This window comes from Antennarius striatus, chromosome 23, assembly GCF_040054535.1.
Source record: "Antennarius striatus isolate MH-2024 chromosome 23, ASM4005453v1, whole genome shotgun sequence".
In the NCBI taxonomy this organism is placed as follows: domain Eukaryota; kingdom Metazoa; phylum Chordata; class Actinopteri; order Lophiiformes; family Antennariidae; genus Antennarius; species Antennarius striatus.
This window is the reverse complement of record NC_090798.1, coordinates 3,032,621-3,135,000: the sequence shown is the minus strand read 5'-3', so window position 1 is coordinate 3,135,000 and position 102,380 is coordinate 3,032,621. Positions and strand designations below refer to the sequence as shown.

Here is a 102,380-nt window from a genome sequence, read left to right as displayed (position 1 = left end):
TCCTGCAATCAGAGCATAAAAGTATGTCAAAAGTAGTCCCTATTTCTTGTTTCTTGTTTTCCATTTGAGGTTCTTTTCCTTTGTTTTACAAAAAGACAAACCAGAGCCCGCATCTCATTAAAGTGATTGGATTATTTTTAATGGGAATGTAAAGCCTCTAACCCTTGTCTCCTTTTTAATCAAGCCACTAAGGAGATAAGGGCTTTGGTTAAAATCAATTGTTGGAATGCCAAAGACAGCAGCATCATGGTTTATACTTCCTGACAATCTTTCTGAAGATAATGCTATGGAAATACGAAGCAGCAGTCAAACCAAACATGCAAATACAGCAGAGAGATTATTTCCCAAATGTCATCTAAAAAAGCAAAAATGGCAAATGTTCCCAGCTGTCCCTCTGCTCCTTCTTGTCCCTATTTTCTCTGTACTTCTGAGGCAAAAAAAAGAACCACACTCATTTCTTTTTAATCATTTTTAAGTCAGAATTCACTTTTCTCCCCTTTGTAGCAGAAAAAACAATTACGACTCCCTGTGGGTACCTAATTATGGGCTTAAAAAACAGCTCTACTCCCGTTCTCAACGTTTCCAGTTTGGTCTTGATCTATAACGAAGCAACGCGGAGCTGACCTGCGAGCTTGTCTCTGCCCCTTTCCTCTACCAGGAGGGAAATCCTCCAGCACAAATTGACTAGACTGCCAATAACCTGTCAATAATCAGTCATTTCCCATCAATAGCTTTACAGCATAACACAATAAAGCTACTCATTAAGGTTTCTCAGCTAATTCTGGAATTGGTTTAACCATAAGTGACTGGGAAGAAAGGAGAAGAAGAAGAAGGTGGTTTTATAAAGGAAGTGTGAGAATAGACCAGAGGTAATAGAGGGCAAGAGACAGAGTCAGACAGAGAGACAGATAGAGCGAGTGTGTGGGTGTGTGTGTGTGTGTTTGTGTGTGTGTGTGAGTCTGCAGGGAACAACATGTTTCTGCTCATTAGAGGCACAATGATAATAAACACACAGCCGCATGCACGCTCGCTGTAATTTGACTTGGCACTGATCTGACACGAAAGCAGTCCAATGACGGAGCGTGGGTAGTGGACACACACACACGCACGCGCGGGCACACACACACACACACACACACACACACGCACACACACAGAGTCAGGACAGCTCATGTAGGACAACAGGGTGTTTGTGTTCGTTTGTGTCACACTGATATTTCCGGCTCCCATTAACCTGCCCATCAATCTGAGTGTGTGTGAGCATGTGTGTGTGTGTGTGTGTGTGTTTTACATGGGGGTGTTTGTGTGTGTCTTAATTTCATGACCTAAATCATCAATGAAGCAGCAGTCCTTTAAAGCGTGTGTGTGTGTGCACGCTTGCGTGTGTGTGTGTGTGTGTGTGTGTGTTGTCATTGCCTATCAGACAGGTTTTTCCAGTTCTATTTATAACCTCGGGGAAGTGGGCTTGTTCTAACATGAACACACAGACAGATCCTTCCTCTCAGGTGTGTGTGTGTGTGTGTGTGTCATCTCGGGGGGGAAGAGCTTATTTGCATGTTCCACCCTATCACCTTATCTGTGTGTGTGTGTGCGTGTGTGTGTGCGTGTGTGTATGTGAGGGAAAGAAACACACACACACACACATGCGCGCACGCACACACACGAGGTATGCCCTACTGCACACCTGGAGAGGTGTGGCTAGCAAGCAAGGAAAGTTTAACTTGGAGGAACTAGGATTGTACTGTTTGAGAAGCGGAGCTGCCACTAAGGTGGAGTGTGTGAGGTTAGCGTTACACTGAGAAATAATTTAGAAATAGATTCAACAAAAGGTGGGAGATTTATATTTTTGAAGGAGAAAAAAAATGGGTAAAGCCTAATTCCAATAGCTGAAGTTCTGTTGGAGACTTTGTGCTTTGCTGCACTCGGCTAGAGCCCACGGTGAGGTCGGTCATGCCGGCGTTGTGTTATCCCAGCCGGTGTTGCATCGCACCGCTGCTGTTCCACTCTGAGGTCGAGGGGCATGGGGAGGACGACCAGTTCAGCCATGACGACCAACTGCAGTCCAGTCACATGGAGAAAATCCACGGGGCTCACCTGGCGGGAGAGGTCAGTGTGTGTCAGGTGGGGATGAGGGTGATGATGTCATAAAGGTGGGGGGATGCTTAAAAGGCTTTAAAGGTTCTGATTCTGGTTTTACTCTTTTGGCAAACAGAAGAACCCCCTGCTGAAAGAGTGTTGTAGTCTTAGGTTGAGTCCCAACGGTAACTAATTCTGTATTCACACACCCGTTGTGATGTCACCATTTATAATGCATCTGGAGGAGCATAAAGTTTTGTGGGAAGAAAAATCAATTTTCCAATAAATAATAAAGGTCGTGCTTGAAGAGACCACAGTTTTGGTGGTTCTATTATTACGACTAAAATATGAATAAATATAACAATCTTTAAAAAACATTCTTTTTTTTCTTTTTTTTTTGTTCTGTGGAAGAAAAAATTGTCCAAACAAATATGGCATTTTGACCTATTTTGATGTTTTTACTGGATCAGCATTTGCATTCGAGTCATCCATCACTTTGCATGTGTCTTTGCTTAGCGTGAACGCGGAATAACAATTAGTCAAGTAGGGTGGAGGTACAGGCTGTAGCTCATGAGCGCTACAAAAAAATAAAAGATTCATCAAATAAAATAATAAATCGTCGTTTGATCTGAAATTTTTTTTTTTTTTTTTTTAAATCAGTTTGATTGCAAAGAGCAAGATTTGAGAATTTTTTTTTCTATTTCCATTCAGATTAAGAAAAGTGAAATTCAATAGAAAACAGCTTTTCATTTTCTGAAAACAAACTGGGGATTTCAAAAGGAGTGCAGGTGATATTTCATCAGCAGCTGATACACCTTGGATATTAACAGCATAGAATAAGTTAACCCTACAGTACCTGTCACAGGATGATACATTTATTGTATGTTTTTTTTTTGCATTGTAAAAAAAAATATCCTGTGTTTGGAAGGAAGGCGTTAAAGAAAAAACAGGCTGACTTGGTTCGTGTCCACATGTTGGTCTCCAGGTCCCTCAGATCAGCTTTATAGAGGGTTTACAGTGTGATCGCTGAAGGACATCACCATGTAGGTGTGCATCGGTGGGATACGGGCTTCAATGTTTGTGTATACACTCGGTTGGGTTGTGAAATGTGGCCAAGTGGATTAAGAGAAAGACTTGAATCAGATATGTGTGTGGGCGCACATCAGAGCTCTGCTTCGATTGTGTGTGTTTTTTTTCTGTGTGCATTTTGCAGATGAGTAAGTAATGTGTGTGTATCCACTTGTGTGTGTGTGTGTGTGTGTGCGCGCGTTAGTGTGGTTTACTGATTGTTTTGATGCAATTAGTCTTGCTCTAATGAATTCACTGATCTGTCTGACAACATCTCAGCTGGAGATGAGAGAAGAGGAAAACACCACCGAGGGTGTGGAATCAGTTTGACTGTGAGCTCATGCAGAACCTCACCGCCATCCATATACACTCTACGCAATGTTTATGCAGACATATGTACTGCACACGTGAGCCTGTCACTCTGCAGAGTGCAATGAGCAAAGTAGAGGGAAGCCAGCTATTATATATTAAGTCTTCTTTATTGAGGCAAACTTGAGTTAGAACACATTATTCTGTTTGCCTACAGGCGATGTTGCAGGAAGGTCACAGTGATGTAAATAGTTTTACATGTGCATGATATTGCGAGTATTGTGGTTTACTCTGAATCGCCAGCAATACTGGGCTGTAGTTGAACTTTGTGCTCAGATTGTGAAAGTTTTATGATCTGTAAAATAAGCTGATGACAGTTATGAGTAAAAATGTCAGAGAGACGATGTACTTGTTAACACTCCCACTGCAAAAAGTCACCATATCTATGGATGTGCAGATATTTAAGCGCTTTGTGTAACACACACAAACTGAATTTCCACTGTTCTTGCCAGTATGCCTTTTAGCGGTTCTGCATAGTCTGCATAAGACCACATTACACATGAAATTTATGCGAGGTGATATCATATAAATCGTACACCAGGATACTAGATGTCAGTTAACCCTTTCAAAACTAACATCACAGAATAAATAATTAGTGGTGCAGGCTGCTGTTTGCAAGTAATCCTGTTGTTGTGTTAAAGACCCTGCAGAAGCTTTCGACAAATGACAGGGAAGAAGTCAGGATCTGAATGATAAGACGAATTTTTGATTATTTTTTTTTTCCTCACGTTTTTACATTCCAGGATGTAGCTTTAAACTACCTCATTAAATTTAATTAAAATGTGACGGATGGTTGGGGCACTTCTATAAACATTGATTATTGAAGTGGCTCCAAATCTTTTTCTTTTATTTTAAGAAGGCCCTGAGGGTAACCATTCTCATGGAGTACATGCTTTGTTGGAAGTTATATAATTGTTTAATATCATTATTATTCATTGATACTCTATTGAGTGCCCTTCAGTTTAACAATTTTAAGATTAGAGACACAAAACTAAAACTGGCAGTGTGTATCACAACAGGTCTACCATTAGTGACACTTTTTAAAAAAAGTTATAATGAAGTCTTCACTAAAATAACTTTCTAAACATGCTGTGGAGTTGAATTGTATTGAATTATTGCATGAGACTAGCAAAGGAGGTCAACGTACTTTGAAAATATAATAGTGAAAAAGAAGTCCTCTTTCCATTCCTTATGAAAGTATTTGTTTTCTTCAATCGCATGACTCTTACTTTGTCATGCGATTAACCTGTCAGTCTGAATTTGTCCTTCATTAGATGTAATTTACGACCACACTTATTAAAGCATAATTAAAATTTCAAATAGAATATTTCTTTGGGTCCATCTATTTGACTTAAAGTGCAGTAAACAAGCGTTTCCCACTGGAGATCAGTGGAAGACATCTTAAAACGCATTCACCGATTCCACACTGAGATTACAACACCCTGCGTTGGGCCCTACCTGCAGTGCGTCCTTCAGCTATATCAGTCGTTGCTATGTGATTAGCCACTTGTGTCAAACAAAAAAGCTCTGATTAGCTTCTTGACTGACGGCTCGTGTTGGCGTTGCTGTGACAACCAGGGGATAAGCCCAACTGGTAAGGCCTTGCCATTATCTCAGACGTTTTTTGGTGATTCATTCAACGAAGACCTTTACACTTCCTTGTTTGTGTGTTTTTCTTTTTTTTGTTTCACCTCAAGCGATGCCTGTTCCTTCTTTATATCATCTGCTTCTTGTTAGATCCGCTCTCTGTTTGCAGTAATTCCTGCATTATTCCTTTTGTTGTGCTGTTCTTTCTGCATCTCTGCTGCTGTCACAGCTCTATTTCTTTTTCCCCATCTCCTCACGCTTACCAACAGGCTATCTATCATTGTTTCCACCAACAATCCTTCCCTTCCTCCTCTTCTTCCTCCTCCTCCTCCTCACTTTCTTTTCTCCCTCCTTCCTCAGAAGAATGTGAGCATGAGATTTGCTTTCCCTCAGGATATAAAAGCACATTTATTCTAAGAAGAAAAACATGATAAATAAAAATAAGACACTGGGCGTGTCATTAAAAGGCAAGATGTCTTGGAAACAGGAATCAGAAAGTGATGGAGCGTTTAAATTGATTTATCTCTTCTTTGGAGGGTTTGCAGTAGTGATTAGTTCAATGACAGATGAACAAGGAAACACAAACACTATAAAAATGAAGCAGAAAGGAAAAGCAGAACAACAGATGACTTGTAAAATAAGTTGTGACAGTGAAATGCAATATTCTTACATTTAAGATGTCAATTTCCTTCACTTCCCCCTAATGGATATATAAATATTCTAGAAGCTAGAAGATTGGATGAAAAACTAATAGGCGAGAAATTATTTTATCTAATAACTGGCAGCAGGGTTGTATGTTGTAATTTTATCCTGTGCTGCAACTGATTACAAAAATATGGAACATGCTTTTGCATCACTGTAATATTATGTGATTTATTTTTGTTTGTTTGTCTGTAGTTACATACAGTAGATATCCATAGCACATGTTTTAAGTAAATACACAATTTACTGTCTATCCTATTTTTCGCTAGCTTGAGAAAAAGAAGAGGAAAATGTCCATTGTGGTTGTTTTATTTAATCTTGTGGGAGTAATATTAATAATATTAAAACCAAATCCATGACTCAAGCGACAGTCAATGCTACTAGTCAGCTTGTCACTTCATGCGTCTTCCATCCAACTACTGTAGATTCTCTTGCCACGTTACATTTTTCACATGCCGTCACCTGTTTTGCTGCCAGCTTGTGGTTTGTAAGAACTGATTGAACTTCCAGGTTATGAACTTATCTTAACATGCTGCCAAGTTATTACGGCTCTGTGCCATACCTATGATGGATTAGGCTAAAACAGTCCTTTTGTAAAGGCTTGTCTTGTGTTTTTGTTCATGTGCAGTTCAGCATTTTGTTATTTGTTTGGGAAGAATTCAATTTAGTTAATATTACGCCAAAAAGTTCTACTCATTTTTCTACATAGACTGAACAGTCTTTATTCAATAATTCTAAGACATTTGTAGAGATGAAGAAAACGTTTTTTTCTCTTAAAATCTTTAAAAAGGTCAAGACACACGTTATTCTGACAAGAGAAACATAAGGAGTTATTTCTTCATTCAGTGACAAATCTGATAGTCATCCATTCATCCATAAATTTGGAGTTGTGAGGCAATTCAAAGTGAGATTATATAAGGTAATCCCTTCAGCAATTTTACCCATGTCGGAGAGCCATTTTTATAGTTCAATATCTACAGACATAAGAGCCATGAACTTCAGTGTGAGTGTTAACACGGTGTATGCACAGAAATATGAAGCAATGAAATGTCTTAAGGCAGTGGAAAAGTCCCAGGCATGCCAATGGAATCAGACCTAATAAAACCAGGAATGTTTCCACAGCGGGTGATAAATGCACACGTATGGAGACAGACATCAAATATGAGATTTGACTTTTAAGATTGTATCACGTGTGTGTGTGTGTGTGTGTTAGTGTCTATGTTCCCACTCCAGCATTCATCACTTGGTCCGAGTATCCTCTTGTTCAAGAAATGAGGATCTCCATGACGACCTCCAAAGCCCTATCTCAGATTGATTACCCATGGCGTGTTCTGTCCTCTCAGGGCATGTACTCATAAATAGAGATAGAAAGAACAGTTGCACGATAACAGGAGTACAGAAGAGAGATAGTCTAATAGCTTTCGCCACAATAGTGTCAGCTGGGAGTTTCTCCTCTGCAAACCCGTGGTATCAAATCCAATCATCACCTTCAAACCACGTTCATAGTTTCTGTGCAGACATGGGTCACTAAACCACCTACCTGCTGCATGACCTTGACCCTGTTGCTGCTATAATCGCACACCAGGATATTCCTTTGAGTGTTTTTTGCTGTCTGAACTTGAGATTAGCTCAACCAACAAACACAGTTTTCTCATTTTCTTATTTTAACATTTAACAGCGTGTGCTATTTCGGCGGGACATTAGGGAAAAATTAATCCGGAAGTCTCTTGACTCTAACCAAAGTTCATCTTGAATTAGTTACACGCATTTCAGCAAATCAGTTCAAGGAAATGCACGAAAATAGTATTATGATCCTTTAAACTTAGTCCTGTGGTTGTGGATCTTGACAGAATCCGTCCACAACTCTCTGCTTGCCTGAGTGGCTTTCTCTGATGCGTGTCTCTCCAAAAAAAACCTGCTGCAACTGAAGGTCCTCTATTTATGTGTGAACTCCTAGAGGAGTAGCTGTCAGTTTAGCCTTTCAGACAATCTAGATGCACTAACATTTGTTTTGTTTTTTTGCTTCCCGTTTCATCTTTTTTTCTCTCTTTGTTTCTCCGCAGAAAAGTGTCAAGGAAGGAATCCTCTTGAAGCAGACCAGTTCCTTTCAGAGATGGAAGAGAAGATACTTCAAACTCAGAGGGAGGACCCTTTATTACGCCAAAGACTGCAAGGTATATGAATGTAAACTGCTTTGAATTAAAGATAAACCTGACCTAGCGCAAGTTTCCTATGAAAGTTGTTCACCCATTCAATGCAGCTTTGAGCAATGTATTTGGGGTAATTATGCGTGAACATGAACAGGAAGCTGACATATAGGAAATCAACTCTAATAGGAGAGTTTTGCAACACAACATTCCAACTCGTGACTGGCACCAGGCTGGCGTTATTGGAACATGCCTCCAACATGCCCAATGGCTAGAGAATATCAGTGACCACCAACATACTGTGACAATGATGGGCGTTAACAGCGTTAACGACACTGCCCCAAAACAAAAAAGTCTTAGTTATTCCAGCTGGATTCTTTCCAGCAGATATCAGTGACACCAGAGAGTCCTGACACGCTTCTCAAATAGATGTAATCAAAGACATTGTTTGTCAAAGATGAACAATGCAGGGAGGAAAGCAGCCAATTATCATATTATCTCAAAAATGACAGGAACGGAGAAGCTGCTGATCATTAGTAACAGTAGTAAGTCATCACTTTCACTAAGTTTGAACAACATTCAAGTCTTGTCATTGCAGGTTTAGAACAAAAAGGTTTCCAGCCTACAAGGTCACAGATGCCAATTTTTAAAAATGTGATTATACAAGGAAAGTGTGTTTATATATTTATTATTGTCTGTTTTGCCATCAGTCTCTGATCTTTGATGAAGTGGATCTCTCAGACGCCAGCGTGGCTGAGACCAGTACAAAGAACATCAACAACAGCTTCACGGTAACGTATGAGAGACTGGCCTCAGGCTGTCCCAAAAGTAGAACGTTTCAAAAAATGTCAAGGCAAGAACTCTTATGGCCTCTTTGCCTGTATATATTATTTTACATCTCTCTCTATCACTTTATCTACACCTATGTCTCTCTGCATCATCTCTTACTCTCTTCCTATTTTTGTATTTCCTTATCTAGCTGGATGTTATCACTCTGTCTCTGTCTTTAACTATCGCTGTCGATCTCACTATCTTTCTATCTCCATCTCTCAATCTGTATCCTTGGCTCTTCCTGTCTCTCTCACTCCTTCTGTTTGTATTTCTATCTTTCTCCCAATCTTTATCTGTCTCCGACTATTCACCATCTGGATATTAACCTTGTCATGTTATGTTAGGATGCTACCGTTAGCCTTTAGCTCAGTGCTGCAGAATTTTCAGAATGACTATCGTTGTATAAATTGATAAAATCTGAAATTATTGAATGACTTCTAATATAATTCTTTCATTTTCTCAATCTTTCTCAGGTGATCACTCCGTTTCGTAAACTAATGTTATGTGCTGAGAGCAGGAAGGAAATGGAGGACTGGATCAGTGCCCTCAAATCTGTACAGAAATGGGAAACTTACGAGGTTAGCCCCTACATTTTACAGTAATGTTTTGTTTGTTTTCTCACATTATAATTTTACAGTCTCAGATTGTTATATATATTTATCAGATCGATAACGCTTTGATAATAATGAGGTTATCAATTATCCTTCACAACACACTGCTTAATTCTTCCACTTATTAATTTCTTACTTTTTTTTTTTTTTTTTACTTTCTTCGAGCAAAATATTCCTCACTCCTCCCGCCGCTCCTCATCCTCTTATCTGCTTTTCGTTGGAACTCTTTGCCAGCAGATTGATGTCGTTCATAAAATCAGGCTCACTGCTATAATTGGCTATAAAGAGAGCCGAAGACTGTGAGCTGCATTCCATGCTGAGCTGAAGTTTTTTTGGCTTTATAATTTATGTCATTCCCTCCCCTTGTTATTCCCATTTCATGTGTTGCTCCTCATTATTTCTTCTTCTGCAAGTTTTTAACGGCGCAGATAAAACTGAGGAGCATCCTTATTTCAGTGCCAGCATTGTGTTATCTCTCGAATTCTGAACACTTTGGGGGGAAAAAAGGAAGGAATGATTTTTGTACAGGAAGTTTGGCACGATTGCTCTCTAGTTTTTCCAGCTTTTCAAGCTCAGGTTAAACTTATATTAGCCAGGCCAGACAGCCATAGTGTGAAAGTTGTCTCTATCTTTATGTGGCTCAATTCTTTACCAAAAGAACTCAGTATGTGCTACTGACGTCATTTTTGTTACTCGTGTTTCCCCTTGGCTGTGAAGCTTAGCATGAAATTTAAATCATCGCTCCACTCGGCATCTTAACCCCCGGGCTGCATATATCTGTGTTTCCACCTTAAATCGGACACTTTCTCATTGAACTTCGATGTCTCTAGCGATTCCTTACATATTTCTCCTTTCCATAGGCCAGCCAGTTCAACATGGAGCATTTCTCCGGGATGCACAACTGGTACGCCTGTTCGCACGCCAGACCGACGTTCTGCAACGTCTGCAGAGAGGCTCTGCCAGGCGTTACCTCCCATGGCCTGTCTTGTGAAGGTATGGATTAGATTAGATTAGATTAGATACACTTTAATGATCCCAAACTGGCAAATTCACATATATTGAAAAAACGCCAAAATACACACAGTAGAACACACATTTCTGTGGAGTTCAAACCCAGTAACCTCTAAATGGGACTTTTTGTCTTTACTTGACTCATAGCATTAAAAAAATATTTAGATCATGAGTCTATGAATAGTAATAACATTATAACTCCCTTTTGCACGGTTTGATCTGCAAATGTCAGTTGTATAAAATATATTCACCTCTGCTGTCGTATCAGTAATAATAATTATCTCAACATGGGGAATTTTTAGGATTTCTAGAGGTTTCGAATCTTCATCATCTGATACTTCCTGTAAAAAAGGAAAAGATAGAGATATCATGTTTTGTAAATTGTATAAATATTTTTCTACATTTATCTCAGATTTGTAGTAACACATTTCTACAGGCATTATTTATTGATTTGTCCTCTTCAGTTTGTAAGTTCAAGGCTCATAAACGCTGCGCCGTTCGCTCCACCAACAACTGCAAATGGACCACTCTGGCTTCCATAGGAAACGATATCATTGAGGATGAGGAAGGGGTGAGTTATCACACTCATCCATTTGAGTTTAAACAAAATCAATGTAGAGATCACAAGGGGAGCGTCATGATACGTAACCCCTGTTGAAAAAGGATGCATCCCTGCATGCATTGCTTCGATTTGTTGCGAGTTCATGCTGCTGGTGTCTCATGTCGGCTGTAATTTCCTTATTTCTCCCAGGTGTTCATGCCCCACCAGTGGCTTGAAGGCAACCTGCCAGTCAGCGCCAAGTGTGTGGTGTGTGACAAGAACTGTGGCAGCGTGCGACGGCTGCAGGACTGGCGCTGTCTCTGGTGCAAGGCCATCGTAAGTGGGATCGATTGTAGCATCCCTGCTTTCAAAACACTGTCCCGTCAAATAAGTGTTTTTATTTATGTAGGGAATAGCCGCCAACTGTAATTTCATTTTCAATTAAGAAATTATTTTTTTTGTGTAGGAGGGAAAGTCACGCCTGGCGTGAGCCAGATTTAAAATTAAACTTTCCAAATCTTTGGCTCCCGGCTTTCATTCTAAAAAGGTTTTGAGGATAATGCAGAAAAGGATTCTGTCCTGAAAATAAAAGAGTAAAATCTGTCATTCAGATTTCCATTCTTTTACTTAATGAACACTTCAAAATTATATTCTGTTTTTTTCCACCAATTTGTCAAAGCTGGGGGCATAAAAAGATAAGTTCTCCCTAACTTTTTATTGTTCCTGACTCCCTGCTGGAACCAAGATGTGAAAAGTACATTTCAGTCATCGGACGGCACTTAACCCGACAGCAAAGGTCCCCGAGCAGATGGGAAGGAGGGCAGGTTGAAATGAAAAATTAAATAGGACTGATTAATTTCTGCCAGCTGCGGGGTTGCCGACCCGATGATCTGACCACCTCGAGCAATATAATAATAAAAGAGAATCATTTCCTGTCCAAGGATGGTAACAATGCTGAGTGCAACCTGTAGAGCTCTGGGTGGAAGTAATCCTGTAGTCGATTTTCATACTTATAGAGAGTTAGTTTGCTTCATGTGCTGCAAAAAATGTGTCACGGTTCAGAATCACCAGAATTATCACAGTGTGCTTCAGACTATCTCAGCTCTGCTGATTATTTTGGTGTCTTTAAGCACTGTTTTGGTTGTCTCTTCACATTGTTAAAGGAAGTAAACGAATGTCGCAGTCCTTATCGGAGTCTCATGCTGTGTTGTTTTTTTTCCTTGAGGCTGAACATGCCCAACCTTTTCTGATAACAACAGTTCAAAGAGCTCCGGTGTTCAGCGAGATCACCGAAAGCCTGACTCTGCTGTGTTTTCTAAATCCACACCTGAGCTTCTTTGGGACTTCATGTTAGCGGTGTTACAAAGAGCAGAATTCATTTGTGAAGCCTGCAGTCTGTGCAGTAATCTTGTTGTGTAAGTAAAAGAAACAACCTTATCTACACAGCTGTAAAAAAATATCAGAGGCAATAAAAGATTCCACGCAGCAAAGTCCAGAGGACACGTCCTGGAAGAGACTGTCTGTAAAACACTTACAAGGATTTAAGTCGAGCTTCCATTTAGCAAAAGGATGAGTATCTTTTTAAATTGATCCTCAGTCCACGAACAAAGAAACACAAATGAATCATAGTGGTATTTGTAAAGGTTAAGGAACTGACATTTGGTGGGTTTCAGAGGGATGAAACGACCTTTCTCCCTCTGCAGAAATATAGAATTACCATGGAGACCGCTAACTGTGTGTGAATGTGTGGACACCTACAGGTCCACAACAGCTGTAAAGAACAAATGGGGAAGGTGTGCCCCCTGGGTCAGTGCAGGGTGTCAATCATTCCTCCCACTGCACTTAACAGCATCGACTCAGATGGTGAGACACCGCACACACACACACGCACACACACAATTCCAAATCCGTCATGATTCACAACGTTTATTCTCCTACATTTCGTTCAGGCTTCTGGAAGGCCACCTCCGCGTCATGCACCAGTCCTCTCCTGGTTCTGGTCAACTCCAAAAGCGGAGACAACCAGGGGGTGAAGTTCCTCCGCAAGTTTAAGCAGCTTCTCAACCCGGCTCAAGTCTTTGACCTGATGAACGGAGGACCAGAGCTCGGGTACTGACATTTGTTTTCTCTATTTTAAATATCGTATTTTCCGAATCAAGCACATTATTAAATTTGAACACTATAACACTATTTCCTATGGCTTCATATTTCTTCGCTCATCTCCATCCCTCAGCTTGCGCCTTTTCCAGAAGTTTGTGACGTTTCGTATCTTGGTGTGCGGGGGAGATGGCAGCGTGGGCTGGGTGCTCTCTGAGCTGGACAAACTCAACATCCATAAACAGGTGAGGAGGAGGAGGAGGATGAAGAGACAATGGTTTGGTGATGAAGAAAAATTACCTGTTTTCTAGTCATCCTTTTTTTATCAAGTTTTAATTTTCCAATTCACATCAGATTCCATTAATTTCATGGAGTGAATTGAATTTTTTGTTCCTATTGTTTTAAAGTTATTAATTTGTAGAATTTTTTAAAAAAGTTTTAGATGTTGTTCGTGATTTATTCTTTCGTTATTTTATTTTTTGATATTTTATTAGAATATGGGAGAATTTATGAGCCATTTAATTTACAAAATTTTGTCTCAATAAAGATTCATTCAGTGTCTCCTTGTTATACAATAATTCTCCTAGCTCTTGTCTACAACTTTTCTAAATCATTATTTACCACCAGAAAGTTGTGAATAATCAGGAAGCTGCTGATTTTTTATTTTTTTTCAAAATTTAAGTCAAAAAAGAAGTAAATCAGTAGATGTTAGCAGAGAGGAAATGATAATAGTGTAAAGAGAAAGTAATTACATGATGAAAATCAGCAGTCATAGGTCTCAACTAATTAATTAATGTCATGGAATTGATCTGCTAATTTGATTTTATAGTTTCTGATTTAAATTAATTTTTGTAGATAAGTGCATATCAAATCAGTTTTAAAGAATTTCAGGTCATGTCAGACTGAACAGATGAGCTAAAGGGTGCCAATCACTTTTAAATTACTCTAATCACTGTAGATCCGCATATTATTATATCACATCACGTTCATTGATCACCATATATTAATAAAATTATCTTTTGGGTTTTTGTTTTTTTTATTGCAGTAATTAAAAATTTACAACATGTTTGCCATAGAGGATGAGGTTTGTCATGAACTACGTTCATGAATTTTGTAATTGAATAATGACTATAATATTGATAACTGATCAAAACAAGGCTTCCTTTACTTTTGTCATACTTTTTCATAATTTTGCCGATAAACAGCATTAAAAGGATCCTGGAGAACAAGCACAGTTAAAAACGGGATAAACTTCTTAGCAGACGATGTGCCGATTTACCTTCCGGTTGTTTTGTCTTTGCAGTGCCAGCTCGGTGTGCTTCCTCTGGGTACGGGTAATGATCTGGCTCGTGTTCTGGGCTGGGGAGGCCTCTGCGATGATGATGCCCAGCTGCTGCAGATCCTGGAGAAGCTGGAGAGAGCCACCACCAAAATGTTGGATCGGTAAGACCCGAGGGAGAGAGGATGGCAGAGACAGACCTGGCAAAATTTTATGCTTTTAATCTGCAGCAAGGTTGTGATTTGTTTTCCTTGTAGTTTAGTTGAATTTCAGTTTTGAATAATTTGGTTTTGTGTATTTTTTCCATATGACGGAGATGAAAAGGTCCAGAAAAATTTTCTAAAATAAAATGCTTGAAGAAATACAAATATCTGACCTTGTCTATACCCAAAATCCACTTTGGGAATATATACTTCTGAAGAGCAGCAGACAAGTAAAGCAATAAAGATAATTAGATAGAAGCACTATGAGCCTTTTCTATTTATACTGTTGGGAAATATTCTTAAACGTCAATATTGGTGAATTGTAATCCTGCAGAGAATAACATAGAGCAGCATCAGGGCTGATTGTTTCCAGTCTACATCTGTTGCTGTTTTTTTAAAAAAAAATTTTAATATTCTGCCCTGTTCTGATTTGATCAGCTGATAATTAGTAGATAATTACTCTAATTTCCTGGTGCGACTTTGTAGGTGGAGCGTGATGACGTACGAGGTGCCCACCTCCATTAAACGCATACCGATCATGAAAGAAGACGACACCCTTGATTCTCCTCCGCAGGTAAATTAAATTATAAGGCCTTCTATTTGATGGACGGTGTACTAGAATTAGATCAACATTATTTGATCATTATTATTTTATAAATAATTATGATCAAATTTATTCCGGTACCTTCAAGTTTGAGTAAAAGATATCAAAATATCACTGAGTATAGATTAAAATTTGTAACATTTCTTAGTTCCCGATTTTAAAAGTGTAAATTGCAACATCATAACCACACCTGGAGAAGCATTTGTAGATTTTAAAAGTCAGTTAAACAAAAGATTTGTCATTCCTCTTTTATTAAATAGAAGAGTTTGAAGATGGTTGATAGAACAGGAAAGACTGGATTTTCTTATGACTTCAAATGTGAGGAGACGGAATGATCTCCTGATTATGAAACACGTGGCAGGCAGGAAAGGCGTCAGCATAAAGACGCCAGAAGCTGAATCGACATGCATTTCATTTTCAGTTTCAGGTGACGTAATTGTCAAAATCTGCCACCTCTATCAGGACAATGTTAGATTGTCTAAATATGAGTCTTCTGTCCCCCCCACGCCCCCCCTCAGGTTCACATCACTCAGTATGCAGACTCCGTGGCCTCCCACCTCGCCAAGATCCTGGACTCGGACAAACACAGTGATGTCATTTCCTCTGCCAAGTACGTGTGAAAACAAACAAAGAACAAAAAAGACAAAAAAGAAGGGAGGGAGAGGAAAAGTAGATAGAAACAGGGGAGGGGGGGGGCATGGGACGGCAGATGAGAATGAAGATGGCGGATGAAGATGATGAGAGAAAGCATGTGTGGTCGATGAATATCGATGTTGTTTGCTTTGTCTCCTCCCTCTGGGGACACACACACACACACACACACACACACACACAGAAAGGACACTAAGTGCTCTTGGCAGCTGTAAGTGAAAGAAACTGATGAATCAGTATTTCGGGGGTCATCTTCCGTGCAGTCGTACATTAGCAGTCGTCCTCTGGGGGGAGTTAAGCAGCCTTTAAAGAACACTTTTAAATTGCGGCTTCTGTGGGCGACCGGAGACCTGCGGAATATTCAAAAACGCCTCAGGAATCTTATGAAATGCTTATGTGAGAATATAACATGAGAGATGATAATTCAAGTAGTTGTTGGGAGTCAAGTCCCACCAGCAGCAAAGAAAGTAAAACTGCTGTCAGGCACAAAATATAGTTTTTAAATATAGTTGACACAGATTTGAGGATTGTGGCGGTCAAAATTTTGGAGCATGTTTGTTGGGAGGTGAATTTTAAAAGCATAATATTTCACTTTTCTCTTCACTTAAGTTTCAGCAGCTGCTGAAGAAAATCTTTTATCACCCCAACAAGCCTAAAGAAAAATAATGGAGGCGAACAGAACAGACAGATGATAGAATCACATGCAAGGAGGCCTGTAAGGACATCTGGGAGGAGTTTGAAATAAAATGGATCAAGTAATGCCAGAAGTGAAATGTAAAGGGCTTGTTGTTCAGACCGGCTGTTACCCATTCCGCATTTACAATCCAGGGCATTCAGACTGTTTTCTTCCCAGCCTCTCGCTGTTTTATTGACGTGAGGAAAATGTGAGAAATAAAAAGACAAAGATATAAAGATGGACTCCTGACGCTGCTAGATGAAGTCCCAGCTGGGATGCAGCCACTGGACCCATCTGAAGCAACTCTGCTTAAAGTATGTCCTTAAGAGCCAAACAGAAGGTCAGGATCGCTGGGGAAATTTCAAAATAAAACGCAGATCCTAAAATAGAAGTGATTTAACTACATAGCTCACTGATAAAGCGCAAGATTCGAGGAAAAGGAAGCAAATCTATAAAATCTGTGCAAGAAGTTAAATTATAAGGGTAAAGCTGCTCTGTGGATAGAAGTAACAAAAGCGTTAAGGTCTGTCAACAGAGCTTTAAGAATGAACAAACCCATTAACTCAGATGAATTAAACACTCACGAAATTAGAAGAGGAGTTTGTTCTATGGGTTTGACCTTCTAAATCTGCAGAAAGAAGGAACGTCCTCATCTCGTTTAACGTCGAAAACAATTATTAATTCTTCATGTGTGCAGAAGCAACACTGTGAGTGTACAGCCTAAACAACAAGGTTTTCCATCTCGCAGTCAAACTTTTCCAAGAATGCCTTACCGCCTGCAGCAACGGCACAATATTGATTCATCTTCTGTTCCCCTCCCACCCCCCCCACGTTAACACCAACCACTAACACAAATTAGTTTTAACACCGTGCTGTCAAACCATCTGTCATTTCCTGGTGTCTGCTTTAGTGATAAATGTCAGCGGAGGACGGGACTCCGGAGTGAGGAATGAGATTTTTTGTGTTTATTCTAGAGGATGGAGGGGGGGTGGGGTTTGCTAAAATGCAGGAGGTGTGAGATCAGACAGAAACCCCTCCCTTGTTGAGTCACGCAACGGCAAGGCAACACCTGTGTGAGTAAACAGTGAGTGTGTGGAGGCGGCGTAAACCGACAGGCATTGTGGGAACGGCGGTGACTCACCTGATCGTTTAGATTTTTTCAACCCCCCCACCCCCCTTTTCCCTCCCCACCCCCCACCCCCGTTAGGTTTCTGTGTGGGACGGTGAATGATTTCGTGGCGGAGGTGGGGAAGGCGTACAAGAGAGCCACGGAGAACAAGGAAGAAGCAGATGCCATGGCAAAGAAGGTAAAACGGTTTTGTGTGTGTGTGTGTGTGTGTGTGTGTGTGTGTGTGTGTGTGAGAGACCAGGTTTACATAACAACTTGTGCAACACTGAGCAGTGGGCAGCATCCTGTAGGAGTGTGTGTGAATGAATCAGAAATAGTTTCCTTATAGTTTAAGATTTTTTTCCAAAAGAGAAAATTACCTCCAATCCTCCAAACCTTTCTCATCCACTTTCAAAATAATGTGACGCTTTATTGTTGCCCAGAAGGGAAATACAGCTGCTGTACATAATAAAAGCTCCTCAGTGAGAGGTTTTCACTCTGGTTCTAGGTTTTAATAATCAGCCGCACCAATGAGAATCAATCGTCGGTGAAACTCCTGTCATATTACTTTGAATAAACTTGTACAGAATATAAAAATCTATTTCCGTCTGTCCGTCTGTTCTCCCAGTGCGCCATGCTGAACGAAAAGCTCGATTCCCTCGTCAAGGCTCTGAGCGAAGAGGCTGAGGCTCAGGTAATAACCCTGTCAGTTATAATCAATATGAATTTTGCAATTGAAATCAGTGAGTTCATGCTTCAAATGACAAAACTGAAAACAAAACAAAACAAAACAAAAAAGTTCCAGTCGACTTTTTTTGGCAGCAAAACCAGACTTGAAGAATCTGGAAAAGTATGAGAAAAAAGTTCACATTTTATGGATATAAGACATTTGTTATTTTAAACTCATTCTAAGTATTTTATTCATCATACTAATCCATATTAAATGAAATTGTCCCAACAAGAAAAGATTTTTTCCTGAATTTAAACTTTAACCCTTTGCCTGAAATTTTATCCTAATGCAACACTTTGATTAACAGGTTCATGAGTCAATTTATTACCGTATAATGGGTAACCGTCAACATCTTCGGGGAAAATCTCTAATACTTCCTTTAACCCAATACCGCACATTCTTTGCAAATTCAACTTTCTCTTTCACTTTTAAAAAGACAAAAATCCAACTTACTTTCGTTTATTCCTGGCTTAAAAACACAAATAAAAACACATCTTCCTTGTAAAGAATTTCCTTTGTCTTCCCCAACTTAAATTTTGGATAAAAAATTATATTTTTAGTGACACTGAATGAGTGAAATGTCTTCATCGGAGATGGAACCGAACCGACGTGAAGTTGTTGTTTTTTTTGCTTCTCAGTCTTTTAATCTTACAGAATATCAACGTGGAACACGTGGAGGCGGATTTTTAACTTCACGTCACACAATCGTTCTTCTAAATAAACCATAGAAGTCCTTTTTCTCAGCTCTGCACTTCATTTCTTATTAACTGCTTGGAGGGTTGGAGAAGAGAGATATTGTCCTACGTTGATGCTCCATAAAAAGAGGAAGTGTAAAATGTTATTTTATGAATGAGTACTTTTATGCTTCAGTTCGAATGTGCTAATATCTCTGGGGTTCCCAAAGCTCTTTAAATGAAATAATCTAATATGATATTCATTTGGAATGATCCATGGTGACAGGTAATATTTTCCCAGAGTAACGTTCCTTGTCTTTTTCAGGTGGTGCCGGCCGGTTCGATGCCCAGCCAGGAGAGCGAGTCCTCGACCCCAGGCGAAAACGGCGGCGAGCCGGGCTCGGAGGGCAAAACCTATCGGTCGAAAGAGCAGCTGATGCTGCGGGCAAACAGCCTGAAGAAAGCCCTGAGGCAGATCATCGAACAGGCCGAGAAAGGTCGGTGGAAGCCCGGAGTGGATTTACTCTGTGTTCCTAGATATTCTTTCTTTTTTCTTTTTTTCTACTTATGGCACAATTTCGATGTCATCGCATCCCGCTTTGTAAAAGGATTCAGCTCTCTGATGTCATTGTTTCAGTGGTGGATGAGCAGAACCGCCACACGCAGGTCCAGAGGGTGTCTTCAATGTCCTCCATCAAAAGAGAAAACAGCGAGGAGCTGAAGGATGCTGAGCCACGTAAGCGTCCCTTCCAGTTTGAATTGCAAAGAAAATGTGAATGAGCATTTTAAAATTCTGACGACAGCATTGTGCTATAAAGGTTTGAATTTGGCTCATTCCCTCATAAAATACCCGCAATTTCCTACATTAGTTTGTCAATTCCAGAAAGGGAAACTATTCTCATGAGATCTGCTGGTTTTTTTTTAATCCAGGTCAAGGAGGATTGAGTCCCACCTCCCCCATCGTCCTTGAGAAACAAGAGAGTATACACACCGTCACCTTCAGCGAGGACTCTGTGTAAGTTACGCGTGTCCTTCACATACCCGTCGTTGCTAAGCAACGCGCAATCGCATCAAACAATCGGCGCGTTTTCTGTATTTTGCAGGCAATGTTCGGAGAAGTGCGTGATGAACAACTACTTTGGCATCGGTCTGGACGCCAAGATCTCCCTGGAGTTTAACAACAAGAGAGACGAACACCCAAAGAAATGCAGGTATGAAGACACTCCATCATACGCTTAATTCTGAAAAATCAAAAGTTTTATTCTGATGAAATAAAAATGACTGCTAAATTATTTCCTTCCCCCACGTCCTCCTGCAGCAGCCGCACCAAGAACATGATGTGGTACGGGGTGCTGGGCACCAAGGAGCTGGTCCAGAAGACGTACAAGAACCTGGAGCAGCGAGTTCAGCTGGAGGTGAGGCGTGTGTGTGAAGATGAAACTAAACGCTCTCGGCTGTTTGTCTCCTGATTTTTAACTTCCTCTCTTCTCCTCTCATTCTCTTTTTCTCAGTGTGACGGCGTTCCCATGTCGTTGCCCAGTCTGCAGGGCTTGGCTGTACTCAACATTCCCAGCTATGCAGGCGGCATCAACTTCTGGGGAGGCACCAAGGAGGATAATGTGAGTGTTGAGGAAGAAACAGAGAAGCTGCCATTGCTTTAAATGTACGATGGAGAGATATTTGCTGCATTATTTTGTGCTTCATCTCCTCTGTGCAGAACTTCGGTGCGCCATCGTTCGACGATAAGAAGCTGGAGGTGGTGGCGGTGTTTGGGAGCATGCAGATGGCCATGTCAAGGGTCATCAACCTGCAGCATCACCGCATCGCACAGGTTATTCATTTTGATAGAATCATTCAATAGGCCCTACTGACAAGCTAACATGTTAGCCATGGATATTCAGCTGATCAAGTAATAAATAATCTAGGTTAACAGTAGTAGCAGTTTAGTACCAGGAATATTTTCACATGCACTTGTGCAAAGCTGAAAAAATAGAACGCGTCTTTAAAAGGTGCAGGTTTTAGGATCAGATGAAATGACTGACAGCACAGGACGGAGGAGCTCCCAGCAGGGAATAGACTTAAAAATCTAAAAAAAACTCTCACCGCATAGAAGAAACAAAGAGCTGACAGCTGTTGTTTTCCGCTCCGTTGCGCCTCAGTGCCGGCAGGTGAAGATCACCATCCTGGGGGAGGAAGGCGTCCCGGTGCAGGTGGACGGAGAGGCTTGGATCCAGCCGCCGGGCATTGTCCAGATCGTCCACAAGAACAGGGCGCAGATGCTCACCAGAGACAGAGTAATGTCCGACGCGTTACGCGATTGAAATTCACCTCGAGATTTTTGATCTTAAATGGATTGTAAATGTTCTTCCTTTCATAAGTATTGATCCCCTCCCAGCTCCTTCTTGTTGACTCTTCTCATATCAAATTCCCGGCTACCATATTCTCTCTGGCTGCTGCTCAAGCTTTTAAAAATTAGATTTATTTTTTTTATTTATTTTTTTTAGAGATGCTGGTTTGGTGGTTTTCTCCACTTTAATGTGATTTTTACTCATCAAATAATGACAGTAAAGCTTGGAGTGAGAGTCGTACCTGCTGCTTGTCTGCCTGACGTGTTGACAGGTTATTAAATGTTGACATCTGAGTATAATAAAACCACATTTTGTTTCAAAATTGTTTTATTTTGATTCTCGGGTGAAACTGATGCGTGTTCTTGAGCTTCTTATTTTTATGTTCACTCTGTTTGCCACTCGCGTCTAAATAAAAAGCACCAAAGGAGAAAAAAAAAAAGTCAAATAACGTGTTTGAAATGCAGCAGGTGATTCAGGCCTCACCTTTTTTGCCGTCTTTGTTCGACCAGGCGTTCGAGAGCACGCTAAAGTCGTGGGAGGACAAGAGGAAGTTCGACAGCTACCGCGCCAGCAGGCCCCGCCTTAACTCCCAGCAGTCCATGGAGTACCTGACCGAGGAGGAGTGCGCTCAGGTGCAGCAGCTGGGAATCGTGGCCGACACCCTCATCAACAAGTGAGCAGAACCGTCCAGGTCTGGAGTCTCTGACCTGTGAACTATTCACTGATCGGAGTCTCAAAAAGAGTCAAAAATAACTTTGACTCGTCTGAAGTCAGAGCATCGATGTATCGACGTCCTGCTCAGGTTGTGATGTCAAACGTATTAGTAAATTCTAATATCACAATATAATGTTTTAAACAGGAAAAGGGTGCATAAGAATTTAAAACATTGCAGGAATATATTTGCAGACACATAATGAACTTTTATCATGATCATTTGTGTGTTTTTGTTTTCAGCAGAAAAAAAAAAACGGGTCAAGGATTGTGCTTTACATTTTGGGATTTCTTCATCCCGCTGCAATTACCTTATTTGCTTTTTCTCTGTTGCACCGATGAGACATTTTCTCTCTTGTTTTCACACTTAAAACATCATTAAGTTATACCTTCGAGGACTTCACTACCTGTTTTTTGTTTAGTTTATATCCTTAATGTTTGCAAAACTAAATTCTCCTCTTGAAGGATGATAATTACTTTTTATTACTCATCAAAAGTTTCTACTGATGTCGCAGAAAATACATTGGAGAAATTTGAGAGCGTAATAAAAAAAATTTTTAATGAGTAATTTGAGGGTGAAAATGTTTTTAAGGGAAGGAGGGGGAAAAAAAAGCTGACAAGTGAAAATCAGAACCAAGAAGTGAATCCGAACAAGCTGACCTCGGAGGTGGGGATAAACAAGGCTTTTGTCCCTTAAACAAGACGATGCAACTTGTTGAAGCAATCACCATAATTGTACCCCTTCAAGCTGTTTGAAATAATAATTACAGCTCTTTGAAGTCGATTTTCTTCCCTTTTTCCTCTCCAGGATCCGCGAGGCTGCCAAAACCCACAAGCTGGTGGAGCAAGAGCTGGCTCACGCCGTCAACGCCACCGCCCTGGTGCTCTCAGAGGCCAAACTGTCCAGCCCCGAGGTAAGAACCCAAGCAGCGAGGGAGGAACGCAGACAGATGGACGCACATATGGCTGCTTTGACTGATGCAAAGAAAGTATTTCACTGATTTTCAGCAAGATGTTGCAGATTTACAGGCTGGTAATTTGGAAGAAAAAGCATCAATAAAACACCGATGGAAAAGAAGTCTGAGGAAAAAGTTTCAGACATTTGGAAAACAAAAACCAGGGTTTTTCAGATAAAATGAAGTTTATGAATTGTTCATTTCCTAATATTCTCCCTGAAGCTACTCTTGATCACTTTGTTGTTCTTTTAAACATCCTTTAATGATTATCACGATGATGTGATTTAGTCATCTGTTACTGTTCACACTCTGAATTTACTGCTGGTTTTTATGTCCATAAACTATAAAAAAAAGACAAACGGATGAAGTTTACAGGCTATAATTTCATGATTGATTTTTTGCAAACTGATGCTTGATTTAAAGGAAACTCAAACTGTGCAAAAATAGTAAAGAAACACAAAAATAGGAGGAAATTTTTAAAAAAAAATTTTTGTTTCACTGCATCGCACACTGGAAAATAAAATAATTGAATTGAATGTTCTGGGTTTTATGTAATAGCCTCACCTCTATACATGTTTGGCCTTGACAATATAAAACCAACTTATGAATTGGTGTTTTTAGTGTCTGAGTCGAAGCACGGCGGTGGAAATCGTCAACAGCAGTAAAGTTCTCCAGGCGGAGACGAGGATGCTGCTGGATGGAAAACTACTGGTACGATTTCCTGCTCATCCCCTTTGTTTGCCTCCATCGATCTCTCCTCATCGCTGTCTGTCTCCAAACGCTCGCGTCTCACATTTCAGCTTCTGCCGCTGTTGTCTTTGTTCGGTCTTTTATTTGCCTAAGCATTTCGTCCCTTCTACACCTTTTATTTAGGACGGCCTTGTGCGGAAAGAGCAAATAAACTGACAAGGCCTGTGCAAAGCGTGACATGCATGCAACAACCTGAAGCTTATCTAAACACATCTCCCGCTCTGATCCGCTCTGGTCTGCCTTTTTCCATCTTGTTGGTTTTTTTGAAATCTTTATCGGCCATTCTAGACTGAACTAACTAGACGAAAGTCTCGCTGATCTTATCTAAATATAACGCGTTGAAACGATGGACCCCGGGCAGTGATTTCTTCTTCCTTAAACTTATTTCCGACGAGACGGATGAGATTGAATCAAACCGTGATGAGACACACATAGATAAGAGAGTAAACAGGATGTATTTGCATAATGTTCTAAAGCACTTTCTTACTTTAAAATAACAAATCACAGGGTGGATGTTCCTTGTATACCAACCTGTGAATCTATGAAATTTTTTTTATGCATCTATCCCACATGTGTCAAAGTCAAGGCCCGGGGGACAAATGTGTCCCGCCACATCATTTTATGTGGCCCTTAAGAGCATAAAACGTCAGTGTCTAAAAATAAATAGGTCAAAAATGTGCTTTGACAAAAAACTACATTTCCCACAATGCATTAGTTCAGCCAATTTGACAAAAACTTTTTGAACGAAATTAATGTCCTAACCTGTGTTTGATGCTATTTTTTTTTTAATTTACTATTTTTTATGCAACTGTAATGTTTGCAACTTGAATAAGTAATAAATTATTATTTAATATTAGGGAAAAGTTTCATTTATTTTACATTGTATTGAGTTACATTTAGTTACATTGATAAGTTACCCCTGGCCCTTTGAGGACAGACATGCTGATGTGAAAATGGGTTTGACATCCCTGATCCATCTAATCTTTCATCACTACAAATAATTGTTTAAACTAAAGATGTAAACTCTTCATCCTCTGCAGTCGGACTCCCCGGAGGAAGAAGAGCTTCGCTTGACCCTGAACAGCCTCAGCACGGAGCTCCACAAGCTGGACGACATCCACTGGATCTGCCCACTGATGCAGTGTTCAGAGGAGGTGAGGAGGAGGTGGACGAATCCCAAGTAGTCGCAAACACGTCTGAACGTTTGTGGTCAACTTCCTGTTGGTTCTGTTCCACGTAGGACCCGGTGAGGGTCAGCATGAAGGGCGGCAGCAACATGAAGCTGAAAATCATACCCAAGGTGAAGAAGGAGAGAGAGAAGCTCCACAAGCAGAAATCCAACAGCTCCCTGTCAGGTGATCTTTTTGGATCGGAGAAGTGTTCCCGATCTATTCCTGCTTTGCCGTGTTCAGTCATTTGTGTTGTACCGTCACAACCCCCCCCCCCCCCCAAAAAAAAACCAAAAACTGAGTCCCCCCCAGAGCTTTTTGAGAAAAATAAATTGCATTTCTGTTAAACTTTCAAAGCCAGTCGGTGGTATCAGGATTGGGCCCAAACGCGACATTTAATAACTGATCGGTAACAGCTCCTGATTTGCCGCGAGGCGAGAATTCCACGGCCGAAGCTGAGAATCGGTGATTGATAACAGTTTGTTAAGGAGCGTGATCCATCGCCGATTCCAGGTTTTCTACAAAGCGTGACAGCAATCACAACACTCCTTGTGGTGTTTTTTTTTGGATCATGCTTCACAACCTCAGCGTGACATCTATTAAGAGATCCCGTCGTCGAGGAACGTTTCAGGCTCGTCGTCTCCTCGGCTGACAGATCTAGTCTTGTGATTTCGAACCGCTTCCGATTCTTTTTGTTCGCTCTGCATCTGAAATGTATTCATCTTGACACCGACGTGGAGCCGTGCCAAAACCACAAACCACTTCCGAGCAGAGTCAGCCGTGAAGGTTATACCAAGTACATGGCAGCTAAGAGTCTCTATTAATCAGAGCCCAGGATTGTGGAAGATCCTGTTGTTCATCGGTTTATTGATTCGGGTGTTAATCGGTTTTCTTTGGTAGAATTTTGTCCACAAAGGAAAATGTTTCAACTTTTCTCTCCTGCAGGAACTTGGGATCTCAAAGGCGGGCCTGGTGAGACCGATTCCTCAGGCAACTGAAGTCCTTACTGGGGTTCTTTATTACTGCAACCCCCCCCCCCCATTATAACAAGGGGTGAGGAGCACCCCTCCCGTCCTCCTCCCCTCTAAAATCGTGATACCCAGTGGCCTGAAAGGGGTGAGAGGAAAAAAGAAGGAAAACCTGAATCGTATGCTCTCTCCTCTTTGTTTGACCGCCTCATCCTCTTCCTCCACGTCGCTCGGAGGTTTATTTCTTGATGTTTTATTTATCATTTTGAACGTACGGGAGGGGGGGGGGTCGCTCCCCCCCACCCCCCCTGAAGCAGCTCCAAAAAAGGAAAGGTTTGGAAACCGAATGCGTCCCCTCGCAAACATCCTTCTTATTTCTTTTGGATGACGAGTCGTGTTTACGTGGCGCTCTCTTTCGCATGACGAGCGCAACCGTCTTATTTTACATCAGTCGTTTCGTTGTTTACGATATTTTCTCGAAACTTTTACAATTTTTTTTTTTTTTGCTCTTGAGTTTTTGAATAGCCTTTAATTTTTCTTTTTTTTCTGGAAGACTCTTGAAGAGTATTTTATTTCTTGTTGCTACTGCCATGGGAAACTCTTAACGGCAACAAAAATGAACAAACATCTCAACCTTATCGTCTACTGAACTGAACTGAACTTGTTGGTCTTTATCTTTAACGTTGCAAAAAAAAACAAAAAAAAGTACTGAGGAATGTACTTGTGTGGACTTGAATTAATCTGTGAATAATGATAACGTTAAATGGTTCTACTGTTGTGGTTCTTTAATAGTCTGTTGTCTGACTGGTGCAACCCGAGGCTATGCAGCCACACTGCAAAAATAACGTCCTTTAAGATGAGCCATTTCATCTAGAATTCAACCTTGTGAAAAGACTCTGGAGTACAGTACACTCATCTATTATAAAGGTCTAACACATTATTTTATTTTTCTTGACCCATTTTACTGTTTGGTTGTGGTTCAAATGAAATGATTGTGTTCTTTCTTTTTTTTTTTTTGGGGTGGGGGATGTTGAAGGTGTTTACAGAAGGAGGAATCACCAAGGATGCGTTTAACGAAACATTACAACCACTCAGTGCATTTTGTCGTTCTTTTGCCATATAATCTCGTAAATGTAATATAAGAATCGGAGGATATTTGATGTTGCTTGTTTGATGTTATTATCAACTTTTTGCTGCTTCCACCTTCCATAAAAACTCAACTTCAGCTCCTTTTTTCGTGCGTCCCTGCATGCAAACTTAGCCTTTCTTTCTTCGCCTCACACTGAGGGCTCCAGTTGCCTCGAAATGGTCCATTCTAGCTTGTTTGTTGGGATCGCTGCTGTTTGCTCTTTTTTTTTTTGGTTTCTTTTTGGGGGATGGGGGTGGTGGGGTTATTTTCAACTTGCTTGCTGCATTAAAAAGTTTTTTAAACACATTTTAACGAAACGGAAAAAAAACAACAACTATCTGTTAAATATATTGACTGCATCCAAACTTCAGGAGAGAGTAGTGACTTAAACCCTGTCTATTCAAACAGATCCCAAGATTTCATGTCTCTTATTTATTTTAGTACTACGTTATTATCATTATGATCTGCGATCGTAAGCTAAAACGGTTCCGGAGGAAATGCTATTGAGGGTCAGACATTTGTGGGGAAAAAAGTGGCTTATTTGCTGTGTTAAAGCAAAATCTGTTCATGTCTGTGCTCTCAGGGAAGACGTAGAAAGGGAAAGCTCTTGGATGAGCTTAGTTTAATTTATCATAGCAAAAAAAAAAAGAAAAGAAAAGAAAATGGAAGTATCGTGAAGCTTTCTATTTTATTTTTCTATTTTGTATTAAAATATATGCATCTGTATTAAGAAGTCGTAAATGTGGAAAACATTTGCTTGTTTTACAAACAAATTAAATACACACTGATTATGGATTAAGAAAACTTGGCATTTGTTGGCGTTTTAAAGCGACTAAACTATTTCCTCTGCTTGCTGTGCTTAAGCTGGGCTACACACGTCATGAAACTAAGTTATTTTCCGCTAACACTCTATAAGGCAGTAACAATGTGAAATTTTTTAAATTTAATTTTAAAATTTAATTTAAAATCTCAAAAGTGATTAAAAAAAAAAGTACAAAATGACTCAAACCTTAGCTCCATACGTCGTGACGCACAAATGGCTTGTCGCGCTGCTACTCCACAACTTTCAAAAACTACGTTAACTACTTGCCTTGCACTTTACGAAGACACAAACTCAAAGGGGAAAACGACATTTGTGTGTGTATGAGTATTTTTTTTATTTTGTGACAAAAAAAAAAAAATTATTTATGAAAAATGTATACGGACAAATGTGTGTCGACGAAATGTAATATATCTAATCAAATGTAAAAGAATGAAAAGTCTATAATAACGTTAACGCAAATGTTTATTACGTCAGTGGTTGTGATTCTGAGACGCTAACAGAGATCCGGTTAAGTCACGTTTGAATGGATTCTCCAGTGTTATAAGAAAAGAGTCATAGTCAGCCTATGTTTAGTTTTCTTTGTATGATTTTTAAAAAAATATCAAGACCACCTTGTGCTTAAAAGAGCATTTTAAGTGCTGAATATGAACACAACTCCTGTTTGTGGAAGCCATGCTGAGATTAGAAACATATTAATTGCCCTTAATTTAATTATTTCGGTTGTCTTTGTTATATTGTTGGGTTTTTGTTGTGTTTTTTTGACTGAAACTTCCAAGTAGATAAACAGAGCTGAAAAGAAAAATGCAAAAACTGCAGTGGTTCCAGTCGCTCTGCCATGTTTGTGCAGCAGTATTCTATAAATGACGTATGTGAACACGACCTCCGATCAGACCGTGCGCGTAACTCTGGAAGCCAGACTCGATGTTGCACGACCTTGTACGTTGCGAGGTGTTTTATTGTGTAATTGTGTGCAGTGTGTAACAAAGAAAGTCAGTGCAACCCTTTGGAGATTAAAAGAATTATTGAAGTGTGAAGCTGGTGTCCTTTGGTTTAATCTGTTCATGAAGTTTGTGCATGCATTTAACTCTCAGAGGTACAGTCAACCAGAAACAGTCACTCCAAATGCAGGCTGGAGGAAAGAAATCATGCATCCACATTGCAGAATTTACTCCTTTTGAACAACTTTTCCACCCACTTTTATGGTGATGGCGAAACAGTTTGGGCATAATTGAATAAGGTGGGGAGAAAAAAGCACTATAGCAATGTTCAAAAATGCCCAAAATTAAACCTTTTGACCAAAGTTTATGAAAATCCGTTGGGTATTTTTCAAATGCTGCTGACAACGAGAATTTGATGAAAGTGCAACATGAGTTTACGTATTAAAATTGCTATGGAATTGTAAAGATAAAGAAAAATTTCCTTGCATTTTACACATTTTAAAACACATAAAAAACTTTTCTAACAAATAGAAAATGTGTTTTCTTCTATTTCATATGATCCTATCTTGGCTCGTAGTCAAGCAGGTCAGAGGGTAAATATGTTTCCACATCTTAGTTCATTCAAAGGTTGTAATTAAAAAAATAAATGTCACCGGCTAATAACTGCAGGAGAATCCGTCTCATTTCTGAATACGGAGGTCAAACCTGTTGGTTTCAGGAGTTACTCCAGATCCGGCATGTCTTCGTATCCCCCCTCTTCCTCTTCTTGCCTCCTCTGCTCCTCTATTTTCTTCCTCTCCTCCTCCGCCCTCTTCCTTTCCTCCATCGCTTTCTTCATCTCCTCCTCCACCTCTTTCCTCTGTGAATTTTGCTCCTGTTCCTCCCGCTTTCGTTCCTCCTCTCTTTTGACCTGCTGGGTTTTGTTCTGCGGCGTGTCGTAGGCCCAATCGTCGTCCGAGTCGCTGATGTCGTCGTCGTCGATGTCCCAGTCGGGCTTGTACGACTCGCTGGGTTCAGCGGGGTTCTCCTCGGGTTCGGGTGCAGGTTTGTAGTTGGGGTCCTCCAGTTTACCCCAGGCCACCTGATCGGCCTTAAAGAGGGTGATCTCCACCTTCGATGGGACCATGTTGACTGAGCTCTTTTTGACATTCACCACCTGATGAAGAATCCGGAAAAAAAAAAAGACAATTTTTACGAACATATAATCACATTATGTCTACTGGGGAGATGAGTTAAACATGGATTCCTCAGGTACTGACCCCCCAAAGATGAAAGTCTCTCTTGAAAATCTTATTGTCTTCAAACTGTATTTGACAGGAGAGCTGAGAGGAAGAAAAAAATAATGTAGATTAAAAACAGAACACAAGGAAAAAGACTTTCTAAAGTTGTATAGCTGTAACTATTGCTAATTTGACCCCTGATGTTTGTTTACTGCGTGATTGACAGTTATAAATTATAAAGTAAAGGGTAAATTGTCGCTCCCTCTTATTAATGACCCCTAATGTTTCTCTGAAGCTGATTTAATTACCCAACAATACGCCAATTAGTCTCACAAAGGATGATTTATTAGACAGCATTTTCTCAACAAATGACTCGTCACGTTCACTAGTGACGAGTCAATGCAGTGTGTGTGTTTGTGTGTGTGTGTATGAACAACACTCACCACTGTCCGGTTGGCCTCGATGCAGGTCAGCTCTGGGTTGGCGTTCTTGGCGTAAATCGTCACGACGACATTACTTCCTGTTTGGTGCCAGTCGTGTCGACACGCCACCTTCTTCTTGTCCTGGAACCGCAGGTAAATACCGGGTCACGAGGAAAAACGTTTGGATCTCTGAAGACTTTTTTTTTTTTTTAAACATAAAACCCCTCAGGATATTCCGACCTGATATTCTGGTATATTCTGGCTCCTCTTATTCAAAAGTAAATATTTGATTTTTAACAGTATGATAATCAGTCACTTTTCATGTGTAGAAATTACGGAAAATTCTTCCTAAAATTAAAATAGAAGCTGTGTGCATCAAACCTCATATGAAACATCAGTTAAACGACTTGACAAAAGATTTTTGTCAGCCCTCGAGTTTATTTCTGGTGACACATCCTGCAAATTGTGCTCTTTGTACGACGTAATTTCATATCTCTATAAAACAGACTGAACTCTCTCTGAATATTTGATGAATCCCAGTGGAAAACTTGTTTGGTGAGAACATAATCTGACTCTTCCTCATGTACTCCTGGTACCTGCTTGGGGACCCAGCGGTGTTTGGCTGTGCTGCAGCCCTTCTGGTCCAGGAAAGCGTTGAAATCTACCGTCTTTATGCAGCAACAGCTCCAGTACTTATACCTAAACAAAGATCAGACACGGTTTGATTTACTTTTTCAAGGTCTGTCGTGTTGCAGATGTGTTTTTATTTCTCGAATTAATAGTCTGATTAATAGCTTCATCTTTCATGTTTCTCGCTTCGCAAACATGGCCTTCATTTATCCTTTTGTTTGCTTATCTCCTTTGTAGACGCGAACTCATTTAAGTCTAATAATAGAATTATGCAAACATAGATTGTGATTATGAGTTTATTGCGGTAAATTTTTTCTCAATTTCATTAATATCCACAGTGAAGAGCTGGAAATATCTCACCCCTCATGGAAGACGGGCCCTCCGGGGTGGTGGGTGCAGGCCTCCGTGTCCGTCTCTGGGCCTTGATAAACCTGAAACACAGAGATGATCAATAACGCGTCACAGATTATAATCTCTCTTCAGGTCTCAGCAGGTCAGGGGTTTGTTTGAATCTCTAAAGCTCAGGTTCAGGAGCCCGGGTGGGGTCGTTGGTTTTGCAGACAGGGTCAGGATAGATTTACCAGCAGCCAGGAGGTTAAAGCTTTTGGAACAGTTCATGATTTTTGCTTTAAAGAATAACCTTATCCTATTTTCTTTAGTAATTCCATCTTTTCCATCATCGTTATCTTTTTAGAATCATGTGTAGCATTACAGACTAGACTCAATCTGCCTCCAAATAAATTGATTTTCAATATGAATATAAACCCATTAGCCTACACTTAATTGATTGGGTCATGCAAAAAAAAAAAAAAATCTACGGTAATTTGCTTAAGTCACGTGACTCCAGTTGATTGACGGGTGAACGGTCGGTATTGGCAAAAATTAATGTTAAAGGTTGTGTGATGCTGAGTTTTAAATGAATATCATGGATCAAATTTAAAGACCAAAGAAGCCATCAGGCGCCCAGGTTAGAAAAAGAAGAGAAACGGGAAACAGAAATAAGTTATTTATAGGCTATTAACCTTTTGCTAATATATTTGCTAAGCTACAGAAGACGACTGCATTTGGTGTTTAGTTTGGGGATGGTTCGCCTGGAGTGCAAATGTAGCCAGGACCGCCTCTGAGGAAGATGGTTCAACGTAAAAATCTAAGGCAGGGGTCTCCAAACTTGTCCTGTAAGGGCCACACAACTTTTTTCACTCCTCTCATCAATTTTCAGGCTGTTTCCTGAATGACAAAGTCAAATACGTGCAGAAAAAAGGTCCGAGTGTGAAGGAATTGGTATTTTACTGCTATCATGAACGTGAAGTAAAGTTAAGGATGCTGGAATCCACCAACGTAAAGAAACAACTTCTATCACTTTTCCAGAATCTTAACAGAAAAAAGTCATGAAATAAATAGTAACTATTAATGAAATAAATATTACTATTTATAAAATAGATAATAACCAAACAACCCTCTCTGGGATTTTCACAGAATTTAGAAAGCCTTGGAAAGTTTGACTGGTTCATAGATGTTGTGCTGGTTTCGGCCACTAGATGGAGCTGTTAATAAACATTAAAACTGAAGGAACGAACGATTGGGCGTCTGTCAAAAGTGAGGATGATGGATTAGATAGGTAACCAACTATTTTGAGTAACGACAGAAGAGAATCACTCTAAACACTCACCGTTTTACATCCCGCGTTCTTGCATCGGGTCCCCGGCATGACTGTCTGACTCTCTGTGGAAAGAGAAGATACAGAGAGAGAAAGAGAAGAAGAGAAAGAGAGAGGATACATGAGGAAATCCCAACAGCATCACCCACTGGAAAAAATATCCTCTTTATCATCACACTTTTGTATGAGACAAAACAGGAATTTATACAGGTGTAGTGAATTTATGCCAAATGATTTCCAGGACTGTTTTTTTGTGTGTGTAATATTAAAAAATAACAAACTTTATCCGTACAACGTCAAGAAATGCAGCTTAAAGTGTTTTAAGTTAAGACATTAAATTAAACACAATGACTGACAAAAAAACCCCAAAAGACAACAACATGAACATAAAAATACAAATATAAAATAAGTGTAAGTGTGATATGGAAATGAATAAAAACGGATGAATTCTGGGATAAGCTAATTCAAAACGCTTATTTATACACATTTATTCACACTCACATTTAGACACAACATAGAGGGAACACTGCAAAAAAAAAACAACTATACATTTTCACACATTTCAACCAGTTTCAGGCACAAATTAACTTCTTCCAAGCGCATATATGGCAAAGATTTTAGACAAATCTAGTGCAGCAAATCTAGTTTTAAGAGTTTCAGGATCCTTACTTGCATCCATTGATTATTTTTTTTACTTGTTGCATCACTTGTAATGGAATCAGTCTATCTGTATCTACATAAGATACTTGATTTTGTTTGAAAAAGTATCAACTTTAATGTATTTTGAGTTCAACTTGAGTGTATTTTCAACTTTAACTAAAGTTTCTTGTAAATCAGAGCATGGAGCTTGAATAAATTTAATTGAATTTGAAAACAAATATTCCGCTCGGTACTTTCAAATATACTGTAAAATAAAAAGTTTACTTGATTTTACAACCCTGTTTTGAGACGCTGATTCTGGGTTTAAGAAAATTTTTACAATAAATGATATCTTTATGATTTGACTACTGTACAGTAAAAAGTCTCCCCTTCTACAAATAATGTTTTGTTTGTTTATTTCCTTGTTGAAACCAGAGTTGTGTTCAGGAACAGCAAAAAAAATAAGGAAAAAACACGCACTGACCGCGCTTCTCCTTCTCTGCCTTCTTGCCGCTATCCTGTTTTTCCAGCACTTGAAACAGAGACGCCGACACCTTGGGGGTGAGTTTGGTCTTGGCCTCGTCTGAACTGCGCGCGCACACACACACACACACACATATTCATGTTAGCACAAATCTGTGAAGTCACGAGCTCAGATACATGGAGAAGAGACATCTTGTTATACATTAAAGGATTTATTCCAGGAATGCTGCAGGCAGCAGGGTCATGACCTCTAAGAATGAATTCTTACAGAGATGCTGCAAGCATGTGGTTAGCTTATGTAAATCACAGCAAGAGGTGTGAGTTACAAGCGCACCTGGGTCTCTCTTTCTGCAGCTTCTCTGCAGATTTGGGTCCCTGGTAGATTATTTCTGGCCCATTGGTGGGTTTAATCCCTCCCTTGTCTGATGACACCTCCGGTCGCAAAGGCTCCTGGGGCTTCTCGTTGCTGTGGCGCCCGCGGGTGCAGCCCTACGGTTGGAGCAGAGCGCTCACGTTTATGAACGTAAATATTATCTCTCTTCCCAAGTGGAGCTTTGATTTTGTTCAAGCTGTCGTTACCTGGATGGAGAGAAATTCTGAGAAGTCTGTTGTCCTTTTCTTGCAGCAGGACCATCCCTGGAGGAAAGACACACACAAAAAAAAAAACCACAGCTTGAAATCCAGCTAAATAAAAGTGGAGCTTCTTGAATTTGTTCTGTTCTTATTGGTGATACCTTCAGAGCGTCGTGGAAAATGGGAACACCAGGATGGAAGAGGCAGGAATCTTTCGGAGGAGAGACAGAGATTACATTTAGATTTTTAACATTGTTTATTCCTAAAAGTCAAATTACAAAATAATCACGTTGACACAAAATCCAAAACTGATTCACGTAAAAAGGATTTTCAATAATACCGCGCGTTTTCTGAACAAAAAAAACATCTAACCTTTAAACATCAAACTAAATAAAAGACAAAATTAAGGAAAATAATCAATTATCCGTTCTCCACAGTCATCTCCTCTACAATCATGTCTTTTACTTTTTTTCTTAGAGAGTCAGCATGCATGCAGCTGTCACCAGAGTGGTCGCCCAAAAATGGAAGCTGGTTTCTGGGAGACATGGCCTATGCTATATGCTAAGCTAACTCACGCCGACCCAATCAGAGACCAAGTCCAGATCATAAAATCTGGTTTATTTAAGCAGTTAATTCAAACTAAGTGAGGTGCTCTCATACCAACAACATTCAAGTCAACTTGAAGGTATTTTTTTGGCTACTTTAGCTACCATGTGTACAGACTTCACTTCATATGGACTTCCTCTGAGGCTTCATCTACTTAATATTAAACCAACCAACCAGCCCAGCCTGGGTTAGATATTAAATAGAGAGAGCAGGTAGAGGAGGAAGACAGGATCTTACCATCCTTGTTCTTGTCAGAGTCAAAAGTAACTCCACAACCTCTGTTGTAGCACAGAAGAGCCATGTCGGCCTGTCGGTCGGTGTGATTTGATCTTAGGTCAGTGTCTTGTTCGGGTATCTTCCTGGTTTTATTGCTGTGGTTGGACGTCCAGAAGTTTCTCCAGTCAACCAGAAAGGAGCAGCGACCAGACGGGGTGAGAGATCAGGGACAGAAGAGGAGGATCTCTTCTCTGTTTCTCTCTCTCTTTTTGGCCCCTGGGTGAATCAAACGATAAAAATAGCAGCTTCACCTCCCTCTTCTTCTCCCTCTCAATTTACAGCTGTCAAATCTTATCTGGAGGTGGGGGTTTGACATTCCTGCCGCTGAGTGTCGGCTGTCAGAGGCGGGTCTGCTGCTGCCACGATAGAACCGACAACATCCTGAATTCCTGTCTTTCTCCTGCTTTAAGTTGATCCTAAAATTATCCTTCCTTGTAGGGTGTTATAGCTGTTAAATATTAAGCATCTGATGTAATCAGTTACATATTTTAACAGTAACACATGCAGCATGTTGGATGTAGTGACATCTCGAAGGAAGCAAAGCCATACCAACACTGACGTCAGTGCAACATGAAGGCCTCCATCATTTCTTCCACAGGCCAGGATGAGGCAGGAAGAGGTCAACCGGGGTATTCCAAATGTTCCCTTCTCCAACAACACTCTTCAGACCATCCGGGGGTAACCCTCAGGCACCCCAGGAAAGTGTTGGAATGAAGTTCGACTGGAAAATCGAAGAGCATCACCTTGGCTTTGTCTTAACCTCGACCGTCTGATACGAGGTCAGGGTGACTGATGGTGCCCCAAGACCCAAAGATAAACTCCTTAGCTTGATGCATCAACTCACCCCCAAATAGAAGGATGGACTTTTCATAACTTATACAGTAATGATTACATAATTAAGAATATCCTATTTCTACTAGTGCATCCTTTAATACTATTGGGCGACACTTAGCCCAGAGTTTAGACAAGTGGAACCAACACTCCTGCTGGCCAAAAGCCGTGAAATTCTGCTCTGAGGTTACATTTCTCCTGAAATGGAAAAGTTAGGATCTTCTCATCCCCATGAGGATGAAATGTTTGCTAAATGTTCTTGAAGCTTCACAAAAACAACCAAACAATGGGACATAATTTGAGGAAACATCGAAACGATAAAATGACAAGTGTGTATTTATCCAAACACAAAGCAGAACCCTGAAATTTCCCGTGTTCCTTATACAACCAAACATTACAGCTCATTTCCAGTTGTTCTGTTTTGTGTACAGACTGTCCCTGTTGATATAAAACCCGTCTTTTGTACGTTTCTCCCCTGACGTAGGATTATAAAGGACTGTCTCTGAGTTCTGATAATAAAAGTATTTCTGTACACAAGGAGGCTCTCATGTGGGTTTGGTGGTGGGTGGGGAGGGGGGAGGGGGTGCATTTAGTCGTCTTACAGGGTTCTTGACTAAATGAGCCTTGGTAAAAAAAATCCATCACTCAAAATGACTGACAGACAGCAGCGTTTTGTCTAAAGTGAATAATTTATTGTTTGAACACCTGCAGTGGCTGCATAGTAATTTGCCTCCCCATGAAACTGCTGTAGCCTCCATGTCGTCTTCCTGCAACATGTTCCCATCATTATATTATTTCAGTTCCAAATTTCAAGCATGACTTTAAAAAAAAATTCAGTGTGGACGCGACGGGTCAGAGAAAACACCCACTGAGCTAACCGCACCTCATGGATGCACTATTGACCCTTGAACAACAGCGCCCACCTCCTGTTCTTGATACAAATCGGCAGATCAGAAATAAAGTGAAATTCCTCCTGATGCAGTTTTTTTTTTTTTTTTTGCTCATGAAAATAAAATACTACTGCAGTACTTTGCTGTTAAAACTTCTATTTGCACGCAGCAAGTTTAGCCATCTGTACCAGTAGCTAAGAGCTCTGTTTAGGACTGTTTCACGCATGTGTTTTAGATGTAAAAGCGGTCAAATATATACCAGATGTGTTGAACGATGGGTTGAAATCCCACTGGAAATGAAGCCGAACAAGCAAAACATCCTCTAACACATCCAACACTGCAAAAAAACAAAAAAACAAAATACCATTGGATATTTCAAGGCCTTGAATTTCCTATCTGAAAATTAAAATACATTTTAATGGTTTACAAACGTTCGGCTCTTCAGTTTGAGTAAAAACAAATTCAAAAACCAAACATTTAGGAATGGAAAATGACTTTATTTCTTCCAAAAAACAGAAAACAGATCCCTAGAATAAACAAATATACTGCTGTAAAATACAAGCCTGTGAATTTTTGTCAACTGTAACATGTTTGCCTTTCCATGCTTGATACAATCCATATATTTCTGCTTTAAATAAATAGAAAAAAAATAGATAAAGAGATGAGGGGAGGAGACAGAAGAGAGAGTAAAAGGTGTATTCTGCTCAAAAAATATTTGGCATCATTGACATTTCATGGTTTGATCCTGATGTTTCGGGGAGTTCTGCAGCCCTCGTTCATCTGCATCTGTCCGTTTTGCCCGTCCCCGCTGTGAAGCATTCATACCTATCTACTGCTGTAATAACACTAATATCTTTCATGTTCAGAAAACAGAGTAAATGCAAAAATAATGCGGTAGCAAATTATGAGTATGTTTAAGGTCTGCATTAAAAGTGTGTGTTTCTCTATATACAGAATTGTGAGGCAGCAATCAGAGGGTTCTTCCCCAAAAACAAAAAAAGATGTAGAAAAAAAAACAGTAACAGAATGTGCATAAGAGATCTTCGATTTAACACACGGACTCTGAGAAAATAATGAGTGCATCCGTTAAAATCCTCTCCGTTTTGTTCATTTCATGTCATTTTGTGGATTCTGAATTTCTCTCGTCACCTGGCCACTGCCACAAAGCGACCCACCGATAGTGGAGAACCCGAAGGACAACGCTAAGAACGACTGTGACATCTTTAAGAGAGGCGACACAAAAAAGAAAAGGCGCCGTTTTGCTACAGTGGCTCATTCAAATGACAGCACACACGTCTGTCCCGTTCAGTCCCACAAACGATCACAAATTGCTGTCGTGAACAGCAAACGATTGATCAGGGAAAAATGTGATCCCGTGCCGCCCTTCGTCGTGCACGCGGCACCTGACAGACGATACGTTATTTAACAGGGACAACAAGAGGAGAGAATTGATCTACGTCTTCACGATTTAACTCTCATATCATGCTTTTTTTTGGAATAAAGGACAACAAACATCAACAATACACCCATGCATTCACCGACCCCCAAAAGAGAGCTGCGGCTCGCAAGAGAGGAGTCCGCTCCGAAAACGGTTGATACGCTTGGCCTTAGCAGAGAACAGACGTTGCAGTATGACATCAAGGTTTATCTGTGTATTATCCTCCACCTGGATTCATGCTACAACAATGAAGAGAGGAGCGGTAGCAGCTTGTAAAGTTGAGAGACTTGAACACAAGGTTGACTGGTTGGACACCAGATGTGCCAGGTCAGGGGCCGATTTAAGATGAAAGAAAAAAAAACAGTTGTCCCAGGATATTCCCAGCTTTAAAGGTGAATTTGAAGACGGGAGAACAAAAAGCCTACATGCTCGGGTAAACCCCTCCCTGGATCAATACCCTGACAAAATATCAGAAATGATAAAGCTTCAAAAATTACTGGCAGTTCCATCAACACTGAGGCGATGAGGATATGAACCAGTGACATTTATGAAACTCATAAATTGAGCTTTATATACTGTCTGTAAATCTTGAAATTTTTAAACACAAAGAAAATGTCAAAAGGCAAGACTGGATTCCATGCTGACAAATTTACATTATTTTTTTTTTTCAAAAACAGACTGAGAAAAACAAAGCAAGGGAAAGCAAAAAAGAAATAGTCGATCTAAATAAAAACAAAAAAACAAGTCCACTGAAACAGGAAGTCAGGCCGTCAACAGCTTTCATACCGTTTGGAGTCAGATAAGTTGGCAAGATGGGACAAAACACCCCAACACCGATTTCAATGACCTTCACACCAAAGCCTAACCATTAGGTATTCTGAAGAGGTAACGAACATCAGGAATGATTAGATCTGCAGTTCGACCTGGCGTGATTCATTATTTTTAAGATCCAGGATGATGATCTGATTCTGGACCAGCGCCACAGTAATGGCTTCTTTCTCTCAAGTGCCAATTCATCAAACAAGAGACAGTACAATAGCTATCTGAGGGGGGAAAAGCACATAATTGTAACCCATTTTGGTGCCAAAGCAGAGACATCCATTAAGAAAATAGTTTAATTAGTGTCCAGGTAAGCTACCTTTAGTTTAGACCCGAGAGAAGCTCCAGTGTCCCTGTTTAGGACGGCATCATGCTCATAGGCACATGGAGACAAAGAGTGCTGTTGGACGACACCGGTGAAGTCCATGGATCGGACACAAAACAAAAGATAGCCGACATTTCCTCATCAGTGCTTGAAACTAGACATTTGATTTGTGTGCTCACTTCTTTCCATACCGGATCGTACCTCCGGACGACAACTGGCTGGCTGTCAAAGAGGTTCACTGAGCATTTAGCTAAATCAAATTCCTTAAACAGAAAACATGATTGAACAACATTTTCAGATCAAAAAGATCTGTGTGGGGGAGTGATGGGTTTCTCTGAGTGGACCTGCCCACTATCGAGCTTCCCAAACAGAACACCTTCGAGGGCGGTCTGAGTTTGAAGAATTACAGTTGTTTTGTTGCATGGAAACAATAAAGGTGAACCACGAAGCTTGAGCCGGACAGTCTCCGAAAGGTTTCGTCTACAGCTAAAAGACAGCGACATCAAGAGAGATAATAGAGCTATAGTCACTAGACACTTGGAAGAAGTGGGGTTAAAGGTGGGGGTACCTAATGCAGGAGGATACAATGAAGAGAGGCTAAGCTAACACAAGACTGCGACAAGAAGCATTTTAGAGCAATATTGACCCCAACAGTGACAATGATGGGTGGGAGCAGACGATCTAGACAGAAACTGGTTATTACTACTGTTGTTGGTTTTTTTTACATATCTACACACACCAATGACAAAGCAGGCTAAAAAAAACATTCTAGAGATAGACCAACTAGACAGAGCTGAGACTGAAGCGATATCTAGAATTAACTTTCACCGATGACGAGGATGACATCAAACTGGAAACTCGGGGGGGGGGTGGGGGGGTGGATGGGACTACAAAAAAGTTTCAAGTTCCCTATTAAAATGGAAGAAAAATAATTGTATTTACCTGCCACACTGGCTGGTAGATTAGAGAAACTTTTTATTGTAAAACCCCAAAACAAATTTGTACAAACTTCAAATCTCTTTCTCATCGTTTCTCCATACCTGAAAAGACAGGCGACTGCTCTACTGCGGCAGGATAGTCACTTCAGTGCAAGATTTCTTTTTTTGTATGTGCATTTTGCAACACAACTTGATTTTTAAAAAGAAAAAGAAAAAGAAAGAACAAAAACACATTTCGCGTCAAACTCCTCGGCTCAAATCTGCCTGAGAAATAGCCCTCAATGGAAATCAAACATGAATGTGTGAGCTCAAGCGGCAGCAATCAAACCCTGACGGATGCTTTGGCTGAAGAATGCCCACGACCTCCAACGTGCATTAAATGTAACCCCCCCCAATATCATTTCTGCAGCACTGAGCGAGGGTGATGGTGAAGGCATTATTGGGCCTCCTGGTGCAAATTGATGCCGCTCGCTTTGATTCAGTGCAACTTAAAATGAATCCAACACGATTCGGTAACGTTTAATCAGCGCTGATGTCATCAATAATTGGCACATAATGTGGATCGCTTGTTGGGAGTACCTAATGGAAAAGCTCTCAATTTAGTAACGTTTTGACGTCTTGTCTGGATGAGGAGGACGAGAGGAACAGATACACACAGGTCAACAAGGTGCTAACAGGCAGCTAACGGGCTAAAAACGCTAATTAACACTGCAGTCTCTTCAGCGTCACAAAAAAACAAACAAACATTTTTGTCCCCTCAACTGAGAGTAATGGCAATCATAACTGTAAAGGCTAACATGAAGCTAGCCTCTAAATGATGTGTGGATAAATGCCTGCAGTCATGCCAGCATTTATAAGCTAGTATTCATCAAAGAATCAAACTCATTCCAATGTAACAGCCAAGATCAGCGGAAGTCGGTCAACGCAACAGACAAATTGCCGCCGTTGAAATCTCGACTTAGCCGAAGCTTCAGGGAACGGATGGAGCGATCACAGCTCTAGCTGTGACGCACCGCCCAGTTTGACCACCTCAAAAATAACAATCTGCTCCACGTGAGAGAAAAGATTTGGATACCAAAATACATCCTTTGGATAATCTGAGAATTGACTGTCCTGTTAGTAACAGTTAGAATGTTTGCTGGCTTAGAGCTAATATTATTACTAGCTAGCTTAGAGCTTTTATTACCTCTCTTTAATAAATATTTTTTTTTCATACATGATATACAAAACGATGGGGGGGGAAGGTAAAAGTCTGCAAGTAGTTACTACACCAATAATCTTAGACGTAAACTTGAATGTCGTCGACATTTTGGCGCGACCAGGACTTCAATATGCAAGACTTTGGCTCACGGACAATTTTGTACATTGCGGGCTTCCATACCGTGACTGCCACGCCCTGTTTCTCTGAGTGTATCTGTAGCTTTAGAACACAATGCAACACGAATAAAAGTCTTAAGCTCAAAACCCATAACAAACGCTCAACTACTATTAACACATGGTTCAAAAAGTTGCTGTACAAGCCCCGACAACATTCAGCCGAGGCTGCAGAAGAAAACAGGTTGAGAAATACAAAGATACTTGAGAGAATCTGCCTCTTAACATCTCTCGCTGATTGGACAGTCGTGGACGCGGACGGCAAACGGAGGGGATGGAGAGGAGGTCGGTTGTTAAAGGTCTGAAACAACTGCTGCGAGTACACAAATAAACATTTTATTTTTTTTAAGACGAGTACATCCGCACACGCTAAACAAACACTTGTCCCCTCCAAACGGCTTCCCCCAAGTCGCCATGGCAGACGGACGGTAAGCCAGAGAGGACAAAATAGCACCAGTATGAAGTAAAGCTAATTCTGCAGCGGAGACTCTCCCAGGCAGTCAGACGAATCTGACTGGAACCAGAGGTAGGATTTCCTCAATCCCCTCTTTTCTCTTCTCTCTTCCATCTTTTCCTCCCATCCTTCCGTCTCATCCTTATTCCCTCTCCTGAAACGTCACTCCATCGATTTATACCACAAGTTAGACAGAATGACAGAAAGACAATACAAAAACACACGCAAACACACACACACACACACACACATACACACACGCGCAAGCCAGAAGTTGTTTCAGACAACCAATATGACATCCTCCCCATCACATCCCTCCATCCTACGTATGCTCATCCTCTCCTCCTCTTTCCAACTTAAGATTTTTGGTGACGGTTTGTTATCCTGTCGTCTGTCTCCGAGTCGTTTTAGCTTGATTAAATCATTCCTCCGTCCAGCTCAACGTTCCTCTCGTGTGTTTTCTTCTGCTGTTTGTTTGTCGCTTTTGGCACTCTGCTTGCACCCCCCCCCTCCCCTCCTCTCTCGACTGGATTACATAAACTGCATCTGAAAACACAGAAACAGATTGAAAGAAGAGGAAAACAACATACTGATCAGTTTAACAGTGCATTGAAACACTTTTATATTTGGGTAACAAAAAAAAGGATTAACAGTCATGAAACAGGTTGCAGGGCAGGAAACTACATTAAAAAAAAGCAGTTCAAAGCATCCAGTGATCTTTGCTTCGTGCAAAGATCACTGGATGAATAATTTTAGCTCATATTTGTTGCTTGTGAGATAGCCTTACAGAATCTTCTCTGCAGTAACTGAACTGTTAATATTGCACAGTCAGGCATGGATGTGTGTATTGATCCTGCTAGAACCTGCTGGGCCGGAAAATAAAAAATCTCAATGCGACTCCTGTTTCCTGAAACTGAACTCAGCACATAACAAGACCGATGAGCATGTGCCAACAAAAAGACATAAAACTGGTGATAATTGGTCACAAGTAGAGGCCGGTTTGTGTTAAGGGATCTAAAGCCAAAAGAAGTTTGAAACCCCCGTGTCAGAAATGATTCAGGCCTCCTGATATCAATTTACATACTTTAGTGACTACTTAAGTCACATCTGCCCAAAAACACATTGTAATTGTAATTTGTAGAGCATCCCAATAAAGGAGATGATGACACTTCCCTTGTTATATTAAAAACATACATCACACAGTTTGACGCAAAATATTTAATTACAACACAAACAGTCCGTCAAAATCAAATTTAACTTGTAAGAAATTGGTTTTGTATCATCAAGCATTAAATTGATGCCTGAAATGCATCAATTTGTCAAACGATCCTTGAAGGGGAACATCTTCGGATGAGTTTTAGCTTGTTACTTCATTACAAAGAAAAAGTCACATTAACTTCACACGATGTGTTCACTGACCTGGGCTCCTGGCATGGGTGTGAAGGGGTTGGTGGGTCTGAGAACAGGCTGGTTGTACATCATTGGCTGAGGAGCCATCACCGGTACCCCACCCATCTGACCCATTTGGGGAGGGACCTGGATAAACAGAAAGACCCCTTTTCACACTGGATAAATCAAATCATTTGCAGTTCCCCGACCAAATGACTCTTAGAGTTAGGAAGTAGGGATGGAGACGTGACACTGATTTTCTCACTGATACCATTCCAACCCTGCTAGCAATAATCAAAATGACTCCGTTGCACTCACCATTCCATACACAGGCACTTGCGGTGTGGTCATGGGAAAAGCCATGGGAGCTGGAGCCTAAGAGTGAAGCAAAAACCAGGAAATCAACTTAAAGCAGGTAAAAAAAGAAAAGAAAAGCAGAAACAGTCATTGATATGACAGAAAACACACCTCCAGCAAACTTTATTACCATCTGTGTATGTCGACATAACTGAAGAATACCACAAGCTTTAAATAACTAACTCGCCTGTGAATCCAAACTCAATAAATAAAAGGCATATCGACGAGGAGAAGATGTTTGATGCTGATGAAGTGTGTTCGCGAGAGGAGTGCGACAACACAGCGTGAGGCGGAGGAATCCCACCGGGAGCAATCATTACCTCGGCTTTAAAAGTGATGGGGAGCATTTAGCCCCGGCCTCCTTACTTCACAAATCAAATCCACTGCAGCTGAATGGGTCTCGGATTCAGCGTGACGGGCAATTTGTAGCTTTTGGACAACCTCACCAAAGCAGCTGATTGGCTGTTTGGTGTTTTATGCTAGCAAGGGGGATATAACGGAATGCTATTATATAATTAAATCTGAAGTGGTGAATGGTGTCGGGTGTACAACATGATGTCATCAAAAGACAGACAGGATTAATTAATACACGATATTACATTAGGCCTACCTTAACTTCAGATTGCAGAGGCAAGCTTACTGTTTGAGGAAGAAAACCATCAATATTTCTCCCTCTTTCCATCACATATTATTGGATACTACATGTAAAAACAGTCAGAGGCTGTGATCGTTCGTTCTGCTACAGGTCAGCATGTTTGCTCTAAAGTCAACGGACTCACGCCGCTTTCAAAAATCCATTAACAGCTTGCAGAAACACGCTGCTGCCTTCACAGGCCTTAATCCATCACTGTAAATCAGACAACTGAGGCATTCTTCTTAGCATGACTTTAAAACGCCTCGATCATCTCAGGGTTGCGTCAAAGCACATTAGCACCGTAAGACTTTGAGCGTGTGAAGATGCACTTTAATTTTAAAAAAAAAAAAAAAAGGTTGAATATTTCCATTAAACACTGAAATCAGCTGTGTGGAAACAAACTTCCTTTGCAGTCAGACGTCAGATGATGGATTATATTAATCACGGCAATACAAACGGGGGTTTAGCTGTTATGGGGAAAGGCAAAAGAACTAACATTATCCTTTAATCGGAACTTACTGTATGCAACGATGCATTAATCAATGCTTTGAGAACCTAAAACAAACTTTTTTACGCTGGGTGATGCATGAAGGGGGTCTGGGCGCTGTGCTTTGTTTTTTGGCCCAGTTTTCAATGTGTAAAATTCCCACCTTAAAAAACAAAACACTGTCCTTCCAGCACAGTGTAAAACTAAACACATCCAGTCACTATTCTCATATTTTATGCATCTTTGCTTTGTCTGCTTACCATCTTTATGAATTGATCAAAGTTCTGAAGTTTAAAAGAACACATTGCATTCATTACTGCTTAAAACAGACATTTATTTTTTGCTGTTTGTTGTTATAACCTTCATTAAAAAAACAAATGCAGGCGTATAATGAGCATCCTGTTTTCACATATGCAGTTTTGTGACGCACCAATGGACTTCAAAGCATGAGGTATTTGCTCTTTGATGCAGACTTTCTGCTGTAATGTGAGTTTTTAAGGACAAACAAAGGGCATGACTTCTTTAAGAGGTGTTGATCTAGTAGGATGTCTCTGGAAAAATTTTTTTTTTTTTAGTTCTAACTATGATTGATCAGGAAACCTGTTAATTCCTGCCTCCAGAGCCCAACACTACTGTTTGTCTCCATTAACCACAAGCATGCGTTCACTTTCCCATCCTTTATTAAACTACTTTCCCTCTGCCTCAACGTTTCTTTTCTTGGCCAATTTATTGAGCTGTTACTGAAACATTTTTAGCTAGCATCGCTCTGCTGAAGCTGCTGCTAAAAGTGGCTAATTGATGTTCAGATGCTCTCCCAGCTACATCTAACATCTGGAACTAAGTGCAATTCCATGACAGATCGAAGAATCTGATTCTCAAAGCTGGTGATGTTCTTTGCATGCCTGGAGTTTTGCACGTGCACACTCGTGACAAAGCACTTTTAGCACCTGAATCTATGATTAAAGACTGAAGTAACTTGTGCGTTTGAACCAAGTAGCATCTGTCTGGTCTGTGTTCCTGTCTGCTTGTGTAAAATGACAGGGGACGTTCACTTAGTCTTTTCTAAACTTGACAAAAGGATGTCTGACAGAAAAACAAAGCGGGTGAGGAACAGTTTATGCACCACTACATCTTGTCTGTCAGTATCTTTGTCCATCTGTCTTTCAACCCAGCTGTCGGCCTTCAAAACATTACACTAAACATTAATCAGTGTTCTGTACGCTTTAGTGACGCTCCCCCCCTGCTGTTTCTTTGTGTCTAACCTCACTCTCTCCACCCCTACCTGCTCGCAGATGAATGTTTGTCTCTTCTCTACGTATTTAATCCAATTCCTTCAACTCACAGCCGAGCTTTCGTCTTTTCCATCTCCTTCTGAAAAGAAACTCTTCTTTCCACAGTCTCTCTGTAAAGACGGACTTCTGATCATAAAACGAACCGAGTGGGTGAATAAGTTGAAGGTTTTGCAGGAATTCTGGCCGACATTTTATGCACTGAGCAAACGCACACTGTTGCAACCTGTCCCTTTTGATAAAAATCTCACTTATCATGCATGATGCATGACAGCCTACTTATTCACCGCTCTACTACCTGTGATGTTTTATACAGTACTACGATATATATACAGCTATGACTTATTTATCACATTATTGACTTTTGGATGTTATGTTTGCTGTCAGAGACAATCTCTTGCAGTTCTTAGTGAATAATGACCAGTTCGATTAATATTACTCCTCTCTAAACGGTATTTGTTCTTCCTTGAAGCTGATGCACTTCCTCCTGTCGTCTTGTTTTACTAAATGTACAATGAAGGCAGGAATCTGCTCATGACTGACCACGCAATGAAAAAGAATTTTGTTAACTTTATTGAAAAGATTGACTTTCATTTTATGAATTGTGCCACTGAATTTATCCCATTGCCAATTTCTGCTTTTTCTTTCTGCCTTTGTTAAAGAGCGCGCAGCTAGACAAGGTCTGACAGAGTATTTTCAACTATTTACGTCAGAAGCAGTGTATGCATGGCTGACTGACAATAGACTACAATGTGTGTGTGCTGGGTTATGATGAGAAACATGGAATACAATGAAAAAGCAAGGACTGCTGATGGTTTTGTCACTTTTGGATAAATAAAAAGATCGGTTTATATTAGGATTCAGAGCCACAGGCGGCAATTTCGTTTTTAGGTTTATACATTTGTTGAAGAGAGGCAACAGATGAAGGGAGAAGAAGTATGTTCTCTCCATCTGGCATCAGGCAGTTTACTAGAACATACAGATTATGTGACTGTGGTGCAGAGGGGAGGAGATTTGAAAAAAAGATGATCCTTAAAACTTTTTGAAATACATGTCAAAAGAACACAAGAAAGAAAGAAAGGTGACTGAGAAGAGATGAAGAGGAAGACAGAGAGAAGGGATGGAGAAAACACATTTTAAAAGTCAATGAGCAGTGAGGAAACACTAGTTTTTCCTAAACATTGAAAAGTACTTACATAACTAGTATAGAACATTCCATTCTGCATCGGGACGCAACAAGGAGAAGAGACAAAATACAGAGGAGGATTGACACAAAGACGGAGAAGAGAGATAATGAGAGGGACAGGAGGTAGATGAAGAGAAAACGATGAAAAGATGGAGAAAAAAGGCAGAGACCGAGAGTAGATGAGAGCGTTAGAAAAGAAGTTCAAGAAGACAAGAGTAGGGGAAGAAAAAGGCAAAGATGGAGAACCAACAAGTAAAGCAACAAGTAAAGGAAATGAAGAAGAAAGAACGAGGGGCCAAACAAACAGGACGAGCAGATGACAACGCAAAACAAAGATATGGGATAAAACAGAACGTAAGCAAGAAGAAGGGGAAGGAAGACGAGTAGATGACAGTGCAAAATCAGATGGAAGAAACGCAGGGATAGGACGAACAAGGCAGGAAAGGAGAGATGAGAGATAATGACAACGGGGTGAAAGGGATGGAGAGGAAACGAAAGAAGGAATGGACCGGCGTGAGAGTGAGCGAGAAGGACAGATATAGGAGGGGAAAAGAGAGGAAACGGAGGGTTAGTGACAGTTTGTCCTCGTCAGCCAGAAATTGCTGTTCGGAGTTCAGGAGAACAATCATGAGCTGCCAAGATCAGCGCACACACACACACACACACACACACACACACAGCATGCATGCATGGGCAGGATATACAGCAAGTCGATGCACACACACAGCAACACATCTATATGTGGTACAAGATGTTAACATGCACCCACACAAGTTCAGCATCCAGCGTGTGGATGGTATTTGATTTATAGCTGCAGGTTTCATTCAGTGTTTTAAGATCCACATAAAATACAAGAAAATTCAGCATTCTGAGCAGCAACAGTGAATTTAAATGCTAGATGAGGATGTAGGAAATATGCTTATTCCTTTTCAGGTCTGATGTCTGGTAGGTAGAAGACTGTCAAATTTGAGAGAGCCAAGCTAACAGAGTTCCACAGAATCAAGTTGGGTTTTTTTTGCTAAACAGGCTACTGGCTGTTAACAGAGTATATAAAAACAGTTTTCTATTTATAAAATCATGAGGTGTAACAGTTAATGTGTGAGCTCCAGCTGTTTCTGTATGTGGATTTAGTTATTTTTGTAAGCAGCCAGGCTAGCTGTTCCTTTTCTCCAATTTTTTTTTGTTAGGCTAAGCAGCAGCTACACTTTAAGGACAGACATCTAACCAGGTAAAGAAAAAAAAAAAGCATATTTCCAAAAACTATTCCTTTAAGAAAATGAGTACATATTTATCGAAAAGTGAAATGAATCTTAAAATTATCCTTTGGAGAGTAGGAATGGAGTCCATCAAGTGCCTTCAGAGAGTTGCGGGACTAACAGACACCTGGTGGAATCGCATCAAGGATAATTCTGTTGTTTTATAACAACGTGTCCCATTGATCACATGAGCAATCAAATTCAGACAATCAAACAGTTCACAAATAACCCAACTTCTCCACATTGTCTTGACTATTTCTTTGGGAAGGAATACAAAAATAATATGTTAAAATGTTTGTAATAATACTTAAAAGTCGAACCAGGAAGGTATGTTAATGAAATGGAAGTTTTCTTATAATCTTCATGTTTTCTTTTCAAGAAGTCAGTTTGTCTGATTCTCTGATTGCTCCAGTTTCCTGACATCTTTCTTGTTCAGCTGTAGTTACACCAGCTTTCATCAATCAACATGGAGGAATAAATGTCTATCAGTGATTCGAGGGATGAACTTTAACTTGAGAGCGTAAGGTTGCAGCTGGCCATGCGTATGTGTTTCTGTCTCCTCACCACATGTTGTACAGGCATGGGCTGTGGGGCCATGGGTGCAGGGCTCCACTGAGTGGTCGACATGGTCTTGTTCTGCCAGTTCTGGCCTCCTGTCAGCTTCTTCTCTCCAGGCTGGCTCCAATGCATCTCTGGCCTTCACACCACATGGAACAATCAGAGCGTGAGGACTGACATCTATACTTCAACCTCAGAACAATTTCTCAGGCAACACTCAAACCGCGAACGTGGAAGGTTTGATCTTCTCATTTATATATAGTAATAGTTTTATTCTCCTTGTGAGAAGCATCGTGACTATTATCTAACAGAGCAGAAACGAGAACACTTTAATTAAAAGGCACTTAATCAGAAACTCGACCGCGTGAAACAATCTCAATCCTTATTACTGAATAAACATGATGAAGTTACACTTTCTTTCTTATGATGCCAGTCAACCATCACAAAACACAGGGGGTGTATTTGCTCTGCCACTGGATAAATCCCATAGCCGTGACTAACAGCACCACGGAATGGTATCATCACGGCCCGAGAGACTTACTTCTTGGCTGGGGTCCCACCAAATTGCAGATCTGAAGAGACACAACCACGGAAAACCACGTGAGTTAAAGGCGTAAAAGCCAGATGTCTCTATATCTCTATAGCAGCGTACATTATTATATGTGTACAGTATGGAAGGATCAAAGCCATGAATGTAAGCATTCATGCATCCAAGGTCATTCATTTCTCTTTCAATGAAATTACATAAATGTTCATTGAATTACTGTTACTTTTCTGGCGTTAAGACATTCATCTGTGAGAGCGCATGCATCCGAACACTCACTGCCGACAAGGTTGGCCAGAGACGAGTCAAGATCATTGGCTAGCAGCTTTCCACCGGGATGAATGGCCATTTGAGGAGGAGGAGGAGGTGGCGCAGTGTGTGTGGGGATGGTAGGCTTCAACAGGTCGCCTAGAGCATCGAAACCTGCAGAAGAAATGAGAAAAGCGTTTCTGGAAACTAGAAAAGATCTTCGTTTTTCACAGGAAAAGGCTGGAGGCATGAAGCTACAGTCGTTAGCAGACAACAACGCACTGACGAGCAGACAAAAGAAAAATGAAGCACAAATGGACAGATTATTTATTCACTGGGGGTTAAAATCAAGATCTGTATCTCTTCACCAGACATAGAAGGTAATCTGGATGAAGTTTGCAATTATACTTACTCTACTAGCATGTGCTCGAATCATTAGCCAGTTACATAGCTAACTAGCTACAGTTTGTCATTTCAGCAGGAAAAAAAAAATCTATCGTCACCAACTGTAAATGAGAAATCAATGACCCATTGTTTCATAACTAATGAAAAAAAAAGGCTGAAAGAAAAACTTTTGTCACCTTTGGCACAAGTTAAGAACAAAAGCAACTAATTTTCAGGCAAAAACGCAGACTCAAGTCTTCAACCTTATTTTACAAAATTCTAAAAACCACAAAATTCAATCGCTCTAATGAAGCAGAACTACAACGGGTTTGATCTGAGAATCTTGCTGACTTGTACATCCTTCACGTGAACCTTAATCTAAATGCCTTTCTGTTAATTGAATTCCTCCTGGTACATCTTTAACTGTACCTACACGGACAAAGATATTCACCACCCAGACTCAAGTTGTTTTTTTTAAAACTGTCATGTCGCAGCAACCCCATAATCCCTGACTCAGTAGTTGTTCCATATGATTGATCTATCTGTTCGTAGCTGTCATATGTACACTCTGCCTCCAAACACTGATTAGTTTTTAACACAGTTGTGCTCCTCGTGGAGAAACTGAAGTAACTGAGTAATTTCCTGTGTTGGTGTGTGTCTGTGTCAAGTTCTCATGTCAGCACTCATTCAGCAAACAGCTCAGTAGAGACCCGGAGGTCTGGCGATGCATGCATGTTTTCTTAGGTGTGTCTATTAGGCGGAGTTAGACATGGCGAGGGAAAAAAATGAATACTCACGATGAGGTTGTAAATAAACAAATATACACACTTTTAATTCCTTAAAGGATTTTGGGGTTTAAAAATGAAATAAAGGAATGAAGATCGGAGAAAAGAGATGATAAAACTGGACAGAAACAAAACAACAGCCAGCTTGATGAAAACTATAAATGCACAACGTTCCTGCAAACTGCAGGAGGAGAAAAGAAAAAAGGAAAAGCAGCAGCTGCCGGTGGGGAAAAAAAAGGGAGGAATAATATTTAGTTAGGAAGCTGCGTGTAGGTCTGACAGTGGTGCTGACATAAGAGATTCAGAAAACATTTTTCCTGCTAACTTAGCAGATGAGAGGAAAAGACGGAGGACAGAAGAAGCACACGGAGACACAAAAGAGACAATAGGAAGTAGAAAAGAGGGGGAGACGAAATGAAGAAAGTGGGGGGGGAAAAACAAAGCAGATCTCCCCTCATCTTTTCAAATCTCTTGTCTTATTTATCCACCATCACCAGCATTTCGATTATTGTTGTCACAGTGATAAAATGCTACGGGAAAGCAGGCAATTGTTTCTTGTCACTATAAAACCCATAGAATTAAAGTGAGCCACAGAGTAATAAAAGAGATGCAGAGATAGAGGTGGAGAAAGAGAGAGAGACAGGGGAAAGAAGAAACGAGCCACATCACCAGGGAGAGGGCGGAGGGAAGAACAACACAGGAAAGGAAGCAATTGGGGGGGTGGAGGAGGGGAAGGAGGTGGCGAAGACCGCTGTATTGAACAGAGAGGATAAAGCTATTGGTGTTAGCCTGTGTGTTTTCGCAGAGGATTTGACTGTCAATGGAGTTTAGGATCAAAGAGAAGAAAGCAAGAAAATTCATGTCAAGGGTCTGATTGATTTTTTTGTGATGCTTTCGACCCACTTGTTGTGAAATAACTGTGCCTTATACATAAATTCAATTGATTCGTGCTAACACAGTGAAGCATCCCAACCAGATGATCCATGCAGAACATGAGAATTCAAACACAGTACTATGATAGAAACATTATTAGAGCTAGTTAGTGCGGCTATTATGACAAATGGAAGATCAGCTGTTGTGTAAGTACAACACAAACCATTTAACATTTCAGTCATGCCTAAGAGATGATAATTAAGTGACACATTTATCAGACCACTTTTAACTGGAGCGATATTATCTCTCCGCCTGTCTGTGTATTTATGCTGATGTTGTCCCAGCCTTATGTAAATGTGATGGTGCTTGATTCTTGTGTTTAGAAATGTTCCTGGGTTTGATGAAGGATGCAAGGAACTGATGCTGAGTATGTTATGAAATAGGAGGGATATAGCTTTAGGCTCAATTATACATCGCAAAATAAAGAAAATGTTCCTAAATATGAAGAAAATGAAGGCAGAGTACAGACAGGAGTCCATTTATGTTTAAAGTCGAATAGTGATTGGTTTGCTGATATTGTCTATAATCCTTTTAGTTTTATATGATGACAGGAAAATATGTTCAACAGAAAAACACCGGAATTATCAGCTCAAACTCCAAAACAGACAAACTGAATGTAAAGCAAGAAAAGGTGACGTGAGACTTTTTGAATTAAATATGTCAGTCAGAGCAAAGACAATCTGAATTTCATTGTTTCTTTAAATATATTTACAATCGACGACAACTCACTGCATCAAAACACAGACAGAAATCAGTTCAAAATTCTGATTAAAAAACACTTTATAGAGGAGACAAAGGAATGAAAACGACTGAATTTTATGACGGGGGGAAAAATACGGGGAGAGCAGATGGAAAGGAGTTGCCTGGGTGATTCTTGCCTTGTGAAGTCTGATTGGGAGACGATGAGGCAAAGACAGAGAGAGATGAAATGAACAGAGGGAGGGCGGAGTAGGTGGAGGGTGGGAACGGTGTGAACGACAGACCAAAAAGAAACAGAAGAAGACAGATGTGAAGGTGCAAAATGACAGATGATGTGTGACTGGATGCAGATGTGGACACAAACAACAAAATATTAGGACAGACACTGACAATGAATGGGCGAACACAGGAGGGAACAGACATATGGTACAGTAGCTGCACAAACACAGGGCATTCTGGGAGATGCCGCCAGTTGCCCAGATGGTGTATTGGTATTTGCCGGGGCAGTTTCAACACAGGCACTATTAATGGACAAAGGTTAGTCTGTTTAAAGCCACAAGAAATTTGACTTGAACTGCAGACCTTCAATTCTCACTTCTGAGCCAAGGACTAGAAATCAATGTGGTTTAAACAAGAAAGAAATCCACAACATACTTTGTATTCTGTACTCTTCTAAAGCTTCATCAGGCAAATGTTTGAGGAAGCATGGTTATAAAGCTGGACAAATGCAACTAAATAATGCAGCAATATTTTACAAAGAGCTTCCAGCCACAAAGATGTGCGTGGAGTTTTTAGCAATATAGGATTAGTGAACTAAACCCTGTGTAACGCTGTTGTGATCATTTCAAACAAATGATTTTGAACAGCAATGCAAAGTAGTAATGAAAGACAGTCGGCTGTAGCAAAACTGATGGTAGTGGTCGCTGTGAAATTACATTGGGCACAATAACGACAAAAAATGCGAGGTCAGCTACCAGGTAAAGGAAAGGGCTGTAAAGCTAGACGCTACAGAAGACTTCTTCAGGAAGGGACAGGACATCCAGGACAGTGATTTGAATAGAATCCAGGGATAAAGGAGGTCTAAGAGTAAGAGAAGCTCTTTCAGGCTTCAGCTACAAAAAAAAAACAACACTTGAAGAATAATTGAATTGGGATTTATCATAAATAAATAAGAAACCTATTAGAACCTGATTTATACTTCAAATTGAGTACAAAATAAAGTCCCACATTGCAACTTTCTCCAGGCTCTTACAGTTTAAAACTGCACCTTTCTCTGAACTCCTTTCGCCTTATATGAAGAAAATAGTTTTTCAATGACCTCTGCAGGGAGCAATCCTTATCTGCTAAGCATTATTTGGCGTGGTCGATAACTTGCTGTGCCCTGAAATTATATGCTTTGCAGGGGCGTCTTGGGACCGGAGAAGGTTGAGAAACGACGAGATTGATTGTGTCAGTTGCTGGGAGGTTAAACGAAAGTAAGCTAATAAGAGGGCTCTGAGCCAAAGTCTCAGACCTGGAACACTTAAGAGGCATCAGTCTAAAGGTTACTACAGAAGGAGGAAAACCACAATGAGCGAAGCTAAAGTATCTGGAAGGCGGGTTCCTGCTCATCATCTACTCCATTCATGACTTCTAGCTGACTTTTTGGACTGGATTACAAGTTTTGTTTCATGCCAAAGAGTCTCAGTTAACAATTCTTTTTCCAGTAATTTAATCATGTATTAAATGTGAGCAGAACAACATTAAGACTTATATTCTGGAGGATGCTCATAGAATTTGGAGAGCTGTGAAGGAACCCTGAAGGAAGTTATTAAAATTAGGACAGGGATCAGCTAACTGGTTACCCAACAAAACACACACACACAAAAAAGACACCAATTTCTTGTCTTTTTGTAATGGACTCATTTATCGGCTGATTCACATGGGATAGAAGAGATTTAAATTTATCTATACACTGATCTGATTTCTTGCATTATTTGAAAATCCCATCCCAGCTGAATTAAAGTTAACTGATCCCCGATTTATGGCTGATCAACATGAGTGTATAAAAGAGTATATATAAGAAGTCATGAAGCAAGTTCAGACAAAGAAGGAACACGTCCCCAGTGGCTGGAGCAGCCCCATATTGTTGGTACTAGACAGAGGGGTTAGTCGAAGACAACGCTTGTGCTGCCAGCAAAGCCAAGAGGTTTTAGTTTTCTGCCTGGACAGTCAGATAGACAGTCAGGGGCTTTACCGGCTGCAGATTGTGGACCGTTGTTACTGGGCGTGGCCTTATTCCCAAACACAGCATCAAAATCTACGGTCATGGCTGCGGCGTTCTGCTGCAGAGGCTGGCTCTCCATTCCTGAGGGATGCAGTTGAATATGACCGGTTAAAACCCATGTTTGGAGGATTAAACAGCAAGAGACAAGTGTTGGATAAACTCTACCTCATACAGCTTTAAAAAAAAATCTCCGTAGATGCATACGTACGTCTTTATTGTCATTCAGCCTGGATAGTAATCACAGCCTTGTTTGAGGGGAGATTCCACCATCCCCCCGCTAAACTAATCCCATTAGATTTGGAGCACGGACGTTACAGTCTCCGGCGTACTGTCACTGTTGTTGCTTAGTAACTTTGGTCCCCGTGCAGGCTGAATGTCTTACATAGCAGAGTTAATCCTGGACACGAGGAAACCCACTGATGCTCCATTTGTTTTTTGTTTTGTTTTTTTTCTTTTGCTTTTATCCACATCCCTGTCAGGGATTAGGGATTGAAGTCTCAGAGAAGCATGAAACAAGGATACAAGGGAGAGAGCACATCCCAATCGGTATATATTAATCTGATAGGATTTATTACTAGCTTTTCAAGAAACATAAGCATTCATAAAGATGATCCAGGGTTGATCAAGATTAAATATGGCAGGGGGAAAACAAGAAATTAACGTCACGTAAATGATTCATAAATTGATTGGAGGGAATTTCACAAGAGCACGAGATGAAATCAATTCCGCTTTCATGCTGTATGTTTGTTTAACACATAGCCACAGCTGGTAACACACTGTTAGCTCAGCACTAACACTGGAAACGGGGAGACAGCGAGCCTCTGTTGTATCAATCTAAAAAGAATCTGTCTCAAAATTCACCTCCTCCCTCATCCTTCAAACCTTTGTAAAGGCTAAGCTAGGCTAACTGCTGTAGCTTCATATTTAACAGAAGCAACATCCATCCTGTCATGAATGTCTAATCCAGAAGCTAATAAGCACTAGTCCTTTCATTCTAGTAAGTACTCTTATCTTTATGTCAGAGATCGATGTCTCGACTCTTGTGCTACAGCCACATTAAAATCTGAGCTAAGGAGGAGTGCGGCCAAACCCGGCTTAATCCGTTGCCATAAATCCTGTAATACTCCATGCGAGCAGTGCTTCCAGCTGCATCTTTGTGCAGATGCAGATAGCTGATTTTAAGTTAGAAATGTCAACTTTTTTTAGAAATAGAGGGGCGTTACACTCAAAGCTAATAAAAGCAGTATTGTCGGCAAGAGTTTCTCATGCGGCAACATTTCCATACCAAACACGCCGATGGATTCTCCGTTTTGCTGCCATATTACGAGATGCTGAGTGTGAACACATGGCTGCAGGAGTTTATCTGACAAAATAATGTGAATATTTACAAAACACCTGCTCCCGATAGTCAATGAACTGCGTTTGTGCGCCAGAAACCAGCTGGGTCTTATAGCTTTGGTTTTTGAGATGAAGAAGGGAGTGATAGTAGATGGATGGTTGGTTTTCATAAAAAGACAAATGAATGGCTCAACAGATGGAATGACTGGCCAGAGGGAAGACATTATGCCCAGACAAATCTGTCGCCGTGCATCTTTCTCTCACATCCCTGCTGTCGCCTTCGTGTGTGTGTGTATGTGTGTGTGTGTGTGTGTCAATGCAGGTGTGTAGGTATCATACCTCCCCAGGCACTGTTGGTGGTGGAGATTGAAGGAGTGCTCTGCACAGCGGGGATGAAGGCTGGCTGAAGATCAAACAGGTCACTGTTCAGATTGGGCACGCTGAGGAGCAAACGAGTGTGGAGCATAGAGGAGGGCGGGGGTGGGGGGGTGGTAAGGAAAGTTGTGGGTGAGCGAAAAAGAAAAAGTACGAAAAAAGAGATCATGACGGAGAGGAGATGTCAGCGAGAGATGAAGAGAAACAACATATAGGGATGAGAAGAGACAGATGGAGAGAGCGCATTAATATTTAAACAAACGCACATAAATAGCTAAAGTCACCACAGAAAGTTGCTCATTTGTCACAGATAGAGATTAATCCTCGCTCTCTGAAGGGCTGTAAAAACTTCCACAGAGCAATAAAACAGTTAGAAGCAGCAAATAGCATGGAACAGTTTTGGTGACTCTTATCTGGATTCAGCCAGGAATGTCATTTAACCACATGCTTATCTTAAACTGTTTAAGCGCATCTATCAGCTTTCCACACAGTCAACATAGTAGGTGATATGACGGATAATTACAGCCACTGAAAAACCTCTTGTGTTCATTTATTTGCATGTTTAACCCTCATCATCAACACCTTTCGAGATTTTCATTTGTTTTGCATTTTGAGAAGTCCAATTGCTAATTTATTCAGAAGTGTTCTTTACCAATTAATTTCATGTTACGTAAAGAGGATATTTTTTGCCAATACCCCAGCAAGTAAAGGTCTACAGCTTGTTTTAATTACAAGTCATTCAAGGATGTCAAATTTATGGATGTTCTGTGGTTTTAATTTGGTGAAATTCCAACACGTGAGTGTTTTCTGCGTGCACCTGTTGGCAGACAGCGTGGAGGTGAACAACTCTGGGGTTTGTGTGATGTGGTTGTTGTTGGTGCTGCCTATCGACTGGCTGCTGGGGGAGGCAGAGGGTGGGGTCTGCATGCTGATCTCCTTCAGGCGCTGGTCCTGGAAGACACATATATTAACATATTAAACAAAACTCAAAAACACCACAATGTGATGCTATGGGGACAAATGAGGTTTTTTTTATCTAGCAAACTCAAACTGGATTATATGCACATAAAATCTCCTTCATGTGCTTACAAACTTAGATGTTCTTACAAAGAGCAATGCAAATCAACTATTAATGTCTTGTGTTTGAATCCCTTCTATCAAGCATATTAAAAGTTAACCGGCTCAACGGGTCATGATGAGTAAAATCGTGATTTACCGGTAATGATCCTTCGCTTCATGTGCAAGACTATAAAAAAAAAGACAAAACTAGGATTGTATCTTACTTCATTTCTAAAGTTGTCTTGGTGCATCTTCTGCCTGCCAGGTTTGTTGGGCGGTGTGGTGGGATCCAGCATGCGCAATATAATGACAATTCGTTTAAAGCACCTTCCAGCTAATTGTATTGGTTTCGGGCTCTCTGGGTTTGCTGTGAAGCTAATTTGCCCACGTCCTGCCAAGTCCCACATGCAGCTGAAATGTAGACTACTGTTTTCTCTGGTGTTAGCTTTTCAGGCATCAGGTGGACTGAAATAACATTAAGAGTAAATGGTTTGGATTAATTATAATTGAGGCAAGGCATCATAAACCTGACGTGATATCAAAAAATTTTGATTTGGGGGTTCTTGCTCAAATTTGGATATTCTTCTTGATGACAGTTTGAGTAGAAATCTCACCCACGGCCAGGGGTGTTGGTTGAATCCAGTTTTGTAGTAAAATGTCATTTTAATATAATGTTGATTAATGGAGAGAAAAATGCATTTAATCTTCTGTAAATTGTACGTATTATTCCTCAGTATAGCTAACATTCACCCCTCCTGCATTGTTTTCATATAATCCTGTAAGTGACTACATTCAATTTACTGCGTTATTGACTGATTTTATCATTCTTCCCATTTTATTGCTTTTTTCCTTGCTTAAAATTCCATCAGCCTATATTTCCACCTGGATCGTATTACTTTTGCTGCTGCCACGACGTAATATCTCCACGGGGATCAGTACAATTGCGTTTTATCATGTGGGAACATGTAAGAGGAAATAACAGCAATTTTTTTTATTTTTTTTTATCAGGAGATACAGTTTGGTAGACAAGGAAAGCAATTTCCAGCATAGGAAAGGTACAGATTTTAACATGGATGGTCACAGTGAGAATAGAAACATCGCTTTTTCACTGGACCTTTGTCTGTTGTATTTGCACATGGCCATTTACTTACACACAGTCCTCCACCTTTAAAGGAATTTGGACTTTGAGCAGATTAATAAACAGGATCCCCTGCTGTACCAGCCTCGGCCAGGCAGACATCTCTTCATTTATATTCTGACAGTGTAGCGAGACACAAATGAGAACCACTGTTATTGTTTGGGCGAAAGCCCCAGCTGGACGGTAGCTGAGTGCGTAAGTGTTTTTGTATGATGTGTTGAGGCCATATGGACACTGGAGCGAGCAGACAGCTGGACTGGAGTATTTGGACGACCTCTGCTCACCCCGGTCCTCTCACTCTGATTCTTGCTCGCTAATGCTCTCACTCACTTTATCTCCCCTCTACCTTCTAACTAAACCCAAAGGTAATCAGTGGACCTTGGCAGTGAGAGGGCAACCAAGGGCACAAAGTAAACAGCGCACTAAAAATCCAATCAGCCACACACAAAAACGCAGAAAAAAACACGCCTATGTTCACACAGATCAACAAAGCTCACGGAGGTGCTGGCGATGCTACCAGATACACTGTATCTCCTTTGCTAGGGTTTAAGCACGCTTAACGTGAACACACACACACAGCCTCTGTGTGTGCATGTGTGTTTGGCTTCACTGCTCCTGCTCTATTACAGTTTTGCTGTAAGGCAGACTCCCGGGGCTGGAGCAGGAACTGTCAACGCATTGTATACTTGACTTTTCTATTACTCAGCACGCCACTGAGACTTCTGCCCTTTATCGGCTGGAATTCAGAAATCACCAAACAGCAAAGTTGCCGGGTAATTTATCAGCAGTCTTCAGCAACAACGGAATCTGATTGGCACAACATATCAAAACTGGAGCGTTGGGAATTACATATATATATATATATTACTGCATATTTTTTGTGTTTGCAGTTTGTGTCAGGAATCAAGTGTTTTGTAGCTGCTGCAGCTTTGGTGTTTACTGTAACCCTGCTGGCTGATTCCCGGCATTCTCAGATCCAAAGGCCATGACTCCACTTACTCTTGTCATTTCTATGTTGTGACTTTTAAGCTGAAATGTGTTCAAATAAAATCCCCATATTTTATACAGGATAAGTGTAGACAGTGTGTGCTGGTTAATCCTTTGTCTCCTTTGATATCCCACAAAAAGAGCTACAAGGACATCTGTCAGGACATATACTTCCAAATTTTTCACAATATAAATCACGTGTTTGTAGAGTTACAACACAATGAAGGCTTTAAAAGACTAAACCGATTCCACAGCTCACAAAACAGAAAGCGAAAAGCCAGATCTCTTTAATAGGTTGTGTAATTGTGTGACTGGTCAACACAAAACGCTACATCTGGATAAAGATCACATTTAATTAACCACTGTGAATGGAAAATTAAAAATGCATCACTCATAAATCCTGTTAGGGGAAAGGTTTGCAGTAACTGCTAGGCTGATTCAGAGGTGATTTGATTTCAAATTACTAAATCATTTACCTTAAGAGCTTGCAGTCTGGCCTGTTCCTCCTCCAAGGCCTGCTGTTTCTCCTTCTCGTCCATGCGAGTGAAGGACATGCCGGTGGAGGAAAGAGACGAGACGGCGCTGGACAAGGTGGACGCTCTGCGCCGCACAAGACAAACATAACCATTTGTTTTCCTCACAAGTTTTAAGCGGCGTCACATGTTTCAAAAAAGCCTAATTTAACCGCCTGCCAATTAAGGTATCAACCTGGCATCTGCATTCAGTTCCTTGGTCTTCTTGCCCTCCAGGGAGGCCAGGTGCTGCTCTAAAGCCTCCAGGAGGCTGCTGGGAGCCTGACACAAAATGAAGCATGGGGAAGAGTGAAAGGAAAGAAATCAACTTTTTTTTTTTCCTTTTTAAAAGTCCTTTCTCTCATTCTTTTGGTCTCATATGCACGAAGCAGACCCACCCACACATTAACAAAGTACCCAGAGTTAGTTGGTCTCAGAGGAAGGTAACAGAGTGCATCAATTTCCAAGAATAGCCATGGCAACATGCAGCAAACTCTCACACTGTTAGCAAGAGACTCAAGAGGAGAGAGAACAAAGGCTGAGGAAGAGAAGGGGGAGAGGTAATGCCACTTCTGTTCAATGGCTTCACGTCAGCAGGTGGTGGTCACATTTGAATGATTTATTTTATTTTATTTCTTCTTTTTTATAATCTGTATTATGCTTTTACCTTGGGTGATCCTGAAAGCCAAGATAAACTGTACCGCAACTTGTTCGCACGTCTCCAGTTCATTTCTGCACACATTCAAACCGTTTCTTTCGGTTGAACTAATTTTTTTTACCTTATCTTAATTACTCGTGAAAATAAAACAAAACAAGGGTGGCGAACAAAACCGATCAAATGTTCTTTGTTTTATGATGACATAAGGCAGCTGCTTTAAATTACAGCTCAACCGTTCTGGAGGAGAAGTAAGTGAGCTGGTTACTTGGGAATTGTTGCTACGCTACTAGAGAAAACACATTTCAGCTCAAATTCAAGTTCGGCTCCAGTTGTTTGAATTGCTCGACGCGGCGCCTCAGTGCTCTCTGGGAGCTTCATTACTGCTAAACAAAGCAGGAAACAAGAGGGCAAAAGTGAGTGAGACGGCTGCATTATTAAGAGGAATATTGAGCTGCTGTCTTGCACATGTCTGCAACTTAACACACAGGATTAGTTCAGCTTCACTTTTGGACACGGTGAGAGAGAAAGGAAATTCTCAGCAAATATGACAACGTCACGTCTGCCTCTCCATCCACAAGAATGCAAAGTGAGCCGTCGGTACACACGCGCGCACGCACACACACGGGAGTGTTTTGGCTTCTGAGCCCTTTTTGCGGCGGGCTAAAGTAGTGGGTCCTTCCCACCAAACTGTTGCCTGGTTGTTAAAGAAACAGCGAGCTGCACAGGACAGAGACACTGCTTTTAACTGTGGCTCTGAACAGAAGTCCTTGTGAGTTTCCGGCTAATATTAGCTCTAACAAACACAAACAGACACACTCGGGTGTCTTCTTGTCTCCTCACTTACTACTGAGAGTTTACCCTCGTTCCTCTGAAGGTATTTAACAGACCTTTGGGAGGCAGCGAGACGTGGAAATAAGTCATGGTGGACATAGATGAGAAGAGAGAATCCTGCCTTTCTCCTCTCTCATTTTTCCTTTTTTTTCTGGGATTACAAGGTAATGATTATGCAGTATTAATGCACCTCCACCATGCATGTTGAAGCAACAATATTGCGCTTGACAAGTATGAAATAAACACCATCTAAGGAGGAGGGTGGAATTTGAATGAGCGAGTCAAAACCCAATGCAGGGATTCTTTCATGCAGATGAAGACGGAGCGGCGGAGGGGTGACGCCTTATTTTCTATTCATGAGGTTTCATGGCCTTTTGCTTGTTGTGCCATTGTGTGTGTGTGTGTGTGTGTGTGTGTGTGTGAGCTACAAACAATCCACCTGAGGCAAACACACACATTGTACCCCAGTCAATAGCATATTGTTGCACGACAAGAGGAAAAAAACAATAGCATGCCTGAGTGTATGGTTGCAAACAGGGACACATACATGAGCATATCTGTTCATGCGGGGTGTAAGCAGGTTGGAGGGGGTAAGCAGTACAGTAACCCACCACCTACAATGTATGATCCTTTTGTCTTCTGCGTAAGACGAGGGAGAAGAAAAACATCTATTTAACAACCACAGCTACATGCGTGGCTTTATTCTAACACATGCTGTTAACCTCTGGCTTTACATTCAGCAAAGACTTTTCAGTGAGTTGGGTCTTTGTTTACCGAGGCGTAACGGCACCATACTGGCAGCTTTTCAATGCCAATGAATTTATTGGGTCAGATCTTATTAGAGATTGTTGATCATATCTGGACATAAACAAATAGGCACCTGTATCTGGAACATAAAGACTGTATCTTGTGACGCTGCTGAAGAAAAGTGGATCACAGAGCTAACACGTACTTACAGGGTCTGTGACTTCAGTTTTTGCATAAATATCAAGTATAACCATTTTGAAACTGCTTCTTGACACTTTAAAATAATCCCGTCAACTTGTTTGCTGTCAAATTAACAAATAACATCTCTTTTTAAACAAGTCTGAGCATCTTCAGACCAGAAAAGTTTTAATGAGCTGCCAACAGTAACTATGAACTATTGAAGATTTGGCCATTCATGTTTTGAGATAACTTTTAAAAAAGTTGCCAACTAAATTTGGGCCAGAGAGGAGTTGATTTAATTTTGAGGCTTTCATCATTTTCTTCTACAATGTGAGAGACTGCCTTTTTTTTTTTTTAAATGTTCAATATCATGGACGTAACAGTGCGATGAAAAAAGCATCTAGATGTAAACAACTCAAGATGTTCCACCATTATTTGCATCCTGATGCAGATCAGAGTAAAGCAATCAAAATGCTCTCTGGCTTTCCTGTGGTGATACACATATGGATTTATAGTTTAAATACCTATATACTGTATTAAAATGTATCATTTTAGCAAAGTTTTTTCTTTAATCACTGGTAATAATTCTCTAATAAATTGTCTGGTTGCTTCCATTATGATAACGGCGCTGATGGTGCAGACGGCCAACTTAAAACACCTCAGCCTGCTGTTGGATCTTTAATGGGCATTTAGAAGTGAAAGAGAAAGCAGGAGATCAATCAAACCACAGAGGAGTTGCCTGGACTCAGATCAGGTTAGATGAGACGGCTGATTGAATTAAAATGAGTGGGTACAGAGTGAAGGAGAGAGTAAGAGGAAGAGACTGGTCAAGTGAGGGGGGGGGGTATCACAGGTATATGTAGGGGTGAGTCAATGTGAAAGGAAAGCACAGAGGGACCAATGAAAGCACATGAAGTGAAGAAAAAAAAGGAGTGGAAGGTGAGATGTACACTGACCTGTGAGAGATCTGTGATTTCACCCTGATCTATTCCAACTTGCTGTCGTCCAAAAAGAAATCAACAAAACAGGAAGGGAGGAAGGAGAGTGGGATAAAATGGAGGATAAAAAAAACAAAAGGGCAGAATAATATGAAAAAACAAAACAAACATAGGAATAATTACTCCATGCAGTGGCAGCATCAACATAAACAACAACATAAATAAACGTCTGACATCCTGGATTGTCCGATCAGCCAATCCTCACAGTGAATAATGATGATGATGACAGTGATAAGTACGTCGAACCAATGAGGGAGAGTGGGTGTGGCGACCGGTGCGTGATGATGCAACAGCGATGAACACATTTATAAGGACGGTAGGATTCATCTCCAAAGCAGTTTAACATCCTGAACAACTGACATTTGAAGGTGTTAGACGCTTCACAGATAAAGACATTCTACACAATTTTATCATCAACCGGACCTTAGATTAAACCTCAGATTCATCACCAGGAATCGCAGAACAGTCGACAAAGTAAACTAAAGCATTAATTTGGAACACTTACCACTAAACAAGAAGAAAAAGCACAAGCACCAAAATTTTCTTTAGTGGCTATAGATATTTAGTAACTTTTCACCATGTCACTGTTGGACTGTATAAATCACCAGAGGGTGAAAGGTGTCATTTCAAAAATAAATAAATGGAGTCCCGGGAGAAAAAAAAAGTTAAAACTTACTCTGTTTTCTGGGGCGTTTAATATGAATCATAACAAATAGATTAATCTTCATTTGACCATTTCTGGTGAATTTATTTATTTAGCATGTTTAGCTGTACTCTTGTATTGAGTCATACGACATCTAACGGGAAAGTCATTACGTCAAATGAATTTTAAAAAAGCAAACATGTTTGAGAAAGCAGTGTAAAAAAAACTGAAAAAAAATCATTACTAGTTTGTTAAATGTGTTTTCTGATGAAGTGATTGTATCTGTAATTATAATTAAATTATACAGGAAGCTCCTTAAAACCTAATTATAAGAGACAAAAGCAGAATATATGCGACTGTACATTAAAGTAGGTTTTCTGCTGATGTTACCGATTCTCATTATTTCAAACCTGCTGAGACAAAAAGGGGGGTGGCACAAGAAGAGAGGCAAAAAAGAGGGATGATCTGTGGGTACAGGGCGAAGGAGAGCCACACGGGCATCAGTCTTTGTCAGCATGGGGGGGAAGAGAGGACTGTAGGGAGGGAGCGAAGGGAGAGAAACCTCATGGAACGCCAAACTGCATCCTCCATCTTCCGGCTATTTTGGGTATAGGGTTGTGTGTGTGTGTGTGTATGTGTGTGTAGGTGCAGCATGTCTGAAAGTAAATACGAGGTGGTGAGGGTAGGTCTGGTACTGCCTACAAACAGAAACGGTGTCACTTCACCTGCTCAGCGGTGTTCGTAAGCTAACTGTCTTTTCAACAGGAGTTGCCCTTCCAAACAGACAAAAAAAAGACGCGTACGACCGTACCTCAGCCACTTTTAGAAACTCTGACAGCTTCGTCATCCTGTACAGAAACTTCTTGTAAATATCCAGAGCATCTTTGCACTGATTCTTCTTCATGTCGAAATATTTCTCTGCAGGGACGAAGATGAAAACAGGAACATTTAAAAGCCATCACTTGTTTGCTTGTTTTCTTTATTCATCAGTTCATCAGTGTCTATTTGTGTTTAAATCTGACAGGAGTATGTGTGTGTGTTTACAGCTATACTTGAACTGCATTATTTTGTTAACACCAGTTGGCCCAATTTACACCACTCATCCTTTGAAAGAGAGTGTGTATTTGTGTGTATGTATGTTACCCAAAAGGTTGATGACCCCCTCGTTGTAAGCAGCAAACAGCCTTATGGAGTCTTTAAAGAGCAGCATGAAGGCTGAGTTGATCACTCCGTTGGTTAGCTCATTAGGATTGGCCTGCAAAGACAGCACAAACACAAAACCTAGACTTAGCTGCCATAATAACCGGATTATACTCCATCAATACCAGAGGCTTCAAACTGTTGTTTCAATTTCCATTTTGATTGGAAACTGGTTCCACATTTATGCAAAACGAACAAACAGTCTGAGTACCTGAAAATCCAGCAGAGCATCCAGTTGGTTCTGAATGATGGGGAGCGTCTTAATCAGCTTCTCTGTGTTCATGGTGCGCATTACGCCATCAATCCTGGCAAAACAGGAAATAAACAAACACACAGACCCGAATAATTGTCGCTGGCACTTCATTTCGGGGGAAATTCTTATGCAAATGTTGATGCAGATTTGGAAAAAAAAACATAAATAAGGAATTAAGAAAACAATGGGCTAAACAATGGGAAGCGCAGAAAAATAGCTACTGTTTCACATTTGAAGCTTTTCCTCAGTCATGATGAAACTGAAAGCCACTTGAGGTGAAAAGCTCTCAACAAATGGTGACTGGAAAAGATTTTTCAAATGTATAATTAGTCTCATCTGCAGGATTGGCATAAAGGATTCAGCAGCGTTCCTAAAACAACTTCCAGGAATGATGCTTCCACCATCTCAGCTTTATTTACCCTCATACATTCAGCTATTAACTGAATGATGGAACACTTACTGGGTTTCTTTCTGTGGAATCAAACAATCTCTCTTCATTTTTAAAACTGAACACAAATGAAAACAGCTATCAGGGTTCTGCAGAAAGAAACATCTAGTAGTAAGCCTACCGGCATGTCTAAAGCTCTCTAATTACCAAATTATATCTCCCAGAAATGTCAAAATTCCCCTGCTTTGAAATGAACCCGGTGGTGAACCACAAGTATGGGGATCCCAGTTCCGCAAACTAATGGAGCAGAGTATGGTCCTCAGAAGTGAGGTGTGTCACTTCCTTTTCTGAAGCAAAAACATTAAAGCTGTGAGCCGGCGACTGTTTCTACAGCTAATGTTAAGCAATTTCCCCCTCGGGTATCAATAAATTATTCTGATTCTGATGAATTCCTCTCATTTTTGTTCAGAATGAGACGCTAACCCTGACTTCAATGACAACCACGCAAAAAAAAATAAATGGAGTGTTCATGTATCACTGGGAAAATATTTTATATCCAGGCATGTAATGAGTTATTTGTAATTCAAACCGACATGTTATCAATTCAAGGTGTTCAACCTAAAGCAAACATTAGATTAAAAAGGAAGCTTTGTCTACATGCTTCATTTTTGCAGGATGAGAATCTACACAGATAACCTTTGATTCTTAGCATATAAAATTTGAGATAAAATGTATTTTTCCATTTCTGTCTACATTATCCGTGGCTGTTTTGAAGGCAAAATGTTTTTACATACAAAGTTCGCATAAAACAAAGATGGTCACCTTTACAAGAGGAGCTGATGTGGTTTTGTAGTGATAAAATAAAAAATGTGAACACAGATGTCACCATTTGTATGTTCTGGGCTTCATTTAAGGTCAGACAGGTGGAAGAAATAATGTGGAAAGGAAGATGCTAATGTGTTTCGAACCAACATTTTGCACATCCTGCACACCCTTTATGATAGAAAACATGCAAAAAAAGTCATATGATGCAGTTTTTAAGTTGAAGATGATTTTAAGTAAAAGGTTTTGAGCATGTGTCCTCCCCCTACCCCCTCTTCATCTTGGTGAAGTCCACAGCCACCAGTCTGTAGGACATCGCTTTCTCGTTCAGGTAACGGCTGTAGCGCCTGATGAAGGTTGACATGTCGTAACCTGGGAATGAAAACAAGAGCAGAGGGAAAGCAAACAAATTCAGTTATGACACAGTTTCAAACAATCTTATCCTGTTTATTAAGCATTTAAATCCGTTAGAAGCGAGACTTATATTTCAATTTTGAAGGATTTCCCTTGCGTAAACCATTCTACTACTCCAAATGTTCTCTCAGGTCAATTCTAAGATCTGGTTCTTGAACAGCAAATGAAAAAAAAAAAAAAAGTTGTTTCTTTGACTTTTGAGAAACTGCTTTACCTTGCAGAGCCCCCTTATCAAGGAAATTGTTGAGGTTGAACAGAGTGTTTCTGGAGGCAAGGTACTGGATGAAACGCTGAAATATAGAGGGGGAAAAAAAGTTCATGTTAAATCGATTTACACATCAAGCGGGGCTGGAGAACGATTAAAAACGAAACAAAACAAATGAGACATCACAGAAAAATGCCATTTTATCTGATTTATCAGCTTCAACTGCTAGAAAAGTTTGCAGATAAAGAAGTCACTGTGGTGCAATTCTCAGCGGGCTTTAAATATGATGGGACAATCTAGCTTTATAAATTTACAAGTAGGTTACTGACCATGAGGGACCAGTTTTGCATCCAGAATAGGCATTAATATTTGTCATCTTGTGAATGATGAACATTTGAATGTGACATTTCACCCATTAGGCTGGTGTTATTGCCAACTAGAAGCATCAAACTACAAGATAGTGGGTAAAAGAGTGCAACTGAGAGAGCAATGAAACCCCATACTGAGTGGAATAACCTGAAGTTCAAGGCTGAGCGTGCTCGCAAGATAAAGATTCTCCAAGTATGTTAATGGATCAGAATCCTTATCAGTGGACTGTGGAACTAAGGCTAACATTAAGCAGATATGTCGGCAATGCTTAAAATTCTAATTCGGCAGACTTGCTTATTAAATGATTTTGAAGTAAACACAAAGATTTGGTCATAAACAAAAGTACGGTAATTTAGAATTTCTATCTGATTAAGGTACTGAACACAAATTTAAAGGATTTCAAGCATAAAAATATTAAAATAAAAATCAGACAACTAGGAATGCGTTTGAATGAAATGACTGGTATCGGCATTCCTAAAATTAACCCAGTGGTCAGATTGAGAATTCTTGAAGCCTTCAGACAAAAGACTGTATAAAGAGAAACCATTTAAACGAATCCACACTGTGTGACAAATGGTATAAACATGCACTCATTAGCCAGCAGCTAATCACAAAGAATGACACAATTCATCACTGACACGAAGTGAAGCCTCTATTGAGATGCAGCGCTGCGCTACGATGCAATCACTTAATCTGTCAGAATGTTTAAACGCTTCACGATGATCAGACGGTAATTTTATTTTAGGGCAGCTCCAGATAAGGATCCACTTTCTGGCTCAGGTTCGATGACAGGCATCACTGAAACCTGTTCCTCCTGACTGCTTCGGGTGTTTAACCTAAACCGCGTGCTTCATCTCAGGATTGGTCGATCGTGTTAAAACTAACTTTCCCCTGATGCTTATTCCAACCATTTATCAGGTCTTTTCAAGAGTAACTGACAGCAATTCATGAGGGAGGACAAATGGAAAAAGCAAAGCTGTCAGTAAAAAAAAATTAATCAACTTTTAGGGAGCAGCAGAACGTTGGCAGCACAAATACAATTAAATGGTAACCGCTAAAAAATACTATAGAGATGACATCTCAAGCACATTCTCCCAAAGTCAAGCTATTCCTGGCCTTTATACATTTGAACACATTTGTAGTTTTCCACTGCTGTGTACCAACAAAAACTTGATCCCAGTCTTATTTTCCAAACCAACTCAAACCAACACGTGTTGGATTTGAACAAATTTGATGTCACTAGGTGCTGGAAACGCTTCACATCTCCTTTTTTCCACCTTAGCTTTTATTAGCCTGTCTGCTCTTTTTTTTTTTCCCCCCAACCACACCTTCCTATAAATTTGCACCTCTGTCTTTTACTGTTGCATACAGAACAGCTCATTTTCCCCTACCTCTTTCACGCTTGAGAGAACTTCACTGTTGGAACATTAATGATGAAGAGCGCTTATTCGGTTTTGAGCTGGTGACAGAGAATAGTTCCACCTTTGTGACGCCTTACAGCCGAGCAGGTGCCGTATTTGAGTCAGCAACTTGCAAGTAAAATAAATCAATTTTACACACAACTTGCAAGTTATTAGTGTAAGACTTTGCTTCAATCGGAGTGCAGCTGTCACCCACAGCCGAGTGAAATATGTACCAGGCTTTGCCACATGATCTGAATTGTGAAAGTTTAAAAATGTTGGACCTGTATTGTGCCTGAAAATGGATAAATTTGTTCAAAAACTTTTCTTAACATCGTAAGCATTACTTTAAATGTTATAGGACAAAACAATATAAAGCTCAGTTTGCAATTAATCTAGTCCCCACAGACAGCACATGGAAATAAAATATTTTTCGAATTGTTCTTTGAGGTAGCCCAAGTCGTTTCCTCTTTGAGATTATCAGGTACTGAGTAGGATATAAATCACTTCCGGCATCATTTGTTGGAATACTGTTGCTGAATAAAGCCACCAGGGAGACAGAGACCCAACTTGAACTCCAGACTGTAAAAGTGTGAGATTTAACCTGGACTCTGTCTCTAAAGACAAGACCTGACTTGAAGTTGGTCCCATCTGAGTATCTTTGCCATCTCATTTTTGAGAGCAGTTGAACAAGTCTTGGCAGTCATCCATGGTTTAGGGAATTCAGGCCTCAGGCATCCCAAAAGCATTTCAATGTTAAGGACATCTCTGTCCAACTGGCTTAAAAATGATCTGAGATTTGCCAGTCTGTCAATTCCCAATATGGCAGAGAACCAGTGCTCGCTGACAATCTAAGATTGAGTGTGTGTGTGTGTGTGTGTGTGTGTGTGTGTGTGTGTGTGTGTGTGTGTGTGTGTGTGTGTGTGTGTGTGCACGCGCATTTGTAAGAACAAATATGCTTACGGGAATTTGTGTTGGATTCGGCAGCACTGACACATTTCCAAAGGCTCTGGGACTGTTTAAAAAGGCATAAAGATTTCCTTTTGCGCACGCGCACGTGTGTGTGTGTGTGTGTGTGTGTGTGTGTGTGTGTGTGTGTGTGTGTGTGTGTGTGTGTGTGTGTGTGCGCGCGCGCGCGCGTGTGTACTCATGCTGTGGGAAGAAAACCTTGTTCAATCTGTCATGAGTGGGGATACAGCTCCCATCTGTGGACAGAGATGTAGCTCCACAAAGATCAACCTTCGACTCTTCAGTTGAGACATTTTAGAGTTACTAGTAAGTTAAGTCAGTAAAATTTTATTGTTGTTTATCCCTGGAAAAAAACCCAACAACATGTGTTTCTGTAGTGATGAAATAGTGTTGAATAATGTTAATATTTCATCGATAAGGGTAACTAATTTTAAAAACAGTTCAACATAAATTCACCCATTTTTCATTTTTTGGTAAATTGTTTAATCTATCATGTCGTGTAAGTATTTATTATGTGATTCTGTAACTGAAGGTAACCTTAAATATTCAAACTATAATCAGAGTTGTTTTTTTTTAACAACAAACACTTCACTTCAAAAGTACTACACTTCTATCAATGGTACTGTACTTTTGGTTAATAAACCTCACATAGAACATGTTTGAGGCTCCAGAATTACAGGTTCCAAAAATTAAAGTTTGGACCCATTGGGGATGTAATTTAACAATCTTCTTATAGTTAATGAGCTCTCTTCGTCTCCTCTTGTGGGCCAACTCTTCATCAAATAGTCCATCTGACAAGCGCCTACGTATCTCCCTCAGCCACAAGAAAAACCAAGACGGAGGCAGAGGGAACCCACATAAAACACATGGATACGGTTAAAAGGGAGAAAATCTATAAAGAAGTAGAAAGACTAGTCTCACAGAGACAAAGAGAAAGACTCAGGAACCCACTGAGCCCTAGAATATTCTGCAAAGACGGCAGCTAAGAGGAAAAGATGTATTTCTGAGAGGCGATTCAGATTTTTTCTCATGTGTCAGAAAGGAGAGGCGCGGAAGATGTTCAGGCTGAGAGAAGGGGAAAGGGTGGGATGAAGAAGCAGGTTGGGTCTTCAAATAATTCATGTTAGCATATCGGAGAACAACCTCATGTATAATTGAAATGCTTAGATCCTGCCGGCGACTCGGCCCGTCTCTCCCAACGGTGCAGCTAGTTCTACATACAGTAGAACAATCCTCCCGGTGTGTTTCTCTCCATCTTAGCCTCAGTTTCTATACCAATGTTCAAGCTAGTGGTTTCTGTAGTAACCAAACACCAATGCCTTTGAGGTGCTCTGAAGTGGGTTCCTTTTTTTTTTTTTTTTTGGAATCATGTACACAGGTTATGAGGAGGGGAGGCCAAGGTTGGGTCTCTGTGGATTGATGTGAAGCTTTACAGAAGATTGTGGCTGGAAGAAGATCTAACAGAGAATTCTGTTTAACATGAGTCACTGAAGAATTTAAGGTTTCCACTTTTCACAATCCTAAAAAAAGGGGTCATGACTAATAAAACAACACCCTATAAATTTGGTTTGGGGCTACTTATAATACATTTTAATTAGTAAGTTTGGCTCCATATGCTGCAATTTGGAATCTGACGCACGATGTTTCAGGCACAAGGGAGATGATTTAGAATACAGGAAATCCACTTTAAATAATGCACCCTTGAGTTTGAAGGCTAACATGATGCCACAGCAGAGAATGACAGGTTGTAATAAAATAAAATTGTTAGATAATAGGGGACTTGCAAGTCTCAGGAACCAGTCTGAGGTTTTGGTTTTCCCAGTTTGGTGTGAAAAGAAACCTGACTGATGTGACAAGAGCACAGATCTCAACCCTTTCCAACACCAAAGATACAAAATGCTTTAGCGGCTGAGAAGAGGCAGCCAGGTTAAAAAAAAAAAAATGTTGCACAGACCTTTCCCAGAAGATTTGCAGCAGCAGATTAATGTTCTGTTTTGTGGACATTAAATAACTTCTAACCATTGAGTTTGTTTTACAAGAATTACCTTCATGATGTGCCAAGTATTACAAGTGAATGTGTTGGTTTTCAAAAGTCTGAAAAACTGTCAGTCACTCAGTTCCAACATCTCAAAGGTCATCAGCTTATGTGACAAGCTTGTGTCAATGCAAACAAACCGAGTCTGTTATATATTAAACTCCTTTTTGTCCAAGTAAAATCCTATTTTTTTCCTCACTCCTCTTCTCCTTTATAGTTTTTATACCAAAATAGAGCCATAAATGGTAACTCAAGGCTGAAATCAGAACTGTTCCCACACATGAATACATAATCTGATCAGCCAAGCGGAGCTGTGACTTCAAACATTTTTCATGTTTTTTCCCTCGGCTATAAACAAAAAATTACATACCAGATTTGATAGTAAACATAAGAGTGTTCTGTGCAACTCAACTGATGTCTCGTTATGTTATACTGATAAAGTATCTGTTGGCTGACCAACAGTACTATTGTATCTTCTACCAGCACGGAATTGAACAAACTTTGAGCATCACTCAAATACAATCACTATTTTTCTCAAGGACACTTCAGCGGGGAGGTTTCAACCTGGGTCATCGAGTTAAAGAGCTCCAAAGAACACCATATTGTGACTGGTGTGGAGACTAAATCAGTCCGTTAAGCCTAGTTTATCTCCAAAGAGATGTCAGGAAGTGCACATGGGAATTTATTTTTGGCTGCCGAGTGCCTGACTTTGCTTTCTCTCAAACACACAAAAGCAGAAAATCATCAGAACTGGCTGCAAAACGAGTTTCAGTGAAAGGTGATGACTCACACAAGAAGAATGAGTCGTGATCAGGCTGTGTTGAATGAAACCAGCTCTTATGCAAGCACTGCAACACACACACACACACACACACACACACACACACACACACACACACACACACACACACACACACACACACACACACACACACACACAGAAACACACAACTGCTTTCCTCCAACCTAAACCTCAACTGGGATTCTCCCACTTGTTTTTTTCTTCTTCCTTCTGCTCCTCCTCGATCCTAACTAGTTTCTCGTCATCTTATGCAATCAACCATTTAGCTCCTGAATCTCATTTAAGTGTGAAAAGCAATATCGCAAAACAATGCTGGGTGGGCGGAGAATAATCAGATTTCAGAGACACATCTACATTTACATGCAAGTATATATATATATATATCTGGCCTCGGTGATGTGAACCTGTGCTAACAGGGTGATGAGGCTAATGGTGTGTGGGTTCAGGGGAGCCGCTCGCTGGTGGACGAGTGTGTCGGGGAGGTCAATATTGCAGCCAAGCAACATGAGTCACATTTGAAACACTAATATGCACAAATATACACATTCATTAATTTGCTCCTTCATGACAAAGACTGCAAAAACTCCAAGTACTCCTGTGGTGGTGGGTGGTTAAACCAGTGTCTCTTAAGTCATCTCCAGTCATGACATTACTGCGTAAGCTAATGAAGTAATTGTAAAAAGTAAAACTGAGACATCAATCAGTAGAAAAACATGCGTCATGCAGGCTATTCTCTAAAAAAAGTTGATGGTGAAAGACTTCATTCTGTGTTGCCCAGAAGCTAAACAGCATGCCATTCCAATCTCGGCTGCTATGCTTTTGTATCCCTTTGTGCTTCAGTCTTGTTCTACAGAGTCACTTGGAGACTTGGTACAACAATTATGATTCATCATTGCTTGAGCTCAAAATTCGATCTAACTTGAGTTATTGCTATCAACAGACGTTTCAAAGATGCTTTCGTTGAGCATGTCAACCAATCGGTAGCTGCGTTCTTGACTAGAATCTGAATCACAATCCATTTCCCCATCATGATGTCATGGTGACAAAACGCTCGCCGACTGATGACCGTCTATGTCATCGTAATACTGTAGATTAGCAGACTGTCGAATCCAGGGGAAACATTTTGATTAAAATAAATCAGGTAGCAAAATTCGTCGTGCAAAGTTACTAGAACAAAAATGACGGAACCAGAGGAATTTATTCACATGACAAGACAGACGAGGCCACTCATCTATAAAGGGACAAATGTTGTGATAGTAATATGAATCATATTGCCCCCTCATACTCTAGGACATCATGCCATCTTAAAATAAATGACAGAATTATGATTTAGTCCCATTATGGGATGAAAATGTAGCTGCAAGGGAAGGTGGTTCTCGATAGACAAACTCAACTGACTGAGCGTTGGCAGATTTCCAATTCAAACAGAGGAAGAGAACAGAGGCAATGATGTTATGGAAAAATATGACTGTGACTCCAAAATACATTCAGTAAACAGCCATCACTAAATTTCTTTGTGAAAGAAATGTGAAAAATGTATTAAAGGCTTGAAAATCAAAATTGTATCAATTAGCAGTCTAAACCCGTTGTGGAATGTTATTAGCATTTCACAACGTTTAAATTGGCTTTATATATTATTTAAATGTGTATATGTGTGTGCGTGTGTGTATGCTTTTAACTGAAGAACTTTACAACACACCTAACCACTCGGAGCATCTGCAGCAGTGGAAATAATTACAGTGCTTCCAATTAAACTTGACACTTGATAAGCGAGAAGAGGTAAACCAACTTCTCACAGGGAGTATCTTTAAGACAAAAAGTGTAGTGGAACAAACAGAAGAAACGACACTGTAAAAACAAGATTAGCTCATAACAAAATGACTGAATGGAAAAAGAAAAGGTATTATTTAGCTGCAGTCACTGATGCATATAAAGGAGATTGTGTCTCCACTTAAAAACTAAAATATCAAAGTTATGATTGATTTCTTAAGGCAACTTGGAGATTAAAACCAAACCTTCGAGAAAAAATAAACATCAGTTTCATAAAAGCTACTAAATATGACAAAAGCAACGTGGAAAAGTATTTTATTTGAGGTTTAGCATTGGAGCATTCCCATCGGCTAACAAGGAGTGTTTTATGAGGCAGTCTACAGTCAGCCACCATCACAAGTTGCTTTGACTTACTTTTGGGGAGTTTAACAGCTCATTTTAAACAGCCAATGATTATAGCTAGCTTGACTATTAAGGTAGCACAAGTTGGCTGAAAACACTGGCACATCTCGAGCTTTTAATGTCGGTAACTGCCTTGCTGCTGGGATGAAAAACGGGTCAAATAAAGTCTCTTTTTGGTCGCAAGCTTTAAAGAGAACAGAAAGGTGTGTCTCAAATATACTTAAATGGGCTAAAGCTAATACCCATGTAAACAAACTAAGGAACAGCATCATTGTGAAAGTAAAGGTAATGGAGAATGTCGATATTTTTAATGTGTGTAACTTCAGAAAGAAAAGTAGTAAATCAATTATATGCTTCTTGTAACTTGAAGCAATGCTTAGTCACGACGGTCGGCAGCGCTCCAGTTAGTCAGACATGCTAATGATTGCTGTTACATCTTACTTTGATTTCTGTCATTTCTGTAAGTCCCATAAAAATTCACAAATTTTTTTTAAATAAACCACTCTTCATTTATTACTGCTGAGGTGTTTGTACAAAGCACACAACCATGAAGAGAAATATTGATAGGTCTGTTTTGCCTCGCTATGATTGAACGATAACTACTCTGAGGAGGTGTCTGATCACTAATCAGAAGAGTAACGTGTCAGCACATACTCCAAATCAATAATCTGTATCTACCCAGGACACACAAAAAAAGATGCAGATATCTTTGAACAGGGGAAATATCTACTGAGTTTGTTGTGTACTTCAAATATCCGGATGGCTGAGAAACATCTTTCTTTAATCCATTGCCCACGCAGTTGCATCCAATTTACTTGTGGAAGGAGAGCAAGGAAGTGTGTGGAGAGGGTGTTTGCTCGTCTTGGGTCACCCTGGAGTTGGCTCCTTTTTAGATGTGATATTGGGGTAGCAGAGATAAGGAGGAATGTGTCAGTAAAACACACACAAACACGCAATGTCACTCTACACTAATCATCTTCACGGTCCCCATACTGGCAGCTGATAAAGGGATATATCTATGTGCATCCAAGCACTTCTGATTATCATAAGTGACCCCTATCAGAGTCAGGGTGACCTCAAATACACACACACACACACACACACACACACACACACACACACACACACACAAATAACATGTTGTAACTGCTTCTCCTAACAGAACGCTGCTCCAGTCAGCAGATTTCCGCATCGTATTTTTCCTTCGTTTGCCCAGCTTCCTTTCCTTTCGTCTTCCTGAACTTCTTTTCCTTCCAGTCTGCCCCAGTCAAGCATCTGTCTTTAGTCATATCGCCTCACACACCATTCCTTTCTTTAATCTCTGCGTCTGTCTGTGTCCTCACTCTACCCACAGGAGGAGAGGGAGTGTAATGATGAGTGCTTCGGTGACGTCACTGAAACAAATTGGCTGTTTCGCTATCTGGGACACTGGCGACAGCGAGGTGGTGTCTACCGGTACAACTTGTCACTGCTATAAGAAAATCCAGAAACACAGAAATGCTGTTGCCTCACACACAACCCATACCTCTATGAGTTTCTATCTCTCTCACACACAGGCGCACACACACACACACACACACACGGGGAAATAGTGTGTCCTGCTACCATCAGCACTTTCATCGGTGTCCTCGCCAGACCATCGCTGTCTCCCCACATGTCCTTAATGACTTCGACGCTACTCCTGTCTGCCTCGCTCTCTCTACATTGCCTCCTTCATTTGCCCTACCACATATCTCTCGCTCCCCTAACGTACTTCTACCCTATGCCTGCGCTCAGTTTTGATGTACAGAGTCACAGCTCCCTATCCTAATTCCCGCTGCACTTAGGTGCAATCAATCTGACTGTAATTTTCCTCACTGACATCTAACAACTACCCTGTCCCGAAGAAGAAAGGATGATGGGTAGCATTTCTGAGGACTTCGTGTCCTTGAAAACAAACTTCCAATAAGGTTTTCACAGCAGCATGCTATGTTGTACCTTGTCTGGAAAACCTCTGTACAGTGACAATCCTCGAAGTCACAGCACACTGGGGAAAACTATGAAGGCTATTAAAACATTGTTTACGTATTAAGGTATCACAGGTTAAGAGATGCAGAGGTTTGATTATAAACGGACCAACTGGGAAAGATTAATTCTCCCAGAATTTGATTCAACGCTTGTCAAACAAAACCAAAACGGTTTCACTGTCCATTTAGAAATGAATGTTGGGAAACATGTACAAATATGTATTAATGCTGTATATGTACTGGGTAGCATTTTGAGATTGATGGATGGCCTTGAAATCTAATGCATACAGTCAAGATGAACTACTGTAAGTACTGTAAACTTACATGCTGATCATGTTAGCAAATGCCTTGTTCAGAAGATTAGTTCAAAAATATGCCACGTCCAATCACAGCATCACGACACTACTAACACAGCTAAAGTCTGTCAGTTGTTAAAAATGTTTTCCAATGTCTAAACTGATAAAATCTACTTCTGCCAGCTGTTGAAATTTACAACAATTACGTTTTCTTATGGAAGATGTCAACATGTCTTTGAAACTTTTTGGCCCCATTTCATCAAAGATTTTTGAGCATTTGCAACAATTTAGCTATTGAGTATCTGGCTTATTTTAGTATTTTCTCCACAGATACATCAGAATCATATGCACACTCCATCATGAATTCATTTGGTTGAAACACTGTATGGTTTCTTTCTCCCACTTTTTTGCCACTGTGAGCTGTAAAAAAGCTTTGAAATTAAAAGAAATCCAGTATGCTATATCAAATGCTCGTTTGAAGAAGGTGCTCCTGGTCTTTAAAAAAAATGAAATCTTAAAATAACTGACTTTAATGTGAACCTCCTCATCCGTACTCATGCAGTCATTTCTAGGAGAAGCTGAGGGGGTGTGGAGCTGGAAAACGGCTCTTTGAGTCATTGTTTGGGATTTCCTGTCAGGTTGTTTTTGGTATATATGAGCCTGTCATACAAACATCTACAAGCAGAGACCGCCACTGATAAATGACCAGGAACACAAGAGTTAGACAAGACCCATCACATTTCTTACACAAACTTTCATTTGATAACCCGTTAAATTCAGACTGATACCCTGCATGTATAAAGAACAAAGACCCAGTGATAGAGCCAACACATTCAAACTCTTTGAGACATATTGTTTAAATGGCTTCATACTGGAACAAAACTGAAAGAGTGATCAATGACATTGACCGTTCACTGGGGAGTGAGCCAAGATCTCATCTTGGCAGAAAGGAAAGAAAGTGGTGGTAAAGAAATGAATGAGTATCAGTACTGGACTGTTGGCTATTACCTCTCACACAAAACCACAGACTGCGCCATTACTCCCAGCATGATCCCAATCCCTTGGACAAACAAGGCAGCTGAGGCACAGAAGAGATATTCCATCTTAATTTACCTGCTATTTGCTCTGAAAGGTAAATTCCAGCATTCAAATTGAAAGCATGGGCTGAACATTCCTCTCCTCCCTGAGTTATATATTGACCGCATTTAAAACGACCGCATTTAGTTGACATCAGCTTATAATGAATGAAACAGCTGATGGCATTTTCATATCTTTGGAAATTACAGTCTGAGTCAACACTGACTGAGGATCACCATATTTGGAGGAAATGCAGAGTTGAGAAGGTCACACTACATGTCTTATAGTTAAGTCATGTGTTTTCAGCCATTAGGCAACCAACACGGAAATCAGCACAACAGGTATTTCCACATATACTGTAGTAGGAAAGTCACTGTTCAATTCATAATTGCTGTGTTCGAGGAAACCGCTCTCCTGTGCGTGGTGGTGGTTTATAGTCTGGGATACATACACAGCCCATTCACACAACAACAGTACTTTCCTAGCAGAGAAATATTAATGTAACTTAACCATTAATGCTGTAATAGGTCCACTTACATTATTCCAGTCAAAGAAATTCATAGGAATTACTGATATAACTGTTAAAAAGTTTGATGGCTTATCAATTTACCAGTAAATTACATCCATTTCAGTCTCCATATTTTTTTCTCTACCTCCTTTTTCTCTTTCTCTGTGAAGTCGTTGTATTTGGCTCGTCAGTTTTTACACTGGAAAAAAAAGGCAGCTTGTCACAAAGCTTTGTGACTTACAGCTAAACAGTACATTAGAATGTGTTTCTGAAAACACCGGAGGAATATCCATCATTCAGAATGCAGTCCGATCTCCCGCTCTTCATAGAAAATGAATAGAATCCATCAACTAGATATAGAGCCAGTCTATCTCCACCTGTCCTTCCTCACCTCCTCTTTCTTTCTTCTCTATTCAATCTTCATTCTTCTTGTTCTTTTCCTTCTTTCCCACCTCGTCATTGTAATCCATTTTTCTCTCTTTACTTTTCTTCCTTTTCAAACACTTCACACTATAATGTGTTGATTTCATTTTTCTTTTTATTCTTATCATCTTAAAAAGACTTTGAGAGAGTCCTTGGAAGAATAAAGCACTATCAATGAAACACAGACAAATGAAATTATTTTAGGCTTAGCAGCTCTTCAAGACAGGGTGACCCCAGAAAATAACATTTCACTGTGGATCTTTCACTCTGCGAGGAGACGGCAAATGTCTGATATGTAAAGTGACACAAATCAGCTTTCTGAATCACTCTGCAAACGCATATATCTTTATTATCCAAAATACGAGGCTTCAAAAGAAATTATGGTTATTTTTTCTGTTCATTGATTTCACTCAATGCAAATGTTCTTTACTGTCGGACCTTATCAGGCATTGCACAAGGCCATCTCCAGCGTGCTAGCTAGGCTGAAACCAGTCAGCATGTTGATCTGAAAGGCAATGTACAGTCTATTGACCCCAATTCTGTGGGTCTGTAGATTCTAATTTTGCAGCTAGGTTTCTCTAAGCTCAGAGTCCCTCGAATGTGACGACCATGAGGGAGCTGGGACACCTGGCCAATGAGCCTCAGTCAGCACCACTGACCCAACAGATTGATGAATGCTGGTTGACGAGGACGCACACTTGCTGTAGCCTCACTTCAGGGCTAAAACCAATGTAATGTACAGGAGATGCATTCATACTTGGGGGTGTGTGCAGCTGTGCATCATACTGATAATTACCACAATTAATAGCCCCTAAACAGCAGCATATTGAATATAAACACTGCATTTTAAATGTCCACTGTAGTTGAATTATTTGTGACTTTATTGCTTTCATAAAACTAACACAGATGGCTCTGTTATTAATTTCAGGAAGATTATTACTATGTGGATCCATTTACTTCATATACACAGCATGATTTATTTTTTGGCTACAGGGCGATGCGAAGTAACACAATGTAATATCAGGTCATAGTATTGTTTCTCATCTACTTGTGGAGAAGACAAAAAGGTGCTGCTTAGTACTTTAGTGTGATCCCCTCACAATGGTTGAAGACAATAAAATAATGGAAAGATGACAATATTAAAATATACCACATATTAAAATGATCCCTCTTTCCCTTTTTTTGACTAACTATAGTTTTCATCATCCGCTATAATAGAAAGAATAATGGTGTTATGATGTGATTAACAGTGTCGTAATTACTATAAGTCACTAGACGTGAGTCAGCACAAGTGCAATTCAAGATAAATCAGAGGTCAGCTTGGGAATACTTTAAATACTAAACGGCTTCCTGCTGTTATGTGGTGACCTACTTAATGTAATTTAGTCTATCAAACATGTTGCAGGAGTTTCCACAGCATGAGCAAATATTTAGCACAGACTGATCTGATGACCTGATGTCTTAGCTTATGCAAGCTTCTATTTGGTGAAGGTGTCTCTCATACAGCTGTGCAACAGTGTTGGAAGAAGTGAAATATTTAATCTGGCAGCAATATTTCCTACCCATGTCTTCATTTTCTCAGAGGAAGTTTAGATTCACATAATGAACAAGGAACCGACAAGAGGAAGTGTTGTGTAATGTCGACACAAGAGATGCTGGCCAAACAAGGAAGCAATGCTTCCCTATTTAACTTGAAATTTAAAAAGAATGCGGAGCAGGGCGTGTCGTTCTAGTGATATGATCGACTGCTGTGTTTGTGTAAGATAGATGCACTTTTGATTGTGGTACAACATACAACATGTACAACATGATAGTAAATATAATGTGCACACATAATTAACTACATTTCACTGAGGTTATTGTTTGATTACGAAATTAAATGCCCAGGTTTACAAAAGAAAATAGCAAAACTTGTTTTAATCTTTTAAAAGAGCAGGTCAACATTTGTGAAATTGGAGATTTTTTTGGTTTCCAGCCAAAAGCAGATAAATGCTAATGTCTACACAGTAAATATAAGTTACTGCCGCCAGCCTCTACTGCAACCATAGGGATTGGGGAAACCGGTAGCTGGGTTCTGTCCAAAGGGAAATAAAATCCACTGGCACATATCGGATTTAATGCAACCTGAACAAAACCTTAGATTATAAAGCTAAGCTAACTGAATGCTTGCAGTCACTGAATTTTCGTAGAAGGGACAGAGAACTGTATCAATATTGTCATCTAGCACTTAGAAAGGGGCAATAAACAGGACAGGAATCAAGTCTACTAAAGTAATACTAAACATAGACTGCAGCTCGCAATGTACTGCAAATGCTCTAGAGATCATATATTTAATGTTATGATCAGAGAACATGTGTCGCAACAAAACATCACAACATGATTTAATAAAATATACATTCAACAATATACCAGCAAGCTCCAAATGGCACGAGTCCATCTGAATATCAAAATGATGAATGCATCCATGCATGAGTTCTACATGTGTTCAAAGGGGCCGAGATATGAATTATTAATGCTCTGCAAAGTTTATGGGATGCAAGCTACAACAGTTTATTTGAAGAATGAAGCAAACACTTCCAGCTTGTTAGCAATTTATGAAAATACAATGCAGTCTTGCTGAATTACTCTCCCCTTTCTAAAACTGCTTTGCATAGATACTGAGGCAATCCGCCAATGTACGATTCTTCCGGCAAAAGTGTCTCAATCAAGATCGCAATTTATATAAAGAAATGTTTTCCCCGGCACAGCAGGGACTGCCTTCAATCATGCTAGTCAATTTATTTGTTTATTCATTTGCCTTCATCCTTATCCAACATCTAATTTCCAGCTCATAATGAGTAAATTAATGTCTCTGCACTACAACACTATTTCCATTATTTACTCCGTGTGTCCAATATGTGCATTCTCAGTAGGTGCTCGTCCGATATGCATTACTGTTGATCCTGATCCTGATGAATATGTGGATGAGGCAGACCTGAGTAATGCAGTTTATTGATGGAGTCTCCATTGACTGTGTCTTTGTGGGCAAGCCTCCTACCTCGTTTCCATACATCATGAGGTGGTGGGTGGTGATAAGGGCTTTGAAAACCACCACCCAGCTGGAGTTGGCCGTGCGTTCAAACAGTGTGTCCGCCAGCTGGGGAATGTTCACGTTCATCTCATTGGTGCAGTGGATCAGATCTGGCAGACAGGGGGAAAAAAGGGCGAATGAAAAGTTACACAAGCTCTGCAAAACAAAGCAGTAATGAGAAAAGCTTTTAAAGGGTTTGATAACACTGATCGAGGACAACAGCAAATTGCTTTTCACACACACAAATCCAGACACACTGACGTGCCAAGGACAGGAAACACAATGCACACTTCAGTTTAAATCTTCTGTGAATTAAGTGTGAAGGGCAGCTGCCAGCTTTAGAACCTGTGTTAACCTCCACCTCCTTTCCAGACTTCCATTCAGCCTTTCTCTTTTCTCTAAAAGCATGTTAGCAGAGACTTCAGGTGTTCATCATTCTCTGACATTGCTCATGTGAAAAACTGAAGCCTCAGAAACAGGAGGAAAGACAGACTCATTAAGTCACTATTGTGTTGTGGCGTACACAGGTGAACAATAATAAAACTTAACACTCCATACAAACCCAGATCAGAGTTTGGTTTTCTCCTTAACGGTTTATTTGACTCATGACTGGAACGCACTTCAGATTCACTTTGCCCTTTGCCATTACATTGCAATCCTCTAGGATTGCTGTCGACAGATATGCACTAGGATGCTCATGAAAAGTGGCTGCCGAGGCAAAAGTCTGAGCTTTACAAATTGTGGACAGAAGAGGGTGGAGGGCTCGTCGGAGCCAGAACGCGAACGGTGTTTCTATGTGTGAAAACCATGAAAAATTTCCAAGTTTAAGTGATCTGTTGAGGTCCCAACCTAACACTACCTCACTGCTGTAACCACTTTATAAGATATTCATTCAAACAGACTCTTGATTGGGTCCATCAGCCCATTATAAAGATTCACTGTCCTCACTCACACTGTGATGCTTTCAAGCAAGCGCACCAACACAAATATGTGCAGCTGAATTGATCGTTCACACCAGAATCTAGTTTGGATTTTTTTTCTCTTTGCCTTTACTTCCAACCTCTCTCTTTTATCCACCTCCTCTTAGTGTCCTTTGTTCCTCGCCACAGGACATTATGAGCTGCCGGCTCTCACACCTGGTAACTACGGAAACGGCTTCTCATTAGACTGCTTGAGGACTGTAGCCGGGAGAGTCCCATGGGGAGACTTCATCATCATAATCAGGTATGTGCGCATGTACAAGCAAGGCACAAGTGCACATGCTCATTCAATAAAGCCCATCTTTGCACTTCCCTTCGCTTGCTTTTCACATTATCTCCATCAAGGATTTGCCCACACATACAATAATGAAACCTAGCAGACCTCCAGTTCACCATTAGTCCCAGTCATTCAGTCGACAGGATGATTCTTCCACTTCTTGACCACTTACAAACACATGAGGCAAAAGCGATACAAATGAGAGTACTAAAGGTACATTACAGTATTATGCATCCATTCATCTGCATTTAGATGTGTGAATGTTGGCCAACCACAGTAACCTTCAGTGGCTGCATTGATTGCACATTTCAGGCCATAAATGACAAGAAGTCTTCTCCATTGGGAAATATCAGAACCATATGAATGCATGAGAGGGCTGAATGAGTCTTCAGTACCAGCCTTCCTCTGACCTCGCTTTTTTGTCTTGCAACCTCCCTCTCTCCCTATTGCTTCATCTCTGGATACTACTAACATCAACATTTAACATCCTTGAAATACAGAGAGGCATTAAGAGTGACTGCTTTGTTAATTAATTATCTGCTTCACTTCTCTGTTTTCAATCTATTGACTCCATCTCTTTTATTTTGCCATCTTTTTCTTTCAGTTTGTGCTCCATCTGTTCATCTGGACATCTTTTTAAACAGAGCTCATGTTTTTTCATTAGGTCTGGAGTGGTGTGAGAGACAGTACTAAGAGAAGGCCTGATTAGGTCTGTGGGGACGCTTGTGCATGAGTTTGTGAGCAATAATGTAAAGAGGGTACATGTGCTGACTTAATCAGACCGAGTGGAAGGCATCTTGGATGTTGGACTGGATGGAGGCAAAGGAATGGTATAGGAAGAGAGAGGGAAGTAGAAAAAGATCAGAGGGAAGGCAGAGGAAGAGAGATACCTGAGGAGGATAGAAATCAAGTACCATGTAAAAATAGAGAACGAGAGGAGTGACCGTGAATAGAAGAAATGAAAGAGATAGTCAAATGAGAGGCATGAGTGTCTCCTCATGCAAACAATTTGCAGGGATTCACACACAGCTCAATAAGCCTCCCTCTCCTCACTTCATCTCGTCTATATCCAGTTGCGGTGAGGAGCAGAAGCAGGTCTGGGGTTTTGTTTATTGTGTTTCTTTTTCTTATTCTCACCAGAAACAGAAAATCCTAGGAAATTCAGAAAAATTCTCCAACAGGCCTCTGACCAACACTTCAGAGTACTACGGAAAAAGACCTGCAAAGAAGATTTTAGACCTGATGTTCACATGTACCAAGACAGTCTGTCCTCACCTAGATTATACCAGAGCTTGATCCACAGGTTTCTGTGGGAACCAGACTTTGCTGCATAGATTTTACTAGTCTTCTCACACATATGCCAATAATAATTTACTTACTTTATTCCCTTCATTATCCATTTAAACTCAATCTGTATCATAACATTAGCTATACGGATTGTATTACATAGATTCAATACATGTTTCAGGTAAAAATTGCTGAGTACAATCTAAAAAATATTTTCCCCAAGACGCCAAAGTAGAGTTTGAATTGTACCATCTTTGAATTTAATGATTTTCCTTATGATCAAAAAGATGGTCATATCTATAATGTTTTGATGCTTCATACCAGGGGGAAACCTCATGGTTCTCATTTTCTATGATTAATCGACAAGAGAAAAGCCTCTGATACAACATATAACTGTTTTGTGGATTCTTGGAAGCATGGAGTTTTTTGCTTTTGAGAAACATCTTAGCTATTCATAAGGAGAATGTGTCTAAAAGCCGCAGCTGTAAGTTTGTCAGGCGAGCAAAGATTCATCAACTATACCCTTGGCATTATATTTTTATTAGATCCACATCTCATGGTAAAACCTCAGCTACATCTTTGGTGTCTGAGTAGGAAAATGCACCTAAATGGTGAAAAATGTACCTAATGTGCACATTAATGAAGCCTACAGTAGACATCAGGTTGAGTGACAGTTAATAATAAATCTTGTAGCATGAACGCAAACAAAAGTCTCTATTGTTTCCAAACTGCTGGATAGGTGAAAACGGTTACAACCAAGGCTCCAACAACTTCTCCAGTGTTTTGTTTTCCGATTCTTTTAAGTTTGTTTCATCAGTCTGCCCTCTACTGTTACACTCCTTTTTACTCATATGACTGTTGAGCCAACGTGATCTCATTCCCAACAGCTCCTGTTTGTTCATGTCTGATCTGAGGTCCATTGTTACTCGTCACTAGCTGACCTCAGTAGGCTTTCATTCAACGACAATTGACCAGAGATTTCCTGGTACCGGGTGAGCGAGACTCTGATCTGAAGAAGAGGCATGTACTTGCTGAATATCTCCCAATTTACTCACAGGAACAGTTCTTTGTTTTGGTGTGGTTCTCGTGTCGGTCGCAAGCTTCCCACAAATGAATTTAAGGCGCTGGCTGTTTGTGTTTGACTGCAAAAGCAGGTGGTCAGATCAAGAACAGGAAGAAGCAAAGAAGGAGGAGATCACATCTGGCCCAGCTGGCTAACTCCATGCTCACTTCTCTTCATCCAACTTTAAGTCCTCTATATCCACTCGCTTCCAGGCATTGCACTCTCTCTTCTGCTTCCCTTTAAAACTCCTTCTCTTCTGATCCACAATCAAACTTCTCTCTTGTACCCAGCTTCCATTTAATTTCTCTGTCAGTCTGGTGCATCTTCATCCCATCAAATATAACTCACCTTTTGCAAGATTCTCTTATTGTAACTGACTAATCCTTATTGTTCTGTTTGCTCTCTATCTAATTCATTGTATTCTATTTTGGGCAAAATGGGTTGAACCGCTTTGCAGTCAGAAAACAAAGGTGCCAATAACTGCAATATAACTGCCACAATCCACTGCTAAAATGCGATTATTATTAATAAGAATTGTGATTTTTGTGATCTCCCAAACATCATTACCATAGAGATAGTGGCGTAATCCAAGATAAATATAATCAGTGTTTCGAAGAATGTGAAATGCGTGTTTGGACAGACAATGCCAGTTTTGTTTTGAAGCCAGTCTAGCCAGTCTACAATTAGATGTAGTGTAGTGATGATAATGATTCTAGATTAATTTGAGATAAAGAGACAATCAAAGTCGTGCTTAAAGTACACTGCAATCTTTATTTCATCTCATGTAGGTCTGAAAAATGTGGCTATGTCTTGCATGAAACTCTAACCTTGACAAGAGTCATTCGTAGACACAGCTTATTCCTGCTTCTGCAAAATAAGTCTCTACCCTACTGGTATTAGTCAAAATGGATCCTTTTGTTGCAAGTTACATGGCTGGCTTTCATTTCAGTCTCAACTTGAAGATCTGATACAGAAAATTCAACAAGGCTTTAGACAGGATACAAGTAGAGGTGGATTAACCCTTATGAAAAGACCTGCAATCAGCTTCTCAATCCTAACTTGACATCTTTTAAAACCTCAGTCAGGCATCAGTGCTTTGCTTTGTGCTCCCGACACAGTTCAATCTCTTGACAATCCCCTCAGAGACCACCAAGGGAAGGTCAGGCTAACATCGTTGGAATTCCTAAATATATGGCTCCATCAAGAATTTGTCTGGACAAATATAAAAGGAAGCCTTTAACTGAGATTCTTCTGAAGGAAAGACAAAGAACACATAGCTGCCAGTCTAATTACTGGATGTTTATCTTTTTTTTTTTAAATATTTTTTGCAAAACAACAGACAGGGTTAGGGGCTACGGTTATAGATTATCAAACAGAGTATAAAACCATCCAAATGAACCTCATGCATGGATAATTAATACAACCTTCAATATTGTTTTTTGCAAATCACAACAGGTCCAAGAGATGTGGCAAAATCTAACACTAACAGCATGGACTGGTGTAGTGTTGGGAGATGGTTTGATCATAAACACAGCCTAAGCTTTCACATCCACGCCTAGGAGCTGCAACTCTTCCTACAAGGCTTTCTCCGTTGGCAGAAGTTTTACTCACAGCTGGCTCAGACTCTCGGCAGCACAATGTCGCCTGAAGGCATCAAGCAACATCATGCAAATTCCAGGCAATTTGTACATTTTTAAACTTGAGCAATAACATTTGGTTTCCACCTGCTAAATCAACACCTTGCAGTGTTGCAGCCTAAATGCACAGCACATAAGAGTGGTGTGTTCTTGCTGCAATATGCTTTGAACGCCATATAAATGACCACCTCTCTGTTCCAGTCATTCCATATGATATTAAGATCATAAGGGCTCCACTGCAGAGTTGATTGACCATTGACAATCTTAAAGGTACTGAACAACAGGGGGATGTACACAATGTCTGACACCACATAGATGAAAAGCCAGACGCAAAAGGCACCAGGTGGAGGACAGACCCAATCTGTTCAAGATTAATGCTCTGCAGTATCAGCAGCTAGCTGGCATGTACAGTTAATCTGCTCTTCTCCTGTGTTTCTGTGCAAAGGACTGCAGACAGGATTCCCCATCCACCCCTCCCTTCCACTTTCTTACTCCCCCTCCTCCCAAATCCTAAGGAGGAGGAGAGGTGTGAAAAATTGTATGAGAACTGTAAGCCCGCTAACATTGACAATGCATCATCTCCCTTCCTGTTAGGCTTTACAATCGTGCTAAGCCAGTATTTTTTAAAACCCTAACAGTGCTTTTGTAAATACTTATAAAAACCCAATCGAGCCTTTACCAGACAATAAAGTACACCTTCGCAGACTCTCATTGACATCCAATTGCCTCTACGATCGCTCAATTTGCTTCCAAAATAGCAATGTAGCTATATCATTGATCTGAGGTTTTTCTTTCCTGAGTTCATGATGTTTCAGGGATGAACGGGAACTCCTCTTCATTGCTGATAACAAGAAGCATTTACAAGTCACAAACAAGTCATTACTTTATTCACATGTCTGCTGACAGAGACAGTTAACTGTCAGTAACAACTACACTGTCCTCGACTGTGTTAAAAATAAGGAATAAGAGAGACAACAGCAACTGGATGAAGGGGTGGTGTGTTTTGTTTTTCCAGTGTTTGTCAATTTAAAGTGTGAGGACATCGTTTGAATCATGAAGTAATTTTCTCATGGAGATGTCTGATAATAATGGGAACAAAAAAATGTATCACTCATGGACTATCTGTTCTTGTGCTGCCAATAGGAGGGGAATTACAAGAGTATTTATTGTTTCTAGGAAGTTTTGGCTTTCCAGTACAGAGAATGTCTAAAACATTACCAGACTAGGTTTGCTTGGATGAATTTTCATGCAAATGTTAATTTAATTTTAGTTCATTGCTGGATGAATCCAGTGTGTGAATTTATAGTTAAAAAAAACAACAACAACTAGAATTTAAAAGGTTCTATATTATACTCTTTTTAAGCAATTTCCCTCAGCCGTCAGACATCCAACCACAGTGTATTCAAAATGTATTGCCCCAAATTGATCCCTGGTTGCCATTGTAGTTTGCTGCAAACAATTTGCAGCAATGTAACTTAAATTTTAATGAGCCAGTATTGGAACATTTGTGTATCAAAAAAGTATCCACTTGAGAAATGCTAGCTTGCACACAGATGAATGACCATAAGCAGATTATTTATTTGTAGCTGGAAATCATAACCGGAAAATATAGACCACTGCTATTTGATCAGTACTTCATATTTAGCAAATATTAAGCATCAGAATTTGTATCCAGAGAATTCTGATATCAATGTAGAACGTAGACTGGAGGATGATGGGAAAAGATGAATGAAGTACACGATTAGCAAAGTAATAAGACAGAGAAAAAGAAAAACCGAGTTTAGACACCAAGTGTCACCAGAAGTTGGTCTATTAACTGATTAGCTGTGGTTCTCTAGCTTTAATTCCCGCCTTGAGGTCTAAGAGGACTCTTTCCTCTTAGCTCACTCACACCAAGAAATACAGAGACAGAGTTAAAGGGACAAACTCTTGTCTCCGACATAGAATCCTGTCAAGAGAATGGGATTGAAGTCTTGTATGTCTCAGAGTGTATTCCTGAGTGAACACCTTCAGGTGGGAACTTCTGTCAGAAAAATGTGTGACACCAACAGGAAGAATATCAGGCACGATGGCAGACAAATGAACATGAACACAGGTAGAGTATGGGAAGAAAAACAAGTACTTGAACCCATCCAAGGGCTCCAGAGAGAGAGAACACACTGCTAAAAATAACCAGACATCAGAAGAGGATGGGAACAGAAGCACTGAATGTTTCCAAACACACACACACGGACAAAGACGTTGTAAAATGAATTACTAGTGTCATATTAATATCCTAAATGTATATAATAAGGGTGCATTTCTTACTATGAATAGTACAGTTTGTTAGAATGTGTACATGTGAAGGGTAGCCAGGGATCCCTTCAGAGGGGCAACAAGCTCGTGTGGTTTGCCTGGATAAAGGTGGAATAAATTCTTTGTGCGTTGATAATGACACATTTCGAGAACTGAAGCAGAAGCTAAATAATAAATCACAACCTCAGAAGTACTTTCTAGACAAGTCACAGTAATTTGCAAGATGAATTAACAAAGAGCGAGCTTGCCGCTTGTTTTATCATCATCGTTAAAACTGAATATTTTCAAAATGTATGATTAATGTTGAATTCTCACCCTTTCCCAATGTGTGAAACTCACACTCAATAATTTCTTAGAGTACTGATTTACCTCATATCTCAAAAATGGCAGATTTTCAGGAGCAAATGATCAATCATGTTATAAGTGTGAGTGATGCAGTGCTTACCAGGAATACATCTCATTGGAAATTTTTGATTTTTCCAAAATAGTGGCAAAGCTACAAATGCACAGTTTTTGTGTAACTCTCTTCTTTTCCATTATCAACACAAGATTATATCAGTACAGCACCCTTTAGTTTCTTGAGGTGTCCAAAAACAAGACCCGTCCTTTAAGCGTTTGTGGCAGCAATTCAAGTCTCCATAGGAGCTCACGTTATTGGATTTTGACTTTGTGTTTTGTGGAGATGAGCTCCATTACGGTTATTTAGAAAAGGACGGATTGCTGGGTGGGTTGAGTATCGCCAAAACTTGCATTTAGAAATAAGCGTCACACTGATTGCCTTACCAGCGCTTTGTCCTCTTGAGTGCCGTCTAATAAATCAAGTACGTATATGTGGAATGCTGACCAATGTAAAAGGTGCAGATTCACCCCCCCCCCCCCTTTTTTTTGTTATACATCACATAAGCTCCAAGACTGCAGGACGAGGGCAGTTGAAAAACTCAGGATGTAATCAACTTGATTAGTTAATAATACGAGTGCATGAAGGGGAAATGTGTGGAATCATCCAAATAATTACAATAATTAATTACATAGGAGTTGGAAGTGGAGCTGGAATCCAACACGCCTGAAGTAATTGAAACATGCAGGCAGACAATTTTACATTAAAACAAGACTTAAAGTCATGGAGCAATAACGTGCAGATCGTGAATTTCGTATTACACTCAAGTAAAAGCTGCTTCTCTTGTCGTTTTACAGCATGATTGGGTTCTTTGAATTCCTGTCACATGTGCTTCAGTTCAACCAGTGCTGTAATATATGCTCACTCAATCAGCACCTGAATGCACCGTGGGTATTACGTGTTCCCTGACTGTGTTGTGTAGCATGTTTGCAGCTGAAGTACTCTCATGAGGCAGTAATTTCGCCTTCCTCCCACACACAGTCTCACACACTGAACACACACTGGCATGCATTCCCCTGGGCTGCACTTGAAACAGACGTATCCAGACAGCTCGTAGTAAGCCTTTTTCCTGTCTGGTAGGGTAAAGTGGGCCTATCTTGATTCTGCAGGCAGGGAGGGGTTGTCCCACTCTGTTTAGATAGCATTAGACTCACCTACAATCGCTTACGTCACAGGCGTCTCCATCACCGAGCTAACCGGCAACACCCTGCTCCAGGTCTATCAGGGCCTGGAATCAATGCAACACAAATGGCAGGAAAGAACGCCAAATACTTTTATCTTTTAAAGTCCTTCAAACACATCAGACCCTTTCATTTCCCCGGATTATTGTTTATAGCGGTATAGCATGAAAAAATACACCTTAGGTCTCAACATTGCGGCAATATTTTCAAAAGCAAAGATATTGCTATTTTAATAATTTGAAGGTTTTGGGAGACTTGAATATTTCAATTCAAGTTTGGGGTTTTTTTTTAATCTTTATCCAATGTTTTATTCCAGATTTTTTATCAGGCAGACACTTAGGAGTAATTATGACATAGCATGTCCAAATGTCGGGGTAATTCAAGCAGACCCACTTAAAGAAGCAAGAGCCATTTTCCCAGGCAATAGACTCACTTTGGTCCAATCTGTCTCACACCTCGATCATACATTGAATAGTGATGAGAGAGGGAATGCTGCAATTGAAAGTATGTAGGATAAAGTAAACGTTTGTCACATCCCCGTGGTTACCAGAAGAGAAATGCTACAAGGTCTTTGACAGCTAACAATAGCCTAAAAGGTCTTTTTGAAACCATATGCAGTGAGAAAAAGACCTTTTTGAGTCGCATTTGAGCAGTGCTGAAGCAGTTTGATGCGACTTTATGACAGATTTATAAATTATGTTGTCTTTATTTTATCAACATTTACTGAAATAAACAATAACGATTTATTTTGGTCTGAAATGCTGGTACGCTGGTGAAATATATAGTGACAAAGTCTAATAATTCACCCTTAATGTGATCAGTGTTTAAAAGAACCTGACATCAGGTTTAAAATTCAACTCAGGGTTATATAATAAATTGTTCTAAAGCAACTTGACGCCTGAGCTATGGTATCCATACCAATTCCGCACATTCAAACAGACACACACCCATATCTAGCACCCAAACCCAACCATATGTGCAAAAGCACAATGAATAGATCAGTCAAGGTGACCCACAATCTCCTGTCTGAAATAGAGCTGTAAAGTTTGAATGGGTACCGTCTCACCGGAGGCTGAGACAGAAACCACATAAAACAGAGCTCAATAACCCACAGTGCAGCGCCCCTGCCTGTCTCCTTAAATAACCCAAAGACACACAAACCCTGAAACCCAGACAGAGAAACTCAGACTGCTGGTATGGAAGGCTGCTGTAGCACCACGTCAATTCCTCATGCAAGTGTAACCTAGATTTAGGTTTGGTTCAGAATGTCCCAACACCATGATGTTAAAGGCCATCTGGGCAAGCAGCTCAGCCAGCTAGTAATAGTAAAGATGGTGTGGCGTAATGTATGGAGGCACATGGAACCATCTGTAAAGGTGAAGTGGTGTTGAAAAAGCCCCAGTAAAGCAAGACGATGGCAATATATATTTTTTGTAAGCACAAACTGCCTCCTCTTTTGTTTATTTGCTGACTGTTCATGTGTACAACAAGAAATAACATCCCATTCATGCAAACACCCAATCTAGTAGTTTGAGTTGTATTCATAGACTAATAGAGTCAAGTATTGTCAACATTTATTTTTATTATTGATTAATCTGCCAAAAGTTGGCATCCATCAATTAATTGCTCAATAAATGTCAGAATCTTACAACACAAATTGCATGGAACATGCAAATCAGCAAATGCTTCAGATACATTCCTGAAAACTAAAAATGAATCCAACATCAAACCGAGTATTTTAACATGTTTATTTTCTGGGAGGCAAAAGGTCAGGGCCATTTAAAGGAAAGCGCTCCTTCAGATAACCATTATGTTGAGCAGAGGCGTTTTCTCATGATCAAAAGTACGTCTTGCCAACATTCTGCTCCGTGCTTTACTTTCTGCAAAAAGTGCTGACGCCAGAGGATGGGACATGCATGAAGAGAATAACTGCGGATCTCTTAGGGCGTTAATCTGAGGACCAAATCTTCAATCTGTGTGTCCCCTGCACACAAACATCTACAACGCTGGAACAAACAGGCGCCGTTTTTATCAAAAAGAAATGAATTCATGAATCGCAATTCAATCTGACATGCACAGGTTTTCAGAAAATTTCTACTCATCATTGTAACTCAATAACTCTCATAACAGAGCATTTTCTTTAAGCAGGACTTTCCCAGCAGTAGACAAAGAAGTAACCTATATTGCTTATCGTTTGCTGTATTTGTAAAATACGAGATGTTTACCATGAGTGAAATGTTGTCTTCTTTCATTAATTCAGAGTAAATGGAGTTAACATCTGCTGGATGAGACATATTTAATATACAGAGAGGAAAACAGGCCGGTACTCTAACGTGACAAAGTGACAAGGAATGAAGCAACTTAATTGTGATTAATTCAGAAGCAAACAGACGGCACTCATGATTTAGAATTTGCTGTCATAATTTCCAAAGTTTATTAAGCGCACCTTTCCCCTGCCCCTTCAAAAATGCAATTAAAAATATGTAGGTTCGTGTCATCCCTCCTCTAACACGACAGCAAAGGAAGCAACAAGACCCAATGGCTAACTGTATGAACAGTTGAGGTGTAGAATATCCTTACCTTCAGAGCAGACAATGAAACCAGATACAAGCCATGAAATTACTGTTTTACTTCTGGCTAATCCATCTTCCACAACAGACTGCTGAGACATCGCACTAGAAAGCAACGCTGAGGTGTAGTACGTCATTTAATTTAAAAATTAGACACTGGACTGGTGTGGGATCACCATCATGTTGTTTAGTCTAAGTGTGATCTCCTCTGATTTGCAATCAAGGCGACATTTTGAGCAGAGAAGACAGATGGTTTACAGGTGGCGTGAAGAAGGCCTTTAACAGTACATCAGGATGGATCAGGTTAATTCACACTTCAACCTATGCAATTCTAATGATAGTCACAGGGCTATCAAGTGGCTCTGAAGTGGGAATTGCTGAAAAAAGGTGAGTGCTGTTCAATCTCCCCAGTAATCAATGTGTAAAACAGATAAATGGAAATGGAATAAACGAATTGTTGCAGCTGCCTCTCATTTACAATCAGTAGATACTCCAATACCTGGATGACTAGGAAGCTACATTTAAATCTCATTCATTGTTTGTAGGAAATGGTAAAGTGACACCAAGCCTCTTAAACAATGTTTGTAAAATCAGTGACATAACTGAGGCTGTAGCTGATTTCACCATTCAACTTCCTCTGTCAATTTCAAGCAATTTAACAGGAGCCAGTTGGTGGGTTTGCTGCCATCGATGGGGACACTAGACCTCAGTTTAAATGTCACAACTTCTTTCTCACTGCTGTAAGATGGCGAAACAATCAGCGTTTCAATGATGCTGAAGTGGAACGTCTAAGTGGCCGCTGCTCTATGCAGGTACCACAGCAATCAGTGAACACCATATACAAGGATGGATTAAACACACAATATCGCTCACCTTGACAACCTGGAAACTGCAAGCAGATGTGCAAGCAGATGCAGAAACATCCCAACACATTTGAAACCTCCTTGGCTGATTTTTATGATGATAATTTCCATAAATAAAAAACGTTTTCAGAACTGTTAGGAAGGACTCGCCATTTTGCCAGTGACACACAAGCCGGGGGTTAATTGAGGTAGTTTGAATCGTGACACTAACTGGCTTTAAAAAGGCACTTATTTTGGCCGGTGGTGCATGAATTTCGCGGTTGATCAAACTACAAGTCCCATCAAAACCCTCCCCTTCGTCTCATTGCCAGCAGCACTGAGAGGCTTCAGCCAGGATTGTTCGGTTATTGGGTCTAGATGCAAATATACTGGTGAGATCATTCACAGCTTGCTGTCAGACTGTCACAGCTGCTTGTGGCAAAATTGTGCCAGGAGGGGAGCAAAAGTAAGAGATTGTGGGGAGTGTATGAATAGGTAGATTTTTTTTTTCTTTTTGGGGGGAGGGAGGGGGTGGCTCTGCCTGTGAGAAACAAATGTTTTTTAGAAAATGCTACCAACAACTGAGCCGTCTTTTTCATATCAATGCCTTCATGTTGTTGCTGGATGTGTCTCTCAACACTGATGGTTAGCTTTAACCATAACCGGCAGACGCACAATTAACTAAGTGGCTTGCTGTGATGCCTACAGCATCCCTGCTGTCACAGCCTTTGTTACAACCCAAAGTATCTTTTCAGATTGGGCCAGTACCTTACTGAAATGTATTGTTATTTTACTCTGAAATGTGCTTTTGTTGACCACTTGTGATTAGAGCAGTTACACTCAGCGATACTCCTGCAGACCAAAAACGTTATTAGCTAAACTACTGCATATGATAGCTCTCACCCTACAAAAAGGAACTCCATTTAAAAACAATACAAACTTACACACTATAAACATAGTAAACCGAAGGACTTAGAGATCAATATCCAATGCCTCTTGATGTTTGCTTCTAATGCACATGTGTCATTCTTTTTCCATTATAGATGAACGTTCATATTTATTTGGGAAAGTTTTTATCCTGGATGCCCTTTCTGTTGCAACCCTTTGAATTTATCCAAACCCTTACCCAAATCATGACAACTAGACCATCAGACGGCTTCGTAACAGTTTTGATTTCATATGTAGCACCGATGTCCTGTCATTAGTCATCATCCACAGTGACATCTTGTCTACTGCGATGTGTTCTTGTGAGATTTCATGGTCTACATACAAGATCAGCTGACTTTGAATAGGATTTTCTCATTCTTGTTGCCATTCACAACGAAGTAAAAAGCGGGAGAAAGCCAAGGACTGTCCTGGGCAGAAGATGATTACCTTTTCTGTTGTCACAAAGATAGTGCTGAATGAGATATCAGGATTACTGATGGGTTGGGTTGGGCAAGAATACATGAAAAAAAAAAAGTCGCTCCCTTTGGTTGCCTCACAATGTGAGGCAACCAAATGTGAGGCAACCAAAGTGCTGCGTCACATCATCACAATCAATTTTCCTGAGAAAAAAAAAAAGCTTGTGTTTGGCAGTATAGATAGTGCTTCCAAAAATTATCCGATGTCTTCTATCCATCTAAAAACGATTTTTTGAAGCGTAAAGAAAATGGCAAGACCTTTAATGTCAAGATGAGGCCCCATTGGAGATCTGGAGTACTCTGTTCACATACAAGCTATAGACATATTAGCATGTTAGCTCGGACTTCCAGTTCTTTCAGCATACATTTCAGGTTTGGTCAGAGCACTACAATGAAATACATTGTTCATTCTGTAATGGACTGAAAGACTATCTTCATTGGCTGCTGATGGACATTACTACTAGATGTTTTTACTAGTTAGTTGGCTAGTTAACTAAGTAGTAACCAAATACATTACCCTTCTTCCATAACTTACCAACCGTGTGAAAAACTGAGAACCTGTTGACAGAATGAAGTATGAAACGTATAAATTGCCCGAATTCCAGTCTACTGACCACTGGAAAGACCTTGGCAACGTTGCATATTGCCCTCATGATAAAATGTTCAGACCAAAGAAAACATGACAATCAGGCCTTCATGCAATGCAACATTCAATGGCCATTGCCTCTGCTGCACTGAGGTCACCGCACTCACTCAGAAATCAATATCCTACAATGATTAAGCTTGACATGAAGTATTGGCTGTAAAGGTCTCGTCAAGTTCACAAAGGAGTGGAGACACTACTTTTGCTGAACATCAGCAGCTGACTCCTCTGAATGAGGACGAGATGACGGATGTGAGGCAGCCCAGACAGAGCATCGATCAGACATGTGGCTCCAAGAACCAGGAATTCCGAGCACATTTTGTTGCAGTAACATCTCACAAGTTTGTGCAGCCTTCCTTTAGTCACTTTTTATAATAAAACTGTTAATTCATTGTCTTTTGTGGGGGTTCATTGTTTGACATCTTTAAATTCAAGTAGGCTTTACTGGGAGTTGAAGGACTCCATCCACTCTTAAGTGCTGAAGAATCAACTGAAATCAGCATCAGCAACTACAATCCAAGACATTTTTGATTTTCCTTTTGTTCACAACATTCTCTCTGGCTTGGTCAATTATTATGTGACTAGTTTACCCAAACAGAAAGCCCACCAACGAAGAATATAAGTCAAAAAAGATTTTAGATGTTACAGCTTTTCCTCTTCCTCTTGGAAATAAAGTGAGCAGAATCTGTCCTTTCTGGGCTGTCAGTCTGGTGAAAACCCTGTATTCTGTTGCTTGTCTTACATGTTTTGCTCTCCATTTGTAGCATGCCTTGAGTTCTACACAACAGGAATCTTCTCCAAGAATTCCATAGCAAAAAAACAAGATGGCTTTAAAGGAAACCACAAAGTGTAGCTAAAGACACACATGGAAAGGGTTTGGTGTTCCTTGGTTCTGCATCAACAGTGAAATAAGTCATTAATGGCTTTGTCAATCAAGAATTGGCAACTCTACACATGATTGATAATTTGGTGTTTTATCAACATACCAGTAATAAACCTGTTCTTCAGCATCTTAAATGTTGGCATATTCTGCTTTTATATGTTTAAATTATATTAGTTTTTGGATTGCTACAGAACAGAGGTGATTTACATCTGAAACAGTCATCATTCGATCTTTGGTGAAAATCCATCACTTACTTCAAGCAAAAAATATGTTAAACCGAAAGGCTTAATTTGAAAAATCGATGCTGCTGCCTGCATCTGAAGACAGCTCTGGGACAATGGCGCCGTTTCCTCGATTTTAAGTATAAAACTTAATTGATTGATCACAAAAGTAAGACAACTTAAAATGACAAAACATAAAGTGTGTAGGTTGATGTGAGGATATCCAGCTGCATGAGGAGCAATTTTAAGAAGTCAGTTTTGGGATCCAGGAAGTTTTAAGAGCTATCAACCATTTGTAGACAGGACTATTCACAAAGAATCCAAAAGATAATATAATTGAGAATCAATTCCAGTCAAAAAAAACCTTATTCACCAAACCCATGATGCATTCTGCCTGGACTGCCTTCCTGATGGTGTCCACGTAGTGTGAAGGAATGTGTACCAGTCTGACGCCTTGCAGCTGCTGACAGCACGCACACACACACACACACACACACACACACACACACACACACACACACACACACAGGGAGGACATGTACTCACAGTCAAGGTGTTTCTTCTTGGGTCCGCTGACTTCATGTGTGGTGGCTTTGCACACAGCCTTGCTGATAGCCGACCCGGTCATGCTGTGCTGAGCGGCTGCGATCCTGTCCGTGATAGATTGGCCCGACATCGCTTCTATTTCTGTCAGTCTGTCTCTGCTTTTGCCCCGATCAGCTAAAAAAGCACAATACGATCAATGGATCAAACTCCCCGTGGAGCGACTTCACTGTCAGGGTGAGGTAAATGGTTGCGATCAGACGCCCACTATTGTGTTAATATTTTCTCCAGGTGCGTACAAAACCCGTGCAGTCACGTCAGATCACTAGTGGCAAAAAAAAAAATGCAGGTAGAATATCAGGCTTTACAATAAAAACACAATCAATAACCGACTTGCAGTTTTCTGTTGTTGTTAAATTGTTTGGCAACTGTTTAGTCTAGCTAGTAAACAAAACACGACACTAATCTGAGCTAGTCTGTGTTAGCTAATGTTTCCGTTGCAGTACTCGAACCAGGAAAGAGTCCCACAATCACTGGAAATTACTTTCTGGCCACAAATGAGCATAGCTAACGGAGCTGGTTTTGGATAAAACCCGGTCGGTTTGTTTGGGATCACCAGAAAAACACCTCGGGGCAAGCAAAAAAGTAATCCGTGTGAAATCCCAGTTTGGTGACCAACAATCTCGAGTTCTTCTTCCACGTCAACTTGTTAGCATGTACCTTTTTAGCTACCACTGGTCGGTGGGAAAAGTGGGTGTTAAAACCCAAATGTGATGTAAAAAGTCACTAACAATAGAGCAACACACTGTCTGAAGTTTATAAGAAGGTACTGTGAGACTGACAGACGGGACAGGTGTAGTTTCTCCCGGTGAGAGACGGTGCGAGGAGCGGTGGGTGTTAGCCCGCGTAGCTAACGGGGTTAGCTAACCTGCCAGCAGAGCGAGTGACTGTCTGAAGTCTATGACAGTGCCGGTAACTTAAAAATGACAGCCCGGGTAGTCCGGTTGTTTCCCGTCACGGTCCTCGGGCTCAGTCGGTGCTGTCCTTAAGCTTTCGACTCCACATTCTCGGTTCGGTTTCTTTTTTTTTTCCCCTCACAGACAGTTCCGTCCGGTGCTGCTGTCTAAAAAGTCTCGCCAGTGGTTTCTCTTGTCAGACTGACTGGCTGGTTGCCTCTCCGCCGGACAAAATGGCAGCGTAAAAAAACAGCTGATCTCACAACTGTGCTGCCTTCACTTGTCCGTCGTAGGCTTGGTATTCAGGGAACTCCTTTCATACAATTTACCACGCGTTTAAAATTCCTAACACTCAGTCAAGAAATTTATATTATCGACGTCTGTGTGAAACAACATGATTTCAGAATCAATTAATCAATTAAACAGTAGCATATAGAATTAATTGATATTATGGATGCTTTAATTACCCGATGTTTTACTTGCTTTTTATGTAAAGGAAAGCAAATCACCAATCAAAAGTTGTGCATTTATCGTTTTATTTTATTTAACATTATTGTACGTAGCCTCATATTGCAAAAAAATTAATAGAATTACTTCTAAAGTATGACTTCTAATTAAAGAATACGTCAAAAGATTGCAAATAAATGTTGCAAAAGTTTGCAATCTAAAATTTGAACATATGTACCATGTGTATTAGATTGTCGGACAGTTTTTGAACGCACCCATTGTCTATTGGACAAGACCTGAGGTGGGAGTTTAGCGTTTAAGGTGTCTCTCTTTAAACTGTAACGGAATTTATGAAACAAATGGATCAAATTTCACATCCTTTTGCATCATAAAGTCCTTCGTGCTGCGGCTCAAGTGCAAATGGACTCCAGCTTCTGAGCGGCTTCTTTGACTGACACCTATTGTGTCGAGCTCATCCAGATTTAAGGTGGTATGAAATGATTCCTCAGACGCCGTGTCCCCGTTTGACTCCAGACTATGTGGAACACCGTGTGCTAAAAAAAAAAAAAATCTGTGGGAATTGCTCTTGCTGCGCTGCATCCACCCAATCCGAGCGTTGAATAAATTGTCTGGACCACTGTATCTCACACAAAGAATGATGTAATTAATTAGTTGTCAATTTGCATTTCCCAGTCATGATAAATTTATTCCCATTGATTAGATCGTGCGTGCATGTCAGCAGTGGGTTGTAATGCAATAAATATTTATTTAAAACGCACTCTATGTCACACTGGCACGTGATAGAGAACATAAGGACATTTTTGCGCATAAGGACATCGAATCTGGTTTGTTCTATTTAGATTTGGTCCACTTTGATACATTATGTGGTCGTAAACTAGATGTGGTTTTTCTTCTTCTCAGTATGCTCAAGTCAATATTTGTCAGCAAACAAAATTAGGATTGCAGCATTACCGGCTCCCAGACAGATACAGGTTACTGGAAAAGATGGATGTGAACAATCAAGACAAAAATATCAGATTCTTGTGCCACTTTCAAATGGAGAGCAAACATGGTCCCTCAGTTTGACCTCTTCAGTTCCAAAGAACCAGCGCCAGTTTGCAGTATTTCCTCCATTTATGAGAAATACTGCAAACTGACCCGAGCAGCAGCAGAGGAAGACAGCAGGTGAATTCCTGGAATACATGACCTCCAATGACCTCCCCTCTTTTCCCCCATGGAAGCGATGACTGATACAATGAGCTGTTGAGTGCAAGCGATTAGGAAGTAACCTGCATAACTAGCCAGAATTAATCAGCTCTTGAAAGCTGAGGCATCTGTGTATGCATGTGATCCAACTACAATGCAATTGTCAGCCTATTTGTGCTCATCTGGAAGATCTTTTTGCATTTTTCTTCCAAAATTAATGAGGTGTGATGATTGGTGGGTGTTGAAACAATGTGCATGCAGCAGAAAAAAGAGAAATAACAAATGCAACCTCAGTAGAATGAGGTAGTTAGCTGTGCAAAGACCAC

General features: G+C 40.3%; 3 protein-coding genes across 6 annotated transcripts in view; 1 reads left to right on the top strand and 2 right to left on the bottom strand.

Moving 5' to 3' along the window:
• The window catches only part of si:dkey-172j4.3 (diacylglycerol kinase delta), a 50,186-nt gene extending 24,037 nt beyond the window's left edge, over positions 1-26,149 (top strand). Inside the window, exons 1-29 of one of the 2 annotated variants that reach the window (XM_068307879.1) lie at positions 1,758-2,106; positions 7,866-7,976; positions 8,660-8,740; positions 9,254-9,358; positions 10,252-10,384; positions 10,867-10,973; positions 11,154-11,279; positions 12,704-12,806; positions 12,893-13,052; positions 13,177-13,285; positions 14,344-14,483; positions 15,009-15,096; positions 15,645-15,736; positions 17,661-17,760; positions 18,190-18,255; positions 19,291-19,462; positions 19,603-19,701; positions 19,896-19,980; positions 20,069-20,176; positions 20,284-20,380; positions 20,477-20,584; positions 20,683-20,796; positions 21,125-21,259; positions 21,823-21,986; positions 22,833-22,938; positions 23,602-23,691; positions 24,771-24,884; positions 24,971-25,085; positions 25,845-26,149. In XM_068307879.1, the coding sequence (XP_068163980.1) occupies positions 1,951-2,106; positions 7,866-7,976; positions 8,660-8,740; positions 9,254-9,358; positions 10,252-10,384; positions 10,867-10,973; positions 11,154-11,279; positions 12,704-12,806; positions 12,893-13,052; positions 13,177-13,285; positions 14,344-14,483; positions 15,009-15,096; positions 15,645-15,736; positions 17,661-17,760; positions 18,190-18,255; positions 19,291-19,462; positions 19,603-19,701; positions 19,896-19,980; positions 20,069-20,176; positions 20,284-20,380; positions 20,477-20,584; positions 20,683-20,796; positions 21,125-21,259; positions 21,823-21,986; positions 22,833-22,938; positions 23,602-23,691; positions 24,771-24,884; positions 24,971-25,085; positions 25,845-25,897 (3,237 nt within the window). In that variant the 5' untranslated portion in view covers positions 1,758-1,950 and the 3' untranslated portion in view covers positions 25,898-26,149. Of the gene's footprint in view, positions 1-1,757; positions 2,107-7,865; positions 7,977-8,659; positions 8,741-9,253; positions 9,359-10,251; positions 10,385-10,866; positions 10,974-11,153; positions 11,280-12,703; positions 12,807-12,892; positions 13,053-13,176; positions 13,286-14,343; positions 14,484-15,008; positions 15,097-15,644; positions 15,737-17,660; positions 17,761-18,189; positions 18,256-19,290; positions 19,463-19,602; positions 19,702-19,895; positions 19,981-20,068; positions 20,177-20,283; positions 20,381-20,476; positions 20,585-20,682; positions 20,797-21,124; positions 21,260-21,822; positions 21,987-22,832; positions 22,939-23,601; positions 23,692-24,770; positions 24,885-24,970; positions 25,086-25,844 lie in introns of those variants that run through there. The other variant, XM_068307878.1, reaches the window with a different exon arrangement.
• A 20-nt stretch (positions 26,150-26,169) lies between these two features.
• Positions 26,170-35,440, bottom strand: zgc:92429 (uncharacterized protein LOC445063 homolog). Its single transcript, XM_068307877.1, has 11 exons — positions 35,225-35,440; positions 34,543-34,592; positions 34,388-34,444; positions 34,143-34,297; positions 33,810-33,913; positions 32,699-32,751; positions 31,390-31,460; positions 30,996-31,098; positions 30,421-30,540; positions 30,017-30,079; positions 26,170-29,913 (listed from the first exon to the last, which is right to left on the bottom strand). Exons 1-11 carry the CDS (start codon positions 35,286-35,288, stop codon positions 29,479-29,481), a joined length of 1,275 nt encoding a protein of 424 aa, XP_068163978.1. The 5' UTR covers positions 35,289-35,440; the 3' UTR covers positions 26,170-29,478.
• Positions 35,441-37,460: 2,020 nt separating this feature from the next.
• Positions 37,461-100,618, bottom strand: si:ch211-200p22.4 (phosphatidylinositol-binding clathrin assembly protein). 3 transcript variants are annotated; one of them, XM_068308868.1, is made up of 20 exons: positions 100,374-100,618; positions 99,449-99,622; positions 83,191-83,333; positions 68,106-68,181; positions 67,747-67,849; positions 66,226-66,319; positions 65,958-66,069; positions 65,626-65,732; positions 64,130-64,171; positions 60,954-61,039; positions 60,722-60,845; positions 57,879-58,012; positions 57,026-57,126; positions 55,319-55,429; positions 50,312-50,455; positions 50,030-50,060; positions 49,495-49,627; positions 44,040-44,096; positions 43,752-43,868; positions 37,461-42,878 (listed from the first exon to the last, which is right to left on the bottom strand). In XM_068308868.1, the coding sequence occupies exons 2-20, from the start codon at positions 99,576-99,578 to the stop codon at positions 42,864-42,866; spliced, it is 1,860 nt and encodes a 619-aa protein (XP_068164969.1). In that variant the 5' UTR covers positions 99,579-99,622; positions 100,374-100,618; the 3' UTR covers positions 37,461-42,863. The 3 variants fall into 3 exon arrangements, with proteins under 3 accessions (XP_068164969.1, XP_068164970.1, XP_068164971.1); XM_068308869.1 differs by having other exon boundaries at positions 99,449-100,618; XM_068308870.1 differs by lacking the exon at positions 55,319-55,429.
• Between the last annotated feature and the right edge of the window lie 1,762 nt (positions 100,619-102,380).

Bases quoted from the DNA above. Each gene is read 5' to 3' on its own strand.
- zgc:92429 (XM_068307877.1), bottom strand. From the start codon at position 35,288: ATGGCTCTTCTGTGCTACAACAGAGGTTGTGGAGTTACTTTTGACTCT. The intron at 34,593-35,224 runs GTAAGATCCTGT...CTCCTCCGAAAG, and splicing joins CTCTGACAAGAACAAGGATG to ATTCCTGCCTCTTCCATCCT. The intron at 34,445-34,542 runs GTATCACCAATA...TCTTTCCTCCAG, and splicing joins TTTTCCACGACGCTCTGAAG to GGATGGTCCTGCTGCAAGAA.
- si:ch211-200p22.4 (XM_068308869.1), bottom strand. From the start codon at position 99,578: ATGTCGGGCCAATCTATCACGGACAGGATCGCAGCCGCTCAGCACAGC. The intron at 65,733-65,957 runs GTAACATACATA...TCGTCCCTGCAG, and splicing joins GGGGGTCATCAACCTTTTGG to AGAAATATTTCGACATGAAG. The intron at 57,127-57,878 runs GTGCACGCAGAA...TTTGCTCCTCAG, and splicing joins TCCACGCTGTCTGCCAACAG to CGTGCCCAATCTGAACAGTG.